At 57.1% G+C, this 101,315-nt stretch overlaps 3 protein-coding genes and 1 long non-coding RNA gene across 10 annotated transcripts; all 4 read left to right on the plus strand.

Annotated features, from left to right (window-relative positions):
• The first annotated feature begins 6,444 nt into the window (after window positions 1-6,444).
• Window positions 6,445-36,235, plus strand: LOC127030492 (probable hydrolase PNKD). The gene is made up of 9 exons (XM_050917132.1): window positions 6,445-6,618; window positions 19,393-19,508; window positions 20,043-20,155; window positions 24,099-24,157; window positions 28,287-28,379; window positions 28,792-28,955; window positions 29,691-29,777; window positions 31,140-31,255; window positions 32,303-36,235. The coding sequence occupies exons 1-9, from the start codon at window positions 6,449-6,451 to the stop codon at window positions 32,474-32,476; spliced, it is 1,092 nt and encodes a 363-aa protein (XP_050773089.1). The 5' UTR covers window positions 6,445-6,448; the 3' UTR covers window positions 32,477-36,235.
• Window positions 6,950-9,624, plus strand: LOC127030537 (uncharacterized). The gene is made up of 2 exons (XR_007768409.1): window positions 6,950-8,740; window positions 9,264-9,624. It is a non-coding gene; the product is annotated as an uncharacterized LOC127030537 (long non-coding RNA).
• Window positions 36,236-44,852: 8,617 nt separating the features above from the next.
• On the plus strand, window positions 44,853-58,630 carry CATIP (ciliogenesis associated TTC17 interacting protein). 4 transcript variants are annotated; one of them, XM_050917130.1, is made up of 10 exons: window positions 44,853-44,887; window positions 45,391-45,543; window positions 51,768-51,968; window positions 52,861-52,916; window positions 53,839-53,925; window positions 54,655-54,825; window positions 55,903-56,027; window positions 57,022-57,098; window positions 57,788-57,876; window positions 58,388-58,630. In XM_050917130.1, the coding sequence occupies exons 2-10, from the start codon at window positions 45,462-45,464 to the stop codon at window positions 58,598-58,600; spliced, it is 1,101 nt and encodes a 366-aa protein (XP_050773087.1). In that variant the 5' UTR covers window positions 44,853-44,887; window positions 45,391-45,461; the 3' UTR covers window positions 58,601-58,630. The 4 variants fall into 4 exon arrangements, with proteins under 4 accessions (XP_050773087.1, XP_050773088.1, XP_050773085.1 ...); XM_050917131.1 differs by lacking the exon at window positions 44,853-44,887 and adding an exon at window positions 44,889-44,905; XM_050917128.1 differs by lacking the exon at window positions 44,853-44,887 and adding an exon at window positions 44,924-45,052.
• A 10,295-nt stretch (window positions 58,631-68,925) lies between these two features.
• Window positions 68,926-101,083, plus strand: SLC11A1 (solute carrier family 11 member 1). 4 transcript variants are annotated; one of them, XM_050917076.1, is made up of 15 exons: window positions 68,926-69,040; window positions 74,873-75,000; window positions 85,706-85,828; window positions 86,950-87,069; window positions 88,665-88,771; window positions 89,678-89,748; window positions 91,520-91,587; window positions 92,591-92,746; window positions 93,370-93,528; window positions 94,256-94,345; window positions 94,765-94,884; window positions 98,435-98,584; window positions 98,720-98,793; window positions 99,313-99,466; window positions 100,077-101,083. In XM_050917076.1, exons 1-15 carry the CDS (start codon window positions 69,022-69,024, stop codon window positions 100,188-100,190), a joined length of 1,653 nt encoding a protein of 550 aa, XP_050773033.1. In that variant the 5' UTR covers window positions 68,926-69,021; the 3' UTR covers window positions 100,191-101,083. The 4 variants fall into 4 exon arrangements, with proteins under 4 accessions (XP_050773033.1, XP_050773034.1, XP_050773035.1 ...); XM_050917077.1 differs by lacking the exon at window positions 99,313-99,466; XM_050917078.1 differs by lacking the exon at window positions 99,313-99,466 and having other exon boundaries at window positions 94,276-94,345.
• The last annotated feature ends 232 nt before the right edge of the window (window positions 101,084-101,315 follow it).

A 101,315-nucleotide genomic window follows, 5' to 3' on the forward strand; every position in this document is an offset into this window, starting at 1 on the left:
CCTACTGTGTTTCTATGGTTTGAGCTTGGGTATTTGTTTGACTGGAGTACAGGTATTGAAGGCTATGTGCTGTTTAGGAAAGACAGAAATAAAGGCAAAGGTTGTGGAGTAGCATTGTACATCAATGAGGAGGTTAACTGTAAAGAAATAAGAAGTGATGGAATGAACAAGACAGAGTCTGTCTGGGCAAAAATCACCCTGGGAAAGAAAGTTACTAGAGCCTCCCCTGAGATAGTGCTTGGGGTGTGCTACAGACCACCGGGATCTGATTTGGATATGGCTAGAGACCTCTTTAATGTTTTTAATGAAGTAAACACTAATGGGAATTGTGTGATCATGGGAGACTTTAATTTCCCAGATATAGTCTGGAGGACAAGTGCTAGTAATAATAATAGGGCTCAGATTTTTCTGGATGCAACAGATGATGGATTCCTTCACCAAGTAGTTGAAGAACCAACAAGAGGGGATGCCATTTTAGATTTGGTTTTGGTGAGTAGTGAGGACCTCATAGAAGAAATGGTTGTAGGGGACAACCTTGGTTTGAGTGATCATGAGTTAATTCAGTTCAAACTAGATGGAAGGATAAACAAAAATAGATCTGGGACTAGGATTTTTGATTTCAAAAGGGTTAACTTTTTAAAGAATTAAGGAAATTAGTTAGGGAAGTGGATTGGACTGAAGAATTTGTGGATCTAAAGGTGGAGGAGGCCTGGAATTACTTCAAGTCAAAGTTGCAGAAACTATCAGAAGCCTGCATCCCAAGAAAGGGGGAAAAAATCATAGGCAGGAGTTGTAGACCAAGCTGGATGAGCAAGCATCTCAGAGAGGTGATTAAGAAAAAGTAGAAAGCCTACAAGGAGTTGAAGATGGGTGGGATTAGCAAGGAAAGCTACCTTAGTGAGGTCAGAACATGTAGGGATAAAGTGAGAAAGGCCAAAAGCAATGTAGAATTGGACCTTGCAAAGGGAATTAAAACCAATAGTAAAAGGTTCTATAGCCATATTAATAAAAAGAAAACAAAGAAAGAAGTGGGACCATTAAACACTGAGGATGGAGTGGAGGTTAAGAATAATCTAGGCATGGCTCAATATCTAAACAAATACTTTGCCTCAGTCTTTAATGAGGAGCTTAGGGATAATGGAAGGATGACAAACGGGAATGAGGATATGGAGGTGGATATTACCACATCCGAGGTAGAAGCCAAACTCGAACAGCTTAATGGGACTAAATCGGGGGGCCAAGATAATAATGCAAGAATATTAAAGGAACTGACACATGAAATTACAAGCCCATTAGCAAGAATTTGTAATGAATCCGTAAACTCAGGGGTTGTACCATACAACTTGAGAATTGCTAACATAGTTCCTATCTTTAAGAAATGGGGAAAAAAGGTGATCCGGGTAACTATAGGCCTGTTAGTGTGACATCTGTAGTACGCAAGACCTTGGGAAAAATTTTGAAGGAGAAAGTAGTTAAGGACATTGAGGTCAATGGTAATTGGGACAAAATACAACATGGTTTTACAAAAGGTAGATCGTGCCAAACCAACCTGATCTCCTTCTTTGAGAAGGTAACAGAATTTTTTTAGACAAAGGAAACGCAGTGGATCTAATTTACCTCGATTTCAGTAAGGCATTTGATACGGTTCCACATGGGGAATTATTAGTTAAATTGGAAAAGATGGGGATCAATATGAAAATTGAAAGGTGGACAAGGAACTGGTTAAAGGGGAGACTACAACGGGTCGTACTGAAAGGTGAATTGTCAGGCTGGAGGGAGGGTACTAGTGGAGTTCCTCAGGGATCGGTTTTGGGACCAATCTTATTTAATCTTTTTATTACTGACCTTGGCACAAAAAGTGGGAATGTGCTAATAAAGTTTGCAGATGACACAAAGCTGGGAGGCATTGCCAACGCAGAGAAGGACCGGGATTTCATACAGGAAGATCTGGATGACCTTGTAAACTGGAGTAATAGTAATAGGATGGAAATTTAATAGTGAAAAGTGCAAGGTCATGAATTTAGGGATTAATAACAAGAATTGTGGTTATAAATTGGGGACTCATTAGTTGGAAGTAACAAGAAGAGAAGGACCTCGGAGTATTGGTGAAAAAAGCTAATGTGGTCTTAGGATCCATCAGGCGAGGTATTTCCAGTAGAGATAAGGAGGTGTTAGTACCATTATACAAGGCACTGGTGAGACCTCATGTGGAATACTGTGTGCAGTTCTGGTCTCCCGTGGTTAAGAAGGATGAATTCAAACCAGAACAGGTTCAGAGAAGGGTTAGTAGGATGATCCGGGAAATGGAAAACCTGTCTTATGAAAGGAGACTCAAAGAGCTTGGCTTGTTTAGCCTAACCAAAAGAAAGCTGAGGGGAGACATGATCGCTCTCTATAAATTATCAGAGGGATAAATACCAGGGACGTAGAGGAATTATTTAAGCTCAGTACCAATGTGGACGCAAAAACAAATGGATATAAACTGGACGCTAGGAAGTTTAGAGGAAATTAGATGAAGGTTTCTAATCATTGGAGTGAAATTCTGGAACCGCCTTCCAGTGGGGGCAAAAGGCATATCTGGCTTCAAGATTAAGCTTGATAAGTTTATGGAGGGAATGGTATGATGGGACCACCTAATTTTGGCAATTAATTGAACTTTGATTATTAGCGGCAAATATGCCCAATGGCCTGTGATGGGATGTTAGGTGGGGTGGGATCTGAGTTACTACAGAGAATTCTTTCCTGGGTGTTGGCTGGTGAGTCTTGCCCACATGCTCAGGGTTCAGGTGATCGCCATATTTGGGGTCAGGAAGGAATTTTCCTGCAGGGCAGATTGGCAGAGGACCCAGGGGGGTTTCGCCTTCCTCTCCAGTGTGGGGCACAGGTCACTTGCTGGAGGATTCTCTGAACCTTAAAGTCTTTAAACCACGATTTGAGGACTTCAGTAGCTCAGACATAGGTTAGGGGTTTGATACTGGAGTGGGTGGGTGAGATTCTATGGCCTGCATTGTGCAGGAGGTCAGACTAGACGATCATAATGGTCCCTTCTGACCTTAAAGTCTATGAATCAACGAGTCTAATTTCAGTTCTGCAGTTTCAAGTTGGAGTCTGTTTTTGAAGTGTTTTTGTTGAAGAATTGCCACTTTCAGGTCTGTTACTGAGTGACCAGAGAGATTGAAGTGTTCTCCTACTGGTTTTTGAATGTTGTGATTCCTGATGTCAGATTTGTGTCCATTTAGTCTTTTGCATAGAGACTGTCCGGTTTGGCCAATGTACACGGCAGAGGGGCATTGCTGGCACACGATGGCATATATCACGTTGGTAGATGTGCAGGTGAATGACCTCTGGATGGTGTGGCTGATGTGGGTAGGTCCTATGATGGTGTCACTTGAATAGATATGTGGACAGAGTTGGCATCGGGGTTTGTTGCAGGGATTGGTTCCTGGATTGGTGTTTTTGTTGTATGGTGTGTAGTTGCCGGTGAGTTTTTTGCTTCAGGTTGGGGGCTTGTCTGTAAGCAAGAACTGTCCTGTCCCCCAAGGTCTGTGAGAGTGAGGGATCATCCTCCAGGATACGTTGTAGATCCTTGATGTTGCTCTGGAGAGGTTTTAGTTGGGGGCTGAAGGTGACGGCTAGTGGCGTTCTGTTACTTTCTTTATTGGGCTTGTCCTGGAGTAGGTGACTTCTGGGTACTCTTCTGGCTCTGTCAATCTGTTTCTTCACTTCAGCAGGTGGATATTGTAGTTGTAAGAACACTTAATAGAGATCCTGTAGGTGTTTGTTTCTGTCTGAGAGATCAGAGCAAATGCGGTTGTATCTTAGAGCTTGGCTGAAGATAATGGATCATGTGGTGTGGTCTGGATGAAAGTTGGAGGCATGTAGGTAAGTATAGCAGTCAGTAGGTTTCTGGTATAGGGTGTTGTTTATGTGACCATCGCTTATTAGCACTGTAGTGTCTAGGAAGTGGACCTCTTGTGTGGACTGGTCCAGGCTGAGGTTGATGGTGGGGTGGAAGCTGTTGAAATCATGGTGGAATTCCTCATGGGCCTCCGTCCCATGGGTCCAGATGATGAAGATGTCATCAATGTAGCGCAAGTAGAGTAGGGGTGTGAGGAATTCTTCATCTCTCATCCCCTTAAGGGCCTAAAGGCAAACCACATCTTTTCATGCATTTATATCTGCTCCTGTATCTTCCACTTCATGCATCTGATGAAGTGGGTTCTAGACCATGAAAGCTTATGCCCAAATAAATGTGTTAGTCTCTAAGGTGCCACAAGGACTCCTCATTGTTATGGCTTGGATAACTATCTCCAAGGACTGGCCCTGTTTACCACTGCAATACCCTTTTGATATGTCCTTAAAGATTGCTTACATGTCACCTAACCTGCTGATTGTTAATCCTTTGCTGGCTCGGTGTTACACAGTGCAATTAGCACAAACTGTATATTGTGATGTTTAAAATGGTCAAGGGACGTACCCTAAACTGAGGGGCAGATGGTCACCCTAAGGGACAAAGAAATGAATTGAGGGATGGTCCCTTTAAAATAAAATTGGTTTCCAAGTATGCTGTTCAGACTTTGTGGACTGTAGCCCTGTTTCTAACACCTGGACACAGGGCCGGTGCTTCCATTTAGGTGACCTAGGCGGTCACCTAGGGCGCCAGGATTTGGGGGGGCAGCATTTTGCCGCCCTCAGCTGCAATTCGGCGGGGGGTACTTCCACGCTCCGGGTCTTTGGCTGCAATTCTATGGCGGGTCCTTCACTCGCTCCAGGACCAGCCGCTGAAATGCCCCGAAGACCGGGAGCGCGGAAGGACCCCCCCGCAGCCGAATTGCCACCGAGCGGGAGCACGGAAGGACCCCTGCCTGGGTGCCAAAAACCCTGGCACCGCTCCTGCCTGGACATATCAGTCACCCCTCCAATGTAGGGTGGGGTTCTGGTTAGGTGAACAATTCCAATTAACTACATGCCTGCCTCAAATGCTGATAGAGTAAAACTGGGAACCCTTCGTTATAACAACGACCTGCTCTGGGATGTCAGTTTTGGCGAACAATGGGTGAAATCCTCGCTGTGGTTGGCACGGTTTCATAAACTCTATTTTAATGCTTTGGTTAAGGATCTGCATTCTGGTGAGGAAGCACACACGCTCTGCAACCTCAGTGTTTCTGTCTCATGAAACTTACAAGACCAATTTAGGAGCAGCGAATTAGAGTCCTCAGTTAAAGATGATTCTATTATAATGACCAGGCCGGATGTGCAAGTCCACGTTCAAAGCTAGTTGAAAATGCAAACGCCACACGCTAAGGCCTCAATCCTGTAATCAGATCCATGTGGGCACCAAGGCTCTGCCTGCAGACTCCCACTGACTTTACTAATGTCCCTGGGTCAGAGCCACCAAGAGCGGGTTTGGGCCTTGATTGGAAAAAAAAAAACTTTTAGGCCCCCCAGCAAGGCTGGACTGGCTAAACAGGGCTGACGAAGCCGGGAAAGCCGGGCCCCCTTCCATACCGCCAGACCCCGGTAATTTGTACCGGCTTCCCTTCTCCCTCATCGGCCCTGGCCTAGGTGGCTGCAGGCTCAGGACCCAGGGGAGGAAGAAGGTCCATGCATAGAGGCTGATGGAGAGGAAAGCACAGATAGTTGTGGAAGACATGAGGAGATCATTAGAGGGCTGGTGGCTGAGTGGGCTGTGCAGGGTGGCTACCCTGCCTGGAGTTTGAAGGAGACCTCTTTCCTGGCTGCATTGGGAGTCACAGCACTTCAAGGCAGCAGAAATTATATTGATAGCAAATAATGCCTGTTAATTAATTATGATTTGTGACAATGCTAATTCAAAATACCCGGTCTGTATTCATTAACCACTGGCCATGGTATTGCTAATTAATAACTGATGATAGCTCAGCAGGTTGCTCCAATGAAAGACAAGCCCCTGGCGGCTAGGCTGTGTGGATATGGGCTTATCCAGCAGGGACAGGAAAGTTATGCCGGTAGGATGGGGCTTGCAGCGAGTGAGGTTTGGAGAAGGCCAAGGGACTCGTTATCAGCGGATCCCCGTGGGCCTGCGATGGTGGGTTTTGGAAGAAGGCTGGAACAGCCGCTGACCAGGAAGGGGGAAGGGGCCAGGAAGCAGAGGAAGGTGAATGAATTTCATAATCATTTGCAATGGCAACTTGTCCCCAACCCACAATTAATTCGGAGCAGGCCAGGGCCAAGCCCAGCTGTCCTCGCCTCGGGGGCCCCCTTTCCCTCGCGCGATGACAGCCAGTGCCCACAAGGTGGCGCTGCAGCCCTCCCGCGAGTTGAGTGTCTCCGCGTTCTATGGGCGGGGCCGGGCGCTGGATACATGGCATTCGAAGTGGGCGTGGTTGGAAGGCTGAGGCCGCCGGCGTTCGCTGGTCTCCCGGGTGGCGGAGGCGGGGCCGGCCGAGGGGCGGGGCCGCGCTGGAGCATGGCGTGGTCGGGCTGGCTGTCCCGGCTCCAGGTGCTGGCGGCCGCCTTGGCCGCCTGCTGTGGGCTGGGGGCCGCCTCCCTCGCCCGGTGCCGGCCGGCGCGCCGCCTCCGCCGCTGCCTCGCCAAGGTGCTCATGGCCCTGGCCGGGCCCCTGGTGTTCCGCATCGGGTGAGTGCGGCGCGGGGATCCCGCTCGGACCCGCCGCAGGGGGGACGGCAGGCTGGCGCGGAGAGGGCTCCATGGGGCCAGGGGAGTGGGGGGAGGAGTAGGCTGTCGATGGGGGGGCGAGCTGGGGAGGGGGCCTCCAGGGGGTTTGGGGGGTTACACTGGGGCTGCAGGGGAGTGGGGGGGGTAGGTGAGGCAGCTGGGGGGGTTGGCTGGGAATGGGCCATGGAGGGTTTATGGGGGGGCTGCAGGGAAACTGGGAGCGTAGGCCGGGGCTGGAGGGGAAGTTAGGCTGGGGCAAGGGGGAGCTGGGGGGATTAGGCTAGAGCTGGGGGGGTTGGCTGGGGTTGGACTGTGCAGGGCTTGAGAGGGGAGCTGGAGGAGTTAGACTGGGCTGTGGGGGGTGGAGACGGGCTGTATGGGTTATAGGGGTCTGCAGCAGGAGGTCTGCCTGCATCCAAGAAGGGTGGCTGGGTTGAGAGGGAGTCTCTCTGGGGGACTAAGGGGAGGGCTGGTGGCTGGGCTGAGCGGGCTGTGCAGGGTGACTACCCTGCCTGGGTTTGAAGGAGGTCTCTTTCCTGGCTGCATCAGAGTCCCACAGGCTGCCTTTCTCTCCCCCATGGGGTGCTCCTGGGGACCTCAAAAGGTTTGCACTGCACTGATTGTTTGGTGCCCGAACCACTCTGGGTAGGGGGATGCTTGTCCCCCCTGTGAGGTAGGTGCCCCACAGGGTCCCCCCTGCACAGCAGCCACAGAAGGTCTTGGCCGGCTCCCAGTCCCTCTGTGATGCGCTGGGAAGCCATATCCTTTGCTGCCCCGGGCTTGGTGCAGCACTGTGCTCACACGTATGCAGGCTTCTCTGGAAAGCTCCAGCTGCCTGGGTTGTGCTATGTGTGGGGTCAGAGGGAGAAAAACGCTGCTTTCAGATCCCGCACAAAGCCTAGCACCATCCATCCCTGCCAGGATTTGCCCATGTGATCCAGATCCCCAGACCCAGGGGTGCCACAGTTTCCATTCGGCATTTGTTCCTTGGGACCCAGCTGAGTGTTCTGACTGCAGCTTATTGTCTGTCACTCCCGAGCGCTGGGTAATAGAGGGCAGGCGTCAGTTACCAGAAGCAGCGGTGCGGGGTTTGCACTATGGAGAATAGACTGAAATCGGTCCATCGTGGAGCCGGGAGGAGAGTCGGAGTAACCGGCGAGAGGAGAGGCCAGGGCCCATGTCTGCCTTGTGCTGATGCTGCAGAGAAGCAGGAAGGCAGCTCAGAGCTGTTGAGGAGAAGGCTCAGGCAGAGGGTAGAGTCCCCTCGGTGCCCCCTCTCCTACAGTGTGATCTGCAGGGCGAAGGATCCTAGCCCAGCCTGTGCGGCTGGGGACAGGAGAGTGATGCACCCAGTATTCGGGGCTTGAAACACTTGCTGGGTGCCTTGTAGCTGGAGGGTCACTCGGTAGCAACGAAGGAAAGGGGCATCTGCCCGCAAGGACTGGGGCAGACCCCTGGTAACAGGCCCCACACTCTCTACTCATGCACCTCTCCCAGAATGCCTGCTGCAAGCCAGTCGTCAGGAATTGTGAAAGTCTTGTGAGCCGTGAGGGGTGCATGCGCTGGAGTCGAGCAGCTGCCTGATCCTGTTGTTGAGCCTTGATCTTTCCTTGCCCCATCCCTCCTTTGTCATGTCTGAAACTGCCTCGGGGCAGGCACCGGGGTGTACAGCGGGTTCGGTGACATGCCTGATGTGCTGTGGCTGCTGGGATTCCTGCCCTATGAGGGTTTGACTTTCACATCAGCCTCTGTCTGGTAGGTGTCAGGTAAATCTCCAGGTCCAACCTCTCCGGGCTACTGTCCTCTGTGATCCCTCCTGAGACCTCTGCCTGCGATCAGGAAGCTGGGAACCGGGTTGTCTGCTTGTCTTCTCCCCAGCTTCAGTCTCTGGGGCCCTCCTGCCTAGTGAATTACTCCAGCTTAGGCTGCTAGGAGCTTTGCCTGGCAATGTGAAATTGACGTGATGCTCAATGCTTTCGCTGCAGCTCACAGCATTCTGAACAGTGGCTTTAAAACTGGCCCCGCTCGTTCAGTGCCATCGTTCTGCAGCGTGAGGAGTGCTGAAGCAGCTGTGAGCAGCGAGGTGAGATTGCACCGGTTTGCGTTCAAGACGGTTTTGGGCATGAGTGTCAGGTCTAGGGGGTTGATTTAACAAATGGACAGCTTTGATTCTGGAGCCACTGATGGGATTCGTTGCCAGGGCGCTTTTGTTATGGTAGCGTCTGTCTCAACTGGGGCCTCTCTGCGTTTGTACAGTGTGCAGGACATATGGAGAGAGAGCCCTGTTAGCTGTGTGGATTGTTTAGCTTTGTGACCTTGTCTTCACTAGAAAAAAGGTGTGTATGTATGTGTGTTATCTAATGTGTTTAATCCTAGTGTAGACAGGGTACGTTGTAGTTCTAGCTCATGTTACCTGGTGAAGGTGAATGTTAGAGGGGAGCTGTGGGTTTCCCTCTCCCAGCTAATGCATGCTAAACCTACAACTGTCCTGTCTGCTCTAGGATTCGAACACGTTACTTAACATGTTAACCTGCACACGTCTTTGCCTTTCATTAGTGTAGATGTGGCCTGTGTGTATTAGACTGGATTTTCTTTCATCTTTGCAGAGCTCGAATGCCCTGGCAGGCAGAACGTCAGCCATCAAAGGCTGAGACACGTTGAAAAGGGAGTATGACCTGGTTGTGTCATGTCTTGGGAATCCACTTTTGGGAAAAATGGGTCACCTAGGAGGTGGTAATTGACAACAGCGCTTAAAATTGCTGCGTAACAACTATTTTTAGAGTCAAGCCTTAGCTTTTGCTTCAAAAGGCATTTTATAAAAACCACCAATCAGAAATGTTAACCCCAAATCAGCAGCCGCATCAGTGTCTGGTGAAGGAAAGATGGAAACTGACAAGAAATAAATAGTGAAACTGTTTTTTGGCTGAGCTCAGAGAGGTGCAAATAGTAAAAGGAACAGCAAATCTTCCTCTGTCTCTTTGTATAGATCTGTCTGCTAAGCTGGTTGTAGATTATTAAAAACAAAGAGGCATTTTAAAGTCTGCAGTCCCCTTACACAGAATGAGGACAACTTGAAAAGGGCCGTGGTTCTTTTAACTGTACGCCGCCTTAATGATCAGAGTAACGTCGATCGGAGTTGGGGCCCTGTTCTGTGTATTCGCTGTGTAGCTCATAGTATGACGCTTACGGTCTAAATATCCAAGATAAAAGGAAGCATCATTGTCTGCGTTCCTCAGAGAGGGAACTGTGGTGCAGAGAGATGAAGTGAGGTAACCGTACACAGAAGATGCCCGTGGCACAACTGGGAACTGACAGAGTTCCGGGTTCAGTCCGTCAGCCCCAAGACCAGCCTTCCCTTGTGATACCTCTGATTCTTTGTTTTTCTGTCTTGTATCACTGCAAATGATCTGGGCTCCATCTCCTAGCTGCTGGACAAATAACTAGCATGGGAGAATTCTGTGTCGCTTGCCTCGTAACGAAGTCTGGGATTAACGGAGGGAATTGCTTTATTTCCTCTGCTTCCATCACCGGGAGAAGGAGTCATGTCCTCAATCAGCAGCTCGGTGTTTGGACAATGCTTCTGAGATGTGAATGGCTGGGCGAGTGCCAAGTGTTGTTCTGTTCTTAACTCTCCTGAACTTGACGGGCTGGTTGTGGAAGTGTTTGGAAACTTGACCAGATCCCAACGGTAATGAGACTTTCAACTCTTCCCTTTCACTAAAGCCCAGTGTGGATTGTTCTCTGGATGTAATAATTAATCTGCAGTGCCCTGAGCCCCTTCTCTTCCAGCTGGAGATTGTGAGCAGTGTTAGCAAAGTGTTAGCTTGGGTCACTTGCACTGCACTGTGTGTCACTCACCAGCAGTAAATTGTTAGACTTCGGCAGGCAGCACTGAGCCAGATATCCCCGCTTCAGGGTAACTGCACCTGCGCTCCCCCTCGGGGCACCTACATCAGGTCTCGGGCTTCCAGTCGTCACCTCTCTTGGGAGGAGATGCACAGCTCTCTCCCTCCTGACTGGGGTTTGAAGGCTGCATAGCCCCTGCAGTCCTCTGTGATACCCCCTGCCAGCCAGCCTGCCTGATTGCCCGCCCCACTGCTTTGCCCTCTCTGCGATGGCCACAGACAGCATGAGGCCGCCAGTTACAAGTCACCACACTGCACTTGCTAAGCCAGCACCTTTTACTCTTAAGTAAAAGCGTCACCGGGACAACGTATAGAAACAAGGAAGAAGTTCCTCTACACATGCTAAAAGCTTACCCAAGATCCCCCATCAGTCTCATGGTCCCTTCCACGAGATTTGGGGCCCTTGGACAGAAGAGCCCGTCCATTTGCTGGGTCAGAAAGAAGGCCCGGAGGCAGTGTAAATGCAGCCTTTTTATAGAATATCAGGGTTGGACGGGACCTCAGGAGGTATCTTGTCCAATCCCCAGACAGATTTTTACCCCAGTTCCCTAAATGGTCCCCTCAAGAATTGAACTCACAACCTTGCGTTTAGCAGGCCAGCGTTCAAACCACTGAGCTATCCCTGCTCCACCAGAAGCCCTTCCTTGGTTGATGGCTGAAAGATCCCATTTGAACCAGCATGTGCAAACCTCCCAGGGGGCCTGGTTCCTCTCTGGAGTTGGTACAACCTGGGTGCTTTCCCTTAATAACCCCCTACACACACACTGTGCCTGGTTCTTGGCACAGCTGTGGCCGTCCCCCTCCCCCCCCCCCCGAGTTACATACAATCCCTGTCCCACAGAGGCCCCCTTAAGGAAGAGGTGATCCCCAAGAGAGGGGCCTTTAGTTCTTTCCCAGGTGCCCGACCCACTGGGTAAATGCAACATTAACTGCTGCGAATTCAAGCATGTTCAGAGCAGGAAGTCTGATGCTTTGGGTTCCGCAGTACCCGTCTCTCCCCTCTTCTGCACACCCATGCCGAATGGCTATGCAATGCATGTCTCTCATCGGGTAATACTGTGAGCTTCTCAGGGAGGCGTGGTTGAAAGGCAAAGTGCTTTCACAGAAGCTAATGGGGAAGGTAACTTAGTATCATTTCTGCTGCCCGTATGAGGGATCGTGCCGTAGGACAGCGTCGGATGAAATCACGCTTCTGTCTAAAAAGATGTCCCTGTTCTGCAGTTGCTATAACTGAAGGGGGCTGTGGAACTCTCTGCCACAAGGCGATGGAGTAGAAGAATAGTGTAGGTTTCAGAAAAGGATTCGTGTATAGATGAGACCATCCTGAGTCCCATTAGATAGGCTGGAGCATTATCTCTAAGGGATATTTACTCTGGTGCTGCAGCCCCATAAACCAACCACAGATAGGCAGGATATAGGATATGTCCCTGAATTAGCTCCTGTTTGACCTAGAGGAGATCTTAGCCAAGTCTTGTTTAAAACTAGGGCTGTCAAGAGATTAAAAAAATTAATCGCGATTAATTTTAATGTTAAAAAATTGAATATCATGTATTCAATATACTTGAAAAAGTAGAAAACATCCAAAAATATTTAATTTCCATTACAACACAGAATACAAAGTGTCCAGTGCTCACTTTGTTTTTATTACAAATAATTGCACTGGAAAAAAGAGATTTTTTCAATTCACCTGATACAAGTACTGTCATGCAATCTCTTTTCTCGTGAAAGTTGAACTTACAAATGTAAATTATGTACCGAAAAAACCTGCATTCAAAAATAAAATATTGTACAACTCTAGCGCCTACAAGTCCACTCAGACCTATTTCAGCCAGTCGCTCAGACAAACAACTTGCTTTAGATTTGCAGGAGATAATGCTGCCACCTGAAAGTGAGAACAGGTGTTCTCCTGACACTGTTGTAGCCGACATCGCAAGATATTTACGTGCCAGATGCGCTAAGGATTCATATGTCCCTTCATGCTTCAACCACCATTCCAGAGGACATGTGTCCATGCTGATGACGGGTTCTGCTCGATAACAATCCAAAGCAGTGCGGACCGACGCATGTTCGTTTTCATCATCAGAGTCAGATGTCACCAGCAGAAGGTTGATTTTCTGTTTTGGTAGTTCAGGTTCTGTAGTTTCTGCATCTGCGTGTTTCTCTTTTAAGACTTCTGAAAGCTCCACACCTCGTCCCGCTCAGATTTTGGAAGGCTCTTCAGATGCTTAAACCTTGGATCGAGCACAGTAGCTATCTTTAGGAATCTCAGATTGGTACCTTCTTTGCGTTTTGTCAAATCTGCAGTGAAAGTGTTCTTAAAATGAACAACATGTGCTGGGTCATCATCCGAGACTGTCATAACATGAAGTATGGGGCAGACTGCAAGTAAAGCAGAACAGGAGGCACAATTCTTCCCGAAGGAGTTCAGTCACAAATTTAATTAACGTATTACTTTTTTAACAAGCGTCATCACCAGGGAAGCGTGTGCTCTGGAATCGTGTCTGAAGCATGAAGGGGCATACAAATGTTTAGCATATCTGGCATGTAAATACCTTGCAATGCCAGCTACAAAAGTGCCATGCGAATGCCTGTTCTCCCTTTCAGGGGGCATTGTAAAGAAGAAGCAAGCAACATTATCTCCCTTCAATGTAAACAAACTTGTTTGTCTGAGTGATTGGCTGAGCAAGAAGTAGGACTGAGTGGACTTGAAGGCTTTAAAGTTTTATGTAACAAAAAACGCTACATTTGTAAGTTACACTTTCACAACAGAGATCACACTACAGTGCTTGTATGAGGTGTATTGAAAAATACTATTTTTTCATTTTTACAGTGCAATATTTGTAATAAAATATTGAGCCGTGTACACTTTGTATTCTGTGTTGCAAGAGAAATCAATATATTTGAAAAATGTAGAAAAACATCCAAAATATTTAATATTATTCAATTGGGATTCTCTTGTTTAACAAGTGTGATTAATCACGATGCATTTTTTTTTTGAGTTAATTGTGTGAGTTAACTGTGATTTAATCGACAGCCCTAATTAAAACCGTTCCAGTGATGGCGAATGCACCCTGATCTGTGGTAAATTGTTCCAACGGTTAATGACCTTCCCTGCTAAAAACGTCTCATTTCTAGTCTGATTTTGCCTAGCAAATATTTCGTAACTGTCCGTTATGGGGCTTTTGTCCTGCTTCCTCTGAAGCTTCTATACTGGCCACTGTTGGAGGCTGGGCTACACTGAGAATCCTACCGTCAAGTATTTACATTCCCCCACCCTGGCAGTTTGTTTACTTTGTGTATGCAGCTTCTGGCTGTATAATCTGTTAGTTTTCTTTCCGGTTTTCTGTGGGTCTTTCAGACAGCAGTGGGGTGGGGGAAGGGAGGGAGACATGGTTTTTTAAAAAAAACAGGAAAACGTTCTACAGCCACTAACGTTGGCATGGGGATTTGGGTAAATGTGGAGCATGCATGAAACTACCTTTCCCACTTACCCATAATTCAGCCAGTCTCAAATTCAATGTTTTCTCTGCTCGGATCTACCCATGAAGGGCTGTTGTTGTGGAACACTGTACTGGAAACCAACCTCCTGGCTTACCTTAACGATACATAAGTAATTAGAGCCGCCAAGGGTTTTTTTTTTTTTTTTTTTTTTTTTTTTGTGTTAATCGAGTTTATCTTCCCCTGCTGATTTTTCATCTATTTTGCTGCTTGCTGGATTGGCCAGTGGTAACCCCATGGAGGTTTCAATTCCCTGTGCTCAGGGCTGCAGCGTTTGGGCTGCTTATGGAAGCATCTCTGTTTGTTTGAAAAGCAGTTGCTCCCTCCAGTATCTGCCCCTAGCCTGCGTGGGGAGGGAGAGCCGGGCAGCGGTGGGTGTGTGTGGGGGTTGTAAGCTTCATGGCAAGTTTTAAACCTCAAAGTCAGCTTTTATTTGTTGTTATTCTGCAGCTTTTTTCCTGCTGTGGTAGCTGTTTGTTGTTGTTGGAAAAATACCCAAAGTAGGGGAAATTTCAACCTAACAAAACCCAGTTTTTTGGTTTTTTTTTACATACTGCCTCATAGCTGCTGCCTAGATCAAGGGCTTAAGTCCAATCCTGTTTGGAATTGCCCTTTCTCTGGATAATCAGAACATCTGCTGTTAGGTGGGATAAAATCTCCTGTGCTTTGATGGCTCCGCCGGCCAGTAACTGCCCCAGGGCTCAGCAGCCGCCTCCACTGAAGTTTTATTCCACAACCGTCCAGGGTGGTGGTTTCTGGCTGCTTCCTATGGAAGATTTTTGCGCAGGCTGATCACAGGGACAAGATACTGAGCTCGAAGGACCTGGGCTCTGAGCTGATCTCTGTGGGCAGAGATGTTGTAACTATTCCCCCCCACACACCCCCCTGTGCTCACCCCGCTGCCCAGCAATGTCCCCGTGACAGCCGCGCACTCATCAGCTGGGGCAGTCTGGGCCAGAGCCCACACAGAGTCATGGGGTCGGGGGGGAGAACGGGCTCCGAGTCCAGGCCGGCCTCGGAAACTGCTGCTGTCTGTTTCACCATGGCCGTTCTCCGCCCCCCACACGGGGCAGTGCGCACCCCCCACTCCTGTGGGAGGTCGGAGCAGGGGGCCTGACGTGCGTTCAGCTTTAATTGAAGGGTGTCTGGTGGGGTCTCATTGTCTCCTTTGGACGCGGGGTATGTGATCAGTGTGGTTCCCCAGGCCCAGCCTCTTCTGGGTTTCTCATCCATCTGGCCTCATGTGATCCAACCCCAAGGCCCGGTACGGTCCCATCTCAGAAGCCACATGCCCACACCGGCAGGAGGGGGTCACTCTCATTACCCCATGGTACAGACCGGCCCAGGGAGCCCCAGAGAGAGGGATTTGCGCAAAGTCCAATGGTAGAGCTGGGGACGGAACCCAGGAGTCCTGATTCTAATCTCTGCTCTAACAGACCTTGAGCAAAGACAAGGAACCCAGGAGTCCTGACTCCCCAGCCGCAGCGGCGAGGCCTGCTACCCTGGACCCGGCTCCTCAGTGGGGCAAGGGGGAGGGGCCTGCAGCTGGCTAGAGAATCCAGCTGGAGCTGAATACTCCCCTGGGAGCTGGGAATCTCCTGGGGGTGTCGCTGGAGGGGCTGAGGGATGGGGGGAGGCTGTGCCTTGTCACCTCCCCTTCTCCCCCAGTTCCCAACACTACTGCGAGGCTGCTGGGAGCTGCTTGCTGGGAGCTGAGGCGGGGGCAGAGAAGTTGCTGCCCTGGGTCTCCTTTTGGGGGAGTGGGGGTGACTAGTGGTTAGAGCAAGGGGGCCTGAGTCAGTACCCCCTGGCTACCAGCCCCTGCCAGGCATTCCATATGCAACCCTGAGTGTCGCTTCCCTGCCTCGGTTTCCCCAAACGCCTCCAGAACCGCAGCCAGGGGTGGTGCTAGAGAGATGTAAACTCTTGCTGTAATGTGTGCAAATGAGGTGCTGCCTCTGGCTCCTGGCAGAAATTGTCACCTTCCCCCCCACCCCACCCCGCCAGTATAAGAAGGCAAATATAAGTTAAAGCGGGGGGGAGGGGAAGCCCCCCACCCTTGCTGGTGTCTGAACAGGTTAATGCTACTCCAGCCTACTTCCCTCTTTTAAAACCACGGGGCTGGGGCCCTGGCAGGGAGGACTGGCGGTTTCATGATCACCGGGATGGCTGGTGCAATTGGTGGACAGAAGCCAGCGCAGCAGCCTGCCTGGGGATGGGTAACATGCTTCTCTCCCCCCCCACCTTCCCCAGCAGCTCTGTGGGGGGCTGCTCTGCCTACACTGGTCTAGGAGCAGCCGAAAGCTCTTACGCTAAAAACCTCAAAGCTCATGGCCTGCTGAGCTCCAGCCCCTACTCAGGGGCCCAACCCCCGGCTGGCAGTTCTTGCCACCCGGAATGCCCGGTCCCAGCAGGGTGGTGATGGGGCCCAGGCCTGCTTCCCCTGCTCACAGGCATTGTCTCTCTGCCAGAGATGTGCCAGGGTTCGGCTGAGCCATGCTCAGTGCCCGGGGGCAGGCAGGTCCCTACTCGAATGCCTGGCATGCCAGCGCCTCCTGCCGGAGTGTGTCTCAGCGCTCTGCGGCCGTGAGCAACCCACGCCTGGCACATCTGCCCAGTGATGCTGCTTGGAGGGGTCCCAGTTCTACAGATGGGACCCTGAGGCCAGATCTACCCCAGGAAGGCAGTGGTCATGTAGCACGTTGTACCGGCAATGCGCTGTCAGCAACACTGCCCTTCTACCAGCGTAGCTGACTGCAGCCTCCCCAAGCAAAATACATGATGATGGTAACAGTGTGCGTGGCTTGAGGCACCAGGGCTTGCTTACGGTCAAATAGTAGGAGAGCCAGAGAGAGAACCCAGGAGTCCTGGCTCCCAGACCCCCCCTGCTCTAACCACTAGACCTCCCTCCCCCATCTGGGAACAGAACCCAGGAGTCCTGACTCCCAGACCCCCAATCCCCTCCCCAACCTGGGAATAGAACCCAGGAGTCCTGGCTCCCAGACCTCCCTGCTCTAACCCATTAGACTCCACTCCTCTCCCGGACCTGGGAACAGAACCCAGGACCCCACTCCTCTCTCAGAGCTCGTAATAGAGCCAGTCCCTGTTGGGACCCAGTACACCCAACTCCTTCCCCCCACGCTGCCAGGATATTTTCTTGCTCTTGTATCTTGTGAGAGAAACCACTAGAAATGCCTGGTTGGGTGAGTCCAAGAGCAGTGAGAGCAGCCCCCCCCCCCCCCATATACCCCATTCCTTCTCAGGGCCCCTCCAGGGCCATTAATCAGCAGCTGCCCACTGGAGCGTCCATGCAGGCTGGTTTTCCAGATGCTGGGGGCTTGCATGCTATGAAATCCGAGCCCTTGAGTTCGCTCTGCTTGCTAGGGGCTGGGGGAGGGTGGTCTCCCCAACCCCCTCCAGGTACTGAGCTTGCTTCCTGAACCTGGCCGCACACACTGTGTCCTGGGCAGGTTCATTGATGCATCTGCCAGATCCCCAGCCCTGCTTGGGAAGCCCGCTGACAGCAGCTCGCGGGGGTGTCCGTGGTGCGTAGCTCAGAACCCAGGTTCGGCTCTGCCCTTTCTCCGGGGGGTGGGTGGGCGGGTGTGTGCATACGCAGGTCGGTGCTCCAGCAGCTGTGACTTTCTGACGCCCATGGGACCAGGGAAATTCCAGACCCATGCTAAGCTGGAGGATTATTGTGGACGGTGGGTGAAGGGCAGCGATCCTTTCTCACAAACCTGGCCAGCGTGCCAAGAAGCCCCAGCCTGTCTCCCATCTGGCACTGGGCCTTCAGGGGCGGGGGAGAGCCAGCGTGATGCAGCTGGGTGCTGTTCTGACTCCTCTGTGCCAGTTCTGCCAGCCCCCTCCACCATGTTGCAAGGGGCACCTGAAAGCCAGATCAGCATTCGCCAGCCCAGGGCGTTCTCAGTAACGCAGATCAGCTTCTCCTGTGTCTAGTCAGCCCTGCCATGCACCTCTCCAGTGAACAGCAGGGCCATTCAGCTCCCCCTTCTCCCTGGCTCCTACCCAGCCTGCCCCCCTGAACTGTGCCCCAGTAACGGGACCATCTGCCCCCACTTGGGAGCACCCCCTGCGGAGCCACCTGGAGGTGCCTTGTTCCCCTGTTTGCTTAGTTCATGCTGATCCATTGACTTGGAAATCCTACGTGGTGCCCCTGCCCCGAGCGCCTCTCTAGGGAAACTGGCCCCGCTGGGGAGATCAGCTTGGTGTGGCGCTTGGACGCTGGCGGGCGCAGCGCCGTGTGTGTCTGGCCGTGCCCCGGCTGAGACGGGCGAAGGGCTCTGGCTAGTTTGAGGCAGATGCTGCCCCCCCGCGAGCCCTGCATGCAGAGCGGGTGTGAGCGTGGGAGCCAGGCGGACGGGCTGGGTCTGCCCCGATCCCAGGGCGCTGGTAGCGTCGCCAGTCAAAGCCGTGCTTCCCGGGCGGCAGAGAGGCAAGGGTGAGTGAAGCCACATTAGCCCCATCTTGCAGAGGGGGAAACAGAGGTTTACAGCCTGGGGGCAGGATCCCCAGCTGGCACGAGCGGTCGGAGCTCCATTGATGTCAAGGGCATTACGGTGACTTGCGCCCTCTCAGGAGCTGACCCCCTGATTCTCAAGGCTCCCACTCTCTAATGGTCTGGCTGTCGGGAATTGGGCCCCGGGCAGCGGAGGGAATCTGTGCTGGCGTAGGGCAGAAGAGGGTTGCCCAAGGGGGACAGACAGGGACAGCGCTGCAGGCCGGCACCATGACTGCAGCGATCGCTGTACCAGTGAACCCGCCGCGTGGACGCGGCTCGTGCTGCTGACGGTGCTGATGCTGGCGTAGCTTGCACTGGTTCGGCGGATGCGTTGTTGGGCAGTGTCACCACCTCTACGCTGGAGCTTTCGCTGGGCTAGAAAGGGCTAAAATAAATAAATAAATAAAAATCCCCCTCCTCCCCCCTCGCTCCTGCATCCGACCTGGCCTGCGTCACAGCTGTGAGATAACCTATGTACTGGCTTCCCAGCCCTTGGGCTCCCATCCCCATCTCTGTTGTCTGGCCTCTGGTCGGCTGACAAAACCACCGGCCTGGGTCCCTCCCCACAGGCTGCCTGCGACAGTAGGAACAGTTTGGTCTAAAAGCTTTAGCTGCTGCTTCTTGGAAAGGGGGGAAATCCAGACCCTGATGCTTTCCTCTGTGTCCCTGGCACCCTGGTTGCTCTGCAGCACGTCTGCCCCCCACCCCAAAGAGGGCAGGGAGAGCAGCTGAGTTGCTGAGCCCCTGTGGGAGTGGGAGGGAGACCCATCTCTGCATCTCTGTCTAGCCCTCTCTCTGTCCTCTTCTCAGGTACAGCCTGTACGCCCGCACCCGGCTGGGCTACCTCTTCTACAAGCGGCAGATGAAGAAAGCCCGGGAGCGGTATCCACATGGCCACTCAATCCCCCAGCCCATGATGTTCAGCGGTGAGTCCTAGCTGCTTCTGGGGCTGCCCCCACCCCGCTTCTAGGGCCCATTCTCACTCATCCCACAAGTCCAGGGCCCAGACCAGAGTGCCCAGCTGAAAGAGAGCGTCTCTAGCCCCCTCTAGCAGCTGGTGCACAAGAGGGTAACAGTCTACTACAGCTGCCAGCTAGTGAAGTTCCTCCTTTAGCTCAGGCAGCAGTGCCTCGTGCTTTCAGCACCAAAGGGGCCAGGTTCCGGCACAGGGGGGATGAAGGGTGGTTACGCTAAGGCATGGATCCAGGTTCGGGTTGGGCCGGGGTCTGGGGATCTAAGTGGGCACAAGGAGCTGACAGACCCTGAATCTCGTGAGCTGCTCCAGCAATAACTTGAGCCTCGTCTGATCAGACTTTCCCATTCTGCTGCCTTGGCCCATGTCCGGATTGGGGTCAGAATCTGAGCTGGTTGGTCCCCGGACACTCAGGGCCGCCTGGAGTTTGAGGCCCTGGCTCAGAGCCCCTTTCTCAGCTGCTTGTGTGTCTGTCCTGTAACCTCAGGGGTAAAGATCCTGCCGATTCCTGTGTTAGCCAACAACTACAGCTACCTGGTCATCGACACCCGCTCCAACACTGCTGCCGCCATCGACCCTTCAGACCCGCTGGCCGTGCAGGTGAGAACTCGTCTCCTGCCCTGCTGGGACCAGTGCCCCGCCCTCCGGCGCGTGAAATTTACCAGGGTATCGATCCACTGAGACGTGCGGGGGGCTCTGACACTGTGGGGTGGGGAGATGGGACGTGCCCCCTTTCACCATCCCATAGCCGCTGTGCCACACTGCGGGGTGGGGAGATGGGACCTGCCCCCTTTCACCATCCCATAGCCGCTGTGCCACACTGCGGGGTGGGGAGATGGGACCTGCCCCCTTTCACCATCCCATAGCCGCTGTGCCACATTCTGGGATGAAAGCTGCTCCTGTGAGGGACCCCAGTGGCCATGGGGGTGGGGGGGGGGTTAGTGCCTGAGCCTGTCTCTGTGCCCCCTCTTCCTGCCCACCCTCCACTCCCAACTGTCTTCCCTGTATCCTGAGGATCTGCCGGATTTTGCCATCAGCACCGACCTTTGCCTGCTGGGCTGCCTGTCCCCCCCCTTCCTGGCATGGGGGGGCATCAGACAAAGAAGATCAGGCACCCAGCCTTGTGCAAAGGGTACCTCTGGCTCCCTCGCTGCCCTGCTCTTCAAAGGCCCCTGCAGCCACCGGCCCAGCCCCCTCCTTCCTGCTGCCGGAGGCTGCAGTCCTTTGTTGGCCCACCTGTTTGTTCCGCAGCCGGGTGGGTGCCAGAGACTCCACAGAGCCCACTAGGGACTTGGTGATTGCTATTGATTTTGCAGGGAAGGTGCCCGGATGCCATGGTGAGGGGTGAAAGGCTAAACAGAGAGAGAGAGAGAGAGAGAGCGCTGTGTGTGTGGGGCTGGTGGAAGGGGGTGGGGAGCGAGAGAAGAACAGTGAGATATGCAGCACGGTGAGGGGGGGAGGCCACAGAAAGGAAATGCACCAGTCCCTTGTTTGAAGGGGGCGGGGAATCCCAGCTCCTAAAATACCCCTCCACCAATGAAATTGCCCTCAGTGACTGTGTGCACACCCAGCCGAACCCTGTCACTCCTCTGTGCTCGGCCATTGGCCCCTCCCTCCCCACAAGTTGCAGTGGGGAGACAGGGAGCATGGTGCCACAGGGCTGGGGTAGGACCAAGGCTCCATGCCTGCCTCCAAGCCCCACACTGTGGCCACTCATAACTTCACAAGTGGGGCAGGACGCTGCTCCCCCAGCTGCACAGAGCGAAGGAGAATCCCCTTAAGATCGTGGCGCTATAGGGCCCATGACACAGATGAGCAGTTCTGAATCCAGCCAGCAGGGGGCAGCGGCACATGCACTGACTCATTACAACCTACTTTACAGAGAACTTGGCTGCCCCTTTTAACCCACCATGGCCAGTCCTAGCACCAGGAGACAGCCGCAGCCGGTTCGGTGGCCCCGTCTCTGACATAAGGGACACTTTGCCTGATGGGCACTGAGACGACACCCAAGGTGGTCAATGCAAACCAACTGCTGGCTGCACTCTGGTGTGCCCAGCTGGTTGGGTCTTCACCCACAAGTGGTGCCTGCTATGCCCTCCCTGAGAGCCGCTGCCCCTATGCCAGGCTCCAAACCCATTACAGAGCCACCTGGGAGCAGGGCTGAGTCACTCAGGGAGTCCCCTGGGGAGGCGGAGGAGATGGCCTATGGGAGATCAGCCAGCATGCAGATTGCTACTGCATTGGCCTGGGTTCTTTTTAACCCCTCGGTGCCTGGAACCCACTTAGCGCCAAGAGCATTGAATCCTGTGCAGGGGCAGGGGAATGAACTCGGAGGGAGACCTGCCCTGGGGGCTGGCAGGAAGCAGTGGGAGGAGGAGGGGAAATGCAGCAGAGACAGAGGAAGAGCAGCTGCTGCATGGAAATGACTGCTTCTCCCAGTGCAGGGTCTGGGCACGGGGGAGCCTTCCCAGAACCTCCCAGCTGCGAATGGGCCCCCAGCAGAACAGGGCTGACTCTAAAGTAGCCCTCCCCTCACCCCGCCCATCTAGGGTAAAAAGCCAGTGCAAGAGCTGCTCCGCTCCCCAGCAGGATCAGGAGGGCCTAGCACGCTTTGGAAGCGAGTGGCAGGACCATTGGCCTGTATAGAAGGGCTTCTGGGGCATGGGGGCGCTCCCAGCCCCTCACAGAGCTCAGGGCTAGAGGCCTCTTGGTGCAGAGAGAAGGGATTCTCTGCTTTGGTCTCTTTTCACCTCAAAGCCCCAGTCTGGAGCTGAGTGCAGGTCTGCCACAGATCCCAGGCTTATGAACAGCTGCATCTGCACCCCTGCATGGGTGGAACCTGGGCTCACGGAGGGTCAGAAGCACACCCCCCCCCCGGAAAAAAAAGGAGTGCCCGTCCTGCAGGTGATCTGGCTGGCTCCCAAGCTTAGTGCTGCTGGTTAAATAGTGTGTGCAGTAAAAAGTGCCGGGGGCAGGAAATGGCTCGGTTAAGCTGAAGAGGAAAGTGAGGTGGCAAAATTTACAGACAATACAAAATTATTCAAGACAGTTAAGCCCAGAGCATAGTGTGAGCAAGGAGCCACAAAGGGATCTTACCAAACCTGGCCACGCAACAGCAGATGAAATTCAGTGCTGAAAAAGACAACGTAAAGCACGTTGGGAAAAGTAATCCCAACTCTATGCAGAAAACAACAGGCTCTAAATTAGCTGTTACCACTCAAGCAAGAGATCTGGGGAAACAGCCACTCAACATGCAGCGGCCGTCAAAAAAGCTAAAAGAATGTTAGGAACCATTAGGGAAGGGACAGATAATGAGACAGAAAATATCACAGTGCCTCTGTATAAATCCCAGGTAGGCCCATACCTTGAATACTGTGCAGTTCTGGTCACCGTATCCCAAGAAAGATAGATTGGAAGTGGGGAAAGGTCAGAGAAGAGCAACAGAAATGAGTAGGGGGATGGAACAGCTTCCGTATGAGGAGCGATGAGAAAGTCTGACCCTGTTTGGTTTAGGAAAAAGATGACTAAGGGGGAATATGGTAGCGGTCTAGAAAATCAGGACTGGTGCGGAGAAAGTGACTAGGGAATTGTTATTTACCCCTTCCCATAACACACGAACCAGGGGTCACCCAGTGAAATTAACCGGCAGCGGGTTTAAAACGAACACAGGAAGTGCGTTCACACAATGCCCGGTCAGCCTGTGGAACTCCCTGCTAGGGGATGGTGCGAAGGCCAAAACTAACTGGGTTCAAAAAAGAACTAGAGAAGTTCCTGGCAGACAGGTCCATCAGTGGCTATTAGCTGAGATGGTCAAGGACGCATCCCCGTGCCCTGGGTGTCCCTAAGCCTCTGGCTGTGAAAAGCTGGGAGTGGAGGACAGGGGTGGCTCACCTGCTAATTGCCCCGTTCTGTTCATTCCCTCTGAAGCCCCCGGCAATGGTCAGAGACGGGGTCCTGGGTTAGATGGACGATTGATCTGCCCCAGTCCGGCCATTCTCACGTTGCCGAGAGAGAGCTTCCCTGGGGATTACTGAGTGAGGTGGGGCCAGCTGTGTGTGCTGGAGAATTAGTCCTCACCCCCCGCCAGGGGCTGGGAGGGATCTGCGCTGCCATGAGGAGCCCTGGGTTTGCATCCTGCCAGGCTGGCCGGGCATGGGATACTGAGCCCTCTGGCAGTCCCGGGTTCAAGTCTCGCCCGTCATAACCTGGGAGCAGCTGTGGGACCTGGGGGCAATTCCTTTGCACAGAGTGTGGAGCAGCGGTGGCGGGGATAGGTCAGAGCAACTGGAGGGTGCAGCAGTGGCGAGCCCCGGGGTCCCCCAATATCAACAGCTTCACAGGCAATTTCTGGGCTTGAATCAAATCAGATGGCTGCCGGATTGGGGGAGGCGCTGGCTGGCTGCTCACCTCCTCTCCCATGTGTGTCCCTCAGTTGATTGGGCAGCCCACCCCACCAGGCAGCTCCCTGTTTCTTTAGCCCCTGGGGTGGGGGCAGAGCCTTTGGTCAGGCTGGGGCTGCTGCTTACGTGCTCTCTTCTTCCAGGCAGCCATTGAGCAGGAGGGGGTGACGCTGGAGGCCATCCTGTGTACCCACAAACACTGGTATGGGGGCTGCTCTGGGGGGCGGTGGGGGCTGACTTCCTGCCTAGGGCAGCTCATTGCCCTTTGGAGGTGGGGCTGTGCTGGGAGGGAGACAGAGCATGGGGGGACCCCAGGGCTGGGGCAGGGAAGGGCCCTGCCCTGGCGTGTACACCTGCCATGTGGGAGCGATGGGCAGAGAGGGAATCTGGGGCGTCGGTGGAGCTGAGAGGAGCCCATCCTAAAAATCCCTTGTTAGCAGGGTGAGGAGGGAATCTGAGGTTTGGTCTGGCCTTCGGGCTCCCGTCTTCCCTGGCCCAGCCAGGGAGGGGGCTCCCGGGGCCAGCCGCCGTACGAAAACATCCACAGGTGCCTCTGCGGAGCCCATGAGAGAGCGGCTTCAGCCCAGGGGCCCTGCCTTCCTGCAGTGGTGGCGGGGGATTTATCTCCCTGGATGCCCCCCTCGGAGGCGGCGCTTCACCCCTGCCTTTCCCTCCTAGCTGGGGGGACAGGCCTCTCTCCTTGGAGGTGGCAGGAGCAGTCGGTGCTGTGTGGGCAGAGTGGGAACCCGGATGGATCAGCCCTCCCCCCCACCCCACTTCCAGGGGTCCCATGTTCCTTCCTCTTCACTAGCTGGTACCTTTAAAACCTGCCCCCCCAGTCCTGGCTGCCGCTGGGGGACCTCCCTGGACTGTGGGTTTGGTAGGTCTCTAGCCAGTTCCCAGGGGACAATGGTCCATCTCCGATCCCCACAACTGGCTCCCCGCTCGCCCCGGTGGATCTGTGGCCCATGGGCAGGAGCTGGCGCAGGGACTAGAGACGTGGGGCCCGGAGCGATGTGGCTTGGCTGCAATATCGGCTCTGGCCTGGCCGATCCTGCCCCCGCTCCAGCCCTGGGGGAAGATGGGACTCTGACCAGCTGCTTCTTTCCTTCCTTTTACCCCCTCCAATGCCTGCCCCTTTCCCTGCCCCCTTCCAGGCTGCCCCAGGTGAGTGAGCCGTGCAGTTAACCCAGCCTAGGCCGAGGACCCTGGAACTCCCCTCCCCACCCCCCCACTTCCACCCTCGCTGGCTCTGGCCAAATGCCGCAGCCGGTTCATTTCAACCACCTGCTCCCATTGTCCCAGCCATCACAAGGGCACCCCCCCCCAGCCCCTCCTCCCACCCCCCGCCACCTCCGTGAACTCAGTTCTGTTCCGGGTTGGCGTGGGGGTGCCCTGGCCCAGCCCCCGCCCCCAGCGCTGTCCCCAGGGTCCTCGGTGGCTTTGATCTCATGAGCTTGGGGTGGGGTGGGGTGGGGGGGAGGTTGTAACATAAGGCACATTTGCTTCCTGAAAGGCAGCAGTTTAGCATGGGCTGTGCCCTGGCTTATCTCTCCCTGGCACATGTGGCTGGGCCGGATAAGGGGCGGGGGCCAGGAATGCTGGAGGCAGAGCGGGATGCGAGGGGTTGGCCACGAGCCAGAGCAGCCCAGACAAAGCGTGTGTGCGCGCGGAGGAGAGCGTGACGGGCAGGGAGCCCCCGAGTTTGGGGCGGTTGCAGTTGGGTGCAGAGGAGCCTGGGACGGTGCCCTGCAGGGAATGACCGTGCCCTGGCAGAGGGGGCTGGATGGGCCCCAATAGGCCCTTCCTTCCAGTGACTGCGGCACTGCCCACGTGCACCCCCTGCCAGCGGCCTGCATGCACCCTTCCCCTCCCCTCCCCTCCCCTCCCCGCCAGTGGCCCTTGTGTGTGTGTGTGTGTGTGTGTGTACACACACACCCAGCAGCCCCTGTACCATGGCTAGTCCCTGCTGGGCATACATGGAGTTTGGTCTCCGAATGAGAAGCCACAGAGACTGGAGCGAGCAGGAATTCTGTCTGGAGGTGGAGAAGTGTCCGCCTCCCCCCTAAGCATGGAGCACCCTGTTCTCCTGGGATTTGGGGCTGCTGACCCCCCAGCTTTCTGCTCCCCCTGCATGAGTGGAGGGGGCAGCGGGATACCGCCGGAGCGGGAAGGGATACGAGGAGGTGGAGGGGACAGACACTAGCGCTCCCCACAGCCCCTCAGGGAAATGCTGGCTCAGGGATGGACTGTTAAGGGGGGGGCAGGCCCCTGTGCCCGGTGGGGGGCCCTGGGTAGATGTCTGCACCCCAGGCAGCATGGATGGGGCTGTTGCTCAGCAGTGGGAGAAAGTTGGGGTGCCAATGGAGGCCAGGGAGGATTTTAGCATCGGACGGGGGAGGGGAAGGGTTGGGTGTTTGTCGCTAGGGCTCTGGTTGGGGGTGTGGGCTCTGGGGTGGCGACAGGGATGAGGGGTTTGGGGTGCAGGAGGAGGCTCCAGGCTGAGGCACGGGGTTGGGGTGTGGGAGGAGGTACAGACTCTGGGCTACGGATGCAGATTTCGGGGTGGGACCAGAAATGAGGGGTTCAGGGTGCGGGAGGGGGCTCTGGGCTGGGGCAGGGGTGTGGGGTGGGGGCTCCAGCTGGGGGTGCAGGCTCTGATGTAGGGCCAGGGATGAGGGGTTTGGGGTGTAGGAGGATGCTCCGGGCTGGGACTGAGGGGTTCAGAGGAAGGAGGGAGATCAGGGTTGGGGCAGGGGGTTGGGGTGCTGGGTAGGGTGCAGGCTCTGGGGTGGGGCCACGGATGAAGGGTTTGGGCTGCAGGAGGGGTGCTGGGTGGGGTGAGGGCTCTGGCTGGGGGTGTGGGCTCTGGGGTGGGCCTGGGGATGAGGGGTTTGGGGTGTAGGAAGATGATCCAGGCTGGGACTGCGGGGTTCAGAGGTGGGAGGGGGATCAGGGCTGGGGCAGGGGGTTGGGGCACAAGAGGGGGACAGGAGTTCAGGGTCCGGGTAGTGCTTACCTCAAGCAGCTCCCAGAAGCAGCATCATGTCCACTCCAGCTCCTATGCAGAGGCGCGGCCAGGCAGCTCCACATGCCCCATCCAAAGGCACCGCCCCCACAGCTCCCATTGGCCACGGCTCCTGGCCAATGGGAGCTGCAGAGCCGGTGCTTGGGGCAGCGACAGCGTGCGGAGGCCCCCAGGTGTCCCTACACGTAGGAGCTGGAGAGGGGACATGCCACCACTTCCTGGGAGCCGCGCAGTGAAGGGGCTAACCGGGGGAGCCACGGGCACCAGCGGGTGGAGGGGGATGGGCCCTTTGCAGTGTGGGAGCAAAATCTGAGCTGAACCAGGATCACAGCGGGGGAGTGGGGGGTTCAGCTGGGGGAGGGGCACCTGGCGAGGGAGCTGACAGTCTCTCTCCCACAGGGATCACAGCGGGGGGGCTCGGCTGGGGGAGGGGTCCTGGCCGGGGGGGCTGACAGTCTCTCATGCAGGGATCACAGAGGTGGGAGGTGGGGGGCTTGGCTGGGGGGAGGGGCGCCGGCTGGGGGGAACTAACAGTCTCTCTCCCACAGGGATCACAGTGGGGGGTGAGGGGCTCGGCTGGGGGAGGGGTCCTGGCGGGGGGGCTGACAGTCTTTCGTGCAGGGATCACAGAGGTGGGGGGTAGGGGGCTCAGCTGGGGGGAGAGGTGCCAGTTGCGGGGAACAGACAGTCTCTCTCCCACAGGGATCACAGCGGGGGGTGGGGGGCTCAGCTGGTGCAGGAGTCCTGGCAAGGGGGCTGACAATCTCTCATGCAGGGATCACAGAGGTGGGGGTGGGGGGCTCTGCTGCGGAAGGGGTCCTGGCGGGGGAGGCTGACAATCTCTCTCCACATGGATCACAGCGGGGGGTGGGGGGTTCGGCTGGGGGAGGGGTCCTGGCGGGGAGGGGGGCTGACAGTCTCTCGTGCAGGGATCACAGAGGTGGGAGGTGGGGGGCTCGGCGGGGGGGAGGGGCACCAGCTGGGGGGAACTGACAGTCTCTCTCCCACAGGGATCACAGCGAGGGGTTGGGAGCTCGGCTGCGGGAGGGGTCCTGGCGGGGGAGGTTGACAGTCTCTCGTGCAGGGATCACAGAGGTGGGAGGTGGGGGGCTCGGCTGGGGGAGGGGTCCTGGCGGGGAGGGGGGCTGACAGTCTCTCTTGCAGGGATCACAGAGGTGGCAGGTGGGGGGCTCGGCTGGGGGGAGGGGCGCCGGCTGGGGGGAACTGACAGTCTCTCGTGCAGGGATCACAGAGGTGTGGGGGGGGGCTCGGCTGGGGGGAACTGACAGTCTCTCTCCCGCAGGGATCACAGCGGGGGGAACGTGGCGCTGAGGCGGCTTTACAGCTCCTGCAGGGTGTATGGCAGTGCCTGTGATGCCATCCCTGAGCTCACCAAGTAAGCGGTGCTGGGTCCCGCGCTGGGGCCTGGAGGGGAACCCAGGCCTCCCCTGCCCTCTAGGGCGAGCGGGCAGCACAGTCTCCATACCCTGCTCCGTCGCCACCTTCTCTCCTGCGTCTGCCCCTCGTGATGGTGATGGGGGCACGCGTCCCCTGGGAGCTGGGCTGAGCCCTGCCTAGCTCGTGTCACATGTGGGCTGATCTGTGGCCAGCGCACGGATGGTCAGTGCTGGCCTAGCCTTCACGGCTGATGCCTGTCCGCAGGGCGGGCCAGTGGCTGGGACGCACCCCCTGAATCCCAGCCCCGGTCGGGATCAGCATAGGGCCACCTGGCTCCAGAATCCAGAGCAATCGCTCTGGTGGTGGAGTATCCTCCTGGGGCCCTAACAGCCTGTCCTGCCCCCACGCAGCCCCCTCTCGGATAAGGAGACCGTCGCCGTGGGACAGCTGCGCTTCAAGGCTCTCTTCACCCCGGGGCACACCGTGGGGCACATGGTCTACGTGCTGGATGGGAAGCCCTTCGAGGGGCCGGCCTGCCTCTTCTCCGGAGACCTCCTCTTCCTCTCAGGCTGCGGTGAGCTGGCTTCTTGGCTCTGTCTGTAGTATCTGCCCCACGGGGGGGAGGCACAGCTCAGTGGGGGGGTTGGGCCCCCCTGCTCCCTCCCTTCACTCTTCAGGATGAACGAGATGCAGCTGGCACGAGCTTGGCCTTCTCTAAGCTGCCCTGTTCCTCCCCAGAGGGGGCTGCATTTTACTGTTGGGGGAAGGGAGAGGCGGGGGCATAGTTTTTGTCAGGGACCAACAGCCTCACGAATCAACCCTCAGTTGTGCTTTGGTTCCTTCCCCCGACCTCCCTCTGCCCCACCCCACTCGGGATAGTGGGGTCTGTGCCCGGTTGGCAGCATCAGGGGCAGAACTCGGGTCCTCCAGCTCCAGAGGCTCCTCTCTCTGCCCCTGGATCTCAGGGGGTGCTCCCCCTCCGCAGCAGCAGTAGTGAGTCTGTTATCCTCTGAGGGCTGAGGCCGCTCACAGACACTTTGCAGAGCAAGGTGTGAGGGGAGGGGGCGGTTTGGGCGCTGCTGGCGTGGTGCTGGGTGGGGGCTGCAAGACCCCACCGTGGGGTATGGGTTGTAAACAGCCTATTTGGGGGAAGGGCGCACGAAACAGCTCCTCTTGCGGGGAGGGAGTTGGCACTTTACCTGCTGCCCCAGCGACCCAGGGAGGACGGAGCCCTGCGGTGCATGGGGCTCATAGAGTGTGGGGACCGCGATCCCCTCCCTGATAACACTGCCCTCCCATGGTCTTGCAGGGCGGATATTCGAGGGGACACCAGAAACCATGCTGGCCTCGCTGGATACAGCTGCGGAGCTGGCAGAGGACACACTGCTCTGGCCTGGTGAGCGTCCCCTGCCAGGCAGGCTCGAGGGTGGGGTTTGTGGGGCAGGCTCGAAGGTGGGGTTTGTAGGGCAGAGAAAAGGGGGGAGAAGAGGCTGAGGAAATCCCCCGATCTCCATGTCCCGCTGCACAGGGGCCGAGCTGCAGGGGTAGGTAGGGGCAGCCTGGATTTCGGTGCCACGAGTCTGGGGGGCCTCAGCCCTGCTGCGGGAGACAAGGGTGGGGGGTCGCTGACCCAGATCTGCAAGGAGGGGAAGGAATCCCTGCTCCTAGGCCTGTGCCGACATGGAGCCAGAGCACAGCCGGGTCTCACCCGTGAGCCTGTCTTCGTCCGCAGCCCGTGGGCAGGTGAGGAGCAAGGCTGGGGTAGATGCGGGAAGGGAGCTGCTGGGTGGGACTGAGGGCAGTCCCCCTCTCACTTTTTAGATCCGTGTGTGGAATGAATGGGGTTATGTGCACCCATGTGGAGGTGACGTGTGACACGACCCTGTGTGACACATCACCTCCATATCCGTGCACAGAACAACATTCATGGGGTGTGGGAGGGGGCTCAGGGCTGGGGCAGAGGGTTGGGCGTGAGGGGGATGCAGGCTTTGGGGTGGGACGGGGATGAGGGGATTGAGATGTGGGAGGGGGCTCAGGGCTAGGGCAGAGGGTTGGGGTGTGGGGGGGATGCGGGCTCTGGGGTGGGGCTGGGGATGAGAGGGTTGGGCTGCCGGGGGGGATGCAGGCTCAGGTGGGGCTGGGGCTAGGGGTTTGGGGTGCGGGTGGCAGCTTAAGGCTGGGGTGTGTGGGGGGGTGGGCTCTGCGGTGGGATGAGGGGTTTGGGGTGCAGGCTACCCCAGGGCTGCAGTGAGGAGAGAGGCCTTCCCCCAGCCCTCTCTCGCTGCAGCAGCTCAGGGCTGGAGGAAAGGCACCACTGGCAGGCCTGGGCCGAGCCAAGGGTGGGGCTCCTCTCCCCCGGCCGTGGCAAATCTGGGGCAGGTCCATGCTGGAGCCGGCAGGGAGGGGCACCTCTCCCCGGCCGCCACAGCCCTGAGCCCCTGTGCGGCCGCACAGCTTAGAGGGACCTTAGATTGAGGGGCATCGCTGCTGCAGTCTCACCTCCCTGCTCTGTCCAGAGATCTGGTTTCCTTGGCTTTGTGGACCTCACCTGTCTAGCCGGCCCCTTGCCTGCCCCTCCTAGCCGCCCTGGGGCGCAGCAGGTGATGTTCCCATAGGGCAGAAGCCCGGAGAGGGGCCGGCAGAGATGGGAAGAGAGCCCAGGTGGCCTGGCTCCCTACCGGGTGCTTGGCTCGCCAGTCCGTGCTCTTAACCGGAGCCCCAGCCCATGCCAGCCCCTCTCCCCACTCTCTGCCCCCAGGACACGAGTATGCCCTGGACTGCCTGATGTTTGCCAGCCTGCTGGAGCGGGCAAACCCCGTGCTGGAGCAGAAGCTGCAGTGGGTGAATCAGCAGCGGCTGGAGAAGAGGAGCACGGTGAGTATTGGTGGGGCAGTGCTCCTGGGCCTTGGCATCCGGTGCAGGTGCCACTCGCGTAGGGCCCAGTTCCTCTTTCCTGGCTCTTCCCCCTGCCTCCCTCCCCCACGCTGGGGCTGGGGAACATCTGGCCGGAAGTCATGCTGCTTCCCCTACTGCTCGGATCCAGCCGCTTCCTAGCCTGGCAGCCGGGGGAGGGGACACAGGCTGGTTTGAATTCACAGGCGCCCCGCAGGAACCCAGGGGGCATCAGGTGCTGGGCCAAGGCCAGGAGACTGGATGGCTGGGTATATTAATCTACCACCTCGCTGCTGGCAGCCTGGAATATCCAGCATTCGAAGGGTGATGCTTGGCAGGCAGGGGCCAGGTCCCTTTGCCCCCAGGCTGGGTCCCTGCCTCGTTCCCCGAAGGCCCCCCACCCGCAAGCTGCTCCTCATGCAGCTGCAGCTCGCTGGATAGCCATACCCTGTGGGGCACTGGCCCCAGCAGTGTCCGCTCCCTCGGCACCCCTAAACACCCTCCCTGCACCCCATTAATGTGTCTTGACCCTGCCCTATTGGGGCCCGCTGTTAGGGGCAGAGAGTCTCGGCACTGGGTACTTGAGTAATTCCATTCCACCTTCCTAAATTCCCCTCGCAGGGTTTCATCTGCACTTGGGGTCTGTCTTGGTTCCCATCCTAATCCTGCTGGAGCATGCTGCTGTTCTATATGGCTGCCAGACCCCACCCCAGAGGCAGCTGCATTTCAGGAATCACCTGGCACAGTGGAGTGCTGGGGATTACCACAGTCCAGATACTAAAGGAAAATAGCTTCAAAACTGGTGTATAGGAGCCGGTCTCTAGTAAAAGGAGCTGGAGAAGTTATGGATTTTGGATGCAAACGGGCTGGGCTCAGCGCAGGCTCAGTGGGGACTACAACATGCAGGGTGCGTTGCCTCTTTCATGCTGGGATCTATGGTCTCAACGGGCTGTGGCTCTTTGCGGGGTGCGTCGGTGGCCGTGGTCCGCTCTGCGCCTGCTGACCTGGCCTCGTCTCTCCCTGCCGCAGTGCCCCTCCACCATCGGTGAGGAGAAGGAATACAACCCGTTCCTGCGGACCCACTGCCGGGAGCTACACCGGGCCCTGCAGCTGCAGCGGCTGAGTGACGAGGACTGGGACAGCTTCCGGGCGCGGGTGCTGAAGGAGGTGCGGCACCGCAAGGACCTTTACAAAGCCAATTAGCCCCTGGCAGGGCGGCGGGCGGGAGGGCTCTGCCCCATGAGCAGCCTCCCAAAGGAGGGGGACCTTCCCTGTTGGGGTGGGGAGCGTCTGGCTGGGAAAGGGTCTCGCCCCGTCGCCATGAGGGGTATTAGTGAGCCGGAAACCCCTCCTCCTCATCCCTGTGGATGAAGACGGGTTCAGGTGGCATCCCCCCCTCCCCTCCCTGCTGGCTCAAGAGGGCTCGTCTCCAAACAAAGTGGATCCTTGCTGGTGGAAAGAAGGCGGCAGGGGGGTTAAAATCCAGGATGACCCCCCCCAAGCCCACCCCCAGGAGGCGTCTGACTCCATATGGTGTCAGTGGTGACCTTCGATTGCCGCTGGCTGCTGGGGATGAATTCCTCCCCGCCCCCGCCCCCCCCCGCAAAGATAGGGGGCAGGGAGTGGGGTGTTGGTGAGGTGCCTGGAAAAGCTTTTCCAGGGCGCAGGGCTGTGACTTTGTTTCTCTCGGGGACTGGACTTTGGCTGGTGGAAGTGCAGGCCCGGTGCGGCTCTGGGGGTTAGCCTGCGAAGCACAGGTTGTCTCTATGATACAGGCCCGCAGATTCCATTACACAGTGCCCAGTCCTGGGCCCAGCTGGGCACCCCAGCGTGTGGGGAGCGGTGCTACCCGAGGTGGCATCGGGGGCAGCGCCATGAGTGGTGTGTCGGTTCTTTCCTCTGCGTCCTGTCCCAGCCAGCCCCTTTGTGAGGCACCACTGACTCCTCCGTGAGCACACGCCCACCCCCCCGCGCTGGCTGGGAGAGACCAGGACCAACCACCACAAAAGCACCAGCCGGGGACGCCACTGCACGGAACTCAGCTCCGATAGTGGACGGGAAGCCCCCCCGGCGCTGAACGTTCCTCCTTCCTGCGGCGTGGGGACGGGCGCAGCTGCGCCAGCAGGGATCAAGGATGAAGCTGTGCCGCTGGCCGGCCTGCCTCCCCGGCAGGCTGGTGGCTTCCCTTCAGGTCTCTGTGTTCACTTTGGTGATTGTTCCCCGACTGAAGCAAGACCTGCTCCATGCAACTGGGGTGCGGGGAGTGTGTGTGTGTGTGTGTGTGTGTGTGTGTGTGTGTTTGGGGGGGGTTATGTCCTAAAGGATTTTCAGGTCTCCACTCCAAGCACAAGGATCCTATGAGTTTGTAGCTTAGGTCTCCAGCCTGGAGATGGTTCTACATCTGCCCTCTTTGCTCTGGAGGTCATTGGGGGCGGGGAGAAACAGACTCGGCCTGCTTCCTCCCCCTGACTGCGCCTATTTGCCCTTCTCGGCAGACAAGAACACAGGGGTATCCCTCCCCACTGGAAAGGCAGCGAATTTTAAACCTCCCATGTGGAAACCTTGAACCTGTGAAATTCACTGCTGGGAGATCGCCGTGGAACCAAGAGCTTAGCGTGGATGGCCAAGGGTCAGCCGTTCCTAGGGCTGAGAACGGCCCCAATTACACAGGGTAGGGTACAAAGGAGGGGCACAGCGCCCGGTATCTCAGGCTGTGAGCCAACCCCAAGCTTCTGGGGTTTAGGGAAACTTCCAGGGGATTGGACTAGAGACCCCCTGAGGTCTCTTCCAACCCTAATCTATGATTCTAAATGCTTCCATCTTCTGAAGCAACTGGTCCTGGTGACTGTTAGAGACAGGAGGATACCGGGCTTGGGCAACCAGAGCGGAAGCTAGTGTGGACACACTGTTGGGGTGAAATCGTGGGTCCGTCAGAAGTCTGTTGCCACTAGCTTCAGTGGGGCCAGGCCTCTTTGGTCCCCTTGTTTATGATGGACCCCAAAAAGGGATCCATCTAGGAAACCAAACTTCTTCAGAGGGGAAGGGCCAGAAAAGAACTAAGGGAATCTAACCCACGATGTTCTTATCTATAAATGTCTGACCCTGTATCAAATCTTGTGAAGCTCTTGCTCTTGATGCTGTCTTGTGGCAGTGAGTTCCACCGGCTACAGAGATCAAAGGAAATTCTCTTTCACACAATGCACCGGGTTACATTTGCTGCCCTTCATTTTCAGTGAACACTATGTATAAGCGAATGCACAAGGGTTTTCTAGGATGGGAGGAAGTTCAACAAATGGGTGGTAAATGAGGGGTGAATTCACCCATCATCCAGGGACCAAAGAGCACCCCCCGCTCAGCATTTGGATGGAGAGGCCCGAGGCCTAGTTATAAACAGCTTTGTCCCCATGGAAGCTGCAGTGGGGGATAAATGTTTGCAGACCCAGACTTTTAAGTGGGCAGGGCATGATGGAGGCCGCTTGATTGCAGGGGGTGTTTCTCTGAAGAGGGGTTAGAAAAGGGGAGTATAAGATGGATTTAGTGGGTTGAACTGGCCTGGTTACTTTGCAAAGCTTCTCCTATGTCCACACTCGTGTGTGCGCGTGTGCGTGTGCGCAGCCACGGAATTGTGCCACTGGCATGTGCGTGATACACAATCCCTGGAGAAGCGGCTGCCCCCTGAGTGGGGCCAGGGATGCTGCAGCAGAAGGGCTAGGACATGTGCCCCGAGCCTTGTCCTGAACAATGAAGGGGCTCCTGGGTCTCTGTCACGCTGCTGCAGTCTCAGACCTCCCGTTCAGCCATCCTGTCTAGCCAAGCAAAGGGGCTGTTAAAGCCCAGAGGGGGATGAAACAGCCTGGCTGGGTGGGAGTGGGGCATTCCTGGCCTCTGCTCTGCGCTTTGAGGAGGAGCTGGCTAAGTGGCAGCCCAGCCTCAGATCAGAAGGCCCTAGATACGCTCCACTGCACAGTAGGGGCTGGAGAGGCAATGCCAGCGGGTGAGGGGACAGGATGTTTGGGGCTTGGAGGGTCTTTGTTAATGTCAAATGTTACCAATTGCTCACTTTGCCTGTCTGGCAGAGGGGAGGCAGCTAGTCAGGTGAGTGGAGGGCAGAGAGCCAGGACTCCTGGGTTCTATTCCTGGCCCTGGGAGCGGAGTGGAGTCTAGTGGTTAAAGGAGAGGAGTTGGGGGACCGGGAGCCAGGACTCCTGGTTCTATTTCTGGCTTTACCGTTGATTCCCTGTTGGGTTAGTCACTTCCCACTTCAGTACCTCAGTCTCCCCCCCCCCCCCGAAATCACAATCCTACTGCCCAGTCTCCCAGGGACGTCATGCGTTTGTGACTCCATGTGAAGGGTTTTGGAGACGTAAAAGCCCTACACGCTGTAAGCACTAAGTGGGGATGGGTCAGGATGTGGGTTTCTCCAGGGGGTTCTGGTGACTCTACCTTGGCTCTCAGGGTTTATATTGTTACCAAAACTCCCTTGATTAAAAATGCAGCCTTATCAGGAGAAAAACATGGTCTAGTGGCTAGAGCACAGGACATTGGGGTTCCATTCCCAGCTCCTGCTGGCTGACCTTGAACAGCTCGCAGTACTATGTGCCTCAGTTTCCCCATCTGTGAAATGGGGCAAATACCTGCCTGACTGTGGTTGTGGGGCTCCCTGTTGTCTGTAAAGCGCCCAGAGGCTGGGCAGTGCCGCAGAAGCATAGCATTAGAGATGATACACTAGGTCGGGATTTATTCCATCTGTTTTTCCCCCCCCTCCCTTTCTCTTACTGTTGGAAATAGATTGCTACAAACGATTCCAAACTGTGAGGCTTTAGCTGAGCCAGGCAGCACTGGAGGCAGTGGGTGTGGCGTAGGGCGCTCAGAGATGGGCTGAGAGCATGAAGCCTCTTGTATTCAGTGTACTGTGTTCGCTGTGGATTGTAAAAATGCCAATAAATCAACTCTTCGGTTTTACTGGTTTTTAGTGCAATGGGTCTGTCAGGACACAGAGAACGTTGTGTTCGTGCCAGCGCTGGCGTAAAGCAGGCCCGGCCTGGGAAACCTCCCAGCACAGCTGTGCCAATGCATCTCAGCGCCAGCCCCCAGCCTGCGCCTGCTGTTCGTGTCACAGGCTCCCTGCTAGTGCTCCTTGGGCCTGGTCTGCAGAGCCTCTCAGTCCTAACCTGGGCATCTCTGTTACTCTCCTCTGCCTCTCCTGACGGGAGGCAGCCAGTCATGCTGAAGTGGAGTGTGTGTGGGGGGGTCCTATGGACAGACTCCCCATTGGGATGATCCCATCAAGTTGAACAGAGGAACTGAGCAGAGAAATCCAGGCCATGCTTTTGAATTCTGTAGAGTGGGAGGGATAGCTCGGTGGTCTGAGCATTGGCCTGCTCAACCCAGGGCTGTGAGTTCAATCCCTGAGGGGACCATTTAGAAATCTAGGGGAAAAAATCTGTCTGGGGTTGGTCCTGCTTTGAGCAGGGGGTTGGACTAGGTACCTCCTGAGATCCCTTCCAGCCCTGCTATTCTATGAGCCAGGCTCTGGCCTAGGCTATAGGACTGCAGCTGCCTTCTAGCCCCCTCTGGGCTTCATCACCATTGAATCCCATCTGGGTTTCCCCTATGCCCAGTCTGAGGCCAGCGAATTCGCTTCACTGGTGCCCTGCAGCAGGGGCCGATTCCTGGGCTCCAGAGAGAAAAGGTGAGTTTAACCCTGTATGCTCCTTCCTCTGTCCCAGGAGCTGCATGCGCTGATTGAAGAGAAATAGCAGAAACACGAGCAAAGCCCAGTCTCTGGGGTCCTTTAACAAGGCACCTACCCCTCCAATCCGGTAACCAACGGGTTGCTGTATCTTCCAGCTTGGGATCGACATCCTGATCGTTCTCCCCAGCCTTCATGCAGCTTCACTGACCTTTGGCCTGTCCCTGCGGCTAACCCAGGCCTGGGGTCTGAGAGGTGGTGAAATGGGCTCTCTCTACAGGGAGCTGATATCCTGGGGAAGGGGATCCTTCACTCTCCACAACCCCCCCTACAAATGGCCGGTGGGAAAACTCCTGCCTGGTGCCTGTCATCAATGTTCTCCCTGCTGGCTGGGGCAATGGATAAGCTCCTGCGTGATCTGACTGAACCAGCCGTGCCACAGAACAGGGTTAGCAGGGGGTCTTCAGCTTTCTCTCACCCTCTGGTGTGGGGCTGGATCCCACTGTAAGGGGGGCAGACTCCCAGGGCTGAGGGTGCAGGTGGGAGGGGAAGAGGAGAGGTGGGCGGGATCTGCAGCTGGCAGAGCACGGGGGGTGGGGAGCAGAGGGGCACAAAGCCCAGAGATGAGCCGCAGGTCAGGGCAAATTTGTGCAGGACAGTGAGGAGGCCCCACAAGCACGGGGGGCAGCCAGTGGTGGGTAGGACGCGGGGGCAGAGCAGAGAGGGAGGAAGATGGTTGCGGTGGGCTGGTGATTCTTGGTGGCATCCAGTGCCCCTTGGTCCCCCAGGCTGGAAGGGGAGGTGGGCTCCAGCTGGTCCCTTTGGCCTGCGTTCCAGAGGGCGAGCGCCTGCAGCGTCCGTTAGCATCAAGGGGGGTTGGGGGTTGGGTTGCTAGTGCTCTGCTCCATGCAGAGAGCCAGGGCCATGAATGAGCCAGGCAGACCGGCCTCCCCAATCCCACGGAGGCTGAGGGAAACTGACCCTCCCCACCCCCCACCGCCCTTGCTGGATCTGTGCAGTGGACCCGGGACCTTTGCCTTCCATGACTGTTTAAAATCCAGCCCCTTTAGCCGGCATGAAATTCCATCGGCCGGGAACCTCAGCCAGGTAAATGGCCCCTGGATCCTGTCCAGACAACTCCCTGCCAGGTCCCAGTGGGGCTAGAGATATGGGGTTAGCTGTCCCCCCCTCCACTCCCAGGGGTCAGTCTCTGGGCTTCTGCGCGTTAGCCTGTAGCTGCCTGAGCAGAGCTGCGGTGCATGTATCTTCAATCCCAGGTGTGTCGGGCAGCCCTAGCCCAGCCAGACCGGCAGATCTGACCCCACAGAGACTTCCTCTCCCGGTTAACCCAGCGTGGGGGATCCCGCCTGTGGCACAACCTTTGTTGTGTTATTACTTAAATGCTGGCAGGTAGAGACCTGTCCAAAGGTGAGCGGGGGCCTGAGTAGTGACGAGACAACGGGGATGGAGCAAATGAGGAAATGAGAGGGGTGGGACTAGATGTGTGTAGACTGGGGAATGGAGATCACCCCCTCCCTCACCAGGACCAGCTGCCAAGGCTCTGAGGGCGTCCAGGCAGCGGTGAGGCTTGGCGGAGAAGGCTGCGACTGTCTGACGTGGTGGATGGCGTTTGTGCCACGCACAAGGGGCAGCTTGGGAGATGGCTGGAAGAGCTCATGGGAGAAGAGGACAAGGGGGCACTTGAGGCTGGCATGGGTGGCAGAGCAGAGGCACGAGGATAGCGTAGCTGATGGGTGTGGCAGGGGACTGTCATGCAGGGCCTCGGAGTGGCAGCAAGTTGTAGCTGATGCGACGGAGAAGGGGGAGCAGCGGGAAAGGGGGTCTTGACAGCAGCATGTTGCATGGATTTGGGGGTGAGGGTGCAGCAGCCAAGCCACCCTATTCCCCGGTGTCGGAGGTTCTGGGCAGTTGCAAGGCTGGTGTTCCTCAGCTCTGGGCGAGGTGGGGATCTCGGGGCAGAGCAGAGGCAGGAGGCAGAGGCCTCTGAATTGGCTCTGCCTGGCATCACCACAGCTGGGGTAGACTTTGAACAATTGACTTGGCCTCGTGCCGCGCCTTGGGGGAGGAGGCGTTGGGTTCCTCTCGGCCAAAAGCGGTGTGTGTTCATCCACGCAGCGCCCACTAGTACCCTGCTTGGGGCCAGCACAGACTCAGTGGGGAGGGTGCCCCCTGCTCAGCCCCACACATCCCCCTCTGGAGCACAGCCCCCACCCCAGTACCAGGCCGGGGTATTAGACTGGTCACGGGCCTGGGGAGGAGAGCGCCCCCCTGCTGACTCACAGGTCTCATTCGCTGCCGTGTACCGTGGGTTTTCCCCTGGGAATCTCCCATCCCAGTACTGCTCAGCCTGGAGCCTGTCTGGCGTCGCCCTCGCGTCTCTTTCCGGTTGTTTACGGCGTTATTGTGGCATCATGGAAATGTGGTTTTGTTTTTAATGGTGCTGTGCTAAGCTCCCCACCTGAATGGCTGTCTTGCAAAGGGGAACCATTGCCCTGAGCGCTGGGGAAGGAGTCCAGGGCTCCCACTGGATGCTCCCTAAGGGTCAGGCCCTTGCAGGGTGTTGGCCGTGCTTGGCATAAGGGGGCCGAAAGGACCTAGAGCACTGAGCAGTGGAACAAAGGTAGTGGGCGGGCGGGACTGATGCAATGTATCCAGCAAGGAACAAAGGGTGCAGCCAGACGTACAGGAGGTGGAGGGGGCTCTATCCTGGGAAGCAGAGACTGAAAAGGACTTGGGGGTTTGGGAGTCGTGGTGGATAATCAGCTGAACACAAGCTCCCAGGACAATGCCATTGCCAAGGGGCCTGATGCAAGCCTGGGATGGATACCCGGGAAGCGCGAGGAGCAGGGAGGTTATTTTCTGTCTGGATTTGGCACTGGTGCGACTGCTGCTGGATCCTGTGCCCAGTTCCGGAGCCCCCAGTTCAAGAAGGGTGTAGATAAATACAAAGGGTCAGAGAAGAGCCACGAGAATCATTTCAAGGGCTGGAAAACCTGCCTGAGAGTGAGAGACTCCAAGAAACCCAGCTGTATAACTGACCAAAGAGCAGGTGAAGAGGCGCCTTGATCCCAGTCTGAAAGTACCAATACGGGGAACAAATATTTGACAGTGGCCTCTCCCATCTAGCAGAGGAAGGTCTAACATGAGCCGATGGCTGGAAGTTGAAGCTGGACAAATTCAGATTGAAAATAAGGCATAAATGTTACCAGTGAGCATAATTAACCAGCGGACCGATTCACTGCGGGAGGGCCAGGGCCGATTCGCCATCACTGGCAGTTTGAGATGTTTTTTCAAACAGATGTTCCGGTTCCGAAGGCATGATCTGGGCACAGGTCTCTCCGGGAGATCAGACTCGAGGATCCCAACGGTTCTTGCTGGCCTTGGAATCTCTGAATCTGTGATGTGGGTCCCTCCCTCCCATTCATGGGGTGCGACTTCCCCCTTGTGACGCTTCCCTCTCCCTGCAGCCTCTTCTGCACCGGCTCTGCTAGGGTGACTGCAGTGTCTGCCTCCCTGGGGTGTCCCACAGGCTGAAGCTGGTCCCAGTGCTTCATTCAAAGGCCAACAATCCTGTTTTTTAAATGTCCTCCATGTAAGATTAAATTTGTTAGTAATTTCACCAAAATGAACATGATTGTTATAAAATTCAATCCAATTAGTAATTATTTGTTAATTAACTAGCAGAATAAAGAGCTAGACTGTAAGTGACAACACATTTTTCCAACCCAACCCCCCTCCCCCAATGACACATCTCTGCGACCATTAGACTGTTCAGAAGTAGCTGGGATATTGCAAGGCAGCCAGCTGATTGCTGGTGCTTTATACGTCTCTGTTGTAGGGTTCCTAACAAAGAAAATGCCCAGTAGAAATGAGGGTATGAGACTCGGCAGAGTTTGGGCCAGAAATGAAGCTTCAGCATTGGCAGGGTCATGCCCTTGTCTCTGGATAATGGCATCATGGGGGCAGGGACATGTCAGTCGGGAGCCCCTGGAAGTGCTTCCTCACACAGAGCCAGTCAAAGCCCAGGGCCTTATTGGAATATTTTTAAAGATTTTGGCCTTTGAATGAGGAATTGGGAATCACAAATAACTGGGTCTAAGAACATAAGAGCAGCCAGACGGGGTCAGACCAAAGGTCCATCTAGCCCAGTGTCCTGTCTACCGACAGTGGCCAGTGCCAAGTGCCCCAGAAGGAATGAACAGAACAGGGAATCATCAAGTGATCCACCCCCCTGTCATCCATTCCCAGCTTCTGGCAAACAGAGGCTAGGGACACCATCCCTGCCCATCCTGGCTAATAGCCATTGATGGACCTGTCCTCCATGAACTTACCTAGTGTTTTTTTTAACTCTGTTGTAGTCTTGGCCTTCACAACATCCTCTGGCAAGGAGTTCCACAGGTTGACAGTGCACTGTGTGAAAAAATACTTCCTTTTGTTTATTTTGAACCTGCTGCCTATTAATTTCATTGGATGATCCCTGAATCTTGTGTTAAGTGAAGAGTTGAATAACACTTCCTTATTCACTGTCTCCACACCTGTCATGATTTTATAGCCCTCTGTCATATCCCCCCTTAGTCGCCTCTTTTCTAAGCTGAAAAGTCCCAGTCTTATTAATCTCTCCTCATACGGAAGCTGTTCCAGACCCCTAATCATTTTTGTTGCCCTTTTTTGAACCTTTTCCCGTTCCAATATATCTTTTTTTTTAGGTTGGGTGACCACATCTGCACGCAGTATTCAAGGTGTGGGCCTACCATGGATTTATACAGAGGCAGTATGATATTTTCTGTCTTATTATCTATCCCTTTCTAATGGTTCCTAACCTCTGTTTGCTTTTTTGACGGCCGCTGCATATTGAACTGATGTTTTCAGAGAACTATGCACAGTGACTCCAAGATCTCTCTCAAGTGGTAACAGCTAATTTATTGAGATCAGCTCCTCCTGCCACCATCATCAGCCTTGAGCAAGGTGATGACTTAGTTTTTGCAAACACACCCTGAGTCATCTCCTCCGATTCCACCTACATCTGAGCTGGGAAGGAGTGGCGCATTCTGGGCCTGTGAAATAAATGCCATCAAACACAGCATAAAGGGAGGGAGAAATTTAAACTTCTGTATCTTAATCTCCATTCCCAGTGGTTCTCCCCCATTCCTCATTTAGGACTGGCTGCTAGTTTATGGGTCAGGGAAGCCGAGCGACACAGGGTGTTCACCAAGGAACTCTGGGCTGATTTGGGGGGCTGCAGGGTGTTATGCAAAATTGGCATAAGAACAACCACAGTGGGTCAGACCAATGGTCCATCCAGCCGATCCTGTCTTCCGCCAGTGGCCGGTGACTGGTGCAAATGAACAGACTAGGCCATCATGGAGTGGTTAATGGTGCTTTGGAGGCACTTAGAGGGGAGACCTTGACCTGTATGCATGACACCTCATCTTCCTCCTCCGGGGATCCTACGTGGTAGTGATGGGAAAAGCCTCTTAGATCGCTCACTCTGCATCTGCGATAGATCCAATATCTGTCTCCGCAGCTCCAGGGGAGCGGAGGGAACAGCCTGGTGGGAGCTGTAGGCTCCAGGTGCTCCCTGCTCAGAATTTGAAGGGAGCGTGGCTGTGACCTGTTCTGTTGGGGAGGCAGCCCCGAGGTTCCTGGGGGCCCAGCAAGGGGGAATGTTAGCCCCCCTCCCCATCACAGAGAGCGTGGGTCTCGTCCCTGGCAAGGGGAGAAGGGTTACAGTGGACGAGAAGCTGGATATGAGTCAATTGTGCCCTTGTTGCCAAGAAGGCTAACGGCATTTTGGGCTGTATAAGTAGGGACATTACCAGCAGATGGAGGGACGTGATCATTCCCCTCTATTCGACATTGGTGAGGCCTCATGTGGAGTACTGTGTCCAGTTTTGGGCCCCACATTAGAAGAAAGATGTGGAAAAATTGGAAAGAGTCCAGTGGAGGGCAACAAAATGATTAGGGAGCTGGAGCACATGACTTATGAGGAGAAGCTGAGGGAACCGGGATTGTTTAGTCTGCGGAAGAGAAGAATGAGGGGGGATTTGATAGCTGCTTTCAACTACCTGAAAGGGGGTTCCAAAGAGGATGGATCTAGACTGTTCTCAGTGGTGGCAGATGACAGAACAAGGAACAATGGTCTCAGGTTGCAGTGGGGGAGTTTTAGGTTGGATATTAGAAAAAAAAATTCACTAGGAGGGTGATGAAGCACTGGAATGGGTTCCCTAGGGAGGTGGCGGGATCTCCTTCCTTAGAGGTTTTTAAGGCCTGGCCTGACAAAGTCCTGGCTAGGATGATTTAGTTGGGGGTTGGTCCTGCTTTGAGCAGGGGGTTGGACTAGATGACCTCCTGAGGTCCCTTCCAACCCTGAGATTCTGTGATTCTATGACTATTTCTAAAAGGACTTTTGGCAACTACAAGCTCACGTCTGCTATGTATCTGAACCTCAAGAATTGAATTAAGTCTGTCTGTATATTGATCTTTTCACCAACACTCTCTCTCTTTTCTTTTTTAATAAATTTTAGCTTAGTTAATAAGAATTGGCTATATCATGTTTTTTGGGTAAGATCTAAGTTATAATTGAACCTGGGTATATGGCTGATCCTTTGGGATTGGAAGAACCTTTTCTTTTATACGATGAGAGAAGATTTTCAGGAATCGTCATCATATCTGACAGGTGTGTCTGAACGGAGGCCTGAGGCTGGGCACTTTAAGGGAATTGCGGTGTTTGAAATGCTGAGTAACCAGTGAGGTACTACAGAAGCTGTTCTGTTCTGGTTGGTAAATCTAAGTATTGGAATAACCACCAGCTTTTGGGGTTTGTCTGCCCATTTTGTTTGCAGTTCACCCTAATTGAGTGATCTCAGCTGGCTCCCACGGGGATCACTGTCACAGGGGACTCCTAACCTGAGGGACAAGGGAGGGAATGGCCAGGTGGTCTCCTGTGATCGAGTAGCCCCTGGGCTGGGCTGTCCCTGGGGTTAGCCAGCGTAGCACCTGGATAGCCGGGGCTGAGCCATGCTGAGCTACCTGTCTGAGAGTATCTGGACCGGCCTTGTTCTCTGCTGAACAGCAGGGACAGTCAGAGCTTCATGGGTGTCCACGTGGACAGAACTCCCGCCCTAAAAGCACAGGAGGCTCCTGCCAGCTGAGCTGAAAGAGACTCTCCCTTAGCTGCCAGCAATAAGGGGCATAAGACACACAGTTGACCAGTTCTGATACCCACGTTGCAGAGGGTAGAGAACACACCACGCACATCACACCCATTGGTTTAAGCAAAGCAATCCGAGTCACTAAGGGAGGACTGTGTCCTGCACAAGCCAGGCCGGAGGCGGGAGGGAATCCAGTCAGATCCCCCTGTGAACAAAGCGGGGGGCTCTGTAAGCCGTGGGAGTCCAGTGAAAACCAGGAGACTGCGGAGGGGCGTTTTGTGCCTGTCTGACCTGGGTGACTCCCCTGAGGTGAGATGCATGAGGGAGGGGGCAGCTGCTGCTGCTGGGGTTGGGGGTGGGGGCCCGATCGAGGGTGCATATCCTGCCCCACTCCACAGCCCCCAGGGTCCCCAGCAAGGCACAGAGGGGGCGGGGGGGAGCTGTCTATCCGTCCCAGGTCTCTCTGCAGTGCCCCTCACCGCAGCCTCAGCCCCTCCCCAGCTACTCCCTGCCTTGGGCTCCGGGCCAGCCCCGCTCGCAGCCCCCTCGCCAGGGCGAGGGGGGGGAAGCCCATCCCCTCTGCCCTGCGAACCGCAGCAACCCCCCACTGCGGGGTTCCCTACAAACCCCACCCCGCGAACACGGGTGGGGCCGCCTCCCCCGCGAGACCGTGACCCGCTCCCGGCTGTCCTGTCCCTTTAAGAGGCGGAGCAGGCCCGGTTACCGCGGAGACCGTTGGATACATTGCAGGCGAGCACCGCGCGTGGGGTGGGGGAGGCTCCCAAAGCCACGCGGGGTTTCCCCTGGCCAGGGGTTTCGGGGTCACTCCAGGCGCTGCGTGCGGCCCTGGGGCCCGGTTGAGGGCTCTCCCCTTGGGTGGGGCTGGGGGGAGGGCCCGATCTGGGGCTTGCATGAGTAAGGGGGTCCCCTGGGGGTGTGCACAGAGGACGGGGGGGTGATCCATTCGGGGGGCTGGATAGTTGAGGGGAGGGCTCCATCTGGGGCTTGCATGGAGAGCTGAGGGGGTAGAGGCCTGGGTGGGGGTATCCCCCCAGGGGTGTGCACAGCGGGCTGGGGGGCTGCTCCGTTGGGGAGTTGGATAGTTGGGGGGCAGGGCTCCATCTGGGGCTTGCATGGAGAGCTGGGGGGGGTAGAGGCCTGGGTGGGGGTGTCCCCCCCGGGGGTGTGCACAGAGGGGTAGAGGCGATTCCCCTGCTGCCAGGCCCAGGAGTCTCGCTGGTTCTCCCACCCAGGGCCTCCGGCTGTGGAGGTTTTGATCTGACCCCTCTGCCTTTGAAAGTGTCGCCTGGTCTTTCGCCAAGGGATGGATGACGCCGACTCGCCAGCGCCGGTGCAGAGGGTCCAAGCAGCCAGCGAGGGGGCCACTGAATTCCTCTCGCTCATTGGTGGGTGCCGCTCGGGTTTCCGTTGTCCGGTGGGGTGAGAGGTTCGCTGCTCAGCCACGGTCACCCCCCGTGATGGAGGGGAGCCCGTGAACGACAGCCAACGGGACCCGTTTCCAGCCGCTCACCTGGCCCCCTGCAGAGCCGCGTCTGCTGCTGGATGGGTGCGGGAGGTAATCTCGTTCACAGGACCAGCCGCGGTTGGTGAAAGAGACACACTTTCGAGCACCACGGAGCTTGTCCTCAGGGCTGGGTATGTGTGCGTGTGGCTTTGCTGGCAGAGCCCTGAGCATCTGACAGCAGAACCTGTCCAGCGCTGGTGCACCAGGGGTCTCAGGCCCTGGCCTGTTTACTGGCACCCGGGTCTGTCGTTCTGGGATGATGTGGGAGTCTGGTGTATGCCATGTGCTTAGTGTGTGTGTGTGCGAGACTGTGTCGTTCTCTAGTGGCTGGGCCCAGGGACCAGGACAGCCTGTGATTTACAGCTAACACAACTATTCCATGGCACAAATGGTAGAGGCCTGTCTATGGCACAGACCGTCCCAGGCTGCTCCAGAGTGTCACTGTCTAACAAGCTACACTATTACTGCGTTCCTTTAAAAGATCATTCGGTAGCAGTCCCCTTCTGGCCTCCCATCTGTAAGGGATCTTTACTGGGCTCCTGCCTTGACTCCTCGCAGTCCCCTGCTGTGCTCTGCGGAATAACAACAGTACTTTGCACTTTGTGGGAGGATCGCAGAGCCCTTCCCAGCAACAGCCCTGTGAGTGAGGGGTTTGGGAGGCAGGAGACTTGGATTCTGTTCCTAGCCACAGACTCACTGTGTGGTCTTGGGCAAATCACATCCCCCTGCTGTGCCTCTGTTTTCCCCATCTGTGAAATGGGAGTAATGAGACTGCTCTGTGGCACTGAGGGATTGCGAGGAGGGTTGGTCACAAAATTTTTTTTTCCCCCCTATGGAAAATATCTGTCAATTTTTTGGTGAGAAATTGGAATCTGAACTGCTGCTGCAGTGTCTCGGGGGTGTTGTAGTTTGGATGCGGCCTGCTCCTATTCTCCTCTATTGTCTGGGCTCTCTGGTCAAACTACATCTCCCATGATGCACCATGGTCTCCCCTCTCAAGGAGGAGTGCATCAAGGAGAGTAGGAGCATGGATCTCCCAAACTACAACACCCAGGAGGCACCCCAGGAAAGGAATTATTTCAGTTTTCAGGAATTCAGTTTTTTGATAAAGAATCAAAAGGTGGAAAGCAGCAGGCACTTTTTGTGAAAAGTCAAAACACTGAATTTTCAGTTTCCATGAAAAAATTTTCAACTTGCCCTAGTTGTGAGGCTCGGCTATTTCGTTTGAGACTCTTGGGTGGAAGTTGCTGCGTAAACTCCGATTATTATTATTTTATTGCTATTTTGTTAGGGAAATACTGTCATCCCATTTTATGGCAGGGTAAGCTGAGGCAGAGAGGGGTCAGATAGCAGGACAGTTATAGAACAGATCCTGGGACTCCTCGCTCTCAGAGTCCTCTCCCTCACCTCAACATAACATTCCCCATCAAGAGTCAGGAATAGAACCCAGGAGTTGTGACTCCAGCCCCTCCTCCAGCTGCCACAGATGCTGGAGTTGATTGCATTGCTCAGCAGCATCCCACGGTGTATTCTGCTGCTTTCACTTCTGCCGGAGATGCTGCTGTGGCTGATACCCCGTCTCTTGAGGTTGCTGTGGTTTCGATTTCAATGGCGCATTTGTTGTGGCTTTCGCTAGGTGCCAACTTCCCTCCGGTTGCCGCAAGGGATGCCCACTCGCACCTGCATGTTTCATAGACGTCCAAGATAGGGGAAGGCTGGGTTGGGACCATCCCCAGGGATCAGGGCAGGATTGTCCTTCGCAGAAATCTCAGTGTTAGCAAATGTTTGCTGCTAGCCTACCAGTCTCTTTGCTCTGCCCCATCCCAATCCATTTACAATCACCATGAAGATAATAAGGTGATAAGTAATAGCATGGATTTGTCAAGAACAAATTGCATCGAACCAACCTAATGGCCCGTTTCCCTGTCAACAAAAGCCTTGTGGATGGGGGGGAAGTGGTAGATGTGGTATATCTCAACTTCAGTAAAGCTTTTGATACTGTCTCGCCTGACCTTCTCATAAACAAACTAGGGAAACGCTACCTAGACAGAGCTACTATAAGGTGGGAGCTTAACTGGTTGGAAAACTGTTCCCAGAGAGTAGTTATCAGTGGTTCACAGTCAGGCTGGAAGGACATAACGAGTGGGGTCCCGCAGGGATCAGTTCTCGGTCCGGTTCTGTTCAACATCTTCATCAATGGCACAGAGAGTACACTTGTATAGTTTGTGGATGATACCAAGCTGGGAGGAGTTGCGGGTGCTTTGGAGGAGAGGCTTAAAATTCAAAATGATCTTGAAAAACTGGAGAAATGGGCTGAAGTAAAGAGGGTGAAATTCAATCCGGACAAATGCAAAGTGCTCCACGTAGGAAGGAACAGTCAGTTGCACACACACAAAATGGGGAATGACTGCCTAAGAAGGAGTATTGTGGGAAGAGATCTGGGGATCCTAGTGGATCACAAGCTAAAGGAGTCAGTGGTGTCAGACTGCTGCAAAGAAGCAAACATCATTCTGGACTGTATTAGCAGGAGCATTGTAAGCAAGACACGAGAAGTAATTCTTCTGCTCTGCTCTGCACTGATTTGGCCTCAACTGGAGTATGGTGGCCAGTTCTGGGAGCCACATTTCAGGAAATTAAAAGGTACAGCACCAAAAGTAAAATCCCTGCGGGCTGTGTGGGAACTTTTTAAAGACACCATCATAGAGGCTCAACTGAAATGTACACCCCAGTTTAAAAAACATAGGAAGAGAACCAAAGAAGATCCACCGCGGTTAAACAACAAAGTAAAAGAAGCAATGAGAGGCAAAAAGGCCTCCTTTAAAAAGTGGAAGATAAATCCTAATGGGGAAAATAGAAAAGAGCATAAACTCTGGCAAATGAAGTGTAAAAATATAATTAGAAAGACCAAAAAAGAATTTGAAGAACAGCTAGCCAAGGACTCCAAAAGTAACAGCATATATATTTTTAAATACATCAGAAGCAGGAAGCCTGCTAAACAACCAGTGGGGCCCTGGACGATCGAGATGTTAAAGGAGCACTCAAAGCCAATAAGGCTGTTGCGGAGAAACTAAATGAATTCTTTGTATCAATCTTCACTGTTGAGGATGTGAGGGAGATTCCCACACCTGAGCCATTCTTTTTGGGTGACAAATCCGAGGAACTGCCCCAGATTGAGATGTCATTAGAGGAGGTTTTGGAACAAATGGATAAACTAAACAGTAGTAAGTCTCCAGGACCTGATGGTATCTCCCAAGGGTTTTGAAGGAACTCAAATGTGAAATTTCAGGACTACTAATTGTCATCTGTAACCTATCATTTAAATCAGCTTCTGTACCAAATGACTGGAGGACAGCTAATGTGATGCCAATTTTTAAAAAGGGCTCCAGAGGTGACCCTGGCAACTACAGGCCAGTAAGCCTGATTTCAGTACCGGGCAAATTGGTTGAAACTATTGTAAAGAACAAAATTGTCAGACACATAGATGAACATAATTTGTTGGGAAATAGTCAACACAGCTTTTGTAAAGGGAAATCATGCCTCACCAATCTACTGGAATTCTTTGAGGGGGTCAACAGGCATGATCCAGTGGATATAGTGTATTTAGATTTTCAGAAAGCCTTTGACGAGGTCCCTCACCAAAGACTCTTAAGTAAAATAAGATGTCACGGGATAAGAGGGAAGGTCCTGTCATGGGTCAGTAACTGGTTAAAAGACAGGAAACAAAGGGTAGGAATAAATGGTCAGTTTTCAGAATGGAGAGAGGTAAATAGTGGTGTCCCCCAGGGGTCTGTGCTGGGCCCAATCCTATTCAACATAGTCATAACTGATCTGGAAAAAGGCGGAAACAGTGAGGTGGCAAAATTTGCAGATGACACAGAACTACTCAGGATAGTTAAGTCCCAGGCAGACTGTGAAGAGCTACAAAAGGATCTCGCAAAGTTGGGTGACTGGGCAACAAAATAGCAGATGAAATTCAATGTTGATAAATGCAAAGTAATGCACATTGGAAAACATAATCCCAACTATACATGTAAAATGATGGGGTCTAAATTAGCTGTTACCACTTAAGAAAGATCTTGGAGTCACTGTGGAAAGTTCTCTGAAAACATCCACTCAATGTGCAGCGGCCGTCAAAAAAGCAAACAGAATGTTGGGAATAATCAAGAAAGGGATAGATAGTAAGATAGAAAATATCATGTTGCGTCTATATAAATCCATGGTACGTCCGCACCTTGAATACTGCGTGCAGATGTGGTCGCCCCATCTCAAAAAAAGATATATTGGAATGGGAAAAGGTTCAAAAAGGGCAAATGATTAGGGGTCTGGAACAGCTTCTGTATGAGGAGAGATTAATAAGACTGGGACTCTTCAGCTTGGAAAAGAGACGACCAAGGGGGATATGATAGAGGTCTATATAATCGTGACTGGTGTAGAGAAAGTAGATAAGGACGTGTTATTTTCTCCTTCTCATAACATAAGAACAAGGGCACCAAATGAAATGAATAGGCAGCAGGTTTAAAACAATCATAAGAAAGGATTTTTTCACAACACACTGTCAACCTGTGGAACTCCTTGCCAGAGGGTGTTGTGAAGGCCAAGACTATAACGGGTTCAAAAGGGAGCTAGATAGATTCATGGAGGACAGTCCATCAATGGCTATTAGCCAGGATAGGCAGGGATGGTGTCCCTAGCCTGTGTTTGCCAGGGAATGGGCAACAGGGGATGGATCACTTGATGATTCCCTGTTCTGTTCATTCCCTCTGGGGCACCTGGCATTGGCCACTGTTGGCAGACAGGATACTGGGCTAGATGAACCTTTGGTCTGACCCAGTCTGGCCATTCTTATGTTCTTATGAAAGATGTGGACAAATTGGAGAAAGTCCAGAGAAGAGCAACAAAAATGATGAAAGGTTTAGAAAACATGACCTGTGAGGGAAGATTGAAAAAATGGGATTTGTTTAGAAGGCTGAGAGGAGACATAATACCAGTTTTCAAGTACATAAAAGGTTGTTCGAATGAGAGAGAAAAGATATTCTCCATAACCTCTGAGGACAGGACAAGAAGCAATGGGCTTCAACTGCAGCAAAGGAGGTTTAGGTCAGAAATAAGGAAAAACTTCCCAACTCTCAGGGGAGTCAGGCACTGAACAAATTGCCTAGCGAGGTTGTGGAATCTCTGTCAGTGGAGGATTGTAAGAACAGATTCGACAAACACCTGTCAGGGATAGTCCTGCCGTGAGTGCAGGGGACTGGAGTAAACTTCTCGAGGTCCCTTCCGGTCCTACATGTCTGTGATCATTCTGACTGCAGTGCTGCCTTCCCCCTGCAGCATGGCAGAGAATCCATCTCACCCCTTGGCATTTGCCGACCCTTTCGCACAACCCCTTGGCCAAGCAAGACAGAGCTTGTTAAATCTCTCCTCCAGCCCACTGATAAGCCCCCTCACTCTTCTCTGAACTCCCTGTCACGTGTTTACTGAGGAGCCCACAACAAACACACTAGATGTTTGCATCCGATGAAGTGGGACTGTAGCCCACGAAAGCTTATGCTTAAATAAATTTGTTAATCTCTAAGGTGCCTCAGGTACTCCTGTTCTTTGTGCAGATACAGACTAACATGGCTGCTACTCTGAAACAAACATGCTGTTGTTGATGTGGGTGCACCGGAAAGACTTCCAGCTCCATGGCGTCACTTAGGAGACAGGCGACCTTGTGGCTAATGGACTGGACTGAGTCAGGACTCCTGGGTTCTCTTCCTGGCTCTTGAGGGGAGCAGGGTCTAGTGGTCAGAGCAGGCACTGGGATTCAGACCTTCTGCTCTATCTCAGCCTTCCTGTGTGACTTAGGGCAAGTCCCTGCCTCCTGCTGTGCCTCAGTTTCCCCAGGTGTTACATGGCACCATGACACCGACCCTGCCTTGTGGGTCTTTGAGGCTTTACTAATGGATGTTTGAGACTCTTGGTCAGGCAGCAGGAGGGAGGAGTAGGGTTGAGTTTTTGTCTGGGAGGAGGCATCTGGCCGTACTGGGGGGAATGGATGGAGCTCCTGTAAGTCTGGCTGTGGCAGTGATTTGGTGACCTGGGCTGTGGTCGTGTCCTGTCTCCCAGGCGCGGAGGAGCTGAGCCCCTGTCTCTTTGCGGAGTCGCTGGTCATGGTCTCGGAGAGTGGCCAGCCGCTCGGGCACTTCTCGGTCTCAGTGCAGCCGGCCTGCTATGAGGAGCAGGGCAGGCAGGAAGAGGACTGCTACCTGGTCCATGCCACCAGCCAGGGCACCATCAACGAAGTGCCCTGCGGCTCCTCCATCACGAGTAGGCCAAGCTGGGGTCTGCAAGGGGGAGTGGGCTGGGGCAGAGAGACACCCGCTATGAGATGCCAGATGGGCCACAATTCCCCTCCTCCCCGCTGCCCCTGCTCCTCTTGCTCTAGTGAGGTCCCTCATCCCACTCCTCTTGCCCCCACGCTGCCCAGCCTTGGCCCATTGGCTCCGGCAAGAGGCAGAAGTGGCTGTGAGTGCCTGGGGGGGGGGTTCTCCTGGGGATCGCTGTCAGCCTCAGCACCTCCATGCCTGACCCTCGCCAGCTGGCCCACGCCTCCTCCCAGCGGTGCGGCCTGGGGCCCTGCACCAGCACCAGTCAGATCACCAGGCGCCGGGCATCTCTCACGAGCGAGATGAGGCCTCTGGCGGGGGGACTGAGGGACCACACCCTTGCCCCCTCCAACACGGAGCAGGCAACCATTAGGACCCCCCAGGAAAGTCCCTGCATTAGCTGCCAAGAAGGAACTACAAGTGAAAATGGGCCAGGCTGTGACGTGGAGATCCGGATACACAGTTCTGGGCATGAATGTGATTGGCTCCCACCAGCGCTGCCAATGGTGCAAACAGGTCATGGGTGCTTCCACCGCCAGCTGGCGCACGTGGACAAATAGTTCCTCCCTAGTGGTCCTATTATTCTAGCAGGGACATAGCTCTGCAGGGATCCGCCCTGGAGCGCCCGTGTGCAGGGGCTGGGCAGCGGCAGGCAGACGGTGCACTGGGACTCCATGCAATACTGGGGAAGCCCTGGGCTCCCGGTACATTTCCGGGGCACCTGCAATCTAGGCCGAAGGGACGAGGCCAGGCCAGCGGGTGGGAAACTGCTGAATGGTGCTGATCTGGGCCAAGCCTTTGGCTGAGTGTAGTTTTTATTTCCTCGCCGTCAGCTTACATATCAAAGCGGCTGGAAACCCTGGAGCAGCATCAGCGGGAATACGTGAAGGTAACTGCCCACTCCCCTACGGTCGCCGGCAGAGGGCAAGATAAACCTGATGTTATCCGGCTCCTCTGCAGCCGTTGCTTCCCCGAGGTAGATCTCCAGACAGTTCTCTGACCCCTCTCTGGGTTAGAAGGAGCTGTCATGGGACTTACTTGTTCAGCTGGGATTAGAACCTGAATCCTGCCTACTCCTAGCCCCTGTGCTCCAACCACTACACGGCACAACCGCCTCGGCGTCCTGCTGCTGCCCCCTGCTCAGTGTTTGTCTGTTTGTAGGCAGTGCTGCCGGCGGGTGTGTTTCTCTCTCCTTGTTCTTTACGGGGTAGCTGGCTCTGTTCCCCTCCAGATGTCACCAGCCCCTGCTGCCCGCGTCCAGTCTCAGGGCAGAATCGCAGTGTTCACAGTGGTTCCTGCGCTGCAGATGATTGGCAGGAGAGGCTGCTGAGCCCCACAAGCCTGTCCCCTTCTGTCCTGGGTCAGATCGCCGGTCCATCCTGTCCCCAGACACCCTGGATCTGGCCATCCCCCCGACTTCTCTGCCAGCACCCCTCCTGGATCAAATCATTAGCCTTCATGGCCTGGCACCGTGGCCAATACCGGTGTCTTCAGAAGATGGAACCTTCCATGATGCTCTGGGCCAGTCATACAGTGCTGCCCATGGAAGCATCCTTCCTGATCCCTGCGGCACTGAAGCATGAGGGTTGGTCCCCCTCTTGCTGGGTGTCTGAGTGGGGAACAAGCAGGTGAGCTGCTCTGGCTCCAGACTTTAGTGAGAGCAAATGGAATGAGACCCCAAGGGGCTGCATTGTCCCCAGAGGGGATATGCCCCCCAACACCCCTGGCCATAGCAGCCTATACTCTGCCAGGTCCTGCACCCCTGCCCTGCCCTGCGTGCCTCACTCTGCTATATTTGCTCCCTCTTGCAGTTCAGAGCCCACCCCCTGGACAGAAAGACCCATGTAGTGAAGCGTGGAGGCAAGCTGGTTGTCACGAAAATCATTGAGGAAGGAGAGGTGAGATGGCGGGGGGAACGCGTCTGCAGGGATCTGAAAGCCTGGCTGACCCCTTGCTCCCGTCTGAAGAGCCCTAGGGTGGGGAGCTCCCTATGGGGCTTCCCCTCACCCCCATCCCACACACCCGTTTGTCCTGGAACGCTCTCAGCCCCGCTAAGCCTGCTCCACGGGCTGCGGCTGTCCCATGGCCAAACAGCAGGGGGCGCCATTGCCTGCACCAGTCCCTGGCTCCCATTGCTGGGCTGGGTGAGACGGGGGGCAGAGATGGGGGGCAGGTCTGGCTGCACTAACAGGGCAGCCTTGGGGGCTTGTGGGGGGTGGGTGCTCTGAGTCAGCAGCCAGAGTCGGGTTCGTGGCCCCCAGCCTCGGAGTGGGGATGGCGAGTCTCACTAGGGGCACAGGTTTCTGGGGGGAGAGATGGGGGCAAACCTCAAAGCACAGGGCTCCGATCATCCTAGGCTCCCTGCCTGGGTCCCTTAGCAGGAGAGGGCCTCACCTCCCAGCAGCGGTTCAGCCTGCGTCATGTGCAGGGCCAGCCTGGGGTCTCGGCAGCTGACCTGCCCCCTCCCTGGGGCACAGTTATTCCCAGTGAATTTCTTTCTCCCTCTTGTTCCCGTGGCTGGGGGTGCAGGCTGATCGCAGAGCCGGCCTGGGATGCTGTGTCCTGGGGATCCCACGGGCCAGGCTGGGTCCCCGTCAGTCCCCTCCACACCCCCCATCTCTCTGCAGCATGAAGTCCAGACCCAGAGCGTCTCCTACAACTGCGCCTCCCTGCGCGGCCTCATCTCGGAAGCTGCCAACTTGCTGGTTCTACGGGTGCTGGCCAGGCGAAGGGCCGTGCCCCAGAACACCATCTTCCTGGCCTTCGACACCGAGGCCCGCGTCTGCACCTCCACCTACGTGAGTGCTGCCACCCGGGCACAGCCGCACCCAGAAGGGTCTGCCCCGGGGTGGGCAGGGCAGGGACTAGGGGATCCTGGACCCAGACGGTGGGATCTGGGTGGGGAAGGGGCTCCTAGACCGTGGGGTGCTGGGTGGGTGGGAGGATTTAAGGCAGGGGTGAGCAAACTATGGCCCGAGGCCCACTTCCGGCCCTTCAGACATTTTAATCCAGCCCTCGAGCTCCCACTGGGGAGTGGGGTCCGGGGCTTGCCCTGCTCTGGCGCTCCAGCTGGGGAGCAGTGTCGAGGCTTGTCCCACCCCACGCAGCTCCCGCAGTGAGCAGCATGTCCCTACATCCAGCTCCTACGTGTAGGGGCAGCCAGGGGTCTCGGCACGCTGCCCTGCCCTAAGCACACTCCTGCAGCTCCCATTGGCAGAGAACTGTGGCCAATGGGAGACGCAGGAGCAGCGCCTGCGGATGGGGCAGGGCGCAGAGCCGCCTGGCTGCCCCTCTGCGTAGGAGCTGGACAAGTGACATGCTGCTGCTGCCAGGAGCTGCTTGAAGTAAGCGCTGCCCAGAGCCTGCACCCCTGACCCCCTGCACCAGCCTTGATCCCCCTCCTGCCCTCCAAACTCCTCGGTCCCAGCCCAGAACACTCTCCTGCATCCCCAACCCCTCATGCCCAGCCCCACCCCAGAACTCGCACCCCCAGCTGGAGCCCTCACCCCCTCCCATACCCCAATCCCCAATATCATGAGCATTCGTGACCCACCTTACAGTTGGTGGTGGATTCTCCATCACCAGCAATTTCTGAATCAAGAGGGGCCTGCACAGGAATAAAGATTTGGTTGCTTTTGGAGGGACACTTTCTGTGCCCCCCGCAACCAGAGGAACTGGCTTCCTCCCCTCCCCCATGGCTGGAGGAGCTGGGCCTTGGAATCTACGAATCTGTGACCTCCCTCCATGCCCCCCGCTCCCCAAATATCTCCTGGCTTGTAGAGATGGGGGTGGGAGCAGGGGGGGCCCTACCCAGCCTGAGGGTTAAAGGGGCTTGTCCTGCTCCCTGCTTTTCTCCCCCGTCTCTTCCTCTACAGACTGCCATGGGTTTCCAGAAGCAGCTGGTGGACATGACGGAGGTGGAGGTGTTTGTGATTGAGAGGGCCGTGTGCCCGGACGAGGGCATCCCCATGACCTGGCAGTTCTACTTCCTCTCCGACGGGTAGGAGAACCCAGCGGCCCATCACCCGCCCGAGCCCTGCTCGGCTCTTGTGCTCCCGAGGCCCCTCCTGAGCATTCGCTCTGCGGTGGCCCGGCCGTCTCTGCCCTCCCTGGGGCCTGGGAACAGCCTGCCCATGTCCCTCAAACACTGGGCCCCATCCTGGCCCCATCGCTCCCAGAGGCTCATTGCGGGGAGCCTTGCTCCAGGGATTTCCAGAGGCTGAGCTTGCTTCCTGTCACATCTCTCCCAGAGCAACGGGGTCAGATTTAGTCTATGGGGGCGGGTGGGGGTTCCGGATCCTGTCCCTCAGCCCCTGAGCCAGTCATCCCCTTTTGGTTCTAAAAGGACATTGGCTGTTAAACCTCCCTGGAGCCACGCTGGGGAAGTGCAGTTCCCTGGGCCTCTCGCCCCAGCATCCCGCTGCCAGCTCCCCTGCAGCCTTTCTGGGCCTGTGCAGACGGCAGCGGGAATCAAATCCGGGGCCTTGTCACCCCGCAGCAGGAGGGGAGTCGCCATTCGCTGTAGGGCTGTGTCTGCCTTGGGAGCCCATCCACTAACCCTAACCCTAACCCTTCCCCCCCTTGGGCTGCTCTGATGGCCCGGGAGGGGTCATGCCAGGAGAGCACCCCTGCTATGCTGCTGAGCCGGAGGGCGCCCCGTGCCATGCAAGGCTCCCTGGCGCTTCCTCGCCGTCCGTCGATGTGAAGAGGTGACAGCAGCACGGCCAGGGGCCAGCCGCATTCAGCCCCTTGGCCAGGGAGGAGACCTCACGGCAGAGAAACGTCTGGCCGCACAACTCCAGCTGCCCCCAGAGCGGTGGCGCCCGCCCACGTCCCTGTACATACAGGGGAATAACGAATCTACGGCACCCATCTCTGTGCCGGGCGCAGGGACTCCCAGGTGCCCCTGGTGGGTGGCCCCACAGCTGGGCATGGGGAGGCAGAAGGTAACGGTGTATGACCAGGTCCTTCACCTGCTCCTCTCCATCACCCAGACATTTGGCCCGTCGTGTCCAGGTTGGGTCCCCGGCCACCATGCTGCTGCAGCAGCTGCCCGTTCTCATCGATGTAGGTAAGGAGCCTGGAGGGGGTCTAGGGGTGGGGATAGCATCATGGGCTGGGGAAGGGGGTCCCATGGTATGAAGGGTACCTGGGTCTGTGCCGGAGCTCTCTGAAACGAGACTCCTTCTGATCTGGTTCCGGGAGCGGCTAGTCCCTCCCCAGGCGGGGAATGTGCTGTCAGACTGGGCATGAGGGATGTCACAGAGCGTGGGACACATGCGTGTCCCCATGGTGTTGGGAATCGCAGACACTCACCCTCTTCTGCCATCGCTGACCCAGGCACTGGTGGGACCGGCTTGTGGCAGCACTAAGAAAGCTGGCCAGCATGCATCCCTGCTGCCCTCTGTGGCAAGAAATTGGAACCACCCTGCTGTGTGTCCGAGGCCCCATACTGCCAACAGCTAGTGGGGACTCCTTGAGCTCACATCTTGGAGCAGGAGGCTCTGGAGCCTAGACCCTCAAAGGTAGATAGGCTGCTTACTCCCGCTGATTTCAGTGGGGCCTGGGCTTGGTCCCTGCTGCTACCGCGAGATGGTGCAGGGCGTGCGGAATAGCAGCGAAGCTGGGAGGGGGGCAGGGGATTGGGACAATGAGAGAGCCGGGTTAGCCCCTCCGGGTGCTGCTGGGCATGAGACAGGCTGGGCTCCCTAAACCCCATTTTCTGAATCCCGCGTCGTGAGACCTGCCCGCTCTCCCCAGATGAAGTGGCGCCCCGGCCCGTCTTCGAGAAGAAGCCCCTGGACTGGGAGGAAGACGTGCAGCTTTATTCTCAGTTCTTGGACAGGAAGGTGAGTTGGCGGAGCACGGGGCTGTTCTGAGGTCGGACCAGCCGCCCCCAGGATGCAGCTCCTGGCACGAGGGGGGCGGCTGAGGGGATGTCACTGGTCCAGCCTGCAATGGAGAGAGGGAAGCGTGGGAGAGGGAAAAGCAGGGGCCGTGGGGCACAGTGGGGGGAAACAGGGGTCAGAGCAGAAGCAGGCGTCAATCCCGCAGCGTGGGAGAGGGAAGTGCAGGGGCTGCGGGGCACAGTGGGGGGAAGCAGGGGTCAGAGCAGAAGCAGGCTGGGTGAGGCCCCAGCACCGGGAGCTTTGGAGGGGCAGCCGGAGGCTGGATTGCGTGTCTATCCCTACCCTCGGCTCACTGTGCGGGCGGCTGGCTGCCAGCTCTGGAGTTGGGTGCAGGACGCCAGGCCTGCCTGACCACCGGTCTGCCTGGAGCTTGCGGGTTCCCTTGAGCGGCGCGTTACCCCGAAGCCGCCCGCATGGAGCTGATGGAGGTGGGGCCTCTTTCCCGCTGCAGGAGGAGCTGCAGGCTGGCCACACCTCCTATGCCCGGCGCCACCCGGAGCTGCGTGCCCTGCTGGCCGACTTCCTGCAGCACCTGCTCCTGCACAAGCCCGACGACGTCCTCACCTTCGCCGCCGAGTTCTTCGCCCCCTTCGCCAGCCAGCGCCCGCCGGGCAGCACCTTCCACGCCTCCGGCAGGCCCAGCCCCTTCCGCGGCCAAGTCTGAAGGGCATTAAACCGGCGGCAGCAGCTTCCACGCACAGGGCTCTGGTCATTTAACGGGCGGAACAGGAGGCCGTGTGGGGCTGGGGGAGTCGCTCCCAATGGGGTGGGGGCATCCTCCAGCCAGGCCGTGCCCACCCCACTCCTCAGGCTGCACCGCCCCCCCCTTGCGCCTCTGTCCTCCGGCTGCGCTGTGTCCCCCCAGCTCCTCTGTCCGCACCACCCCCCGGCGCCTTGCTCCTTTGGCTGCACCATGGCAGCACCGTGCCCCCCCCACCGCTTTTTTTTTTTTTTTTCTTGGGCAAAAAAGTTAGAGCCAGCCCTGCACTCCCCGCCCAGCTCACCTCTGCTCTGCCTCCGCCTCCCTGGGCCTGAGCGTGCTGCCAGTTACTTCTCCGCCCTCCCAGGCTTCCCACTCGAACAGCTGATCCGTGGGAAGCTGGGGGGGCGGAGGTGAGCCCTTGTGCCCCTCTTCTTTGCGCGCCCAAGGCAGGTGCCACGCTCACCTCACCCTTGCTACGGCTCTGCCCCAGCCCCTCCGGCCGCGAACCAACATCTGCCATGTTCGGCCTAAGTGTCCGGGCTGGGGAGAACCTGCAACGGTGCCACCACGCCCCGGTCCTTTGGCTAGCGGGAGCCCGTTGAGCGGATCCCCACCCAGCGCTGCCTCTGTTCCTTGCAGCACTGGTGCGGCGCGGGTAGCCGTCCCCACGGCCCCCAAAGCAGGGGGTTGTGGGTGCAGAGCACCCCGGGGCGCCACAGCCCACACTGTTTACAGATGTGAGCCGGATAAATGAGGGGATTTTGGTAAAAGACTAGCTGAAGGGGAACGCCCGGCTGTGGTGTTGGAACGAGACAGGCCCTGAGATCGGCGGGCCGGCCTGTCCCCTCGCCCCTGGTTTTGTAACACACGGCGAGGCAGGGTGGGAAACCACAAGTCAGCTGCTCTGGGCGATTTCAGGCAGGGGCAGCTGGGTAGCTTCTCTGGCCTGGCCGCCAGCTTGCGGGAGTCAGGTGGAGATGGGAGCCGGAGGTCTCTGACGCTGGCTTCCTGGGCGGGTTCGGAGACTGGTGCTGACTCAGCCCAGAAGGATCAGGAAATTGACCTTTCCTCTTGTAATGGGGTGGGGGGAAGCTGCTGCCTTTGACACGAACATGAGCTGCCCAAACCTGCAGGGTTTTGCAGGATGCAGAATTGCAGGTGCAGACGTCTACCCCGGCCATGCCTCCTTTGGTCCCCAATCCCCCTCTCCCTTCCCAGGGCTGCCCCTAGCAGAGGATGGTGGGAATGTGTCTGAGGGTGAGGATAAGGGGGCTGTGGGCTGTAAGTGTCCCCCTTCCACCATCACCACTGCCTGGGTAAACTGAGGTAGGCCAAGAGCCCTTCTCATACTGCCCGTCCCTTCCAGCCCAGCTCTCAAGCCACTGGAACAGAGGTAAGTTGTATGGGTGTTGGGAAAAACTGAGGCACAAAGCGATTCTGACCTGTCCCGTGTCACCCTGCAAGTCTGTGGCAGAGGGTGCAATAGGACCCAGGCCTCCTGACTCCCAGCCCAGACCCTGAACCTCATCCCTCCCCCGCAGAGCTAGGAACAGAGCCCTGAAGCTGAGTGTCCCCCCTCCTGCTCTAACCTCTAGGCCGTGCTGCTGTTCCAATGCCAGTGGGGCTCTCAGGGGCTGGAGCTGGGGACAGGCCTCCTATTCGTGAACAGGGAGGACAGAGAATGGAGCCCGTTAGCCCAGAGCAATGGGCTAGGTCCAGCCCACTGTCCCTGCTTGCCCTTGGCTTTCCAAGCCTGGAGGGTGATTCACCAGGGCCGGACAGGAACCCAGCTCCCCGGTGTGAGCAGCTCCCAGTTACTGCAAAATGTTGCAATCACAGACTTCCCCGCAGAGCTCATGTGGCTGGCGGGAGGCTGGGCTGGTAGTTCCCAGCAGGAGATGCCACTCCCCGAGCTTGCTCAGAGGGGCCTTTACAGCACCCCAGCAGGATTAACACAGCCCTGGTGTCCCTGAGCCCCGGAAATCCTGGGGCTGGGGGAGATGCTGCCGGGTGGGGTGCATGAAGGGGCTCTGCACCAGAGGCAGCCGCTGGAGGTGTCAGCTGCAGGGTGACAAGCACGCTAGCACTCGGCAGCCAGCCTGGGGGGCGTCCCTTTTGAGGGGTGTAGCGCTGCACTCTGCAGGGGGGTCCCTAGACTTCCCTCCCTCCGCCCCCGCTTGTGTCCCTGCATGGAGGCAGGCGCTTTCCCCATCCTGAATGACCCCTCCTTCAGCCTGGGTAGTGGGGGGAGAAGGAAGAAATTCAGCACTTTTCTCATCCCCCTCCCCCCCCTTTCCCCTGCCAGTGGTGCAGCCCCCAAGCCCTCGGGCCGTTCAAGGCTGCATGTGAGGGGGCTGTTTTTGGCTGAGGCCGAGATTCCCTGCCCTAGCCCCAGTACAGGGTGACGGTTGAGGTGAGCTGGTGTGTGTGTCATAGCCCCCATAAGCCCCCCACCTCCCCTGCGTCAGCCAGAGACAGTAGGTAACCCGGGCAGAAATGCTGCCTTGTCCTGATGATGGAGCAATCCAGGGAATTCCCCTGGTAAAGCTACTGCGGCCTCAGCTTCCTCCAGCATGAGGCTTCCTGCTCCTAGGGTAAAGCAGCGTCCGACCCACAGAGCCTCTCCTATGGTCTAAAGAGCCCTGCGGTGGGGGGCTGGGACAGGGCGAGGGGCTGTGAGTCCAGGGGCTCTTCCCACACCCTCGACCAGATGCAGAACTCCAGCCTGCCCTGGGCTAGCAGCAATCCTGGGTCTGTTCGACCCCTTCCACCCCCACTCCTGCCCCATTGCCACGTATGCCAGCCCCCACCCTCAGCAGTGCCAAGTGCCACCAGCATGCAGCAGCCTGGAGACCCTGGTCTGTGCCACCTGCTTCTGCCCCTTGGCCGCCCGCATCTGTCAGCCGTTGCCTATTGTCTGGCACCCTGAGGGCACTGGCCTGCTCCTCACCGACTGGCCCGGGTCAGGGGCTTGGGCCATGCAGGGAGAAGGAGGCTCAGTAAAACTTGGACCTGGCACCCAGGAGCCTCCAAATCTCGATCCAGCCTGCGGGTGCATTTCTGCTTGAGCAAATCAGCAGCACTTTCCAGCTGAGCCCCACCTGGCACAGCCAGGGGGTCTGTCCGCAGATCTGCGTGGAGAGGATCTTCGGGGGGGTGGGGGGGAGCCAAGCTGCTTCAGACAATGACAGGCCCCAGCCTAACCCCAGGCAAGGGCGGCTGGTCTGTAAGGGCTAAAAGCAGAACCAGGTTCGTCGTCCCACCCACAAAGAGGAAACCCAGCACAGCAGTTCCACTGCTCTCGCGCGCTGGACTCGAAGCAGAGGACAAGCTCACGGGAGCTGTTCGGCTTGAAAGCCAAGGTCACACAACAGGGGGTGGCTGCCTGGCTCCCGCTGCTGGGATCCAGCTCTGCAAACATGGCTGAATTAAGCCCCAGGGAAGGTGGGTGAGAGGGATTAGCCCTAACCCTCCTGTGGGGAAACCGAGGCACATGGCAGGGCTGTCACTTGCCCGAGGTCACACAGGGAGTCGGTGACAGAGCTGGGAACAGCACCCACATCTTCTGCCCCTCAGCCCTATCCCTCAACCACACGGCCACCCGTCCGCCCAGCATAGCAGCCGTGCAAACAACCCCTGCACCCACAGCACCAGTGATTAGCAGCGCAGACTCCTGACAAGGGGGACACATCCCCTGCGAGCCAGCAGTTGGGCAGGAAACTGGCCCTCGTCCCCATATCGTGCTGCCTCTTTCACTGGCCGGGGGGAAACAGGTGGGGGCCCAGGGTGCTAGAGCCAGTGTGAGCAGTAGCAACGGGCTGTAAACATGATCCAGAAGGGGACCAAGTGCCCACCGGTGTTGGCACATCTCAGGGCTGCTGACTGGCTGCTGCCTTTCCTGACTGCTGAGCCAGGCAGACACTGCGGCCTGGGCGGTACGAGGAAGCCAGGTCGATGGAAGGCAGCTGACCTCCCTCCGACCCTGTCAGTGTCTACACTGCAGTCACTCTTGCCATTGTAAGTCACACGCGACATCGACTTCATCACTCCACCCCCGTGAGCGGCCCAGGGCTTGGGTCAACGTGGTTAGGGTGATGCGGTGTCTGTAGACACCGTTACTTACATCGCCTGTTGGTTGTGGGGATCAGAACTGGAGCACCCCCACCCCCTGCGCTGGTGTAGGGCTCACAGCTGATGACCCTGCCACGTGCCTCAGTTTCCCCATCTGTAGCTCAGGGATAATCACAGTGCCTCACTTCAGTGGGTGGAAACGCTCTGGGTGAGGACATGCATCGGCAACAGACAGCAGAGTGTGCATGTGAACGCCTGCTTTGATGACAGCACTAGCCGTTTGTCGACTTCACTTAGATTGACTCAATTGTGCAGCGTAGACAGGGCCCTACTGGTGAACTGGGCAGGGCAGGCTGGGGAACTAGAGCGACTGAGCATATCACGGGGTTGGGCTGCACCCAGCAGCTCTGGGAAAGTCTCCTCCTTCCAGTCATCCCGGCTGAAGTCTGTCACCTCTCCAAGGCTCTGCATTGGCTGCTCAGCCCTGCGGCTCAGCCCTCGGCACCTCCTGCACCCCAGCCTGTGCGGCGCGCTCCGAATGCCACCCTAGTCCCTTGCTGTCCTGCCACTCCGCCCACTGCAGCTTTCCCCCATGCATCTGCTGGGCCTGAAACCTCCCCCTGACCCAGTCCACCCTCGAAACTCCTTCCTGACCTGTGTGTCTTTCAGCACCTTCACGTTTTTCCTGCTCGAGCAATCCTGAATGGCCAACCCCCAGTGCTGCCTCTCCCCCATCACCTCCAGTCCCCACCCTGCCCTGCACCGGTGCAGCATCCTTTGGAGCCGCTCTGTGCCGGTTTGGGTTAGTCTGCAAAGCCTCGTGCGCACAGCTCGGGGTTGTGTCTCACATAGTGTGCGAGTTCCGTAACCAGATTCGCCGGTGTGCACCACAAAGCACAGATCTCTGCCAGGGCCAGGGCCTCACCTTCCGTTCCCCTGCAATAATTCTGGCTCGTCAGCCGCAAATAGAGCAACCGGCACCACACCTTCCTTTGCATCGAAGGCAGAGACCACAGAACGGCCCTGAAGCTGCTCTGTGAATAGGAGCTGGAGTCAGAGGCTTCCTCCCCCTCCCCCCGGTCTCCCCTCGGCAATAATCAGTCTAGTCAGTACAAGTCTGTGGTCAAACGTGCAGAGGCAGGATGTGGTCACAAGCACTTGCCCCAAGTATGATGAGTGAGGTGAGCAAGGCCTACTCACATGAGCAGAGTCAGGTGGTAAATGTGACGCTGAGCCAGACCTTTACCCTCATGCACCGGGCTGCCTGGGGTGTCTCTGTGCAGGATCGGGGCCTCTTTCCCTGGAGTGTCGATGTCGTGCTTGTATTTCAGGCGCTGGGTCACACCCACTGTCCTTACACTGAGACGTTCCTTGTTCGTTATTTGTTTTCCAGCAGCATCTACAATGGCCCGTCGTGGGGCAGCACCTGCTGGGTTCAGCGTTTTCGGTGCAGAAATCCTTCTCTGTAAACTAAGGCCTGAACTATGGGTCAAATGTAGGTTGACATAAATATAACACCCAGGCGTGTTCAAAGTACACACACACGCACACACGCACGCACACCCCGCGTGACGCAGCTCTGCTGACCTAATCGCCAGCACGCAGACAGCTGGGTCAGTGGAAGAATGAGTCTGGTGACCTTGCTGCTGTCGTTCGGGGAGGTGCAGGCTGTGTCTACACTAGGGAGTTAGGCCGGCCTAGCCACGGCGCTGTAGCCATGCCAGTATAGTGTAGACACGGCCTAATTTCAAAGCAGAAATGTTGATGTTTCTGAAGCGCCTGCAGCCTCCACCGAAGGAGAGAATTTGTGGTGTGGCGTTCATGAGCTCACATTCAAGCAGCTTGTGAACTAGTGTCACAGAGTCTCTGAGCGATGCTCTGGAACTGCTCCCCACAGAGCCAGGCAGGACTCCGGGGAGCCTCCTCTCCCTTGGAGCAGACTTGTTCAGGGCAAGAAGCTCACACAGCTTCACCTCCTGGGTCTGACCTTGGAGCATTCAGCATCCTCTGCCCCTCCGTGCACTTCCCACAGCGAGCCCACCCCAGCGGGGTCCTGGGGAAGCCACAGGGTCCTGCACCCCCACTTCACAGTCAGACGTGACTCTCAGCCAGCCAGTAAGACAGAGGTTTGTTAGATGACAGGAACATGGTCTAAAACAGAGCTTGTAGGTGCAGAGAACAGGACCCCTCAGCAGGGTCCATTCTGGGGCCCAGCGAGCCAGACAACCCCGACTGGCCTCACTTCCTGTCCCCAGCCAGCCCCAAACTGAAACCTCCTCCAGCCCCTCCTCTCTGGCCTTTGTCTCTTTCCCTGGCCAGGAGGTCACCTGATCTTTGTTCACCTTTAGCCATCCCCTTGCAGGGGGGAAAGGCCCTGGCAATTTGTTGCCAGGAGACAGCGTGTCAGTGATTTATGCACACTGGCCTTTATCCTACCACCTAGAGGCTTAAGAAATGCATAGGGGAAACTGAGGCACCCACACTGTATTTAGAGGAAACATTAAGAACAGTCCCACTTTGTCACAACTAGTCAAGTCTAAAAGCCCTGGGGGTTTCTTTCCCTTTTATTTATTTATTTTGTGTGTATGGAGGGGTGGGGGGTAAGCTACAAACATGTTAATGTAACATTGCTGTTATGCATTAAACTAGAACGTTAAAGATACATAAAGGACACATAACCTTAACTCTGCCCCCAATCACATCTGCTTTACAATACAGTCCTTGCTAAGGAAATCACACACTATTTCTCAGATAATATAATTCTTTCTTTCCCCTAACAACTCTAGGGCAGAAACCTGTGATTGTGTGATTAAGGACTATTTGGTGATGTGTATGCACAAGGGGGGGAGGGGGCAGAGTTCAGGTGACGTCTTCAGCCTTTGCTTTCTCATCTCCTGATTTTTGGCCCATTTAAAGCTGTCATTGAAATAGATGAAAAGGGTCGTGCATGTGTTTCCATCTCCCTGCTGCTCGGATAAGCCCTGTTCCGTGTTTGTCTTTCACAATGGAAATTGGTAAGTAGCATGGGGTCCACCAAGGATTTGTAGTAGGACCAATGTTGTGCAACATATTCATATATGATCTGGAAAAGGAGGTTAACAGGTGACTGTAATGGGTTGGGTCAGAGAGACCACCCTTGGGACTGCCACCTGATGGGCTGAGTACCTCTGAGTCTGTTTTCCCTGCCAGCTTGGGACTTCAATACCCTGTCCTGTTGAGCCGAACATGCTAGCCTGCTGCAACACAGACCCAGGTCTGAACCATGGCCCCCAAAGCTGCAGACTTAACTGAAAACAGCTTAAGAAGTGCTCCAGCACCCAGATCCCCAGTTCCCAGTGATATCTAAACCCCAAATCAATCCGTTTTACTCTGTATAAAGCTTATCCAGGGTAAACTCATAAATTGTTCACCCTCTATAACACTGATAGAGAGAGATGCACAGCTGTTTGCCCCCCAGGGATTACTTACTTACTCTGGATTAATTAATAAGCAAAAGTGATTTTATTCAATATAAAAGTAGGATGTAAGTGGTTCCAAGTAATAACAGCCAGAACAAAGTAAGTTACCAAGCAAAATAAAACAAAAACACACAAGTCTAAACCTAATACAATAGGAAACTAAATGCAGGTAAATCTCACCCACAGAGATGTTCCAAGAAGCTTCTTTCACAGACTAGACTCCTTCCTAGGCTGGGCCCAATTCTTTCCCCTGGTACAGCCCTTGTTCTAGCTCAGGTGGTAGCTAGGGAATTTCTCATGACTGCAGCCCCCTTTGCTCTATTCCACCCCCCTTATATAGCAGGGCTGCCCAGAGAATTTAGGGGGCCTGGGGTCTTCAGCGGTGGGGGGCCCCCACTTCAGTGGTAATTCGGCGGCAAGGGGGTCCTTCCACCCTGGGAACCACCGCCAAAGTGCCCCAAAGACCCACGGCCAGGCCCCCTGCCGCTGAATTACCACAGAAGACCCGGCACTTCGGTGGTGGGTCCCGCTTCTGCAGCAATTCGGTGGTGGGGGGCCTTCCTCCCTGGGGTGGAAGGCCCCCCCTGCCGCCAAAGACCCGGACCAGAAGAAGCTCCAGGGGACCGGGCCCCATGAGAGTTTTCCAGGGCTCCTGGAGTGAGTGAAGGACCTCACACCAGGGGCCCCAAGAAACTCTCATGGGGGCCCCTGTGGGGTCTGGGGCAAATTGCCTCACTTGCTCCCACTCCAGGTGGCCCTGCTCAGATGTCCTGTTTTTATAGGGACAGTCCTGTTTTTTCTGACTTTTTCTTATATAGATCCCCCACCCCGTGTCCCGTTTTTTCACAGTTGCTGTCTGGTTACCCTGTATAGCTTTGGCACAAGGCAGGAAGCTTTTGTCTCTCTGGGTCCCCCCCCCCCACTTCTAAATGGAAAAGCCCCAGGTTTAAGATGGATTCCAGTACCAGGTGACATGGTCACATGTCCTGTGAGACCCCAGCCTCCATTCTTCCCGGCCTGGCTCACAGGAAGGCCTGCAGGTAACCAGAGCCATCCAGTCAATTGTCCTAGTTGATGGGAGCCATCAGGATCCCAAACCACCATGAATGGCCCCCACTTTGCATAACTACACTAGAACCTCAGAGTTATATTTCATATTTCTAGTTTCAGATCCAAGAGTGATACATTCATACAAACAGGATGATCACACTCAGTATTATGTGCTTTAGTGATGCCTGACAAGAGGCCTTTTGCATGAAGCATATTCCAATTATATTATATTCACACTTATTAGCATATTTTCATAAAATCATATGGAGTGCAACGTAACCGTGACAAAGTTTGCAGATGATACAAAATGACTTAAGATAAGTTCCAAGCTGACTGAGATGAGTTACAAAGGGAAAACTGGGTGACTGGACAAGAAAACGGCAGATGAAATTCACTGTTGATAAATGCAAAGTGGTGCACATTGGAAAACACAATCCCAACTGTACATATACAAGATGGGGTCTCAATTAGCCGTTTCCACTCAAGACAGATCTTGGAGTCATGGTGGCTAGATCTGGGAACACATCTGCTCGATGTGCAGTGAACAGAGTGCAAAGGGATAGACAAGAAGCAAAGGGATAGATAAGAAGACAGAAAGTGTCATAATGCCACTAACTAAATCCATGCTAGGCCCACATCCTGAATCCTGCCTGCAGATGTGGTTGCTCCATCTCAAAAAAGATCTATTGAAATTGGAAAAGGTTCAGAAAAGGGCAACAAAAATGATTATTAGGGGGATGGAATAGCTGCCGTATGAGGAGAGATTAAGAAGTCTGGGACGTTCATCTTAGAAAAGAGACAACTAAGGGTGTGGCTACACTTGAAACTTCAAAGCGGTGCACCTACTCCACATCCTCTATGGGTGTAGCTTGCAGCGCTCGGGGTGTGTTTTTTTCACACCCCTGAGCGCAAAAGTTGCAGTGCTGTAGAGCGCCAGTGTAGCCAAGGCCTAAGAGGGGATATGAGAGAGGTCTGTAAAACCATGACTGGTGTGGAGAAAGTAGATCAGGACGTGGTATTTACTCCTTCTCATAACACAAGAACTGGGAGTCACCAAATGAAATTAGGAGGCAGTGGGTTCAAAACAAACAAAAGGAAGTATTTTTTCACCCAGCGCACTGTCAACCTGGGGAACTCTCTGCCAGAGGGTGTTGTGAAGGCCAAGACTAGATCAGGGTTCAGAAGGGAGCTAGACAGATTCCTGGAGGACAGGTCCATCAATGGCTATTAGCCAGGCTGGGCAGGGATGGTGCCTGTACCCTCTGTTTGCCAGAAGCTGGGAATGGGCGACAGGGGGTGGATCACTGCATGATTCCCTGTTCTGTTCATTCCCTCTGGGGCACCTGGCACTGGCCGCTGTCGGCAGACAGGACACTGGGCTAGAGGGACCTTTGCTCTGGCCACTCTCAGGTGGTGTCCCTGTCCCTGCCCTGCTGCTCCACAGAACCCCGCATGCACAGCGCCTCTGTGTGTATCTGACGCTGATCAGGGGCGCTGGATTCAAGCCCTCACCCCCCCCCCCACCCCCCGTTTATCCACAAGCCAGGATCCCCTCCCCGCCCGGGAAAGGGAGGCACTTGCGGACTTCCCGATGCTGCTGCGTCCCTGAACTCAGCCCTGGCGGGGCTGGGGGGGGGGAGGTACAAAGCTCGGCTCCCTCCCAGCCTGGGGCACTTCCTCCTCGGCTCCTCCGGCGGGCCAGGCGGGCCGGGCTGGGACGCTGCTTTCCCCGAGGAGGCTCCGCGGCGCCGGGCCGGGCCCCCCCCTTCTTTCCCCGCATCAGGACCGTCGGACCCAGCCCACATGGCGCCCCCGGAGCCAGGTGAGCCCCCTCCCGTCCGTTCTCCCTGCCGGGCCGCTCCGGGTCCCCCCAGCCCCGGGGCCCCCTCTGATCCCCGGGCCCGCTGGGGCCCCTGGGCGCAGCCTGGACGGGAGCCGGCCCCGGGGTGGGAGGGTGCCCCAGGGTCCCCCTTCCCCCCGGATCTCCGCGCTCCAGGCTGGGCGCTGCGCTCTGCTGCTGCTCCCCGTCTCCCCACAGCCGCCAGCCCAGCCGGGACCCCTGCAGCCCATCCCCTGGGGGCCGGGGCCGGGGCCTTCCCTGCGCTCTGGGCCGGGGGCTGGGTGCCAGCCTCCCACCCATGGGCCGTGCCTGGGAAGCGGCGCTCCGCCTCCCCTGGACCGAGCATCCCACCGCTAGGAGCCCCCGGGCAGCCCCGAGCAGCCCAGGGCGAAAAGCGCGGTGGGCCGTGGGGGTGGATGGAAGCCCCCCAGGAGCTGGCGTGACCCGCAGGCTGCCCGGGGGCCCCGGCGCCCTGGGCTCGGTTCCCCTTGGATCCCCGCTCGGGGGCAGCTGCAGGGACAGGGACGCTGACGGTGCGGGCTGGGGCATCGCCAGGGATGTTCCTTCCCCTCCGCTGAGCCGCTGTTTGCCCCCAGCCCCTCCCGAGCTCCCCACCTCGGCCTCTCCGGCTGCCCCCACGCCCTGCTCCCCCCCCCCCACGCCTCCTTTGCCCCTCTCTTAACGTGGGGCTGGACCAAACCCCGCTGCAGTCTGCACGAGTCTTTCCAGGATCCAGCAACTCCGGCCCCAGAGCTAGCACAAAACCCAACCACCCCCGCTGCTGGGGGCTCTGCTCCCTCCCTTCCCCGCTCCCACCCCCGGGACAGGCCGTCTGTTTAGTCCAGGGGTAGGCAACCTATGGCACCTGCTGATTGTCGGGACACTCACACCGCCTGGGTCCTGGCCTTTAAATGAAGCTTCTCAAACATTTTACAAACCTTATTTACTCTACACACAACAATAGTTTAGTTCTATCTTACAGACATAGAAAGAGACCTTCTAAGAACGTTAAAATGTATGACCAGCCGCGAAACCTTCAATGAGGGTGAATAAATGAAGACTGGACGCAGCACTTCTGAAAGGCTGCCGACCCCTGGTTTAGTCTGTTAGCTCCCAGGGGCAGAGACTGGCTCCCACCCTGCCCCACTGACGCCCAGAGGATTCAGGGGGCCTGGGGCAATGGAATTTCGGGGCTCCCTTCCATAAAACCAAGTTGCAATACTATAGAATCATGTATTTGGAAATGTAGAAAACAACCAGTGAAATACATTCAACAATTAATTGTTAATCATTTGAAAATACACCTCTGCCCCGATAGATCGCTGCCCTGCGGGCCAAAAAGTCCTACCCCGTTATAGGGGAAACCGCATTATAGCGAACTTGCTTTGATCCACTGGAGTGCACAACCCCCCCTCCCAGAGCTGCTTTCCCCCGTTATATCGGAGTTTGCGTTATATCGGGGTAGAGGGGTACATGAAATGCGATTTAAAAACATTACATGCTTTAATGCTCTATCTACATTTGCAATTGCATAATGGGCTGTGGCTGGGTGCTGGTGATGGCTGGTGCCAATGGGCTGCCGCTGCTGTTGCCCAGGGCTGGGTGGGGAGCTGGGATCTGGGTCAGGGGGTGCCCAGGTCAGAGGGGCTATGCTCAGAGCTGTGGGGGGAAGGGGTCAGGGGGTGCCCGGCTCAGAGGGGCCGTGATCAGAGCTGGGGGTCAGGGCTGTGGGGGAATGGGGTCGGGGGTGCTCAGCTCAGAGGGGCTATGCTCAGAGCTGGGGGTCAGGGCTGTGGGGGGATGGGGTCGGGGGTGCCCAGATCAGAGGGGCTATGCTCAGAGCTGGGGCTCAGAGCTGTGGGGGGAAGGGGTCAGGGGGTGCCCAGCTCAGAGGGGCTGTGCTCAGAGTTGGGGGTCAGGGCTGTGGGGGGGTGGGGTCAGGGGGTGCTCAGATCAGAAGAGCTATGCTCTGAGCTGGGAGTCATGGCTGTGGGGGGATGGGGTTAGGGGGTGCTCAGCTCAGAGCGGCTATGCTCAGAGCTGGGGGTCAGGGCTGTGGGGGGATGGTGTCAGGGGTAGCCCAGCTTAGAGGGGCTATGCTCAGAGCTGGGGGGATCAGAGGGGTGTCCAGCTCAGAGGGGCTGGTCTCAGAGCTGGGGATCAGGGCAGGGGGGACAGGGGGGTGTCCAGCTCAGAGGGTCTGTGCTCGGAGCTGGGGGTCAGGGTGGGGGGGGCAGGGGGGTGTCCAGCTCAGAGGGGCTAAGCTCAGAGCTGGGGGTCAGGGGGGTGTCTGGCTCAGAGGCGCTTACCATGCTGCTTACTCTCACCTCCCCCATCTCCCAGAGCCTCAGCGCGCGCCACGTCCAGAGCTGCCCTGGCCCCCAGACAGCGCTGCAGTGGCCTGGCTCCATTGGGACCTGAGCTCGCTGCCCCACTCCCTCACCACGCGGCTCCGAGCGGGAGGTGCTCAGGTCCCGCCCCCTCACCACGCGGCTCCGAGCGGGAGGTGCTCAGGTCCCGCCCCCTCACCACGTGGCTCCGAGCGGGAGGCGCTCAGGTCCCGCCCCCTCACCACGCGGCTCCGAGCGGGAGGTGCTCAGGTCCCGCCCCCTCACCACGTGGCTCTGAGCGGGAGGAGCTCAGGTCCCGCCCCCTCACCATGTGGCTCCGAGCGGGAGGAGCTCAGGTCCCGCCCCCTCACCACGTGGCTCTGAGCGGGAGGAGCTCAGGTCCCGCCCCCTCGCCACGCGGCTCCGAGCGGGAGGTGCTCAGGTTTCGCCCCCACACCACACGGCTCTGAGCAGGAGGAGCTCAGCCCCCCCCCCTCACCACGCAGCTCTGAGCGGGAAGTGCTCAGGTCCTGCCCCCTCACCACACGGCTCTGAGCGGGAGGAGCTCAGGTCCTGCCCCCTCACCATGCGGCTCCGAGCAGGAGGAGCTCAGGCCCCCACCACCACCACGCGGCTCCGAGCAGGAGGAGCTCAGGCCTGAGCCACGCCACTTTAGCTCTGTCCAGGGCCGCTCCCGGACACGGCGCACTGAGGTGCCGGGGGATAGGGGAAGGCAGAGGCAAAGGGAGGGGGGAGCCTCCAACATTCTCGTGGGGGGCCTCTGCATGGCCCGGGGTCTGGGGCAAATTGCCCCACTTGCCCCGCCCCACCCCACCCCCCAGGTGGCCCTGGCTAGTTCAGGGTTCAGCCAGGGCTGGCCGCTGTTGGGGACAGGATACCGGGCTAGAGGGATCTGGGGTTTGGCCCAGTCTGGCAACGCCTGCATTCCTGTGCCTGAGAATTCATCAGTGCACGTTTGAATTAGCCCATTAGCACTTTAAGGCACTTGACCAGATCAGGGCCCTGTGGCACTGGGTGCCGCACAGGCGTAAGAGCAGATGCTGGATAATAGGGAGACACCAACGTAGGACCTGGAGCGGGTGGTTTAATAACCCTCCCTCCGCTTTTTTTAGCATGATCACTCTGGATCGTCTTGTTAGCCACACAGAGTAGCAGGTTGGAAGGGACCTCAGGAGGGATCTAGTCCCACCCCCTGCTCAAAGCAGGACCAACCCCAACTAAATCATCCCAGCCAGGGCTTTGTCAAGCCAGGCCTTAAAAACCTCTAAGGAAGGCGATTCCACCACCTCCCGAGGGAACCCATTCCAGTGCTTCACCACCCTCCTAGTGAAATAGTGTTTCCTAATATCCAACCTAGACCTCCCCCACTGCAACCTGAGACCATTACTACGTCTATCCAGGGCCGGCTCCAGGCACCAGCATTCCAAGCAGGTGCTTAGGGCGGCAGTCTGCAAGGGGCAGCAGTCTGTGTGTTTTTGCCCCCAAGCAGCGTGCCGAATTGCCGCAGCGGAGGGCAGGAGCAGTCCGTGTGCCCTGAGGGCGGCATGTGCATTTCCGCTGCGGCGGCAATTCGGCGGCAGCTTCTATGTTCAGCTGCCCGTGTGGCTGAAGACATAAGCTGCCGCCGAATTTCCGCTGCCGCCGTGGAAACGCGCGTGGAGCCCTAACGGCACATGGACTGCCCCCACTGTCCACGATGGCAATTCGGCGCGCTGCTTGGTGCGGCGAAAACAGTAGTACCGGCCCTGCATATATCCAGCCCCTTTTAAAAAATCTAGCTGAGTTCTTGGCCTCAATTGCTTCTTGTGGCAGTGAGTTCCACAGTCTAATTCCCTTGGCTGGACAGAGTTGTTTCCTCTGACCAGTTTTGAACTTGCCACCTTTTGAAATATCAGACGCTGTCCTGGTATCCCCAAAGGGCTGGGTGGCACTTTCCAGCTTGGTGGGGGCTGCCGGATAACCACCACTTCCCAGCAAGAGGCCCAGGCCAATGGTGGGGAGCAGGGGCTCCTATTCCCATGGGAATGCAGCGGGGGAAAAGCCAGAACTTTGCAGATCCTTGTAAAGAAAATTCTACTGAGCCCATCTGTATGTGTGTAATGGCAGCCAAATCACAGAACAGTTCGAGCCCCTGTTCCCCATCTCTAAAATGGGAGCAATGGGCCTTCCTTTGTCGTATCTCTTACAGCCAGCTCTTCGGCTGGGACTGCCTCTTGCCATGTGCACGTGCAGCACCTAGCACCGTGGGCCTGTGATCCTGGCTGGGGCCTCTTAATGCTACGGGAATATAAGCAATAACAATTCCCCGAGTCCCTACGCAGCCCGGATGGGCCCTTCCTCTGGGATTAATGGATTAGGTCATTTTAAAGCTGCATTTAACAAACTCCATGTAGCCCCAAGAATCTCTCTGCTCCTTTAAAGAGAAACCCAGAGCCAGGCAGCTCCTCTCCCTTCCGCATTGTCGGGGACCAGGTCCCCATAGGGCTGCCAGTCAGAGGAGGGGTTGGAGAAGGGGTAGCTGGGTGGGAAGGGGGGCAAGGGGGAGGAATAGACAGGACGAGCCAGGGGCGGGTTCTCAGTCCTATTCATTCCCTGCCAGCCCCGGGGATAGGTAACAGGGAGTAACCCCACTCCAGACCAGGTGCACACACTGTAACGGGAACTAATTCTAAGTGGCAGCCGAGCCTTACGGCTTCTTCCTAGGAGGTTCCCTGTAGGAGCCCCCCCTGATGCAAGCCCCTAGTTCCCCTCTGGGCCAGAGAGAGGCCCCAACCCCTGCTGTAGCCCCAGCTTGATGCTAGTGGGCCCCACATGAGCCGACACCAAAGTGAGTCAGCCACAGTAGCTCTGTCTGTTTGCAACCTGCCACCCTGGCCCCAGCCTTCTGCGGCTGGACATCAGGAACCGGTTATCGGTTACCAAGGTGACTGAATAGCCGTGTACTGATTTTTCCTTGCCCTGGCACCCCCAGGAAGCTGCTGGAAGTTGAGGCGCAAGGCACAGGTAGGGGGACCCAGCGGTGCCCGCAGCCATATGAACGTTACCCCCAGTGCGTTTGCTTCCCGTTGGCGGGGGCACCATGGGAGGGGCAGGGCTGCTCAGAGTGAGGGTGAAAGGAGCAGTTTGCCCTGGGTTCCCTATTTGAGAAGGACCCCAAACTGATGTGATCCAGCATGCAAGATCACATTATCCCCCCCGCCGGGCCAAACCTGAGGGCGCTGTGACCCCACTCACCAGGTCGCAACACCTGGCACAGGGAGCTGGGCCCAGCCACACAGCAGAGGAGCCGAGCCACAGCTGTGGAGTGAGTGCAGTTGTGTATATCAGGTGACAGATTTCTAGAGGCACCCTCCAATATTTCAGGGTGGGAGCAGGGGGTGGGGGGGCAGGTTATGCCTTCTCATGAGGATGCTAGAGCGAAATGTACACGTTTCTTGAGTCTCCCTTGCTTTGGCTTCCCTAGGCAGTGGGAGGTCCCAGCAGGAGAATCAGAAGGGCCAGAGCTACCGCACAATGGGACCCCCAGAATCGCAGCTGCATCGGGATCAGACGTACCTGGATGAGAAGATCGCCATCCCGGATGTGGGAGGGGTAGGTCCCACCAGCGTCTCGGCAGGGAGGACTGATCTTCCCACTGCCACAAGCATAGCCGGCACTTGAAGTGGGGAGGCAGGACAGGCCAGTCCATAGGGAACAGGCTGGTCGTCAGGACACCCGGGTTCTATTTTACTGTGGGCCAGTCACAGCCCCCTTGTGCCTCAGTTTCCCCTACTGTTCACGGGATCATGCCATGGCTTTCTTTGCTGCAGTGTTTTGAGATCTCTGGATGGACAGCTCCTTGTGGAAGTGCTGAGCTCTGTAACAGTGAGCTAGCGCTGCCCTGGTCACTAATAATAATCACCTGCACTTTGTCAATAGCGGTTTTTTACCTCTCAAAGCTAGGTGGCGAGTGGCATTATCCTTGCTTTACAGATGGGGAAACTGAGGCACAGTGCTCTGCGGCAACCAGCCCAAGGTCACCCAGCAAGTGAAAAGCAGGACTAGATCCTAGGTCTCCTGCTGTCTGCATTGGTGCATTCCCCACGAGAACACACTGCCTCCCCTCGCTGGCTTTTCCTGTCCCCACTGACATCCACGGACCCCAAGCTCCTCTGCAGTGGGTGGGGGCAAGGGGTTCTGGGCATAGGGGATATCAGGGCAGCATATTGGCCTGTGACTCCCATCTGAGCCGAGCCTACAGTGCTGTTCTCCAACACCAGAAAGGCGAAATGGAAAACGTTTCATTCTGGTTCTTCCAAGGCGGACGCTAGTGAGAACAGAGCAGCGCAGTGTTTTCGCTGATGGACCCAGGAGAGGCTGCAGTGTGATGGTGACCTGCAGTGCTGAGAATTCATAGAATCATAGAATCTCAGGGTTGGAAGGGACCTCAGGAGGTATCTAGTCCAACCCCCTGCTCAAAGCAGGACCAATTTAAAACTAAATCATCCCAGCCAGGGCTTCGTCAAGCCTGACCTTAAAAACCTCGAAGGAAGGAGATTCCACCACCTCCCTAGGGAACCCATTCCAGTGCTTTACCACCCTCCTAGTGAAATAGTGTTTCCTAATATCCAACCTAAACCTCTCCCACCGCAACTTGAGACCATTACTCCTTGTTCTGTCAACTGGCACCACTGAGAACAGTCGAGATCCATCCTCTTTGGAACCCCCTTTCAGGTAGTTGAAAGCAGCTATCAAATCCCCCCTCATTCTTCTCTTCTGCAGACTAAATAAGCCCAGTTCCCTCAGCCTCTCCTCATAAGTCATGTGCTCCAGCCCCCTAATCATTTTTGTTGCCCTCCGCTGGACTTTTTCCAATTTTTCCACATCTTTCTTGTAGTGTGGGTCCCAAAACTGGACACAGTACTCCAGATGAGGCCTCACCAATGTCGAATAGAAGGGAACGATCACATCCCTCGATCTGCTGGCAATGCCCCTACTTATACAGCTCACAATGCCATTAGCCTTCTTGGCAACAAGGTCACACTGCTGACTCATACCCAGCTTCTCGTCCACTGTAACCCCTAGGTCCTTTTCTGCAGAACTGCTGCCTAGCCATTTGGTCCCTAGTCTGTAACAGTGAATGGGATTCTTCCATCCTAAGTGCAGGATTCTGCACTTGTCCTTTTTGAACCTCATCAGGTTTCTTTTGGCCCAATCCTCTAATTTGTCTAGGTCCCTCTGTATCCTATCACTACCCTCCAGCATATCTACCACTCCTCCCAGTTTAGTGTCATCTGCAAACTTGCTGAGGGTGCAGTCCATGCCGTCCTCCAGATCATTAATGAAGATATTGAGCAAAATCAGTCCCAGGACCGACCCTTGGGGCAATCCGCTTGATACTGGCTGCCAACTAGACACGGAGCCGTTGATCACTACCCGTTGAGCCCGACGATCTAGCCAGCTTTCTATCCACTTTATAGTCCATTCGTCCAATCCATACTTCTTTAAGTTGCTGACAAGAATACTGTGGGACACTGTATCAAAAGCTTTGCTAAAGTCAAGGAATAACACATCCACTGCTTTCCCCTCATCCACAGACCCAGTTATCTCCTCATAGAAGGCAATTAGGTTAGTCAGGCATGACTTGCCCTTGGTGAATCCATGCTGACTGTTCCTGATCACTTTCCTCTCCTCTAAGGGCTTCAGAATTGATTCCTTGAGGACCTGCTCCATGATTTTTCCAGGGACTGAGGTGAGGCTGACTGACCTGTAGTTCCCCGAATCCTCCTCCTTCCCTTTTTTAAAGATGGGCACTACATTAGCCTTTTTCCAGTTATCCGGGACCTCCCCCGTTCGCCATGAGTTTTCAGAGATAATGGCCAATGGCTCTGCAATCACATCCGCCAACTCCTTTAGCACCCTTGGATGCAGCGTATCCAGTCTCATGGACTTGTGCTCGTCCAGTTTTTCTAAATAGTCCTGACCCACTTCTTTCTCCACAGAGGGCTGGTCACCTCCTCCCCATACTGTGCTGCCCAGTGCAGCAGGCTGGGAGCTGACCTTGTTCGTGAAGACAGAGGCAAAAAAAGCATTGAGTACATTAGCTTTTTCCACATCCTCTGTCACTAGGTTGCCTCCCTCGTTCAGTCAGGGGCCCACACTTTCCTTGACTTTCTTCTTGTTGCTAACGTACCTGAAGAAACCCTTCTTGTGACTCTTAACATCTCTTGCTAGCTGCAACTCCAAGTGTGCTTTGGCCTTCCTGATTTCACTCCTGCAGCCTGAGCAATATTTTTATACTCCTCCCTGGTCATTTGTCCAACCTTCCACTTCTTGTAAGCTGCTTTTTTTGTTTAAGATCAGCAAGGATTTCACTGTTAAGCCAAGCTGGTCACCTGCCTTATTTACTATTCTTCCTACACATCGGGATGGTTTGTTCCTGCAACCTCAATAAAGATTCTTTAAAATACAGCCAGGCTGGCTCTTGTTTGGGGGTTTTAAAAGGAATGGATTTCTTGATATTACAAATTCAGGCCCCATGTCTTCGCTGCATTTCCTGGGAGCCTGGCGAAGCAGCAGGATTGGGACATCGCACGCCGTGCAGAAGTGAAACCCGCTTAGCTGGGGGTGGGGGTGGGGGGTGATTCTTGTTCAGACTGTTCAGCGCTCTGGTGTCTTGCCGCCCCTTGAACTCAAATGCCCTGAGGATAGCTAGGAGAATGGCTGGCGGGTGAAAGATTTCACAGCCCAACCTTTCCGGTAAGGCATCTCTCTGGCTTTCCAGAGAACTTGTCATCAAACAGCAGGGAAGACAAGAGCTGACAGGGCTGGTATTGTCTGTGCTTAAAAAATACGCAGAAAAAAACATTAAAAAAAATCCCTTTTGAGCTGTTTTCATCCATGATAAAGGGGCCTGTCCCAGTGTCCTCCCTTTGCCCCAGGCGGGGGTGGGGGCATGTGTCCAGGGGGCCGATCTCCCGTTGGTGCCAGGAGTTGGGGCTACCTTTGCCTATAGACCCTAGGGCTGGTAGCCTGGACAGGGCCAGGCTGGTCCAATCCCCACCCTCTGGTCGGGGCTGGAGATCCTCCGGACTGCACACTGTGTGAATCAGAGAAAGTGAGAGCACGAGACCAGAGAGATGCTGCCCTCAGCCAAGGCCAGCGCTGCCAGGGTTAGGAAAGAGGAACTGGGATACGGGGGCAGGGGGGGCCCTTCCTGCACTAGAAGGGGTGGAAGGAACTCATGGGTCAGGAAACAGCAAGCAGGGGTGGATGGGACACGTGGGAGCCACGCACAGGCCTGTGGGACATAGTTAGCTTGACCTAAATCCCCTTGTGGGCCCAGCTCAGGCAATGGAAGAATTTGTCCGTCAGCCGAGTTGCTGCTGTCACGGAGTGTGGGGGAGTCCGGCCCTGCACCCCTCTTCCTGGGACCCACAGTGACTCTCAGCCAGCCAGTAAAACAGAAGGTTTATTGGACAACAGGAACACAGGTTACAGCAGAGCTTGCAGGCACAGTCAGGACCCCTCCACCGAGTCCTTCTGGGCTTTCAGGGTGCTTGGATCCTAGCTAGGATACCCTGAATTCCACCCACACAGCCCCAAGCCCAAACTCAAACTGCTTCCCTCCTGCCACTCCCTTCCTTTGTCCCCTTCCCGGGCAAAGGTGTTGACCTTTCCCCTCCCTTACCTAGCTCAGGTTACAGGCTCTGGCATCGTCCATCTCCTAAAGTCCTCCCCTGCTCTCCCACTCCCCACACAGACAGTCCCTACTGCATCACATCTCTCCCCCCTTCGAGACTGAACTGAGCGGGGTCACTCTGCCCAGTGACCTGGGGAAGTTCAGGGTCCCCTCTCCGGGACAACGCATCCGCTGTCAGGTTGGCACTTCCCTTCACATGGACCACGTCCATGTCATAGTCCTGCAGGAGCAGGCTCCACCTCAGGAGCTTGGCGTTGGCTCCTTTCATCTGGTGCAGCCAGGTCAGGGGAGAGTGGTCGGTGTACACGGTGAAGTGTCGCCCAAAGAGATATGGCTCTAGCTTCTTAAGGGCCCACACCATGGCCAGGCATTCCTTCTCGATGGCCGCGTAGCTTTGTTCCCGGGGTAGCAGCTTCTTACTCAGGTACACGATGGGGTGTCTCTCCCCCTTTTCATCCTCCTGCATTAACACCGCCCCCAGTCCCGTGTCTGAGGCATCGGTGAACACCATAAAGGGTTTGTCAAAATCTGGGTTTGCCAGAACTGGGTCGCTAACCAGAGCCTCCTTCAGCGCCCGGAAAGCCTCCTGGCACTGCTCAGTCCAGATCACCTTGTCTGGCTTCCCCTTTTTGCACAGTTCAGTGATGGGGCCGGCTATGGCACTGAAGTGGGGCACGAACCTTCGATAGTACCCCGCCATCCCAATAAAGGCCTGGACCTGCTTTTTGGTTTGGGGAGCAGGCCAGTCTCTGATCACCTCCACCTTGGCTGGTTCCGGCTTCAGGCAGCCGCTCCCCACCCGATGGCCCAGGTAAGATACTTCAGCAATCCCCACCTTGCACTTCTCAGCCTTTACTGTTAACCCAGCCTTTCGGAGTCGGTCCAGGACTTGTTTAACCTGGGACACGTGGTCCTCCCAGGTCTGGCTGAAGACGCAGATGTCATCAATATACGCCACGGCAAAACTCTCCATCCCCCTCAGTAGCTGATCCACCAGGCGCTGGAAGGTGGCCGGCGCTCCCTTGAGGCCGAAGGGCAGGGTCAAAAACTCATAGAGCCCCAGAGGGGTGATAAAGGCCGATTTCAGCCTGGCATCTGCGTCCAGCGGCACTTGCCAGTAGCCTTTGGTAAGATCCATAGTGGTGAGGTACCGTGCACCTCCCAGCTTGTCTAGGAGCTCGTCAGGCCTGGGCATAGGGTAGGCATCAGATACGGTGATGGCATTGAGCTTTCGATAGTCCACACAGAACCGGATTGACCCATCCTTCTTGGGAACCAGCACTACTGGCGAGGCCCAAGGGCTGGAAGACGGCTGGATCACCCCCAAAGCCAGCATGTCCCTGACCTCTCTTTCAAGATCCTGGGCAGTTTTACCAGTGACCCGAAAAGGGGAGCATCTTATAGGGGGGTGTGACCCCGTCTCCACCCGGTGGACAGTCAAATTAGTGCGTCCAGGCTGGTTGGAAAACAGCTGTCTGTACAGATGCAGCACCCCTCTGATCTCAGCGTGCTGGCCCGGGGTCAGCTGATCAGAGAGGGGAATCGCCTCCAGGGGGGAACCAGTTTTTGTCTCAGGGAATAGATCCACTAAGGGGTCATCTCCCTGCCCCTCCCAATGTCCACACACGGCCAACACCACATTCCCCCTGTCATAGTATGGTTTCATCATGTTCACATGGTACACCCGACGGTGATGTGCCCGGTTTGACAGCTCCACCACATAGTTTACCTCATTCAGTTGCTTGATAACCTTGAAGGGCCCTTCCCAGGCGGCCTGGAGTTTGTTTCTCCTCACGGGGATGAGAACCATCACCTGATCCCCGGTGGCGAAGGCACGGGCTCGTGCTGTGCGGTCATACCAGACCTTCTGCCTCCTCTGGGCTCGGGCCAGATTCTCCCTGGCCAGGCCCATGAGCTCGGCCAGTCTTTCCCGGAAGGTCAGGACATACTCCACCACTGACTCTCCCTCGGGAGAGGCCTTCCCCTCCCATTCGTCCCTCATCAGGTCTAGGGGCCCCCTCACCCGCCTTCCATACAACAGTTCGAAAGGTGAAAACCCAGTAGATTCCTGGGGTACCTCCCTGTACGCAAACAGCAGGTGAGGTAAGTACTTGTCCCAATCTTGCGGATGCTGGTTCATAAATGTTTTTAGCATCATCTTCAGCGTCCCGTTGAACCTTTCTACCAGCCCGTTGGACTGGGGGTGATACGCTGAGGCCCAGTTGTGCTGGACCCCACATTTCTGCCATAAGGACCGGAGCAGGGCCGACATGAAGTTGGACCCCTGGTCCGTTAAGACCTCCTTGGGGAACCCCACCCGGCTGAAAATTGTCAGCAGCGCATCTGCCACTGTGTCTGCTTCGATAGAGGACAAGGCCACTGCCTCGGGGTAGCGAGTGGCAAAATCCACCACCACCAGGATGTATTTCTTCCCTGACCGGGTCGTCTTGCTGAGAGGTCCCACTATGTCCATGGCCACCTTCTGGAAAGGTTCTTCTATGATGGGTAAAGGCCTCAAAGCTGCTTTCCCCTTGTCCCGGGCCTTCCCCACCCTCTGGCAGGGGTCACAGGATTGGCAGTACTGTCGGACATGGGTAAAGACCCCAGGCCAGTAAAAGTTCTGTAGCAGCCTCTGCCTGGTGCGCCGGATTCCCTGGTGCCCTGCGAGAGGGATGTCATGGGCCAGGTACAACAGCTTGTGACGAAACTTCTGGGGAACCACCAGCTGCCTCCTGATCCCCCATGACTCTACTTCCCCTGGGGGAGCCCATTCTCGGTACAGGAACCCCTTCTCCCACAGGAACCTCTCCTTGCAACCTCTCCTCATGGTCTGTACCGCACTAAGGTCAGCCCGGTCCCGGTGCTTCCGCAAGGAGGGATCTTTCTGCAACTCGGCCTGGAACTCAGCAGCTGGGACAGGAATGGGGACCGTCTCTCTCTTGCTGGCTGGGTCTGAGGCCGCAGCCTCTCTGTACCGTGCCCCTGGGCGTTCCCCGCTCCCTGAGTTAGGGTCCTGCACCTCAGGTCGAGTACCTTCCCCGTTTTCGGGGTGCAGTGCCATTTGCCGACTCTGACTACGAGTCACGACCAGGGCACTCTGGGTGTTAGTAGGCCAGTCCTCAAGGTCCCCTCCCATTAACACGTCAGTGGGCAAATATTGGTGTACCCCCACATCCTTGGGGCCCTCCTTGGCCCCCCATTTCAGGTGTACCCTTGCCACGGGTACCTTGAATGGGGTCCCGCCCACGCCCATCAGGGTCAGGTAGGTGTCAGGCACCATCCGATCTGAGGCCACCACCTCGGGCCGGGCCAGCGTCACCTCTGCGCCCGTGTCCCAGTACCCAGTGACCTTCCTCCCATCCACTTCCAGGGAAACAATGCACTCTTTCCGGAGGGGCAGCCCCGCGCCCACCCGGTAAACCAAAAACCCGGAACCGGGAGCATCCATAGGTGGTATGTTGCCAACCCCCCTTTCCTGGGAATGTAGCCCCTCCTCCGATTGGGTTTTTACCCAGTCCACCCTCTGCGGGTTGGGTCTGCTTGGTCTGTCCCTGAGCTTGGGGCACTGGGCCCGTATGTGACCTCGTTGGCCACAGCGATAGCAGCCCATATCTTGTGGGTCCCCTTGAGTGGGTCGGAGGGACCTGCCGCTGGATGTTCCCCTTTTGGGGGGGTTCTCCATAGGCCCCCTTTGGAAGGTCCCATGTTGACTCTCTCTCTGCGTTGAGGCAGGCCTGCTCCTTCGAGACTCCTCCCTGCCATCCCCTGCCCGACTGTCCACAAATTGGTCGGCCAGCTGGCCTGCGTGCTGCGGGTTCTCCGGCTTCTGGTCCATCAACCACAGCCTCAGGTCGGACGGGCACTGCTCGTACAGGTGCTCCAGTATGAATAGGTCAAGCAGGTCCTCTTTAGTTTGGGCCCCAGCTGTCCACTTGCGGGCATACCCCTGCGCCCGGTTGACCAGTTGTAGGTATGTGACCTCACGGGTTTTACGCTGGCTCCGGAACTTTTTCCGGTACATCTCAGGAGTCAGCCCAAACTCGCGGAGCAGGGCCTGTTTGAACAGTTCGTAGTCCCCTGCCTCCGCCCCTTTCAGTCGGCTGTACACCTCCACGGCTGTGGAGTCCAGTAAGGGGGTGAGAACTGCGATCCTGTCTGCAGGGTCAACCCTGTGCAGCTCGCAGGCATTCTCAAAGGCCGTCAGGAAGGTATCTATGTCCTCCCCCTCCTTACGCCGGGGCAGCAAGTGCTTATCAAAGCTCTTTGTAGGCTTGGGTCCCCCCTCACTCACCGCAGGCAGGGCCTCACTGCTCCTCAGCTGGGCCAGGTCCAGCTCATGTTTACGCTGTTTCTCCTTCTCCTCCCGCTCATGTTTACGCTGGTTCTCCTTCTCCTCCTGCTCACGCTGGCGCTGGTTCTCCTCATGTTCACGCTGTTTCGCCTTCTCCTCCAGCTCTCGCCTCTTTAACTCGAGCTCCTCCCGTCTCAGCTCCCTTTCATATTCCAGCCGCATCCGCTCCACGGATGCCGAGCGTTGCCGGGAGGATCCCCTGCTGGGGGGTGGGCTTCGCCGGGCGGATCCCCTGCTGGCCGGGGGTGTCACGGTGCCCTCGGTATACACTGGGCTCCTCCCCGCCCTTCCTCTACGCCTAGGAAGGGGGGGTCTCGGGAAGCCCTCGTCCGCCGGCTGACCACTCCCAGCGGGGACAGACACTGGTGCCTGCGCTGCATCTGCTCGGCTGCTTCCCTCAGCGACAGGGCTCCGTTCATTCATGCGGTCTCCCTGCTCCAGCTGGGCAATCAGCTGGTCCTTGGTGCGTCTCCCTGGGTGCAGCCCCCTCTGCTTGCACAGCTCCACCAGGTCACACTTGCGCCGCTTGGCATACATCTTCCTGCTGGCCACTCACAGGCCGGGGTGCTCACCGCTCCCCACGGTTTCCAGGGGGACCCCTAGTGCACCAGCCCTTCGTGAGGTCACCACCTCTCTGCCAGGGTCGAGCTGCAGACTCCTCCGCCCCTGGGACCGCTCGCTGCAATCCCCCGGGGGACCCTGTTACTGCAAAGTCCTTCTCACTGGGCACACACTCCCAGGGGTTAACCACCCCTTCGTTTTACTGCTCCCCAGTCACTTACTGCAGGAAGCGCCATCCACGGGGTGCAGTATCTCCCACCGCTACCACCAGTTGTCACGGAGTGTGGGGGAGTCCGGCCCTGCACCCCTCTTCCTGGGACCCACAGTGACTCTCAGCCAGCCAGTAAAACAGAAGGTTTATTGGACAACAGGAACACAGGTTACAGCAGAGCTTGCAGGCACAGTCAGGACCCCTCCACCGAGTCCTTCTGGGCTTTCAGGGTGCTTGGATCCTAGCTAGGATACCCTGAATTCCACCCACACAGCCCCAAGCCCAAACTCAAACTGCTTCCCTCCTGCCACTCCCTTCCTTTGTCCCCTTCCCGGGCAAAGGTGTTGACCTTTCCCCTCCCTTACCTAGCTCAGGTTACAGGCTCTGGCATCGTCCATCTCCTAAAGTCCTCCCCTGCTCTCCCACTCCCCACACAGACAGTCCCTACTGCATCACAGCTGCTTCTGGAGGGGGAGGATTTGCTACAGCACCAAATGAAGCTGCCTCTGGCACCGTAGGAAGGGTCTATGCCAGCGGTCCCCAACCTTTTCGTCTGGCATGTGCCAGACGAAGGACCGTGGCGGCGGTCGAGCATCCGCCAAAATGCCACCGAATTTCTGCGGCGATGCCTCTCGATGACGTCGCTTGTCGGCGGCAAGCAGCATCATTGAGAGGCGGCACTGCCGAAATGCCACAGAAATTCGGCAGATGCTCGACCGCCGGCAAGGATGTGGGCGCATTTAGATGCCCCTGCGGGCGCCATGGCAGCTGTGTGCACTGCATTGGGGACCCCCTGGTCTATGCTATGGCTGCCAGGCTCCTGTACCACAGACATCCCCACGGACCCCACTGAGCAGCAGTGGGGAATGGAACCCCCGATTGCTGGCCCTGAGAGCAGAAGGTTCTGCCAGCCGAGTTAGAGGAGTGGCTACGCAGATGGGCATGTGATGGTGCACTGGGAATAGATCCTGTCTGATACCGGGCATGCGACAGGCCAGCTCCAGCCGCGGGCTGTAGAGGGACCACTCTGGGACTGATTCCCATGGCCAAAGCCCCAGGTGTGGTGCTGCCGTCTCTAGCCTCTGCCATTATAGCCAGTTTCCTTTAATCAGCTGCTGGCACCCCGGGGGAGGGTTGTGGGACAGGGGAGGTGGCAGGATGCTGCCCTCAGGTGTCACTCAACATGCCTGCGTACCCCATAATTCCACGCCTGCCCCTCCCCAGCCGTGCCACCCCAGCCTGGTCTGCTCTCTGCACTGAGCACTTTGGAGATCTGGGCGTATGCGCTTTGCTGCTCGGCTCTGTTAAAGCGCCCGGCGCCCAGCGTGGCACGTGCCAGCTCATTCCACCCCTGCCACCTAGAGGGATTGATCCCGCTGGCTGCTTCGGAGCCGCACGTCCCCTACGCTGAGCAGCCGGGAGTCCAGGACAGGGGGCTCATGATGGCTGCTTCCCTTCTGCCCTAACCACCGATGCAACTCTCCCTTCACAGCCCGGCTTCAGTTTCCGGAAGCTGTGGGCTTTCACCGGCCCCGGGTTCCTCATGAGCATTGCCTTCCTGGACCCCGGGAACATCGAGTCGGACCTGCAGTGCGGTGCCGTCGCTGGGTTCAAGGTGAGCAGGGGGCCCGGTGGGGATGAGGGCGCGTTCGCCAGCGCCAGCTGTGCCCACCGGAGCCGGCATGAGCTGCGGCAGCACAGGGTGGGATACATGCCACTCAAGGAGCAGCTGTCCTGAGCCCGCCCCGGAGCAGATTCCCCAGCCAGTCAGAATGGTCCCTTTGGCCACCTCACCCCATTGCTACCAGCTGGGTCCTTCTCGCCCACGCTGAGGATGAATAACACTTAGGTTCATCCGTCCGTCTACCCACCCATCCATCCCGCCATCATTTGGGCTGTCAGCGCTTTGGGACAGGTCTGTACCGCACCTGGCACTACGGGGCCATGAGCCCAGGTCTGGGGTTTTCAGGCTGTACCGTAATAACCCCCCAGCAAGCCCCAATCATTCAGGTAACAAGCTAGCAGGTGTATGCAGCACACCCAGCCGCCCCACCCAGCTGAGGCCCCAGCCCCCCCACCCCCGCTGGCTCTGGTGTGGATTCCTTGGGGTCTGGCTCTACGGTGGTTGGTTCAAAGTCCTGTCTGGGGTATGGAGGGGACCTTCCCAGGCCGCTTGGCCAGGGGGGGTTCAACCTTTTTCTTTCTGAGGCCAACATGCTAGAAAAGCCCCCCAGCCCACCCGGGCCCCAAGAATTGGTTTTCTGCATATGCACGCCAGGCCCGGCATTCGGGGGCAGCAAGCAGGGCACTCGCCTGGGGCCCCGCACTACAGGGGTCCCCACCAAGCTCCATTGCTCAGGCTTCGGCTTCAGTCCCCTGCCCTGGGCCCCTAGCCGAGTCTAATGCCGGCCCTGCTTGGCGGCCCCCTGGAAACCTGTTCGAGGCCCCTAGGTGGCCCCGGGCCCCTGGCTGAGACCCCCTGCGCTAGCCTATCCCTCGCCGACCCAGATCATTCAGCCTGCAGGCTGTGGGCCCACCCCAGTGAAGTCAATGGGAATTTTACCCTGGACTCCCAGGGCTGGTGTGTTTAGGTGAATTAGCTGGCGCTTTGCTGGGCCTGTAGCTTCTGTCCCCTACTAGCTCCGGGGGCTGGGCCAGGCTGACTCCCGCAGCCCCTGCTGAGAGGCTCTGTCGTGCCCAGTCTGCCCCCCAACAGCCTGTCCCTTACTGCCCTAGCTGCTGTGGGTGCTGCTCTGGGCCACCATCCTGGGGCTGCTGTGCCAGCGGCTGGCGATCAGGCTGGGCGTCGTCACGGGGCTGGACCTGGGCGAGGTCTGCTACCAGTACTACCCAAAGGTGAGTGGCAAGCCGCCGGGCGGGCACCACGGCTTGCAGCTGGGAGCCTCACCTGGGGGCGGATCTGGGGTCCGGAGAGCAGCAAGCAGGGGCTGGGCGGCAGGTGGAGCCCCTCGGCTGCTCCCGTTGGCTGCGAGACAGGAGCTCCACAGCCGTTTGTCTGGATTCCTATGGCCTCGGTCACCTGCCCCACAGCTCAGGCTCGTGCCCTGCTTTGCAGCATCAAATGCCAGCTTGGGGTTTTGAACCCTCAGCTGGATTTGGGGTCATAGGAAACTGTGTGGGGGGAAAGGGGGGCAGGGGGGCTGGCAGTGCTGGACAGAACCAGCTACAGTGCAGGATGGTGCTTTACAAATGCACACACACAGTGTGGGCTCTGGTGATGCCCCTCACTCCCGACCCGCAGCCCTGCTAGCCCAGTTCTCCTCCCCCCAAACACAGCTCCGCCGGTGTCCCTCACTCTCGACTCGCAGCCCCCTGCTATCTCAGCCCCCTGCTAGCATAGTTCTTCTCCCCCCAAACACAGCTCTGTGACACCCCTCACTCCTGACCCGCAGCCCCCTGCTAGCCCAGTTCTGCTCCCCCCAAACAGAGCTCTGCGATGCCCCTCACTCCCGACCTGCAGCCCCCTGCTAGCCCAGTTCTGCTCCCCCCAAACACAGCTCTGCGATGCCCCTCACTCCCGACCTGCCCCCTGCTAGCCCAGTTCTGCTCCCCCCAAACACAGCTCTCCGATGCCCCTCACTCCTGACCCGCAGCCCCCTGCTAGCCCAGTTCTCCTCTCCCCAAACACAGCTCTGCGATGCCCCTCAGGCCCGACCCGCAGCCCCCTGCTAGCCCAGCCCATTCAGTGAACGCAGGGATCACTCCCTGGAGAATTATACATACTTTGAGGTCACACTGAGCCCGTAAGACATGTAGCTAGAGATAATCCTAATTAACCGTGGGCAAACGGCTCGGGGGCGCTGAGACGCAGAGCGAGACGGCGCCAGGTTCTTCCTGAGTGTGGGGTTAGCATCCAGTGGAGTATTTGGTTACCTCGCTATGCTCCCGGGTAGCTCAGATGACCAGCAGGAGCAGACAAGCCCCCATCAGAGCTCTCTGCAGTCAGGGGTGAGGAGTCCAACTGTATATTATATCCCAGAGGAGGGGGGGTTTATCATGAGGTTGCACCGATGACTCTTTAATGATCCCCAACCCCCCAGAAAATCAGCCCTGACCCACCCCGCCTACTCTCCCTACTTGTAGCAAAGGAGCAGGCAGCTGCAAGGAGAACTGGGGGCTTGGGGTTAGAGCAGCAAACTTGCAACCAGGACTCCTGGGTTCTGTTCACAGCTCTGGGCAGGGGTCTAGTAGGGGAGACTGGGACTGGGGAACTCTGGGTCTATTGTCCGCTCGGACGGGACACTGTCTTGTTAGAACTGGGAGTCAGGACTCCTGGGGTCTATTCCCAGCTCTGGGCATGTCTCTGTGCCTCAGTTTCCCGGTCTGTACCATGGATCACATGGGTGTTGTGAGGTTTGACAAAGTGCTCTGAGGCCCCTGGCAATGTGCGGCCGCCAGCCGGGGCTCCTGACTGGCCCTGTTTGCTGCAGGTACCGCGCGTGCTGCTCTGGGTCATGATCGAGATCGCCATCATTGGCTCCGACATGCAGGAGGTGATCGGGACGGCCATCGCTTTCAGCCTCCTCTCGGCTGGACGGTAACGAGCCCTCATGCTGCAGCCACAATGACTCCTGTGCGCTAGGGGAGCCGGGCCCAGAACCCCAGGGACCTTTAGCCCCCAGCTGCCACCTGAACTAACAGAGCGCTCCCCGAGCTTGCAGCTGTAGTGAGTCCCTTATCCTGTCTGGGTGACATCCCAGGTACAAACCAAGCCAGCAGGTTACGCGATCCCTCTAGCGTGCTGGATCCTCACGTTAGCACCGCCGATTCCTAACCCCAGGGACCAAATGCAGGAGCAGCTGGTTTTAAGAGAGGCAGGATTAGCTAGAGATCTCAGAGCCTGCTTCCCTCAGCTCCGTGCCTGCACTCGGAGACACCAGATCTAGGCTCTGGCAGTCCTGGGCCTTCTCCTGAGACTTCCTGTGGGTTTAGAAGCGGGACCCAGAGACAGATTTTAGTCACTGTCAAACCAGGCTGCATTCAAGCCAGACCCTTCCAAAGCTGTGTAGCCCTGTTACCAAAGTCCCAACCCCGCTGGGCTCCATCGCTGGCCCTGTTTGAAGCAGGATGGGATGTGCTTCTAAAGTTCCACTCTAGCTCCAACAGGAGTGAATTCAGGAAAGTCCTGTGGGCTACAGGAGATCAGACGAGGTGGTCACAACGGCCTCTTCTGGCCTGAGGCTCTACTAATCCAGTGTCCCTCTGCAGCCTCCTCTTCGAGCCAGAGCTTCAGGGCTTGGCATCACCCCAGCGCGTCGTGTTCCCTGGAGGCTTGTGCGCCGGAGACAGAGTCACTCAGCAAGCGAAAGCTCAGCTGAGCCTTTCACAAGCAGAGACGACCCCTCCCCTCGCCTTTTTCTAGCTACCAGGCTGCTTGTCCAGCACAGGAATGAGCTTCCCCCGGCTTCGTCATAGCAGTAACCCCTGTGATTTCCCCCCGCAGCATCCCCCTGTGGGGCGGAGTCCTCATCACCATCATCGACACCCTCTTCTTCCTCTTCCTGGATAAATACGGTCAGTTCTTGGTACCGCAGGCCGGGGAGGTGTTAGGTTAGGAAGCTGCAGAACCAGGAGGCTTTCCCCAGGCTGGTCGGTTTCACGCTCTGTTTCTAGTCAGTTTCATGCTCTCTTTCCCAGTGCAGAGCTGCCTCTTGGCTACCAATCTGCCCGGCTTGCTGCTCTTTGCTGCCCAGCCCTGGCCTCTCCTGGGACTTTCTAAAAATCAGCTCAACACCTAGCAAAATACTTAGCTCCCCACCGCGCTCCCTGTGGCTTCGGCTCCTCCCTGGTGTCAACCCAGCCAGGACCCGAGTCAGAGGGTGGCAACCTCCCGGCGGGATGGAAGGGAGTCACAGGTTGCCCGGTGAGATCTGCACCGTGGGGGCTGCCGGCAGGGAGGGAGCAAGGGGGTGGGAGAAAGGTGGGTCTGGCATGGTGTGGCGCATGTTGGGAACCACAGGTCTGCATCACACAGGCTATGATGGATCATGCTACAAGGGGGACTGACGGGCTGGGGGGGAGGTTACTAGAGGACAGTCTTGGGACCAATCGGATTTTAATTAATGCCCTTGGCCCAAAAAGTGGGACTGCGCTAATAAAATCTGCAGATGACACAAAGTCGGGAGGTATTGCCAGGATCATTTGGAAGTGACAGAGAAAGACCTGGGTGTATTGGTCAATCACAGGATGATTGTGAGCTGCCAATGAGGTGCGGCCGTGGAAAAGGCTGATGCGATCCTGGATGTATCAGGCAAGGTATTTCCAGGAGACAGGGAAGTGTTAGTACCATTACACAAGGCACTGGTGAGGCTTATCTACAATATCCTGTGCAGTTCTGGGCTCCCGTGTTTAAGAAAGATGAAGTCAGACTGGAACAGGTGCAGAGCAGGGCTGTTAGGGTGATCGGAGGAATGGAAAACCTGCTTTCTGAGGGGAAACTCAAAGAGCTTGGCTTGTTTAGCCGAACCAAGCGAAGGCTGAGGGGAGAGATGATCGCTCTCTATAAATATATCAGAGGGATAAATACCAGGGACGGAGAGGAATTATTTAAGCTCATTACCAGTGTGGACACAACAACAAATGGGTATAAACTGGCCATCAACAAGCTTTGGCTTGAAATTGGAGGAAGGTTTGTTCCAAGTTCTGGAGCAGCCTCCCAAGGAGAGCAGTGGGGGGAAAACCTCTAGCTGGCTTCAAGACTGAGCGTGATAAGTGTACGGAGGGGCTGGTGTGGTGACACTGCCGACAATGGCATGTAGCCAATCTTCGACTGCTATCAGGAATATCTCCCCAACAGCCGGGGATGGGACACTTGATGGAGAGCCATGAGTCACTACAGAGAGTTCTTTCCCAGGGGTCTGGCTGCTGGGTCTTGCCTACATGCTCAGGGTCTAACCAATTGCCAGATTTGGGGCTGGGAAGGAATTTTCCCCTCGGGTCAGATTGGCAGAGACCCTGGGGGGGGATTCGCCTTCCCCTGCAGCATGGGGCCCGGGTCACTTGCTGGTTTGAAATAGAGCCAAGGGTGGATTCTCTGTCACTTGAAGTCTTTGGGCCAATCTCTGAGGACTCAGTGACTCAGTCTGAGCTCGGGGTCTGTTCCAGGGTGGGTGGGCGAGGTTCTGTGGCCTGCGAGGTGCAGGTCAGATGAGATGATTGCGATGGTCCCTTCGACTCTCTGAGTCTGTGAGATTGTCCCCAAGCCTAGTCCCAGGGGCTGGCTTTGAGCTGCCTGTCTGAGCACGGCTGCAGCGTGGAGCTCCCCTGGTCTCCATTTCCCCTCCAGGTCTCCGGAAGCTGGAAGCCTTTTTCGGTCTCCTGATCACAATCATGGCAGTGACCTTTGGCTACGAGGTAAAGAGCCATTTCCTGGCTGCCTTGGCCAACCCTTGTGTGTGAGCAGGGGAGGAACGGCCCAGAGTTCACACCACAGCACTACCTCAGGCCGCAATCACAGGCTGAGAAGCCACAGAGGTCCCCAGTGACTGAGGGAGAACAGGAATGTCCGACAGGAGCCCAGAGTCCAGTCCCCTCCTATCACAAACAACCCCAGCAGCTAATCCCGTTCACGGATCTCTCAGGCTCCCTCTGAAACCTGGTTAGGTTCCTTGCCCTTGTGTTCAGCGAGCGGCAGAGGTGGGGATCCAAGCTGCCCACATTACGGAGAGGCCACTTGTGCAGCCCTTACCTGGTCTTACAGACCCATCTGGCCAAAGGGAAATCTCAGTGCTGGAGCTAGGAGGGGCGGCGCTGCTGCTCTGGGAGGCGTTCGGGGGCGCGTCTTTCCTCTCACCTGGGCAGCCCTTGTGCCACCTCCACAGGCCGGCTCCCAAGCACAGCAGCTACCAGCCCCACAGTGTGGGAGTTTGATCTTTTTACAAGAGTGCATCAGCTGAAAACCCTTCCTTTGGCGGGGGTCCTTGTCTGCCTCACAAGCTACGCAGGGGGGTGGCTGATCAGGATTTGAATGGCAGACTCCCCTCCAGGGAGAACAAAGTGGCAGCAGATGCTTTTCCTTGGGAGGTGCTGCCTTTCAGCTGCCTGCGATCGTTAGCACCCGTGGGCTTCGGGGTGTCGGTCCTGCAGCCTGGCTAGGGCGTCTTTCTGCCCCCATGGATTGGGGTGGGGATTCTTGTGGCCGTGCGCTGTGACGGAGCTGCAGTGACCTCGTCCGGCCCGGCAGGGCCTCCTGTGTCATGGAGCTGGGGAGGGGGACTGCCCCCATGGGAGCTGTTCAGGGGCTGGCTCGCTCACTGCCGCTTTGCCCGGCAGGCCGGCGTTAGCACCGCCGACAAGGGCGGAGTGGGCCGTGGAGCCGGAGCCAGGCTCCTCCTCACTCGCTCTCCCCTGTCCCCAGTACGTGGTGGTACGGCCTGCCCAGACGGAGGTGCTGAAGGGCATATTCTTCCCCTACTGCCGCGGCTGCGGGCGGGAGGAGCTGCTGCAGGCCGTGGGCATCGTGGGCGCAATCATCATGCCACACAACATCTACCTCCACTCCTCTCTGGTCAAGGTGAGGGCTCAGCTGCCTTCCCCCTTCATCCTGGGGGGCACTTCTGTAACCCACCGGGGGCCCGGTGTGCGCATGACAGAGTCAAAAACAACAAGGAGTCCGGTGGCACCTTACAGACTAACAGATTTATTTGGGCATAAGCTTTCGTGGGTAAAACACCCACTTCTGCAGATGCACGGAATGGAAGTTACAGATGCAGGCATCCGGAGTCGGCCATCAGCGCATTAGGAGGCCATGGGTGCAATACCTTGACCTGCCAGCGGGGGCGCTGTTGCACTCCCAGCCCCTGCTCCAGTTGGGGTGGGCGTGGTACCGACCGGAGCGCGAAGCCAGGGGGTGGAAACTCTGCATGTGGGAGCGGGGCTGGGACCGAGGGCAGCACCCTGGGAACAGGAGACAGATGCTTGGCTCCTCCGCCCAGCTGGGTGGGGCATCAAGCCCCAGGCTGTACCCCACCCCTGCCCCGTGATAGCCCCATGAGCCTTCTGAGCACGGCATCCCCGCCACTGGCTCAGGGCTCCCCGGAGAGCCAGCACCCCTGTCCCAGGCTGCTGAGCCCGGCTGCCCCCTGCCCTGGCCTAGCCAGCTGCGTGACGCTGCCCCCTGCTGTGTGCCCCGCCCAGACCCGCGAAGTGACGCGCTCCCAGAGGCAGGAGGTGAGCGAAGCCAACAAGTACTTCCTGATCGAGTCCTGCATCGCCCTCTTCGTCTCCTTCCTCATCAACCTCTTCGTCATGGCCGTCTTCGGACAGGCCTTCTACCACCGCACCAACCAGGACGTGGTGAGTCCCCGCCACCGGGGGGCAGGGGCGGGCCAGGACGTGCTGAGTCCCCACCACTGGGGGGCAGGGGCGGGCCTTCTCCCCCACACCCGGCCCCACGTCCCAGCACCCTCTCTGATGAGCCGTCGGCGTGCCTGCCCTTCCCAGCAGCTCCAGCGGGGGGCAGCACCTGAGCCATACACACCTCCCAACCCCGGCACCAGTGGGGGTGCGAGAGGCTGTGTGATCATCTTCAACTGAGTTTAAATCTTACTGCCCCACCAGAGCCCCTAGCAACGGCCAGCCCCAGCCCCCCTGGGGACTAGAACTCTCGACCTTCCGCGCTAAAACGCCAGGCCTGTACCCCAGGGGGCAATGGGGCATCTCCCCCCACCTCCCACCACTAGGGGGAACTGATACACAGCTGACTCATGGGGGGCACCAGAGGGCAGCAGGGAGCACACCCACCCAGCAGCAATTGGGGCCACCGGCCCCTGGGATCTGATGGGCTCTTGCAGGCGGGGCTGGTCCCCCGTCACACGCTCAGCCCCGGGCAGCATTAAGGGCCGGGAGGCAAGGTCAGCTGATTGCTCAGCCCGCTGTAGGGCCAGCCTGCTCCTGCCCCCACCCCCGCGAGGTCATTTGCCAGTGCCCTCCTGCCCCCTGCCAGTGCCCTCCTGCCCCCGCCCCTGCGAGGTCATTTGCCAGGCAGGCTCCTGACCGGTGGCCCCGCACCCCTGTGTTTCAGTACAATGTTTGCGCCAACAGCAGCGTCAGCCAGTACGCCCCCATCTTCCCCAGGAACAACGAGACGGTCTCCGTGGACATCTACCAAGGGGTGAGTCGGGGGCACAGACACCCACCTGCCTCGGGAGCGGGGGCTGGGACGCGTGGGGCTCAGTGGCACAGGAAAAGCCTTAGCCCCATGGGAGAGGGGGAGGGTTTGCCCCTCCTGGTCTCCCAGGATAGGCTCTTTTTCTGTCAGTGCCCCCTGCACCGGCCTCAGCCTTCAGGTGCCCATAATCCTCGTTGCTGGAGCCATCAGGGTCCCTTCTATTTCCCCCACCCCTCGTACCCCACCCTGCCCATCACTGAGAGCTGGACCGAGGGGTTACTGCTGAGCAGCCTCCCACTGCCCCGACCTGCCAGCCTGTCGTGGGAGAGGCCGGGAGCAGATCCTGGCCCCACCCCACAAGGGAGGGCTTGGGGTCCCGCTTTGGGCCCTGCTAACACAGGCTCTGCTCTGTCCCCCTTCAGGGCGTCATTCTGGGCTGTTACTTCGGCTCTGTTGCTCTCTACATCTGGGCCATCGGGATTCTGGCAGCAGGGCAGAGTTCCACCATGACCGGGACCTACGCAGGGCAGTTTGTCATGGAGGTGAGAGACGGGGGCTGGGCTGGGTTGATACCGGCCGGGGGGGCGGAACCAGCGCTTCCCCAGAGGCCCATTGGCTTCTGCACAACTTACGCTTCGGTTTGTGTAATGCTGTTTCCAGCCCTTATTCCTGCAAAGAGAAACTTCCAGCTGTGACCCTGCTGCCTGCCTGAGTCTGCAGAGAGGCTGCTTCCAACCATAGGAGGGATAGCTCAGTGGTTTGAGCATTGGCCTGCTAAACCCAGGGGTGTGAGTTCAGTCCTTGAGGGGGCCACTTAGGGAACTGGGGCAAAATCAGTACTTGGTCCTGCTAGTGAAGACAGGGGGCTGGACTTGATAACCTGCAAGGTCTCTTCCAGCTCTAGGAGATAGGTATATCTCTGCCTCTCTCCCCCTAACCTAGGCATTTATACCACACTCCTCGGCTTGCTACCTGGTATGGCCCTGTAGGGGAAAAACCATAGGGGGGTTATTGGGAGTTTTCTCCTCAGCCCCTTCCCCAGGACAAGCAGATGTAAGTGTCTGTAGGCTGGCAGGAATGCTAAGGCGCAAAGGCAGGATGAAAGGAGGACCCTGATTGCTTGCAATTACCAGGAGTTTTCTGCAAATTCCAGTCTGCAGAACTCAGGTCGCCTCCCCAAAACGCCCACTGATTGAGCCTTCACTTCGAGACATCAACCCGTCACCTCCTCTCTTCAAACCTGTCGGGCTGAGTTGTTGCGCGCTGCTGCAGCGCTCCACCCCAGAGGCAGCTGCATTTCAGCAGCCACTCAAGCAATCTCTGGGTCTGGAGCTTGTCGCCAAGCTGCAATCTTTGCACCAGGGGAGATTAATTTAGCCGAGACCGTGTTATTTATTGACTAACGTACTGCCCAGCTCTCCAGTGTGGTGGTGACATCTAGGGCTGGCTGGGGGCACTGCACAGCCCTAACCCAAGCAAAGGTTTGCACGTCCAGCCCCGCACGCAGCTATTTCTCCCTGTCCTGGCAGCTCCGAGAACCAGCCTTCCTGGCTCTGTAGACCACGTCGGCTGGCACATCCGCTGCACTGGGCCAGTGGGGGTTGGTGTCGGGGCATCAGGGACCTGGCCCCGCGCTTTCCCCAGTAATGGAAACATTAAACAGCCAAGTTCGGTTTGTTTTTCCTAAAACTTGTGAATGACTCGGACGCTCTGAGGAAGGAGGAGACGAAGCGTTAGAGCCAGGGAGAGCGCAGAGAGGACGGAACCATGTGAATAACGGCCCCTCACGTATAGCTCAGCCTGTGCCCTTCAATCCCGCAGCCCCTCCCCGCTAGTCCAGCCCTGGGCTCCCCCAGCCCCTAACTCTGCCAGTGCCTCATAATCCCAATCCACAGCCCCGTGGGCTCCCCCCGCCCCCAACTCTGCCAGTGCCTCATAATCCCAATACACAGCCCCCTGGGCTCCCCCCCCCAACTCTGCCAGTGCCTCATAATCCCAATCCACAGCCCCCTGGGCTCCCCCAGCCCCTAACTCTGCCAGTGCCTCATAATCCCAATCCACAGCCCCGTGGGCTCCCTCCGCCCCCAACTCTGCCAGTGCCTCATAATCCCAATCCACAGCCCCCTGGGCTCTGCCAGCCCCTAACTCTGCCAGTGCCTCATAATCCCAATCCACAGCCCCCTGGGCTCCCCCCGCCCCCAACTCTGCCAGTGCCTCATAATCCCAATCCACAGCCCCCTGGGCTCCCCCCCCAACTCTGCCAGTGCCTCATAATCCCAATCCACAGCCCCCTGGGCTCCCTCCGCCCCTAACTCTGCCAGTGCCTCATAATCCCAATCCACAGCCCCCTGGGCTCCCTCCGCCCCTAACTCTGCCAGTGCCTCATAATCCCAATCCACAGCCCCCTGGGCTCCCCCAGCCCCTAACTCTGCCAGTGCCCCATAATCCCAATCCACAGCCCTCTGGGCTCCCCCCGCCCCTAACTCTGCCAGTGCCTCATAATCCCAATCCACAGCCCCCTGGGCTCCCTCCGCCCCTAACTCTGCCAGTGCCTCATAATCCCAATCCACAGCCCCCTGGGCTCCCCCCGCCCCCAACTCTGCCAGTGCCTCATAATCCCAATCCACAGCCCCCTGGGCTCCCCCCACCCCTAACTCTGCCAGTGCCTCATAATCCCAATCCACAGCCCCCTGGGCTCCCCCCGCCCCCAACTCTGCCAGTGCCTCATAATCCCAACCTGCAGCTCCTTCTGCATTTCCTAATGTTTCCTCCCCGCCTTGCAGGGCCAGGCCTTGCTGTCCCCGAGCAAGACCCTTGCTCACGTTGACCGTGCCATCCCCAGGCAATGAGGGGATACTTTGAAACAAGAGTCCTCTCATGTGTTCGCTAACCCAGTGTGGACATGGCCGGCGAGCGGGCACTTTAACCCACATTCCCTGGGCGGGGTGACCCCTGGGGTGGGCGGGGAGCCCAGCTTTGCTCCTTGTGGCAGCGCTGTCCCTCCCCACCATGGGGCAGGATCCTTTGGGAAAGGAAGGTCTTTATTTTGTGCTGAGCTCCTGGGGCTGGGGGGGTCAAAAGGGGAGTGTCTACTCAGCACAGGATGTTCCAGGCTGGACGGCCCGATCCTGCAGGGCAGGGCATGTCCTCCGCTCCCATTGCAGACTCTCAGGAATTAATCGTGCCTGAGGGGGGCTGTATTGCTGGTGGGTTCTGAGCACTGGAGTGTGCTGGGAGGGTGAACTGAGGGTGGTGGGGGCGATCGGGTAGCGGGGGGTTGAACCGAGGCAGTGGTGGTGATGGGGGCTGTGGGGCTGACAGGGGGGGCTGAATTGAGGGGCGAGAACTGATGGGGGACAGGATTAATGGCTGGGCAGGAGACAGACAGAGGTGGGAGTCAGAGCTCCTGCAGCCGGAGCCAAAAATCGCTGTCTCCAGCGCAGGCAGGAGATTGTCCCACGCCCTGGGGAGGGGCTGGGGGAGTCCAAACATCAAGACCCTGCCCAGAAAAATGCCGTAGAATTGCTTTGAAAACTCTCGTGAGTTTTGGGGCCAGTCTCCTGGTTTTCGATCTCTGGACGTTGCCAGTCCAGCCATTGCAAGGGGCAGATCCAGCTCCAGGGGCCTCTCCCCGCCAGTGACCCTGCAGCATCAGGCCCCCAGCATCATTCAGAGATTCATGGATTCTAGGACTGGAAGGGACCTTGTGAAGTTGAGTCCAGTCCCCTGCACTCATGACAGGACCAAATACTGTCTAGACCATCCTGGATAGACATTTATCTAAGCTACTCTTAGATATCTCCAGAGATGGTGATTCCACAAGCTCCCTAGGCAATTTATTCCAGTGTTTAACTACCCTGACAGTTAGGAAGTTTTTCCTAATGTCCAACCTAAATCTCCCTTGCTGCAGTTTAAGCCCATTGCTTCTTGTTCTATCATTGGAGGCTAAGGTGAACAAGTTTTCTCCCTCCTCCTGATGACACCCTTTTAGATACCTGAAAACTGCTATCATGTCCCCTCTCAGTCTTCTCTTTTCCAAAGAGACGTCATTCTCACTCATTGACAGGGCATCCCCCCTTTGCCCCTCCCCAGGGGTTCCTGCAGCTCCGCTGGTCCCGCTTTGCCCGCGTACTCTTCACCCGCTCCTTCGCCATCCTCCCCACCGTCTTCATCGCCGCCTTCAAGGACGTCAGCCACCTGACGGGGATGAACGACCTTCTCAACGTGCTGCAGAGCATCCTGGTGAGAATCGGGCCTGGACCTTGGGCACAGCTGACTCGGGGCAAGGGAGGGGGGCCTGGATGTGGTAGTGGGGGTTGGGGCAGATACCTGGGAGCAGGGTCCCCTCCCCTCTCACTCTGCCCCTCTGCCTTGCAGCTCCCCTTCGCCGTCCTCCCAGTTCTCACTTTCACCAGCATGCGGCCGCTCATGCAGGAGTTCACCAACGGCGTGTGAGTATCGGCCCGGGCCTGGGGATCCCACCTCTCCGCCGGGCCGACGACTGGGGGCGCAGGCAGCCTCCCCAGGGCACCCGGCGTCCAGATCCCCCCAAACGCTGAAATTAACAAGCAGCAGAACCCCAGAACATTGGAGGCGTTTGGGGTTTGTCAGGACCTGGGGGCAGGGCATCCTTCAGCCAATCGCGTGGCTGGGTTGGGGGAGAGGGTCGCAGGTGGGCAGGCCGTGCTTGCCATGCGCTCGCCGGGCCCCCTTGGGCCTGGGCCCACAAGAGCCGGGCTGGCAGCACAGGGCACGGGAGCTATGCCCTGGCGCATGGCCCTCGTGCACGGCCTTGCACAGGCAGGCTCAGCCGTGCGTCAAACCCTCCTGCACTGGTGCACCCCCCTGCACGGGCCAGGAGGCCGGGCGGAGTGGGGCCAACCCATGCAGAGTCAGAGACGCTGGACCCCCACCCAGGCAGCAGGCGGGAGGGGGCCAGGCCGGGCTCACGGGTGCTCTGGTCTCCGCAGTGTCGGGAAGGTGCTGATGATCCTCATCACCGGGCTGATCTGTGCCATTAACCTCTACTTCGTGGTGATCTACATCCCTACGCTGGGCAGCATTGCCTACTACATCCCCCTGGGCTTCGTGCTGGCCGGCTACGTGGCCTTCACCGCCTACCTGGTAGGGCAGCAGGGGGCGCAGCCTGTGCTCCAGGGCGGGGGGATCGGCCCTGGGCTGGGAGGGAGAACTTAGGGGCAGGGGATTGGGAGCACTTTTTGGGGGGGCTCAGGTCCGGGGAGTTATCTGCCAAGCCGTGCACCTCATGTCCCCCCCAGCGACCGCCCAGCGCCTGACTCCAAAGGGGACCCCCCTACTGGTCAGATTGGGAACAATGGGGGGACCCCTCACAGCGCAGCCCCAGTGATCAGAGCCAGATTGGGCAGCCCCTGCTCGCACCCACTGGCTTTTCAGGGGCACCTGCTGCCTGCACAGCTGGGACAGGGGCTGGGCAGAGATGGGCAGACCATAGCCCGGGCCGAATCAGAACCACCTGCCACGTTATCCAGCCCCAGGCCCCAGTCGGTGGTGGGCTTGGTACCAGGCTCTGGAGCGTGGCTCAGGTCAGGGGCTCTGATCTCACTGCGCAGGCTGGACTCTGGGGTAGAGAGCGAGTGAGGGTCACTAGGTCATCTCCCCCCGCTGCTCCAACACCCCAGGCTGCTCCGTCCCCCCCAACTCAGCTCTCTGTCCCAATCAGCAGCTCAGCTGGTTTCCCTCTCGCCTCCTGTAGATCTGGACCTGCTGCATTGCACACGGAGCCAACTTCCTGGCTTGCGGACGCCACAGCCAGTTCTCCTATGGGCTCCCCTCCACCGACCCGCCAGGCTGGGCAGGGCCCCGATGACACCTCGTGCCCTGCCCGCTGGCCACTCGCGCCATAGGCCTAGGCTGCCTCTGGGTCTGTCACCATCCCAGGAGGGAACGAAGCCATTGCCACGCAGTCACCGGCAGGGCCGGGGTTCAGGACTGGGCTCCCCACTCCCCCCACGGACTGACAGACATGCAGCATCCCAGGGCATCTCCCCTTCTCAGCAAGCTCAGGGCGTGGGGGGATGATACTGACCAATCAGCACCTTCGTGGGCACCTGTGATCACACACACCCCCGCCACCCCAGCTCTGCCAGTGCCCCTCAGTCCTGACCCACAGCCCCCTGCTAGCCTAGTCCTGGTCCCCCCCGAGTGCTGCTGGTGCCCCTCAATCCCGACCTGCAGCTCTTGTTTAAGGTGCAGACAGGGCCGGCGCTTCCATTTAGGCGACCAAGGTGGTCGCCTAGGGCACCAGGATTTGGGGGGGTGGCATTTTGCGGCCCTCGGCGGCAATTTGGCAGCGGGGGGTCCTTCTGCGCTCCGGGTATTTGGCGGCGGGTCCTTCACTCGCTCCGGGACCCGCCGCTGAAGTGCCCCGAAGACCGGGAGCGCGGAAGGACCCCCATGCCACCGAATTGCCGCCGACCGGGAGCGCGGAAGGACCCCTGCCAAAAACCCTGACACCACTCCTGGGTCCAGATCCTACATGTAAAATAATGACCCTAAGTTCACACTGATTGTGGAGGTAACTCGGATCCCACTGTGAGGAGCCCTTGCTGGCTGGGGTCGGGGGAATGGGCTGGAGCTGTGACTGGAGTAAAAGCTGCAGCATCCCGGAAGGAGACTCACAGAGAAGGAGTTAGTTACAGACCCTGCTGGCCAGGCACCTCCCCAGGAAAGTGCCGCTCTGTGAATAAACTCGATTTCAAGGTTCCCTACAGGAGGGTCTGGTCATTGGCTGGTGCCCCGGAAGGAGCAGAAATGAGCCACCCTTGGAGCCGAGCCAGCCCCACCAGCCAGCCTGGGCCTCGGGCTGAGCCTCCCTGCAAGAGTCCATTGTCACCCTTCAGTGGCGGCCAAAGGTCATTGCCCAGAATAGGAACATTTTCCGTGTGCCCATCACCTCCTATCCCAAAGCACGTCCCAGGGCATCCTGGGATGC

This window comes from Gopherus flavomarginatus, chromosome 10, assembly GCF_025201925.1.
Source record: "Gopherus flavomarginatus isolate rGopFla2 chromosome 10, rGopFla2.mat.asm, whole genome shotgun sequence".
Lineage (NCBI taxonomy): Eukaryota > Metazoa > Chordata > Testudines > Testudinidae > Gopherus > Gopherus flavomarginatus.

Excerpts from the sequence above, each read along its gene's own strand:
- LOC127030492 (XM_050917132.1), top strand. The coding sequence starts at position 6,449 with ATGGCGTGGTCGGGCTGGCTGTCCCGGCTCCAGGTGCTGGCGGCCGCC. Across the intron at positions 20,156-24,098 it reads CAGACCCGCTGGCCGTGCAG|GCAGCCATTGAGCAGGAGGG; the intron begins GTGAGAACTCGT and ends CTCTTCTTCCAG. Across the intron at positions 31,256-32,302 it reads GGCTGGAGAAGAGGAGCACG|TGCCCCTCCACCATCGGTGA; the intron begins GTGAGTATTGGT and ends TCCCTGCCGCAG.
- CATIP (XM_050917130.1), top strand. The coding sequence starts at position 45,462 with ATGGATGACGCCGACTCGCCAGCGCCGGTGCAGAGGGTCCAAGCAGCC. Across the intron at positions 45,544-51,767 it reads TGAATTCCTCTCGCTCATTG|GCGCGGAGGAGCTGAGCCCC; the intron begins GTGGGTGCCGCT and ends CCTGTCTCCCAG. Across the intron at positions 57,877-58,387 it reads CTCAGTTCTTGGACAGGAAG|GAGGAGCTGCAGGCTGGCCA; the intron begins GTGAGTTGGCGG and ends TTCCCGCTGCAG.
- SLC11A1 (XM_050917076.1), top strand. Across the intron at positions 85,829-86,949 it reads GTGCCGTCGCTGGGTTCAAG|CTGCTGTGGGTGCTGCTCTG; the intron begins GTGAGCAGGGGG and ends TTACTGCCCTAG. Across the intron at positions 98,585-98,719 it reads ACGTGCTGCAGAGCATCCTG|CTCCCCTTCGCCGTCCTCCC; the intron begins GTGAGAATCGGG and ends TCTGCCTTGCAG.